At 39.9% G+C, this 112340-nt stretch overlaps 1 protein-coding gene and 1 pseudogene across 3 annotated transcripts; both read right to left on the bottom strand.

Annotated features, from left to right (window-relative positions):
- Nucleotides 1-5847: 5847 nt before the first annotated feature.
- On the bottom strand, nt 5848-107547 carry PPP3CC (protein phosphatase 3 catalytic subunit gamma). Of its 3 annotated transcripts, XM_037983683.2 has the most exons (14): nt 107116-107544; nt 71693-71890; nt 71222-71346; nt 49299-49410; nt 35847-35992; nt 33610-33749; nt 24235-24312; nt 24054-24148; nt 19881-20006; nt 18826-18897; nt 15054-15135; nt 14337-14434; nt 7574-7603; nt 5848-6453 (listed from the first exon to the last, which is right to left on the bottom strand). In XM_037983683.2, exons 1-14 carry the CDS (start codon nt 107162-107164, stop codon nt 6269-6271), a joined length of 1536 nt encoding a protein of 511 aa, XP_037839611.1. In that variant the 5' UTR covers nt 107165-107544; the 3' UTR covers nt 5848-6268. The 3 variants fall into 3 exon arrangements, with proteins under 3 accessions (XP_037839611.1, XP_037839613.1, XP_037839612.1); XM_037983685.2 differs by lacking the exon at nt 18826-18897 and having other exon boundaries at nt 107116-107547; XM_037983684.2 differs by lacking the exon at nt 7574-7603 and having other exon boundaries at nt 107116-107541.
- Nucleotides 49419-71215, bottom strand: LOC140712183 (transcription factor BTF3 pseudogene; annotated as a pseudogene).
- Nucleotides 107548-112340: the final 4793 nt, after the last annotated feature.

Raw genomic sequence — 112340 nt, 5'->3', positions numbered from 1 at the left:
AGAAACCTGGGCCTGTTTTCTGGCCTGTAAACTGCACTGTGGCCCTTAACGTGGCTGTATTTAGCGTAAAAGTCACCTCACTGGGGCCTGGCAGTGCTGGATTTAGCCCTTCTACCTGTACTGCCATAACCTGTAGAGGTCCCATCACTGACACACTTTACTCTCCAGGGCCCTGGCTTTCTGTATCCCCAATTCCCCACTTGCGCAGGGGAGCTTGTTTTTCCTTGTGAACCCACAGCACCTCATATTTCTACTTTTCAGAGGAATGAAAAGGCTAGTCTGACACTTCCCGTTCTTGGTGGGCCAGCTCTACGTTCAAATCCTCTTTGGCTGCCTTGACTTCTCCAAGATGGAATTCACCATGTCTATTATTAGGATCACATGCACGGTCATTAAATTACAAGAATACAAAACTGTTTTTATCCTTGGTAAAGAATGTATGTTTTCTGGGATGTCTTTATTCCTTTTCTTCAAGTAGCGGCCTCTATTGGAGAAGCTGCAGAGGGGGCTGGGACTTGAGCAAGAAGGAGGCCAGGGTTGGGGAGTGGATTCTGAGTTGGGAGAAACAGAAACACGGTGTGGCCACCATAGCTGCTTTAAAACGAAAGGGCTGGAGAGAGGAAAGAAAGAGGTCCTTTTTCTTGCGATGGGATTCCCTCCCTTGGGAGGAGAATTCCTTGGCATCGTCAGAGACCAGATATCAAAAGCCAGGCTTTCTCCTGGACTCTGGAATTGTTAAATGAGTAAAGGCCAAATATAAGTACCTCCACCAGAAAATACAGGAAATAAAGACACAGGGAGCCAATACAGTTTTCATTTAATTTTAAGGGTGTTTTCTTCTTTTTTTAAAATCTTAAGATGACCTCTAATTTATAGTCAAAAGTCCTAACAAATTAATTTCTTGTTCACAAAAAAGACATTAGATGATTTTGGCCAAAAGCAACATTTCCCCCACTTTCTTCAACATAACTGAAAGCAAGAAAAAGTAGGCAATCTCTAAGCACAAGCAAATAATCCATCATTCAGAAGAACCTTGAAAAAAATATCACACCACCAGTTAGTCTGACATCTGACCACCTCACCATTTAGGAAGGAATACTGGGACCCCTTCTTGGAAAATGTCTGCTGACAGATCTATTGGAAAAAAACAGCTATTGGGGTCACCATGCACCAAGAAAAGAAAAGTTAGGGATTTACAATGTCATCCTCAAAAGTTCTGTGACAAAAACATATCTTTATTGCCCCAAATCAAGATCTATGATAGGCCTGCTCCTCATTACATGCATTTCATGTTAAGAGTATTTGGAGACATCTACCTCAAGGGAATGAAGGAATGTGGGCAAGAACTTACTGGAAGGCAGTGTGCTGGGCCCTACTTTAGAGCCACTCAGAGGGACAGTCCACCTCCACGGCCTCGCTTCTTGATCTGAAGCCACCTAGACTTGTCATGAGGGCATAGAAGAGATGAGGCATAACCCTGTCTCAGACAAAGGTGTTATTTAGCAGGTCTTGCCAAGGTGGCAGGGGTGGGAGGCCAGGGCCTCCTGGGAGGGAATATACTCTCCAGTATCATCTTTACCTTTGTGACTGCATAGATGAAGGCAGCTAACACTGACCCCATTCACTCTGGCTGGCTAGATATAGGCAGGTCAGGTCCCAAGCCCCAATGTAATATAGGCTCCCTCTTTCACACTCTGTCAATGGCACAAAGCCCTATTGTTAATACAGTTCTCTACTCACACTCAAGATAAGAGTAAACAACACTGTCCTTCCACTACACAACTTTCTTCCTCTACACACATCTGCTCTTTCTGACAGCCTTCCTCCAGGCATCTCATCACAGCAATACTGAAAGGGACTGTGGGAAGCCAGTTTTGGGCCCTGTCCTCCAGATAACCCGACCCTCCTCAATCCACTGTTGGGCCTTCCTATGCTGTCCTTTACTCACCTTCTAGCAGATCTCAGAAAAGATGTGGACCGGGTGCCAGACAAGGTGGAAGCCATGGTTATAACCACAGACAATTTAGGAAATTGGAGCCCATACCCACAGATGGGCCCTGAGTTCACCCTCCCTCTGATATCTTTTCTGCCTGGGCAAGGAAAGCTGAGTTATGCTTTAGGAGAAACTTGGGTTCCACTGTTACTATAACAACTAGAATAAACATTGGGGATTCTAGAATGGTACCTCCACAAATCTTTATGGCTTAGGAAATAATTTTCAATGCAGAGATCAGAGAGAAAAACCCAATAATTAGTAAAAATAAAAATTATGCATCAACCAATCTAGGGCAAGTTCTTCCTAAACCAATTTAACTGATTGGTCACCCAGATTGGTCAGGATAAAAATTCATTTTCTTTTGAGATGGAGTCTTGCTCTGTCTACCAGGCTGGAGTGCAACAGTGTGATCTCAGCTCACTGCAACCTCCAACTCTCTGGTTCAAGCGATTCTCCTGCCTCAGCCTCCCAAGTAGCTGGGATTACAGGCATGCACCACCACACCCAGCTAATTTTTATATTTTTAGTAGAGACAGGGTTTCACCATGTTGGCTAGGATGGTCTCAATCTCCTGACGTCGTGATCCACTGGCCTCAGCCTCCCAAAGTGCTGGGATTACAGGCGTGAGCCACCGTGCCCAGCTTGGATGAAAATTCTTAAGAACTTAAACTTTATAGATATGGTACAGTAGAAAATTTTGGAGATTTATTTATTTACATAAAATAGGGCAGGGTAAAGGGAACAGATTTTAGCCTTACTCATTCTGAGGCTAGAGAGACTCTTGAGTAATGACCATGAACAGCAAGCCTAGCTGTGTCTCATGCAGGCATGGCTTATATTTTTCCTATAGAGATCAGCTGCACCTCAAACTGTGTGTTTTTAAAGCACTCAGAGAGTAGAGGATCTAAGGAACAATGCCAAAAAGGCTAAAAAGGCCCCAAAGTTATCCAGTTTTTAAAAATCTTACCCTTGCTCCTTAATGACATTCAACAATAGTCTACTGACAAAACACATAGAGGTTTCTCTCTTCCTATTTTGAACAATGTCAATCAGGAAATCATCCCTAAGTTATCAGGACAGCAAAGAAAGCTAAACTTAAGGTGGCAAATCTTTGCTATTGATAGAAACTTGCCTCACTGAATTGTTCATGGAAGAACCAAAAAAGGCAACGAAAGACATGAAAAATACTGATGTTGCTGGAGAGGCTGTCTTTTACTCCTAGGCAAGGAGCAGTATCAAGCTCATCAGAGTATGATAAGCAATTCTTACCTTGCCAATCAATATCCAGTCACAAAAGACCAGCAAATCAGCAATGTCTCTACTTGTAACCAAAGTGTCACTTTGAGATTTTAAGGAAAACGGAGGCTATTTTTGTTTTAGCATTCTATTAAAGACACACACACACACACACACACACATACACACACACATATATACACACACACACACACCCTTGGCTTATTGTTTTGCTTTTGTTCTAAACATTCAGAACACAGAAATCAAAAAGGGATATATGTTTTGAACTTACATTAGATGAGTTTTCAAATTTTTAAAAGAAATAATCATCCGATCGATTTAAATGTCCTGTGATATGTATGTCACCAAAAGTGAGAAACTGGCTCCATGTGAAGCATCATTTTCAAAATGGTATTTCAGAAAAGTTTACAAAGGAGTCCTGACATGCCTGGGAAATTGTTTGTTTTTGTTTTCCTAAATGGGAGAAGTTGCAGAAAAAGAAGGTCCCTGTGGGCCTTCCACAAGGAAGGTCCTGTGACCGAGAACACAATAAAACTGTTTATAGTATCTTTACGCACACACAGGGGGAAACATGCAATAAAACAGAAGAGACTTTGAAAACACCAAGACTGCAGAGCTTTAACAGCAGTTAAAATGTCTGTTTAATCATGGCCCTAGGCAGGAAAAGTAGCCGGAGAGCAAACCCAGGGCAGGGGTCCAGCCACCTTGGAAGCTGTTGTTTACATTAAAACAGCTACACAACGGAAGGGATAACTTTACCTTTAGAATTCAACAGACTTTTCAAATCTAGCCTCCTCTTAAGAGTTAGTGCTGCTCTAAAACTCACTCAGGTTTTCTTGAACCAGGACCACATAACCTCTCTACTCTGGCTGATTCCTCGACAGCTCAGAGGGAACCAGTGAAGTACTGTATATAATTTTGTGATGCTTCTGTCAAGGAAACTTGCTTTATCATTCTGCTTTTTGAGACAATAGTGAAGCCATTCCTAAATAATCATCCCTAACAAACTATTATTTTTTGCTTATAAGGATTTACAGTAACTATTCCTACTACTGCCTGCTGATGGAGGCCTGTAAGAGTGGTTTCTCCCTGTGGATTGTATATGTGTAACAACAGCCTTAATGAAAAGGAGAAAGGGATAAGGTACTAGCAACTCTGCAATCTGTCATGTGGAATGACTTTCATCAGTGAAATTTCCAAAGACAGGATCTTTTCTAATCCTAGGATTGGAAGAGAAAGGAACATAAGGATATCTAGGTGCTTAATACCCGATTTAGGTTCAATGACAATCAGGAAAAGACAGTTACTAGAGACTTTTTCTCCCTTCTTTCACAGGTTTTACTCACAACCCATTCAGAGATCCTTTATCTCCTTCCTATCTTTTTATTAACGGAGCAATCCATGCAGGCAGATTCCAATCCCTAAGAGTGCTTTGATTTCTGCCATAAACAAATCAGGAACTGTTAGAAAAAAGGTATAGGAAAACAGAGATAGATGGGCTAAGTCTTCATTCTTCTAATGAAAAGTATAGTTTTTTGGGGAAAAAAAAACCCACCAAAATTATGTTGTTCTTTGTTTTTCTGGTTTCCTGGAAACTCCCAATATGACGTATTACTGTCTGAAATACTTGCTTTAGTGCTAGACTGCCACATCACAAATAACACTAAGGAATGCCATAAATGTGCATGTTCCATGCTCTGATGTAATGTTCTCAGGCATGTACATTCATTGCAGAGCTGACCAATGAGTATTATGACCCGGCTCCTGAGATGAGGCTGGCCAAAATGGGAGCCTAAGTTGCCCCAAAATTTTCTTCACTAGTTAGTTGTGACTTGAAAATCAAACTAAGGGAAAATAATACACAAGCTACATCTGAACACTTGTTTTTTGCATTTCAAAATATGCTAATGGAGGCTGAAATACCATTCAACCTAAAGAGTAACTGATATAGAAGACAGGAAATCCTCACTTATCCAATGTCCTTTAGCAAGACCTTCAATTCACAAGGAGACCATTGAACTCTTGTCAGTTTCTACTACCCCAGCTGGTTTCAGTAATACTGACAGGGAACAACAGAAGGACGATGGGAAGGCAGATGCGAGAGCTGATGCCAACAGCCTAGAAGGGCGTATATACATCCTGCTGTAGAAGGTGCTATTGAGGGCATTTATCAAATATTTAGAAAGTGACTTCCTTTACAGAAGTCACCTGGGGTTCAAAAATGAAAGCAAAAGAATCTGGCAACTGTGAAAGCTTTCTGAAAATATTTCTCCTCCAAAGTTCTAAGGAAATTTAAACCATTCATGCCCATGGTCAGATGAACAAATTTTAAGTAACTCTAAGAACATCCCTTGTTATTTTTAATTTTGTTTTACTAGAACATATTTAAAGGAACTGAGAGTCCAGAAAAAGTAGGTTATTATGGAAAACATTTCCCTTTGCCCTTAAAATCACTGGGTTTGGGTTATTCACTTTGAAGTTCTACTATGATCCAGTTTCCCATAAGAAGAGAAGCAGTTTTAGCCATTGAAATCTAAGAGGACTTTCTTCAATGGCACCCAGCAGAAAGGAAAAAAATGAAAAGGAAAAAAATCTTCTTGCATTTGAAAAGTTTATTAGTCTTACATGAAAGACAAGACATTAACTTCCAAAAAACAATAATGAAGACTGACTAGTTCAAGTCAGAAACCCAGCAGGTTTCCAAGGCCCTTTTATTAGGGGAAGTTCCCCTTTGTAGCACAAGACTTCACAAATGTGTTGACAACAATCAGATTCATTTTTTAAAATTATGGAGAAAAAAGGGAAAAACAAAACAGATGCACTTTTTATATATATTGAACATAAATTAAAAGAATTTATAAAACAGTCACTTTTTTACAGAATAAATGCAGACTGAATTATAAATGCACCTCCAGGTTGAAATTGTTTGAGTTGCTTTTCATTTTCCAATAATAAATAAATAAAATTTGTTCTTGAGTTTTAGATCCACCTGAGCCACGGCAGGACTTGAAGTCATTACTGGGCTTTCTTCCCTTGGTCGCTCCTGTGTGCAGCATGTGAGTGTGCTGAGGTTACAGATTTCACTGGCCCATCCGCGTGTATGCTATCTTTTCGGGGTGGCATTCGTTCATTAATTCGGTCCAGACCTCGTGCTTCTTCAAAACTCCGGATCTTGTGCTGAAGCGAGAACCCTCTGATGGCTACAGAAAAACAGGAAGCAGGTGGAGAGAGCTCAATTAGGCAGCAAAGCAACAAGCTTAAAAAGTTTCTTAGCACACAGCAACCTCCTAGAGAAACACACAGAAAGGTGGCTATGAAGCACATGTCTGGTGAAAGTCATGGGCAATGTTTGCCTGAATCGGTCTTGTCTGAAGCTACTGCTTCCTTAAAGCCCAAAGGGCAGCTGAAATTGTGAAAGAAATTTTCATAAAAGCTCTATATGCATAATCATGGTAGACATATACCTAACAAAAAGCTAACAAGTACTTACTGGGCCCCAATACATTTAAGAAAGAGTGTCTTATGCACTACAAACATACGCAATGCTAGAACAAAGGCAACCCTAGAATAACTGAACAAGTTGAACCCAGGTAGTTGCTTTTAGCACAAAGACCACATAGACCACACCAAAAACAGGTAACAAAAGAGCTAATCTTTTTGTTTAGGACAGCTTTTTATCTTGCACAACCAGGAGCTGTACATAAGTTAAAAACTTAAAAATAGCTTCTAGATATTTTCTTTCTGATTCAACTTTTGTATCACCAAAGAAAGGCATTCCCATTTTGAACCATCTTACCTAATAAAACAATTACATGTATAATACAAATTTATCAATTCCAATGGTTTTCACAGAAACAAAGTTAATTTAACTTGCCTACCTTAGGGCAACCTCAGAAATGAACTAAATTCCAGTCTACTTCTGCCTCTGCTCTTGAAATCTTTTAGAATCGTTGAAGAGGCTGACCTATTTGGCTCTCTTTAGAATCAAATGGATGTCTCTTGTACATGGAAGGGATACAGAAGTAAACCACTTGACCTCTCATGACCAGCTGCTTAAGCTTCTGCCATTGTATTAAAGCTGATAGAGCCCAGAAAAAAAAAACACAAAACTGTAGCTGTGGTGAAGGTTATTTAAAATTAATGCAAAGATAGGACACAAAGGAAACACCTGCTTCGTTAACATGCCTAGAAACAACTATTCCTTTTCTCACTGTTACAGTTCTGGTGATGCAATAATAAAATATTTGAAATGTTGATAAAGCTTTGAAAAACCAGTACACAGACACATGGATCACATCTATCAGAGTAATATGGCCATACCTTCCCGGGCCTCTACCGCTTCTACTGTGGCTGTAAGAGGGCAGGAGCAGTAGCATGCAAAAATGAAGACAGAAAAAGAGTGAGTAAACCAACAGCACTGCTGGCAGCACAGCCATCCCAGGGGCCCGAGTTTTAGCCTATCCCCATCCACAATGAAAGTCAACTAGTTAGAGAAGCGAGAAGATTATTGCGAGAGACTCAATTGGGGTGGGAGGAATATGGGGTGGGGAGAGTTTCTAATATTTTTAACATTTCGGGTGGCATTGAACATTGCTCTCTTCATTTCAAATAGCCAACTGCTACTTTATATCTTGACATCCACATATCAAAACAACATGTAGAATCAAATAGTCTGACATCACAATAATCCTTAGTTTGTAAAATAGCTCAGGTGATATTAAATGAGCTACTGCTGGGTCCTATTCAAAAAGCTTATTTACAACTACATCTTATTGCTCTCAAGTGACTTATTTGGAGTCCAACTGTCCTATTAATTACTTCATTAAAAAAAAAAAGTGGCCTTTGAACAGCAGACTGGCATTTGGAAGGAGACGAAAAATAGGTTCCATGTGAAGGGTTATTCCTTGTCCAGGAGTGGAGTACAAAGTTAACAAAAGCATAGAACTACTGAATTCCTAATGCAAATGTGGGTACCCATCTGGGCTTAAAAATATAGCAGAGGCTGATGTTTACAATCCATATGGCTTCCACACAGTGTTCAAGAGAGTAGGCCAATAACTAAGAAAGCCCTCTTCTTTCTTAGCAATGGAAAAGGAAGCAACTTAAAAATTAGTACCAACAGGTGAACTCCCTTGCATCTCCTTTCTCAGACAGTAAAAACGCTAATATATGAAAAGGTACAGGGTGCAGCAAGAAAGATCCTATTAGGAGAACTCTGTCAGTTACTCCAGTACCAATTTGCCAAAAGAAGGCAAGGAAGAATAATGAGCAGTAACAGTATGCTGCTATTCCCAAGGCTTTATATATCAATATGAGAAAAGAAACGGAAAGAACTACAACATTAAATGCCTAATGCAATGTGAAAAATGGATAATTGGAATCTACTTACGAAGTGCTTTCATTTGTCAACCATAGGTAGGCATGTATTAAATCACTGTCACACCCTCTCTAATCTCCTTAAGTAGAACAAATACCCTTGACAAGAAAGCTACAATGCCTTCTAACACCACATCACTGATGTCACTGTTAGGAAGTGGGAGAACAAAGCATTGCTAAAACTGTATACTGAGTGTTGGTCTAATTAAAGCTTAAAAGCTACATGGTAAAATGTGTATATTACGTTGTTTGGGGCCCTCCTAGAATTATTATTCACATTGGGTATAAAGATAGTAGCCTGCAGTAAGGGCCATTATAAGAAACAGTCATATCAAACTACCTCAACTTTTTTTTTTCTTTTTAACATCTTAACTGAAATAGAATTCATATACCACAAAATTCACTTGTTTAAAGTATACAAGTCAAAGGTTTTAATATAGAGTTGTGCAACCATCACCGCAATCTGTGCTTAGAATATTTTCATCACCCCAATGAGAAACCCCCCACTTATTAGCAGTCACTTCCCATTTCCTTCCCTCACCTCTTCCCCTCAATCCTAGTCGAACACGAATCTACTTTCTCTGTAGACTGGTCTGTTTTGGACATTTCATACGAATGGCATCATATAATATGTGGTCTGTAGTGACTGACTTCTTTCACTTAACATAATGTTTTCAAGGTTCAGTTATGTTCACATGTATACCTGCATTTCATTCCTTTTTATGGCTGAATAGTATGCCATTGTGTTTATCACATTTTGTTTAGTTTATGGACAATTGCTTTTTTCCACCTTTTGGCTATTATAAAAATGCCATTTTGGGCTATTATGATGAATGTCATTTATGAACACTTGTGTACAAGTTTTTGCGAGGACATATTTTCTTTTCTTTGTGGGGTATGTAGCTGTGACTGGAATTGCTGAGTAATAAGTCAACTCTATGTTTCATCATTTGAAGAACTGTCAGAATGTTTTCCAAAGCAGCTGTTCCATTTTACATTCCTACCAGCAGTGTTAAGAAGGTCCCAATTTCTCCACATTCTCATCAACACTTCTTATTAACTGCTGTCTTTTCACAGCCATCCTACCGACTATGAAGTGGTATCCCATTGTGGTTTTGATTTGCATTTTCTGAATGTCTAATGATGTCAAACATCATTTCATGTGCCATTTGTATGTCTTCATGGGAAAAATGTCAATTCAATTCTTTACCCATTTTTAACTGGGTTGTCTTATTATTGAGTTGTAAGAGTATATTTTCTAGATACCAATCTCTTAGGAGATATATGATTTGAAAACATTTTCAACCATTCTGTGGGTTGTCTTTTCATTTTCTTGATAGCACCATTTGCAGTACAAGAGTTTTTAATTTTGATGTAGTCCAATTTATAACTGATCTGTTTTAATCTGATGGTCTTCATGAATCTTGTCCTGTCCTTGGCTTTCCCCACTATTTTGGCTATTGGGATTCTTATAGTCAAATTTGTGGCTAACTATTGGCTTTATTTTTGTTTTCCCTTGTGCTTCAATTTCCAAGCATTACTCCACTGTGTATATTGTAACTCATGACAGTCCCTCTTAGATCAAGGTGGGGCATATATGAATGTATGTTACATGGCCATATGGGATATTGTTGGTTATATGAATAAAAGTAAAGTTATATGAATAAAAGGTCTTTTTTAGTTAATGCTCCAGTTTGCCAATGAGCCGGTGGAACTGAGACTCCAATGTGAAAATAACAGAATAAACTCACTTCCTGTGAATCAGTAAGAACAAGAAACTCTAAAAAGTTGGCTCCAACTTTACCTTTGTTCTCACACATTATTGAAGATTTCTATCAATTTTGGAAGTATCAATAAATGGTCCTATCTTGATTAAAACACTTATATTCAACTCATACATTGGGGCTGAGCCCAAAAGATGACCAAGAATTAGAAACAAATTTCCAAATAACATAGCTATATAATTCTGTTGCTCAGCCCTGATTTGAAGATTTGCTTTCTCAAGGTTTAGACAAAGTTGGTTTCGATTAAAACAACAATTTTGTTGGTCAGCAAAATTGCATAATGTTCACATAAGGATGCTATAGGACATTCCTTTTTTTCTCTTAACTCATGTTACTGCCTATTCCTCTAAGATATCTTTCTTATCAAGCAAAGCAATGGTGGGAACATATTCTGCTTACAAAAAAACCCTGCACATTTATTTGAGAAAAATATTCAACTGGAAATAGTTTACTGATACTTTCTGTGAAACTAAAGGAACTAGGAAAATAAACTATACTTCCAAAGAGAAAATGTTCAGACTTTCTTCTAAATAGCTGAACTTTAATATTTCAGAATTCAATTTGAAAGAGAAGGAGGAATTCAATTTTATAAAAAGAAAAAAATGGCTGGGCGCAGTGGCTCACACCTGTAATCCTAGCACTTTGGGAGGCTGAGGCGGGCGGATTGCCTGACCTCAGGAGTTTGAGACCAGCCTGGGCAACACGGTGAAACTCTGTCTCTACTAAAATACAAAAAATTATCCGGGTATGGCGGCATGCGCCTGTAGTTCCAACTACTTGGGAGGCTGAGGCAGGAGAACTGCTTGAACCCAGGAGGCGGAGGTTGCAGTGAGGCAAGATCGTGCCACTGCACTCCAGTCTGGGCAACAGACCAAGATTCTGTCTCCAAAAAGAGAGAAAAAAAGGGTTTGTCCCTATTAGTCAATAGCAATGAAATTTCTACAAAAGAAAAAGGACTCCTATAAATGGCAGGATGGCCAGGCACAGTGGCAAATGCCTATAGTCCCAGCCACTCAAGTAGTTGAGGAAGGGGGATTGCTTGAGCTCAGGAACTGGGTGCTGCCGTGAGCTATGACAGCACCTGTAAATAGCCATTGCATTCTAGCCTGGGCAACTCTGTCTCTTGGGAAAAAAAGAAAAAAGAAAAAAGGCCAGATGAAGGATGATGTGGGAAAAAACACTTAAGTAGAAACAATTCAACAAAACAAGGGGAGCAAAAAAAAAGCAGTGAAACTTTAGTTTAAGATATTAATGCTTCAACACCAATTTTCATACCTAGTGTCAGTCACCCAGTAATGTGATCTCCTGTCTCTTCCCTTTGTATGTTTATTCTCACAAACACCAATCTTTTCATTCCAGGATTCCAGAAAGCCCTTTCCTAAGAAGTCGGCTCCTGGGTAAATTTCAGAATTGGTACTCTGATTGAAGAGGTGATTCTGGCACTGGAATAGAATATGGCTGCACAGAAAGAGGCAAACTCCCTCTCTGATTGAGAAACTGCAACCCTCTCAAACTGTTTTAAGGTACAAAATATACACGAGGCATAGCATGTGCACAAATCTGAAGTGTACAGCTCGATACATTCTTACCTATTTATACACATGTCTAACTACCACCATGATAGGGATACAGAACATTCCTAACACTCCAGATGTTCCCTGTGCCCTTCTGGGACAATATTCTCCCACCAGAGAAAGTGACATTCTGACTTTATTATCACTGATTAGTCTAACGGTTCTTAAATATTATATAAATCAGACAGTCTATGCTCTTTTGTGTCTGGCTCTTGCAGTTTACTGTAATGTCTATGAGATTTAACCATGTTGTAGCATGTGTCCATAATGTGCTATTTTTTATTGCTGAGTATTATTCTATTGTATAAATAGAATACAGTTTATTTATATTTTAGAATACAATTTATTTATGTAGTCTACCATTGATGGACATTTGGGTTGTTTCCAGCTTTGAGCTATTATGAATAAAGCTACAGTGAACATTCCCAGCATAACCTTTGGTGAACACATCCAGTTTCTCTTGGATATATACCAGGTGTGGAACTGCTGGGTTACAGGGTAGATGTACGTTTAGCTTTACTGCCCAATAGTTTTCTAAAGTGCTTGAATCAATTTACAAGCACTTCAGCAACATACCTAGTTCTAGTTCTCCACAAACACACCAATACAATACTTGGTATTGTCAGACTTTTTTTTTTTTTTTTTTTTTTTTTTTTGAGACAGGGTCTCGCCCTATTGCCCAGACTGCAGACTGGAGTGCAGTGGCACAATCATAGCGTACTACAGCCTTGAACTCCTGGCCTCAAGTGATCCTCCCACCTCAGCCTCCCAAAGTGCTGGGATAACAGGTGTGAGTCACCACGCCCTGGCCCAAACTTTTTTTAGCTGTTCTAGTGGGTATGTAATGGTACCTCACTGCGGTGCTTTGTGTTTTTTTTTTGAAACAGAGTCTTGGCGTGATCTTGGCTTGCTGCAACCTCCACCTCCCGGGTTCCAGTGATTCTAGTGCCTCAGCCTCCTGAGTAGCTGGGATTACAGGAGTATACCACCATGCTCAGCTAATTTTTGTATTTTTAGGAGAGGTGGGATTTTGCTGTGTTGGCCAGGCTGTTCTTGAACTCCTGGCCTCAAAAGATCTGCTTGCCTCAGCCTCCCAAAGTGCTGGGATTATAGGCGTGAGCCACTGCTCCCAGCCCTCACTGTGGTTTTAACGTCTACTACCTAGATTGAAAACTATAATAATATTAACATCTTTTCATTTTTTTTTTTTTTTTTTTTTTTTTTTGAGACAGAGTCTTGCTCTGTCACCCAGGCTGGAGTGCAGCAGCGCGATCTCTGTTCACTGCAAGCTCCGCATCCTGGGTTCACGCCATTCTCCTGCCTCAGCCTCCTGAGTAGCTGGGACTACAGGCGCCCGCTACCAAGCCTGGCTAATTTTTTATATTTTCAGTAAAGACGAGGTTTCACCATGTTAGCCAGGATGGTCTCCATCTCCTGACCTCGTGATCCACTCGCCTTGGCCTCCCAAAGTGCTGGGATTACAGGCGAGAGCCACCACGCCCAGCCGATCTTTTCATATGTTTATTGGCCACTGATTTTTTTTTGAGATGGAGTCTCACTCTGCCACCCAGGCTGGAGTAGTGGTGTGATCTCAGCTCACTGCAACCTCCGCCTCCTGGGTTCAAGCAATTCTCCTGCCTGAGTCATCCGAGTAGCTGGGATCACAGGTGCCCACCACCACACCTGGCTAATTTTTGTATTTTTAGTAGAGACGGAATTTCACCATGTTGGCCAGGCTGGTCTTGAACTCCTGACCTCAGGTGATCCGCCTGCCTTGGCCTCTCAAAATGCTAGGATTACAAGCATGAGCCACTGCACCGGGTCTATTGGCCACTTTGATATCCTCTTTTGTGAAGTGCCTGTTTAAATCTTCTGACCATTTTTGAAATTTGTTTTTTCCTATTGATTTATAGTTCTTTATATGTTCTGGATACAAGGGCTTTGTGAGACATGTGTATTGCAAAAATTTTCTTCCATTTTGTGTCTTGCCTTTTTCCTCTCTTAATCATGTATTTTTAAGAAGAGAAGTTCTTGATTTTAATGAAATTCAACTGGCTTTTTAAGGTTAGTACGTTTTGTGTCCTACTTAAAGACTCTGCCTACCCCAGTGTCTACTCTCCATACTTTCTTCTCGTTTTACTATCCTGCTTTTCACACTGAAGTTATAATAAGCCATTCTGATTTAGGTTTTCTGTATCGAGGGAAGTAGGGGTGAAGATTCATTTCCCCGCTTATGGTATAACCAACTGCTCTCGTGGCATTTACTGAGGAAAGCCCCCGTTTGTAAGTGTGTGCTGACTGTTAGGTTACGGGAGCACACCTTCCATGGAGGAGAGCTCTCATACTCACCCGTCTCGATAGTCTGCTTGCCTCCTGAGAGGACACCCAGAGGGAGCGTGCCTGTGGGAGTCAGGCCCTTGAGAGTCAGCACACTCTCACTTTCTTGCCTGCAAAGGAAGACCAAAGCCCTGGGTTAATGCCAGGGAACCCTCCATTCAGCAACTCAAAGATATTGAAGGAAGTGAAGAAAGAGAGCAGAGATGGAAGATAGGTTCACCTACCTCCTAACCCTTCCCTGACTCAAAGAAAGGGATGTTTTCCACAAATATTTTCATTTTAAACAATCAGCCAGTTCTTGTTTTTCAATTAGAAGCACCTAACAGCCAGGCACTGTTCTAACATTTCCCATATTTTATCCCATTTAATACACCTAACAACCTGTGCGTTAGGGCCTATTATTATTTCTGCTTTACAGGCAAGGAAACTAAGGCACACAGATGAAACCCAAGATCACACAGATAAGAGGTAGAGCCAGAATTTGAACACAGGCAATCTGGTTGGAAAGTCCACACTAAACCACTACATCCACTACATCTAAGCTACTAACAAATTGAATGTTTGATGGAACATTTTTAGTCGCTTTAACATGTTTATTCAATATGGACTCGACCTAAAGACCTGCAGTTTCAATACTAAATTCCAATTCTAAAAAAACTGTTCTGAATTCGATGTCTAATTTACTCTCAAAATGCCTTTAATCCACACTGTAATGACAGACATCCTTACCGAAGAATTGAAAAGACCCGTGCCATCTTCCCAATGGCTCTGATCTTACTCCTGATGATCTCCTTACGAACTGTAGTGCTTCCTTAGAGAATACAAAGAATAAGTAAGTTAAAGGGATGTGTTAATAGGCTGCCTTTAAAAAATTCAGGATGAAGTGTCTTAAGTTAAAGAAACAATTGTTTTTAAAAAACAGAAATGAAGGCTTAAGTTTGTTTAAACAAACAAAAATCTCAGGAAGTTCTAAGGAGCAAGAGAAAAAATGACCCAGAAGATAAAAAGATGAAGTAAAAAATGAGAGGCCACAAAAGAGACAGACTGGGTGGATCTATGAGAGGTAGGAACTTATTTGTGGTTGTGAAACGTAGAACACAGCAAAGAATGAAACACACACACACATAAACAAACCTCACCAAGAACGCTGCTACAGCAAAGATGTCTTTTGACAATGCTGTGGGCCACCTTAGGGTGCAGGGTTTGGCCTGCCAAATGGCAAGTGATCATTCCAGCAGCTGTCTTCTGTATGTAAACACAACACCCAGCTAGCTCTTCTGAACTTAGTGAGTGCTGCTTTCATTCTATAATCTTCACTTACATTAGTGAATTATTGCCTCACAATACTACTTACAACCGTGCACTATTTTAAAAAGCAACAACAGAAAAAGTTAACGCGAGACTTTATGGCTTTTTCTTATCTAGGATTCTGAAAATAGCCCACAAATGAGAAGCCAAGGTCCAGCATGCACCAGGTATCTACAGTCAAAAGTCAGAAAAAGAAACATGGCCTCTCCTTCCTCACATCCAACCCTCAACACCCTGCCGGATCATGCAACAGGTCCAGAGAAAACATACACATTAAAACTGAAGGGGAGGATGGAGAGCCTTTCTGAAATTTAACTACCAATTTTAAAAGTCTAACCAATAGACGACTGTGGTGGGACAGAGAGTAAGCATTAAGCTCTTAGCACAGTTTAGTCGGATACCTTTCTGATAGCTTGGAATGTAGTGATCTTCAGGGAGAAGAGACACCAAGAAACAAGGAGATGAAGACAGAAATATGAGAAGAGAAATTTATGTTTACATGGAAAAGAGAAAAAAAAAAAAGTGAAATGCAATGAGAGAAACAGGCTATTATCTTTACCAGCTCATAAGAGATATCCTTGGAATCATGATGCAACATTAAATTACAAATTTATTTTGTCAGTAGTTTCTTCCATTTCTTAAAAGTTTATGGTTTTACATTAATTCACATCTATGAGCATCCAACATTTGCTACCCCCACACATCATGAAAATAACATTAAATAAAGGTATCATTTGTGGAATAAATGATGGCAAAAACAAGGAACAAAAACGGAGGACAGAACAGTTAACAAATCTCTTTGTAGGAATAGTATGTTTTTTGTTTAATGGATTCTACAGCTTCACAGCTTCTTTTTCAGGGGATATAATCATTCTTCCCTTTTTTTCTTTTTTGTTTTTTTTTTTGTTTTTTTTGAGATGGAGTCTTGCTCTGTCGCCAGGCTGGAGTGCAGTGGTGCGATCTTGGCTCACTGCAACCTCCACCTCTCAGGTTCAAGCAATTCTCCTACCTCAGCCTCCCGAGTAGCTGGGACTACAGGCGCGCGCCACCGCATCCAGCTAAATTTTGTGTTTTTAGTAGAGATGGGGTTTCACCACGTTGGCCAGGATGGTCTCAATCTCTTGACCTCATGATCCACCTGCCTCAGCCTCCCAGAGTGCTGGGATTACAGGCGTGAGCCACTGTGCCCGGCCCATTCTTCCTTTTTATTTATTTATTTATTTTTATATTTGTGGTGGTAAAGAATAGGAAATACATGTGTTTTTGTTTGTTCGTTTGTTTTTTTGAAACAGGGTCTCCCTCTGTTGCCAGGCTAGAGTGTAGTGGCAAGATCTCGGCTCACTGCAACCTCTGCCTCTCAGGTTCAAATAATCCTCCCACCTCACGCCCCCAAGTAGCTGCGACCAGAGGCACTCGCCACCACATCTGGCTGATTTCTGCATTTTTAGTAGAGATGGGGTTTCACCATGTTGCTCAAGGGGATATTCGGTTTTTCTTTTGTTTTTCACTTGGCTGCACTACTTCCTCAAGAAGAACTGGTTCCTTATAGTGATCTCCTATACCATAAATAAATACACTCGCAAGCTATCTTCCATATGCTGTTGATTTTCAGTGCAGAACCTGAAGCATGAGAGTGTATGGTAATTTCCTCTAGATTCCCAAAGGGAATTCTGTTTTCTCCATGATGGAGATGGTTTATCCTCACAGTTAAGGGAACCAACTTAGCACAGAGCCTGGATAGGATGAGGCCGGTTTGTGCTTGGGTAACCACCACTTTTCCAGAATCTCTTGCATTCTCAGACAAGTCAGGACCTACCTTTACAATCAAACCTCCCACAGCACACTAGGAAAAAAGTACTTGGCTACATATATAATAAAATGTTACTGAATAAAAAGATTCCTCACACGCCAATAAGAAAAAAAAAACAAAATGGGGTTGGGCGTGGTGGCTCATGCCTGTAATCCCAGCACTTTGGGAGACCCAGGCAGGCAGACCACTTTGAGCTCAGGAGTTCGAGACTAGCCCGGGCAACATGGTGAAACCCCATATATACTAAAAATACAAAAATTAGCTGGTCGTGGTGGCACACGCCTGTAATCCCAGCTACTTGCAAGGCTGAGGCAGGAGAATCACTTGAACCCGGGAGGTGAAGGTTGCAGTGAGCCGAGATCGTGCCACTGCACTCCAGCCTGGGTGACAGAACAACACTCTGTCTCAAAAAAAACAAAAAAAAAAAGGATACAAGATATGAATTGACAAGTCACAAAAGAGAGATAAACATGACCAATAAACACAAGAAAAAATTGTCCATTAGTCTCATAAAAATATAAACTAAAATTTTAATTAAAAACTTAACACCAGACTATAACGAGTATCATAAAGAGTATTGGAGACCGCACTGTGACTATGCACCCTGCAAAATGTAAAGTGGTACAGCCTTTCTAGAGGCTGTATCAGAAATTTCTATCTGTATCAGAATTGAAATTTTAAGTACTAATTGACATAGATATTCAATTTCTAGAAATTCATCCTATGGAAATAAGGAGTGTTATTCTTGATTTTCTAATATTGCTTTACTTCCTTTCATCTGACATATTTATTTACTGTTTTTCCTCCCTGCACTAGCAAATAAGCTTATTGAGAGCAAGGACCTAAACAGTACAGTACTTGGTATATATCAACCACGTAATAAATATTGGTTAAGAGAATGTGTACATTTTTATCTATACAAATTTTCAAAACTGTATGGGTTTTGTCAGCAAAAACTTTGGAAAACCTCCAATATCTAACACCACTGGGATTAGATAAAACATTGATCAGCACGGACAACTACAGATCCATTAGAAACTAGTCTACAAGAAACTCCACAAAAATAGTAAGTGTACTAGATCTTATTACATGACCTCATTCTCATTAAAAAGAAAAAAAAACAGAGGAAAGCTATGTGCAGAGATAAAAGACAACTAACACAGTATACATTAAGATGTTAACTGTGGATATCTATAAGATGATGGGATTATGGGTGACTTTTTTTCCTTATTTATGGTTTCTCGTATTTTTCAAATTTTATTTTTCCACAATGAACTAAATTTATTTTTAATATGACAAAGAAAATCATTCAAAATAAACTAAAACAACTAAAACCAAAACTGAACCTCTCCCTAGTTTTAGTTTAGAGAAGGAAAAGTTTACCTTCTGCTTCATCATCAGAAATCAGTTCGTCATCAGAGCATATGTTGAGCACATTTACCAGCATCTCTGTGACTATGTAAAACAAAATAATCCAAAATTTATGCAATTAATGAGGTATTTTCTCTAAAATAATGTGTATATCTAAATAAACACACGTTAAGTAAGCATGAACAAAAATTATTTATCATTATGTTAGTAACAATAGCTATAAAAAGTAGCATAAACGTAAATTTTCAGATTTAAAAAGAATTTGGGTAGATTACTTGCTCCAGTACAAGTTTGGAGTCTTTGAAGATCTATTGCATAACTACTTGATTTTACTGAGTTGCTGTTCAGAGCTTCTTCCCATACTGATACACACGTGATAAAATTTTTTCCCATTTTACAAAGTTAAGCCAACAGGCCTACATCCAACAGACTTAGCTTATGTGAGTAGTTGTACAAATAAAATTGTAAGGACAATAAATTCTGTTTAAATCTCTTCAGTAGTGAAGAAATCTGAGGCAATGACAAGTAACTATGTTGTTTTATCATCTTGATCATAGTAGGTCAGCTACTTTAAATTGATATTTACAGTAAGAAAACCATAATGTATGAAAATTTAAGAACCAATTACATGCCATTTACAAATCTATGTAGAGGTTGGGCACAGTGGCTCACACCTGTAATCCCAGCACTTTGGGAGGCTGAGGAGAGCAGATCACTTGAGGTCAGGAGTTTGAGACCAGCCTGGCCAATATGGTGAAACCCTGTATCTACTAAAATATAAAAATTAGCCGGGCCCAGGGGCACATGCCTATAATCCCAGCTCCTCGGGAGGCTGAGGCAGGAGAATCGCTTGAACCCAGGAGGTGGAGGTTGTAGTTAGCCAAGATTGTGCCACTGCACTCCAGCCTGGGTGACAGAGCGAGACTCCATCTCAAAAAAAAAAAAAAAATCTAAGTAGAGAACAAACAAAATTAGAAAACATTTCTGAACCTTGCGGGGGCTCACGCAAATATAAGGTGTGCTCAGTCACCAAACAACTGATGAGACACATGCTTTAGTTCTCTTACCTTTTTCCCCAACAAAAGGCAAAGACCATGTGAAAACATCCATAAAGTTTGGAAGCCAGTAGGGGTGTGGAGAACAATTAAACTGCCTGATATTCATGACATTGTTTTCATATTTCAACACAGCAGCTAAAAAGGAAAAAAGCAAGAAAATCTGGCACAGAGGAACATGGCATGGCAACTGATATGCTTTGCACAGCTGTGTACCTGCTACACAGAATTCGAGAACTTTCCATTTGTAAAGTCAGGACTTGACTAGGTAAAGTGCAGATGGAAAATTTTAAAGCCTTTTATTTAGTTCATTCTCTTAGGAGTTATTCCAAGGAACAAAGTCACCTGAACAGCTCATATAATAAAAGTACAAAAGAAACTGAAACTTTGGAGTCACTGCACAGTAACTATCTATATAACCCTCAAGATCCACATGAGGAAAATTTCCCCACAATTTCCTTTTATAGGCCAAATGGTTATAATTACAACTCTCCTTTGAAGGCAAATATCACTCATTAAACGGCCACAGCCTGTTTTGCTAGTCATTAGCCTGAGTTAAATATTGTATACACTCTCTGGGAGTTTATACAGTGCAGTTACCAACTCATACTGGAAGATACAAAAGGCAAACTTGGAGCAATTTACAATTAAATGTTCAAAATTAGATTAAATCATCTCTGTATTCAATATAGTGGATTTTAAAATTGCCGATTTCTCCAATACACAGCAGTATATGGCCAGCATGCTATGTTTAATATTAACCGTTCAGATAGTTGCACACATACTTTGATGCCAAACTGATTTTCTTTATATTTTGAAAGTCTTAAAATCCAATTCCTTAGCCTCTATCACCAGCAATGTTGTTTGCACTATTCTCTTAATTATTCCGTGGTCATGAAATAAAATAGGGTGTAACAGTTCTCTATAAATGACAGATATAGGTCACGTCCTCGTTTCTGTTTCTTTGTTATAGGCCAATCTAGTGTTCTTAAAATTTGTTATTGAATGTCTAAAATGCACACCATAGATTATTAAGAAAATAAATTAAAATATAATCTCTAGCTCTTAAAAAGCCTAACACTAGCTATGATGCACACATTCCATTATTTTCACGTGTATGTATTTATTTAGTTTAGGTAAATACATCATATATCATTATTCAACAACTCCCTCAATTTCTACACAGGAAAAAGAAGTGGGAGGTGAGTCTCAACAGTGAATGACTGGAAACAAGAGTTTATAAAACTGTTTTTGGGGCCGGGCGCGGTGGCTCACGCCTGTAATCCCAGCACTTTGGGAGGCCGAGGCAGGCGGATCACGAGGTCAGGAGATTGAGACCATCCTGGCTAACACAGTGAAACCCCGTCTCTACTAAAAATAATACAAAAAATTAGCTGGGCGAGGTGGCGGGCGCCTGTAGTCCTAGCTACTCAGGAGGCTGAGGCAGGAGAATGGCATGAACCCGGGAGGCGGAGCTTGCAGTGAGCAGAGATGGTGCGTCACTGCACTCCAGCCTGGGCGACATAGCGAGACTCTGTCTCAAAAAAACAAAAACAAAACTGCCTTTGGGTGTGTTCCCAGTGGACAGAAGAAAACAAGAAGAATCTTTAAAAATCATCATTAAAGGTCTTTCGTGTAACCAGTGGAACTAAGAAATACCTGTAGATACCGAGAAGTCTAAAGAACATGAGTACTCCTAGCACTTTGGGAGGCTGACGCGGGCATATTGCCTGAGCTCAGGAGATCGAGCCCAGCCTGGGCAATGTGGTGAAACCCCGTCTCTACTAAAATACAAAAAATTAGCCAGGCATGGTGATGTGCACCTGTAGTCCCAGCTACTCGGGAGGCTGAGGTGGGACAATTGCTTGAACCGCGGAGGCAGAGGTTGCAGTGAGCCAAGACGGCACCACTGCACTCTAGCCTGGGCAACAGAGCGAGACTCTGTCTCTGGGGAAAAAAAAAAAATATATATATATATGAAAGAGGGCAGGTGTGGTGGTACACACCTGTAATACCAGCACTTTGGGAGGCAGAGGCAGGAGGATTGCTTAAGTTCAGGAGTTTGAGACCAGCCTGGGCAACATAATGAGACCCTATCACTATAAAAAAATATTTAAAAATTAGCCAGGTGTGGTGGCATGCACCTGTGGTCCCAGCTAGTTGAGAGGCTGAAGTGGGAGGATCACTTGAGCCCAGGAAGTCAAGCCCAGCAAGTCAAGAGTATCAACAGATACTCTTTCTGATGAAGTTAAAAAAGAAAGTGAGAAAGGAACACCTTCATTACAAATAGGAGATCTAGGGCCACTAACAGTCCTTGAAGACGTTTAACAACACAAATAGTCCACACCATTGACAAGAGAATAAATAAGAATAAAAACCTAAGTTGCTAATATACTGGAAATATCAGGAAAAAGGAAATAACTTAGGGAGAAGCAGAGCATTGTAGGACAGATCAGGCTCAGGGAAGAATGTTAACGTAAATGAAAACATAAGGCTAGGACAGAACTTAAGTCAAAGACATGCTTTTTAAAATAGACAAGTCACTGGAGGACAAACTAAAATGACTGACCCAAATCGGATTTAAATGAGATGTGCCATTCCACAGTTTACTTTTAAACAGAGTAAATATTAATTATATTTTGGCCATCTTTGAAACTTATCTCCCCAACTGCATATACAAGGTATAACTATAAAGTAATGAGACTTAAGAAACCACCAGCTACAAACACACCAGACCTTTGTATCAGATGAGTGTGGTCCTTTGATATCATCACATCAGGTACAATAACAGTAAAATCTGTATTATTATAGTAATTTATATTTTGAACAACACTTTAAGATCCATTTTCCTTATTCCAACTTATCTTCAACAACCCTATATGACAGGTATTTTAAAGATGAGGCTCAGAGAAGTACCTTGTTAAATGTGACACACTTAAAAGTGAAGCAGTACTAGACTGACTCCTTGCTTTGTGTTCTTTTCAGCACAACTTATTGCCTTACCATACAATTAATCCAGAGATGCTGCCATTACTCAAAACGTTTTTGGAACTCCTCTTTTGGAAGTGCCTCCAGAGCCACTATATCAGCAACACGAGAAAAACCAGTCTCATTACCTTATAATCATACCTTGTTTCTGACCCCAAATGGTATCATCTAGCTTGATCACTCACCTTATTTATCAGTCTTGACTCCGAATGACTTTTGGCTGTCCAAAAATCAAATCCACCCTCAAAGGACGAAGATTTCCCATCATTGAGGATAATCAAAAGAATGTGTCGCAGACTCTGAAGGCAATGCCAAAAGAGGAGTTCCAAAAATGTTTTTGAACAAGGACAGCATTGTTGGAATAGGTGTGTAGCCTCCCAAGGTAACTACTTTGAAGGGACAATACTCATTTGGATATGTTCGTTCTGGCATGTTTATTTTCAAAGTCCTATTAATTTATAGTCATACTTTATAAACAACAAAATAGTTACAGAAATATGAAGTTTTTAGGAGGACCACGGCTTCGATAGAAAACTTATAAACTATTAATCATAAAAGTTTTAAATTAAAAAAAAAGACTTTAACAGGATAAAGTCTTAGAAATAAAATTTCTGGAACAAAAGGCATGTATATATCCATTCTTCTTTTTTCATATGGGAAACTGAAGATTAGAAAGATAATGTGACTCACCGAAAGTCACAGTATTAGTTTCTGGCAGGGCTTAAACTAAAAATGAAGTTTTTTTTTTTTTTGACTTTGTACACTAGGTCACTCTACCTAGACCATATCTCAAGAAAAACGAAAATAGTTTAACAATTCACAAATATTAAAATACCAATGATGACTTTGAGATACTGTTATAAATACATTAAATTCACCAAAACCAGTAATTTATGCTAACTATTCTAACATGAGCCTGAAGCAATTTATTCTTCTTATACTCTGATTCTGTAGTATCAATCCGACCTATTATGATCATTATTTATACTCACAAAGAAGCCAGTAATCCTTAGGAGATAAAGACCAAGCAGCAGCATAAATTCTAAATTTCTTGGCCTTTGTTTCAACTAAGACCCCTTTTTTTCTTATTTAAAGTTTATATTTTAAAATGAAACAAACACACATACATACATACAATCAAACCAGAGCTAACGTTTACTCATAAATTCAAACTCAAATATTGCTGGACTCCTTTACCTTTATTGTTATAGACATCTAGGTAATTGGGGGCAGAGAAAATTGTAATAAGTGATGGAAAGCCTGTTGCTTGGCTCTTCCTGTACATTCGATACCTGAAAAAGAGATGAAAGCCCGTCTGTCTTCATATTAAATGCAAAGACTCTGCAGTGATATTTGGTACAATTTTAATGTGACTTACCCAGCATCTTGGGCTTCATGGGCTCTGATAATTGATAATAAATTATTGTTCTGCAAAAATTCACAAACTGCAGGGTAACTGGAAAAGAAAATTAGAAAACATAAATCCAGAATTAAAACAATTTTTTAAATAGGAAGATGGAGAAAAGTCAACGTGATATTAGGTGATTTTGTTTCAAAACTACAAGTATTATACACTACTGAAATGTTATGAATACATTAGTACTCATCATTCAATTTTTCTATTTCACTAGTATACCTCACTACAGATCAAACATGAAGACAATAGATAATCCTACAATAGCAGGAGCTCCTCCATCCCATCTTTTAATTTTTGTCTTAATCCATAATGATAATAATACAACACCAAAAACTTTTATCAGTGTCTTGATATTAAAAACTGCAACAGTAGTGTGTGTGTATATGTAGTAGGTGCTAAAAATTCAACACATACTTTCTTCAATTGTCAAATTGTCAAATTGTTAGAAAAATAAGAGAACGTACTTACAGCTTCACAGGTAATATTAACACCAAGATAATTTTATGCAGGAATATATATATATATATTTTTGAGATGGAGTCTTGCTCTGTTGCCCAGGCTGAAGTGCTGTGGTGCAATCTCGGCTCACTGCAAGCTTATGCAGGAATATTTTAGGCGTAGATGTAAATATTTTAGTCAACCATATTCTAAAAAAAGATACAATATTCTCATATACACCTAAAATATTCTTGTCTTACTATTACCTCTCTGAATGACAAATACCTGATAGGAAGAACTGGAGTATACAAAATTAACCTGGAATTACTTAGGCATTAATTATTTAGTTTATTTTTTAAATCTTTGTTTCTCCTTATGCTCATTAGAAAAAATTTACTTTTAAAGTAGATTATAGGTGACGTCAGCAAGATGGCAAAAGAGAATGTCCCCAGCCCTGGTCCTCCTACAGAAATAATAGTTTGGAAGCCATCCATGACCATAAGTGCCACTACGAGAACCTTGGGATTGAGGTAGGTGGTTATGAAACCTTGGTGGAGCCCAAGACTAGGAACAGCTGCTTTGAGAAGGTAGGCCCACTGACCTTTCAGCTATAGACCCAGAATCAGCCCATCCCTCGTAAACTTGGCTCCAGTCCTACTTGTCTGCAGCCCTACGACCAACCTCATCCATCCTGGGAAGGAACCATGTCTATTGATGCCCCTAGTAACAGATCAACCAACCAGACCCAACTGCAAACTCAAAGCAGCACTCTGACCTGGCTCCAGCTGTGCTCTACTATGGCCAAGAGGAAGTCCTGTCTTAACAGGGACCTTGTGGAAATCATGCCTGTCCATTCCTCTGGTAAAAGGGCTGCTGATTGGACCCAAACATGGACCCAAACATAAACCCAAACCAGCCTGTGGCCCGGTTTGGGTCCCACCCTATTGAGTTCCAGAAACAGCTCTCCCCATCCATGGGACATACTTGTCCATGCCCCTAGTGGCAGGCCCACTGACTGTGAAACCTAATGTAGCCCCATAAACTAGCTTCAGCCCTGCTTAATCACAATACCACAGGCAATCCCATCAATCCAGGGACTCAATAAGAGAAGGTATTTACTTGACGAACTAGTCCATAAAAACTGGAAGGCCCCTGCTCCTTCAAATGCATAGACTCCACTGCAAAGCTATATGAATTATAAAGAACCAGGCAAAAATGACATCACCAAAGGAAACTAATAAAGCTCTAGTAACTGGCCCAAAATAAATAGAGATGTATGAATTGTATAACAAAGAATCCAAAATAATCATCTTAAAGAAGCTCAATGAACTATAACTAAACAAAATCAGGAAAGCAATAAATGAATAAAAAGAGATGTTTAATAAAGAAACAGAAACCATAAAAAGAAGCAAATAGAAATCCTGCAGCTAAAGAACACAATGAGTCAACTGAAAAGCTCAAGAGACAGCTTCAACAGCAGACTCAGGCAGAAGAAAAGAAATGGCAAACGTAAAAGATAGGTCATTTGAGGCTGGGCACGATGGCTCACGTCTGTAATCCCAGCACTTTGGGAGGCTGAGGAGGGTGAATCATGAGGTCAGGAGATCGAGACCATCCCGGCCAACACGGTGAAACCCCATCTCTACTAAAAATACAAAAAATTAGCCGGAAGTGGTGGCGGGTGCCTGTAGTCCCAGCTACTTGGGAGGCTGAGGCAGGAGAATGGCATGAACCTGGGAGGCAGAGGTTGCAGTGAGCTGAGATCGTGCCACTGCACCCCAGTCTGGCTGACAGAGCAAGACTCCATCTTAAAAAAAAAAAAAAAAAAAAAAGGTCATTTCAAATGATACCATTAGAGAGACAAAAAGAAAAAAGAATAAAAAAGAATGTGCAAAGTATACGGGACTTACGGGACAACATCAAGTGAAAATAATATAGGCGTATGAGAGTTAAGGAGAAGAAAAAGGGGCAGAAAGCTTATTTTTAAAAACTAAAGGCTAACAGTTGTTAGCCAAATCTAGGGAGGAAAATCGACATCTCAATTCATGAAGCCTAAAGGTCTCCAAATAAGTTAAACACCAAGACGCATTATAATTAAGTTGTTAAAGAGAAAAAATCTGAAAGCAGCAAGAGAAAATCTACTTGTCACATAACATAAAAGGAAGCTTCTATAAGATTATCAGTGAATTTCTCAGCTGAAACCTTGCAGGCCAGGAAAGTGGGAGACAATATATTCAAAGTGCTAAAAGAAAGAAAAAAAAAAAACCTGCCAACCAGGAATACTTTACTCAGCAAAATTGCCCTTTAAGAATGAAGGAGAGATAAAGACTTTTCCAGAAAGCAAAAACTGGAGTTTGTTCACGACTACACCAGCCTTATGAGAGCAACTAAAGGAAGTTAAAGTAGAAATTAAAAGATGCAGCTGGCCGCGGTGGCTCATGCCTGTAATCCCAGCACTCTGGAGGCTGAGGAAGGCACATCACTTGAGGCCAGGAGTTAGAGGCCAGCCTGGCCAACATACTGAAACCCCATCTCTACTAAAAATATAAAAAATTAGCTGGGTGTGGTGGTGTATGCTTGTAGTCCCAGCTACTCGGGAGGCTGAGGTAGGAGAATCACTTGAACCTGGGAAGCAGAGGCTGCAGTGAGCCAAGATCGCACCAACGCACTCCAGCCTAGGTGACACAGCAAGACCCTGTCTCAAAAATAAAGTAAAATCTGAGATTAATTACATTAGGTGTGTGAATGGGCAGTAAAGTGTAGAGTTTCTATACGTCATTGAAGGTAATTTCTTCTCAGCTTAAGACAGACTACAATAACTATAAAATGTTTGATGCAAACCCTATGAATGAAAAAGCACAGTAGATACACAAAAGATAAAAAGAAAAGAACCGAAATACCCCACTACAAAAATAAAAATCGAATCACAAAGAGAAAAAGAGAGGAATAGTAGAACCACAAAACAGACAGAAAGCAACCAACAAAATGGTAATAGTAAGTCCTTACCAATCAATCATTACTTTAACTCCCAAATCAAAAGATGTAGTATGAGTGAATGGATGAGCACAAGACCCAACTATATGCTGTCTACAAAAGACTCACTTTAGATTTAAAGACACACATAAGCTGAAGTAAAAGGGTAGAGAAAGGTATTCCATGCAAACAGTAACCAAAAGAGAACATGAGTGGCTAAACTTTTATCAGACAAAATAGACTTTAAGTCAGAAATCATCACAAGAGGGAACAAAAGTCATTATATAATGATAAAAGAGTCAATACAACAGAAAGATATAATTATTATAAATATATATGTACCTAACATCAAAGCACCTAAATATATAAAGCAACAACAGATCTGAAGGCAGACATTGACAGTAATAAAATAATAGCAAGTAGGACGTGCATGGTGGCTCACACCAGTAATCCCAGCACTTTGGGAAGCCGAAGTGGGTGGATCACCTGAGGTCAGGAATTCGAGACCAGCCTGGCCAACGTGGTGAAACCTTGTCTCTACTAAAAATGCAAAAATTAGCTGGGCATGATGGTGCATGCCTGTAATCCCAGCTACTTGGGAGGCTGAGGCCGGAGAATTGCTTGAACCCAGGAGGCGGAGGTTGCAGTGAACCGAGGTCGTGCCACTATACTCCAGCCTGGGCGAGAGAGCAAGACTCCGACTCAAAATAATAATAATAATAATAATAATAATAATAATAATAATAATAGCAAGTAACTTCAATACATCATTCTCAGAATGGATAAATCATCCAGTCAGAAATCATTAAGCAAACAACAGAACTGAACAACACTATGGACCAAATGGACCTAATACGCATATACAAAACTTTTTGCCAAATAACAGAAGACTACAATTCTTCCACAGTGTATACAGAATATTCTTTTGGCTATATCATCATAAAGAAGTATCAACAAACTTAAGAAGATGTAAATCATCCTAAGTATCTTTTCCCATCACAATGGAATGAAACTAAAAATCAATAACTGTAAGAAAACAGGAAAATTCACAAATATGTAGAAACTACACACCACACTTTTGAACAACTATTGTGTCAAAGAGGAAATCAAAAAGGAACTTAAAAATTATCTCTAGATAGGTCAGGAGTTCGAGACCAGCCTAAGCAACATAGCAAGACCTCGTCCCCTCTAAAAATTTTAAAAACAATTAGCTGGGTATGGTGGTACATCCTGTAGTCCCAGCTACTCAGGAGGCTGAGGCAGGAGGATTGCTTGAGCCCAGGGGTTCAAGGTTGCAGTGAGGTATCACTGTGCCACTGCATTCAGCCTGGGTGACAGAGCAAAACATCCTATTTCAAAAAAAAAAAAAAAGCCCTCAAGACAAATGAAAACAAAAATTACATATCAAAATGTATGGGATGCAGCAAAAACAGTACTTACAAGAAAGCTTATAGTAATAAATGCCAATTTAAAAAACAAAAAAGACCTGAATTCAACAACCTTATCTTACACTTCAAGAAACTGGAAAAAGGAGAATCAAATAAACCCAAAGTTAGCAGAAGAAAGGAAAGTTTAGGGCAGAAATGAATCAAATAGAGAATAGAAAAACAACAGAAAAAAGTCAAAACTAAGAGTTGGTTTTTGAAAAACTAAACAAAATTAACAAACCCCTAGCAAGACTAAGAAAAAAAGAGATACTCAAATAAATAAAAAATGAAAGAGGAGACATTACAATAGATGCCACAGAAATAAAAGTGATCATAAGGAACTATTACGAATAACCATACACCAAAACACTGGAAAACCTAGAAGAAATGGATAGAGTCCTAGAAATATACAACCTGCCAAAACTGAATCAAGAAGAAATAGAAAACCCAAACAGACGAATAGCAAATATGGAGACTGAATCTGTAATCAAACAGCTCTCAACAAAGAAAAGCACAGGACCAGATGGTTTCATGGGTGAATTCTATCAATCATTAAAAAAAAGAATTAATACCAATCTTTCTTAAACCTTCCAAAAAATAGAAGAGGAGAGAATTCTTCCAAACTCACATTATGAGGCCAGGATCACTCTGATACCAAAGCCAAAGACACCAGAAGAAAGAAAAGTACAGGTATCTTTGATGAACATAGATTTTTAATCCTCAATAAAACACTAGAAAGCCAAACTCAACAACACACTAAAAGGATTATACACCATGGCTAAATGGGATTTATCCCTGGGATAAAAGAAGGCAGAGTATCACTTTGTTCAACCTCAGCTGGGAACATGCATGTGTCCTGGGTGAGTCAAATTTTTTATCTCATTATTCCCAGTAGCTACATTCTATAATGTTGCTGCAAAAACAGAATTAGCAAATAATGAAACACTACTGCTAAAGGAAATACAGGGTAAAGTTCCTGTGAGCCTCTGGTCATAACATTTTCACCCACCAATTAATATATAACCTTGTTTCAGATGTGTTTCTGTCTAATAATACTTCAGGTCATTTACACTGTTGATTCATTAACATCGAACTCATGGCCAAAACCACCTCATGCCTAAACAAAGCTTATATCTAACACTCGCATATTTTCCCTGTAAGACACACCACAGCCTTCTTGTGCTTAGGAACCCGAGACAGCAGCACTTCAGCACTACACTTGGTGGCCATTCTAAACAGTGAAATCACTCATGAAAAGCACAAAAACATAAAACATGTTTCACTAAATAAAACCCAAAAGAATGCCTGTTTACAATAGGAGGGCTGCAAAAAGAAGGTAGGGCATCATTTTGTTCAATCTCAGCTAGGAACATGTGAGTGAGGTGGCTCAAATTTTTTGTTGCACTGCACACTGCATTCCCATGAATGATTATGACACCTCTGTAAGTACTGATTTGGGTGTTACAAATACATCTTAGTAGGTGGGGGAATTCACAAATATGAAATCCATAAGTAATGAGAATCAAGTATACATCCACAGGATTAAGTTTTAGAAGTAGAATTTCTGGATCAAAGGCCATGTACAAATGCCTTTGAGAGATATTGCCAAGTTGATGTCCACAGAAATTGTACCAATTTCTATTCTGACAACAATGAATACGTATTATGCTCTTTATTTTAAGCAATGTAAAAAGAAATAAAAGTTAATTGATTTCATCACATTAGTCATTGGAAAAGTTGGCATGGAGGAATGAAAAATGGTTATTGGCTGGGTGGGACTCATCCCTATAATCCCAGCACTTTGGGAGGCCAACCAGGGAGGGGTGCTTGAGTCTATGACTTTGAGATCAGCCTGGGCAAAACAGCAAGATTCTGTCTCTACAGAAAATTTAAAAAGCAGCTGGGCATGGTGGCATACGCCTACAGTGCCAGCTACCCTGGAGGCTGAGCCAAGAGGACTGCTCAAGCCCAGAAGGTTGAGGCTGTAGTGAGCTGTGATGGCGCCACTGCACTCCAGCCCGGGTAACAGAGAGAGACCCTGTCTCAAAAAAAATAAAAATAAAAAATAAAAAAAGAAGAAGAAAGAAAAAAAAGACTGTTTACTATCCATCTGACAAGGGATTAATAACCAGAATATGTAAGGAGCTCAAACAATTCAATATGAAAAATCCAATAATCCAATTTAAAAATGAGCAAAATATCTGAATAGACATTTCTTAAAAGGAGACATAAAATGGCAAACAGGTATATGAAAAGGTATTCAATATCACTGATCATCAGAGAAATGCAATCAAAACTATGATATCATCTCACCCAGTTAAAATGGCTTTTATCCAAAAGACAGGCAATGACAAGTGCTGGTGAGGACACAGAGAAAAGGGAACCCTCATACCCTATTGGTGGGAATGTTTAGTACACTACTATGGAGAACAGTTTAGAGGTTCCTCAAAAAACTAAAAATTGAACTACCATATAATTCAGCAATCCCACTACTATGTATATATATAAAAGAAAGGAAATCAGTATATTGAAGAGACATCTGCACTTCCATGTTTATTGCAGCACTGTTCACAATAGCCAAGATTTGGAAGCAACCTAAGTGTCTATTAACAGATGAAAGGACAAAGAAAATGTGGTACATATACACAATGGAATATTATTCAGCCATAAAAAAGAATGAGATCCTGTCATTTGCAACAACATGAATGGAACTAGAGGTCATTATGTTAAATGAAATAAGCCAGGCACAGGAAGACAAACTTCATATGTTCTCACTTATTTGTAGGAGCTAAAAATTAAAACAATTGAACTAATGGAGATTACAGTAGAATGATGGTTACCGGAGGCTGGGAAGGGTAGTGAGAGGGGAAATGGGATAGTTAATGGGTACAAAAAAACAGAAAGAATGAATAAGACCTAGTATTTGCTACTGTGAGATTTAAACAACAGGGTCACTATAGTGAATAATAATTTAATTGTACATTTAAAAATAACTAGAAGAGGCTGGCCACAGTGGCTCACACCAGGACTTTGGGAGGCTGAGGTGGGTGGATCACTTGAGGTTAGGAGTTCCAAACTAGCCTGGCCAACATGGGTGAAACGCCATTTCTAAAAAACACAAAAATTAGCCAGGCATGGTGGTGGGTGCCTACAATCCCAGTACTCAGGAGGCTAAGGCAGGAGAATTGCTTGAACCTGGGAAGTAGAGGATGCGGTGAGCTGAGATCACGCCACTGCACTCCAGCCTGTGCGACAGAGCAAGACTCCATCAAAAACAAAGTGAAAAAAAAACAACAAAAAATAAAATAAAAGAGTATAATTGGATTGTTTGTAACACAAAGGATAAATGCTTGAGGTGATGGATACCTCATTTACTTTGATGTGATTGTTACATGTTGTATGACTGTATCAAAATATCTCATATAACCCATAAATATATATACCTACTATGTACTCACAAAAATTTTTAAAAATTTTTTTTAAAGAAAAAAGGTTTAGAAGAATGCTAAAAGTAACGGTGAAATCAAAGTTTCATGTGTGTGTGCATGCGTGTATTTTAATGAACACATTATCTTAGCCAAGTAACAGAGATTTTTAGGGAAATAAATATATTATTTGCCACAATAAAATACTGGGATTAAAAATAATTTAGATTTCCAACTTCTCTATGTCTTTCTTTTTTTTTTTTTTGAGACAGAGTCTTGCTCTGTTGCACAGGCTGGAGTATAGTGGCACAATCTTGGCTCACTGCAACCTACACCTCCCAGGTTCAAGTGATTCTCTTGCCTCAGTCTCCCAATTAGCTGGATTACAGGAGTGTTGCCACCATATCTGGCTAATTTTTGTATTTTTAGTAGAGATGGGTTTTGCCATGTTGGCCAGGCTGGTCTTGAACTCCCAGCCTCCAGTGATCCGCCCGTCTAGGCACCCCAAAGAGCTGGGATTATAGGCGTGAGCCACCAAGCCCTGCCTGTCTTCCTATTTTTGAGTGTCTAATCACAATGAAAGCTCCTGTGAAATTTAAAACAACCACCAACTTCCAGGAAATGTACTGGGCTTAGTTCACAATGTCCTGTTCTTTTTATATCTTAGTCTACACTAGTGGTTACAAAAGTTGGAGAGCTTTTGAAAACACAATAGGATTCCTCTCAGACCTAGTATCAGAATCTCTGGGGAAAGAGCCAAGAAAGCTTTGATTTTTTTTTAAAAAGTGTATAGATAATGTTTAGGAACAAATAGTCTAGATCACTTAGAGTCAGACAAAAATATCAGAGCACTGCAGGATGTCCAATCATGTTTCGTGTATTACACTTCTTAGGGCATAATATCTAAGAAAATATAAAAAGCCAAACAAATAAGTTTCTTGCCTCCTATTAATCGAAAAATTAAACACAAGTGCTTATGCTACACAGATCTGAAATATAAAATGCTGAAAAATAATCTGATAAAATGAATTACAGTTTCCTTTCGTAATTTTCTATCTCAAGGACTAGCTTACCTGTAGAAATAAGAGCACCCTCGGACAGTGTTGTGGGTATAGTGCTCCAAGGTCTTCTCATTGCCATAATCCTCTGAGGGATCAGACCAAAGCAGGTCACACACAGGTCCAAAGGCGGGAGGTTCTGTAAACCTGTCTAACTAGAAGACACACAAAAGCCAAAAGAAAAAAATCAGGAAAGCAAAAGGCCTCTTGGAAATTGGTATGCATCAAAGAAAAACCCCTTCCACCCACAGGAATGTATTGGGAGAGAAGCCACTGTGCCCCTAAAGGATTTTCCTGCAAGAAAAGGAACATTTAACAATTTTAGATACAATAACTTTTATTATTTTTCTGCAATAATTTTTTTTTTCTTTTCTTTTCTTTTTTTTTTTGAGACGGAGTTTCGCTCTTGTTGCCCAGGCTGGAGTACAATGGCATGATCTCGGCTCACCGCAAACTTCGCTTCCCAGCTTCAAGCGATTCTCCTGCCTCACCCTCCCTAGTAGCTGGGATTATAGGTATGTGCCACCACACTCGGCTAATTTTGTATTTTCAGTAGAGACAGGGTTTCTCCATGTTGGTCAGGCTTGTCTCGAACTCCTGACCAAAGGTGATCCGCCCTCCTCGGCCTCACAAAGTGCTGGGATTACAGGCTTGAGCCACTGCGCCCGGCCTGCAATAAATTTTTATAAACATCCCTGTCATTTAACCATACTGTAGTAAAGGACCCTCTTACATCCTAATCATAAAGGAGTACTAATTTAATTCAAATGTGAAATCAACCACTATAGAGATATACAATTTTAGAAAGACTATGACTATATAAAATTAATTTTAATTGTCTAGGTGAGCCAATGTTACCATGAGAGCAGAAATGTTTTACAATGGTTCTGTTCATTGCAAACTTCATTCCAGTGGAGATTTCTTTATTTTAAAGAATGCTAATTTTGTAAGGGCATTTATCCTTTCCATTCTATGCAGTTGAGGTATTTCAATATGAGTTATTAACTTAAGCCTTTAGTCACTGCTGCTTTAGTTAAAAGCATAAAAACCAAGAGAAAGTAATAGAATAGCTGAATGCCAAGAAGATAAATTTCTACTGAGTGAAAGAGCTTTTTATTGATATGATTGATTCAGAATTACAAAATTCACATTTTACTATGTAAGAGAGAAATGCTGGTTATTTAAAAGACAGTAAGGCAAGAGAAAAGCCAGTACATATAGGTACACCCTCTTACCCTAAGGAGACTTTCATTCAGAGAAAATAGTTTTATAAACAGAAAAATCTTTAGTCTCAGTACCTATAAGAGGATGAGTATCCATCACTGTGATTAAAAAAGAGAGAGAGAGAGACACGTAGAAGAATTCAAAGGTAGAGAAGATAAGATGACTATGTACAATAAAAATCTGTCATCTTTTTCCATAATGAAGATACAGAATCTTGGAAATAATAATCACCAAGGAAGGCAAGTAAAACAATGAAACCGTATCATCTAAAATGTCAAAGCCAATGCATATCGGAGATGGCAGTGTTCTCAAACCATTCTTTCAAACTTCATTTCATAGAGAAGAAATGTGACAAAGAGGTTCAATAATTTGGTCAAGGTTACACAATTAATGGCAGGACTATGATTAGAACCCTGGTTTCCTTCCTTTTGCACTGTGATATAATTTAAGTTTCAGGACTATAGGAATGTTAGCTTTCTAGTTGGTAAAAACATAGAGCTCATTAAAAATTATAATTTGTGGTAGATACATATCAAAATGTTAACGGTAGTTATGGTGATGAAATCACAGGTATCTTCCATTTTCTTACTTTTGATTATCTATATTTTAAAGATTTCAGCTAAAGATATATTGGTTGACTGCAACAAGAAACAAATTTTAGGCTGGGCCCAGTGTCTCACACTTGTAATCCCAGCACTTTGGGAGGCCAAAGTGGGCAGATAGATCACTTGAGGTCAGGAGTTCAAGACCAGCCTGGCCAACATGGTGAAACCCTGCCTCTACTAAAAATACAGAAATTAGCCTACTAAAAATACAAAAACTGGCCAGGTGTGCTGGTGTGCACCTGTATCCAGCTACTTGGGAGGCTGAACCAGGGAGGTGGAGGTTGCAGTGAGCTGAGATAGCACCACCGTACTTCGGCCTGGGTGAAAGAGAGAGACTCTGCCTTAAAGCAAACAACAACAACAACAACAAAACCCAACACATTTAAAAAATATACTCTATGAGAATAATAAAAGATAACTTACTTTCCTAATGTCATCTAAAGAAGTAATTTCAGGTGACATTCCTCCATGTACACAGAGAAACTGCTGGTTTAAGAGGGCAGCAAGAGGAAGACAGTCAAATGTCTCCATACATGCATCATACACCTGTTCCGAATATTTGATTCGACCTAACAAAAAAGGAAAACCAGTCAATGGAAGAAAAACTAAAATGTATCACATTTGAAAAAGGATATAGGTCGGGAGAATATGAAGCTATTTTAAAGCCATTTATTTTAGATAATTTGAGATCACAATTATCTTTGTAAAGATACTTTTGAAAAGTTGTGGATAATACGTTAACAATACCTTTCTCCTCTTAGACAAGTGTGACCTTGGATTAACTTTCTAGCTCTGTTGCTTGGAAATGTGAGAAGGTGACTGTCCACTGTGTTATTAGGCAACATGGCTTGTGGTAAAAATTACCCAGTTACCTGGTGGGAAGCTATAGCTTTGGGCTCCTCTGAAGGTAGTTTTACAACACACATTGACACTTTTGATGCATGAGGCTTCTATACCAGGATGGCTCCCTAGTCTTCCCAGTATGGATATTGTTTCCTTGTACCTGAGCTGGTGAGATGGGAGGGGGCAAGAGAGACGGAAAGCTGCTGGACTGTGGTATGCACTGCTGTGAGGACCACTCCACTGAAAAAGAACGCCCAGTGCTGCCCTTCATGACCTATACCCTTCTAAGTATATGGATGATAAGTAAGGTCCATGGTAGTCTTGTGAGTCTGAATATTTTATGGGTCTCGAAGATCCCTTAGGGGTGTTGAAGATATATAAGTGGAAACTGGAGTCTTAGGAGATATCAATAAAATGTCAGTAATGTTTTGGCTCATGATTTTTAAGGTCTGTAAACAAATTATGTCTTGATTCTATTTTCTCTAAAAACATTTGGCTTAAGCTGATGTGGTGGCTCATGCCTGCAGTCCCAGTGTTTTGGAAGGCTGAGGTAGGGGGATCGCTTGAGGCCAGGAGTTTGAGACCAGCCTGGGCAACACAATGAGGCTTAATTTTTTGTTTTTTTGTTTTTTTTGAGACGGAGTCTCGCTCTGTCATCCAGGTTGGAGTGCAGTAGCAGGAGCTTAGCTCACTGCACCTCTGCCTCCCGGGTTCTTGTGATTCTTCTGCTTCAGCCTCCCGAGCACCTAGGACTACAGTTGCACGCCACCACGCCTGGCTAATTTTTGTATTTTTAGTAGAGACGGGGTTTCACCATGTTGGCCAGGTTGGTCTCAAACTCCTGACCTTGTGATCCACCTGCCTTGGCCTCCCAAACAGCTAGGATTATAGGCATGAACCATCGCGCCCGGCCAAGGCCTCGTTTTTACAGAAAGTTAAAAAACAAAATTAGCTGGCTGTGGTGGCACACGCCTGCTGTCCAAGCTACTTGGGAGGCTGAGGTGGGAGGACAGATTGAGCCCAGGAGTTTGAGGCTGCAGTGAGCTACGATAGTGCCACTGCACTCCAGCCTGGGCAACAGAGTGAGACTCTGCCTCTAAACAATAAAAAATAAATGTTTGGTTTAATAAATTATATTTTGATGTGGTTGTCAACTTGGGGCTACAGAATAAGGAAATACATCAGCAGGTGGAAGGAGGAGTCTCTACAAATCTCTAGAAAGGAAAAGTCATGAAATAACAGGTGGGAAACTGGAAAATGGGCATTTAAAGAGAAAAAGGAACATCTTCTTCTTCCTTGGCCTTGGTTTCAAAAAGTCAAGCTGTGTTCAGGGATGTGTGTGGGCAGAGAAGACCAGAAGTATAGTCAGGCAGCTCTGCAGAACTGTGTGCTCCTTCTCCTCTTCTAGGATTCTGGGACGATGAGGTGGCCTACAGGACCAAGAGAACAAAGCTGTATCGAGTGAGTCAGACTATCTAGTTGGTAATTATTTCTGTGTTTATTTCCTTTTTGTGATCTCTAAGCCTTTAGAAAGACATGTTTAAGGATCAGAGCCTGGTCCTGGCAAGGCTTTGGGGAATAAAGTGAAGAATGATGGATTCAGGTTTGGGTCAGACTGAACTACTGTATGGGTGACAGGAATGATTAGAGAGAGATCCCTAAGGAAGGTGTAAACCAGTAGACGACATTGGAGGTTGTAAGGCCTTCCATCCCTGAGTGTGAAGATTTCTCTTTAATGCCAATACTGGGTGATCAGGGTTTGAGTTCATTAAGGGAGCCTGTGGGTTTCTTTGAGGTTTTCAGAACATTTTGTGTTGCTGTTATAGCAGTCAGCATAATCTATTCCACAACATATGCTAACTTTATTAGGAGCTCAAAGTTAACAAGAGCCATGTCTTATGCATCGTTGCCTCTGCTTACAGTTACATCCTTATACTCTGCTTTATCTTAAATACTATAAATTTTGCCTATTTCAAAGTAGATCCAGCATTGGCCATAAAGTCTGTTGGAAGTAAAAAACAAAAAAAAAACTCTTTAATTTATGGTCAGTGATTGACTTTTTCTCCTGAAAATCCTAGGAACCAGAGTTCCCTCTGTTGCCAGTGTCAGTAAGGAATTCCTCCATGGGAGTTCTATACTTGAATATAGGTAGGAATTTCAATTACTTATTAATTTATGCTCCATAACATCCTACATTGATAAATGCCTTTCAATTCCAAGAATGACTCAAAATAATTCCTTAGCCCACTTCCAAAAAAGAATGCCAAGTCAAGATGGCAATTGTTATTTTGTAAATTAAATCAGGAGGTCAAAAATTAAATTAAGCAAAAAGAAGTTCATGTTATATTAATATGTGAATAAAATAGGCTACAAAATGTTACCATCTTTATTTTTTCAAAGTATATGAATTGCATATATAATCACCAATATTTAATTTTCTGAGGGATTAGATTGACAATGGTATCTATAGTTTTCTTAGTTTAGCTGTTCTTTTTTATGATGAATATGTAATCTTTATATAATAACATTATTATACTGCCTTTAAAAAAATTTTTTTAGATACAGGATCTTATTGTTTTCTAGGCTGGAGTGCAGTAGTGCAATCGTAGCTCACTGTAACCTCAAACTCGTAGGTTCAAGCAGTCCTCCTGCCTAATCTTCTAAGTAGCTGGGACTACAGGTGCACACCACCACACCTAGCTAATTTTAAAAAATTACTTGTAGAGACAGGATCTCGATATGCTGCCCAGGTTGGTCTTCAGTTCCTGGCCTCAAGCAATCCTCCTGCCTCAGCCTCCCAAAGCACTGGGATTACAGGCATGAAGTACTGCACCTGTACCTGGCCTATATTACTTTTATTATTTAAATGTATTTAAGGCTTATGACGTGTCTGTCAGTGAGTTAAGCATGTGGCATGGCATGGTGGTAAAGAGAATGCAGTCTGGAACTTGTTGCCTGCTTTGAAGAAACTCAGCACCCTCCACTTACTAGCTATGGGACCTTGGATAAAAATTTTAACTCTCTGCCTTGGCTTCCTTATCTATGGTCATAATAATAATAATAATACCCTGAATTGTAGATTCAGGGTTGCTGTGAGGATTAAATGAATTCATTTATGTAAAATATGCAGAATAATGCTGGCACTTAGTACATACTATGTAAGTGTTAACTGATAAAGTATTTAATACTCACAGAAACCCTATGAAGTAGATATTGTTACTGTCTTCATTCAAAAACTGAGGAAATTAGGCTTACTTGCCCAAAGCTGCAAGCTAGTGACTGGCAGAACTGGGACTTAAACCTGTTCATGCTCTTAATGACCCTCTAATACTCCTCCTAATCATTATTTTTAAATAAGATTTTGAATAGGAGAATCTAAATAGCCAAATACATAATTCCCAGAGGTTAAATTAGCTGATTTAAGTGCTTTATTTTCAAGACAAATTTTTAGGATATATCCCAAAAAACAGTTATTTCTATAGTGAAGGGAAAATGCACTACAGCCATAGGATGACATGGATATAAGTTCTAACTAGTATCAATAATACAATATTAACAAAACAAAAGTTTCAACAAAACTCTTTGAAAGCAATTTTGAGAGTCCGCACTACTTGCAAGAAATCACAATCTGGTCTAGTCACTGATGACATATTTGTTTCAATTTTTATTTGCTTTATTTATTATTATTATTATTATTATTGTTTGAGACAGGGTCTCATTCTGTCACCCAGACTGGAGTGCAGTGGCATTATCATAGCTTACTGCGGCCTAGAACTCCTAGCCTCAAGAGATCCTCCCACCTCAGTCTCCCAAATGCTGGGATTACAGACGTGAGACATAGCTCAAATTTTAAAAGCCACAAAAGGGTATAATGTACCTCCTGCCCTCTCTCTGCAAGTAACCAATATTAGCAATTTCCTGGGTGTCTTCACAAAGATATTCTATGCATACACATGCAGATATGTATGTTTCTTCTCTTTCCAAAACATCCTTTTGGTTTTTACATACACGATAGCACATATGTACTGTTCTTTACTTGCTTTTTGCACTTAAGAACACATTTTGGCTATCATGCCACATCTTCAGAGGAAGAGTGGAATTAGGAGTATGCCACCCCAAAATACGCCACTCTGGCACACTGACAACTTTGAGTTAAAGGCACTTGAAAAACCACAGTTGCAAGAAGATCACTCTGGCCTTCGTGCTGTTTCTTCTTTTTTTTTTTTGAAACGGAGTCTTGTTACATGCCCAGGATGGTCTCAAACTCCTGGCCTCAAATGATCCTCCCAGTTCAGCTTCCCAAATAGCTGGGATTACAGGCACATGCCACAGTGCCCAGCTCATGCTGCTTTTTTTTCTTTTCTTTTTTTTTTTTGAGACGGAGTCTCTCTCTGTCACCCAGGCTGGAGTGCAGTGGCGCGATCTCAGCTCACTGCAAGCTCCGCCTCCCGGGTTCACGCCATTCTCCTGCCTCAGCCTCCCAAGTAGCTGGGACTACAGGTGCCCGCCAACTCGCCTGGCTAGTTTTTTGTATTTTTTAGTAGAGACGGGGTTTCACTGTGTTAGCCAGGATGGTCTCGATCTCCTGACCTCGTGATCCGCCCGTCTCGGCCTCCCAAAGTGCTGGGATTATAGGCTTGAGCCACCGCGCCCGGCCTCACGCTGCTTTTTAAAAGCAGGAGATGAAATTCCCATTTGAAAGATGCCCTCCCAGAGCAACAGACACTGAGACCTACTTGAAAATGGAGGGTAGGAGGAGGGAGAGGATCAGGAAAAATAACTACTGGGTACTAGGCTTAGTGCCTGGGTGACAAAATAATCTATATAGCAAACCCCTATGACACAAGTTTGCCTATATAACAAACCTGCACATGTACCCCTGAACTTAAAATAAAAGTTAAAAAAACAAAAAGAAAAGAAAGATGCCCTCCGTGTACAAGAAGGAAAATAACATTGTTATCACCAAGGATTAATAGTTGAGGCTGAATTCAAATAACTCTTATCTTCTAGCCTCCTCACATCATTTAGTTCCTTTTTCACAACTTACTACTTTTCATCCAATTCAGCATATAAGCGTTCAACTCTGAGTCTCTGGGTCTTCATTTTCTTATAGCGGCTCCCATGTCATGTAGAACTTATATTAAATAAATCTGTATGCTCTTCTCCTATTAATTCATCTTATGTCAATTTAATTCTCCAGCCCAGCTGAAAAACTCTGAGAGTAAAGGTAAAATTTTGCCTCCCCTACAGAAGAGCTTTGTAATTTTTTAACATCTACCTAGTATTTTGCTTTATGGATATGCCACAATCTAATTAGACCAATCTTTTGCTACTCTAAAAACCACTGCAATGAGCAATGACAAACAATATCTATTTTTTAAAAAAAATCCAGTTGTCATAACAATACTGCTTTCATTAGTAAAATTACAGGAGTTTCTGGAACTTGTCAGTAAGCTATTTAACTATATACATTTAAAAACATGGTTCCTGGAAGGGCCGGGCACGGTGCCTCACGTCTGTAATCCCAGCACTTTGGGAGGCAGAGGTGGGTGGATCACGAGGTCAGGAGTTCGAGACTAGCCTGACCAACATAGTGAAACCCTGTCTCTACTAAAAATACAAAAATTACACAGGCGTGGTGGCGCACACCTGTAATCCCAGCTACTCAGGAGGCTGAGGCAGGAGAATTGCTTGAACCTGGGAGGCAGAGGTTGCAGTGAGCCGAGATCACACCACTGCACTCCAGCCTGGGTGACAAAGTGAGACTCTGCCTCAAAACAAACAAACAAACAAACAAACAAAAAACCCGGTTCGTGGAAATAAGAAATTCATTTACTTTAGTAGAAACTTTGACCCAGAGCTATGAGCTTGAACCCACAGCATTTATGGAATAATATAAACACGAGGTTCCTTCGAAGAAAATAAATAAATACATACATAAAAACAGGCTGGTCATGAGGGCTCAAGCCTGTAGTCCCAGCTACTCAGGAGGCTGAGGTGTAGGGACCACTTGGGCCTGGGAAGTTGAGGCTGTAGTGAGCTATGATTTTACCAGTGTGCTACAACCTGGGCAACAGAGCAAGACCCTGTGGAAAGGAGAGGAGAGGAGGGGAGGGGAGGGGAGGGGAGGGGAAGGGAGGGCAAGGGAGAAGGGAAGGGAGAAGGGAAGAAAGAAGGGAAGGGAAAAGGGAAGGGAAAAGGGAAGAAAAGGAAAAGACAAAACAAGACAGACACTATGTTTCTTGCTTTCTAAGTAGATAACAATGAAGCAATACTTTTGCAAAACCAAATGATATGTCAAAAATTAACTGTTAGGGGCTAGGCATGGCGGCTCACACCTGTAATCTCAGCACGTTGGGAGGCCAAGGCAGGAGGATTGTTTGAGAAGTTCAAGATCAGCCTTGGCAACATAAGCGAGACTCAGTCTCTACAAAAAAATTTAAAAATTAGCCAGGCATGGTGGCACACACCTACAGTCCCAGCTACTCAGGAGGCTGAGGCAAGAGAATCACTTAAGCTGAGGAGTTCAAAGTTGAAGTGAGCTATGATTACACAATTGTACTCGAGCCTGGACAACAGAATGAGACCCTGTCTCTTAAAAAAATAAATTTTGTTTAACTGTTCGACAAAAAATAAATGTTTGAGGTGATGGATATTGCAGTTACCCTGACTTAATAATTATACACTGTACACATAAAGTAAAAATATCACATGTACCTCAAAAATAGGTACAACTATTACATATCAGTTTTTTAAAAGAGGAAAAAAAAGCAGTATACTTTTCCATAAAGAAAGGAATATTTTAAAAAAATCTCTGCATTATACAGCAATTCAAGATAGATACAAGAAAAGCCTTTACCCACCTCCCCCTTAAAAACATGAACAAGATTACAGCTGCACAATCTGAAACTAAGCCTCCCTTACTAATTATAAGATGCTAATTCTTGAAGACACAGTGGCCACTGAAGAGAGATCAGCTTATTCGTAAAAACACCCATGCACAGCAACACACATGCTCTCTCCTTATACAGGAATAAAATTTTAAACTTATACTTGAATTTGTGTGCTTGTTCCAAGATTTATTTACATTTCAGATGCAGCATTATAATAAAAAAAGGAGGACTATCTTGGTAGACAGGAAAAAAAGAAAGCCATCAGGTTTAACTACAGTTAAATCATGTGAAAAGCAAATAAAAACCTGAGATAAGAAATTACGGGCAAAAGGAGACACTTAAAATGTTTCCAGGACCTATTGTTCCAGCTTCTAAAAATAGTCTGAACCATTTATACCTGTCAAAAAAATCCCTGATGTTATTATTAAACATTGCATCCCTGTATCAAAATATCTCATGTATCCCATAAATACATACACCTACTATACACCCATAAAAATTAAAAATTAAAAAACAATTCTGAAAAGACAGAAGAATAATTAAGAAAAATGTCACCTAAAAAAACCTCTGAAATTTAATTCAAAACACAGGCAGTCATAGGGAGCTTTCTTTACTACGTATCTACTCCTAATTAATAAAATTAGCTGACTTTTATCGAGCGTTATATTCCAGGGCATTTGTTAACTGCTATATGCATTATTTAATGTTGCCAGGTAAGAAATGAAAGTATTAAAGAATACCCCAATGTTTGATTTAGAAAAATAACATAAAATAAAATATTTCTAATTTTTGTATTTGATGAAGTGGTTCCCAAAGGATAGTAGAAGCTTCCTAAAGACTCCGGAGCCATCATTCTTAACCAGCAGCACACAGCTGAACTACCTCGGGTGCTTACAAAGCTTTTCAAATGCTTGGGCCCCAACTGGGTAATTTTTAAATTACCAATTTGAAAAAATAATAATAATTACAAAAGTAGTACACAGCGCTGGTAAAAAATAACTCAAACAATACTAGAGAGAATATAAAATTAAAAGTAAGTCATGCATGATGGCATGCACTTATAGTCCCAGCTATCTAGGAGGCTAAGGCTGGAGGATTGCATGAGTTTGAGACTAGCCTGGGCAACATGTCAACACAGCATCTCAAAAAAAACCACCACCAACAACAACAACTGTAAGTCCTCCTAACCCAACCTCCCACTGTTAATGATTTCTTCTGTACATTATATATTTTTAATTTACAAAGGAGATGACCATTTACATGCTCTGCAAATGGCTTATAAAATAGCATCTCTCCATATCAGTACATATTATGGGTCTATCTTGGTCTGTCTTTCTTTTGTTTTTGGAGACAGAGACTTGCTCTATCATCCAGGCTGGAGTGTGGTGATCATAGCTCACTGCAGCCTTGAATTCCTGGGCTCATGCAATCTTCCTGCCTCAGCCTCCCAAGTAGCTGTAACTATAGGCACATGCCACCACACTCAGCTAATTTTTAAATTTTTTGTAGAGAGAGTCTTACTATGTTGCCCAGGTTAGTCTCAAACTGCTGGGCTCAAGCAATGCCCCCATCTCAGGCTCCCAAAGTGTGGCATAAGCCACTGCACCTGGCCACCTTGGTCTTTCAATAGCTGCCTAGCATTCCATTGTTAAAAAGCATTAAAAGTATTAAAAGTTAAAAGTATTATTAATCACTGTCTTGTCAACATTTAGATTATCTTTTTGTTGTTGCTGTTAAAATTAACACTGCAGTGAACATCCTTAAGCATCCGTATCTTACTGTCTTTTTGTGAGTATATTTGTGTGGTAGATGAATTCTAAAATGACCTGAATTGACCTACATCTTTGTATGTATAATCCACTCCTCTTTCAGTGGATGAAAACTGTAAGTATGATGAGACTCCCATTATTTTGTCCCATTATATGGCAAAAGAAAGACTACCTTGGGAGGGCCTGATCTAATCAGGTGAACATTTATTTATTTATTTACTTATTTATTTTTAGGGACAGGGTCTCACTCTGTCACTCAGGCTAGAATGCAGTGGCACAATCATAGCCCACTGTAATCTCAAACACCTACGCTCAATCTATCCTTCAGTCTCAGCTTCTTAAATGGCTGGGACTACAGGCTTGCACCACCATGCAGGCTGACTGAATTTTAAGTTTTTAATTTTCTTTTTGGTAGAGAGGAGGTCTCACTATGTTGCTCAGGCTAGTCTTGAACTCCTGGTCTCAGTGATCCTCTCCCCTTTGGCTTCCCAAAGTGCTGGAATTACAGGCATGAGCCACCATGCTTGACCTAAGATGAGCCTTTTAAAAACTGAGTGAGGGTTTCTTTCCAGCTAGCTGATCACAGAAGAGAACGTCAGAGAGATGCATTCAGGGCGGCCCGGAAAAAAGCAAACATTCATATTGCGAACTACCACTGGAGGCTACATGTTATGGAACTGCAAGCAATATCTAGAAGCTGAGAGTCATCCCTAGTCAACAGCTAACAAGACAACAGGGACCTTAATCCTACAGTTACAAGGACTGCCAACAAGTGACCTTGGATAAAGACCCTAAGCCCCAGGTGAGAACTGAAACCCTGGAAACAGCTTGATTTCAGTGAGATTCTATACAGAGAATCTAGCCGCACTGTGGCCTGGACTTCTGACCTACAATAACTATGAGATAATAAATGTGTTATTTTAAGCCACTAAATTTGTGATAATTTTTTATGCAGCATTCAAAAAGTAATACAATCTGCATAATAAATTCCTACAAATGAAATTGCCAGATCAAGGGGATATGCACTTAAAATTTATATATATATTACAAAATTGCTCTTCAAATACTTTACATCTTTGTTGTTGTTGTTGTTGAGACAGGGTCTCACTCTGTCTCCCAGGCTGGAGGGTAGTGGTGATCACGGCTCACTATAGCCTCAAACTCCTGAGCTCAGGTGATCCTCCCACCTCAATCAGCCTCCTGAGTAGCTGGGACTACAGGTGAGTGCCTCTATGCACAGCTAATTTTTTGTGCTTTTTTTTTTTGTAGAGATGGGGTTTCAACATGTTGACCAGGCTGGTCTTGAACTCTTGGGCTCAAGTGATCCACTTACCTCAGCCTCCAAAAGTACTGGGATTATAGGCATGAGCCACCATGCTCAGCCTACACCAATTTAAACATCCACCAACAGTAGATTTAAAACTTCCCAGTAATTATGTGCTAATTTAAAGTGTTTAATCCAAGGATCTGTATCTTGCCCTCTTGTAGCTGACTTTTTTGACAGAAGGACTTTTTAAAAAGTGATTATCCTCTAAAATTTCTCTTAATAACAAAGACCTTTTCTTTGAGGCTCTAATAGGAGGGAGGCTGTCATTACAACTGCCATCTCCAATGTAAGAAGCTACTGGTAGCGAGAATTCATATGAGCGTATGACACACTATAAATAGCAATCTACCTGTCAGTAAACGGATCTGTGGCAGATGAATAAACTCTGAGTCTCTGAAAACAAATGTAAAAGTTTTTTTAACTTTGAAAATTATTTTTGGATCCCAGCACTTTGGGAGGCCAAGACGGGCAGATCACAAGGTCAGGAGATCGAGACCATCCTGGCTAACACAGTGAAACCCCGTCTCTACTAAAAATACAAAAAACTAGCCGGGCGAGGTGGCGGGCGCCTGTAGTCCCAGCTACTCGGGAGGCTGAGGCAGGAGAATGGCGTAAACCTGGGAGGCGGAGCTTGCAGTGAGCTGAGATCCCGGCCACTGCACTCCAGCCTGGATGACAGAGTGAGACTCTGTCTCAAAAAAAAAAAAAAAAAAAAAAAAAAGTTTATAATAGATTCTTCTAAGATAATAATCTGCAGAAAAATCTGAGTAAGATACAAAATGAAATCCATGATCAAAATATCAACCATACAAACACTAAAGTATATTTATACATTCAGGATTCGTTAAAAGGGGTAGATTTTAGAGCCAGATGGGACCCAAGAGATTAGTTTAGTTTATTTTATAGAGAATATGCTAACATTTTAGAAGTCAAAACAGGTAAAATTTTGCTTTTGTTTATTTCAGTACTTTCATCACAAAAATAAAAAAAATTTTTGGCGTATAACCCAATATACATATTTTCTGGAAGACTACTTCAGAGTATGTCAAAAGTCTTTAAAATGTGCGTGCCCTCTAACCCAGAAATTCTTTTTTGAGAGTTTGTTCTGAAGATACAAATCATAGATGCTCATTCACTCAAATGAACTCAACCAGCATTTATTAAGCAACTTCGATGAGCAACTAATACTGTTGTGGGTGTTGGGGAAAACAACAGTGAACAAAACGTATCCCTGCTGGCATGAAGCTTACATTCTGGTGGCAGAGAAAGACAGTCAACTAATAAATATACATAAATCTCAGGTGTTGATAAACACTATGAAAAGAAACAGGGTATGAGGGTAAAATGATGAGATTATGATTTAAAAAGCAACCAGAGGAGAAAATCTCGGAAGAAATGACATGAATGAAATAGAATGTATGTCTTATAAGCAGATAGAGATCTGGGAAAAGAAGAACTAAAAATGCAAATGCCCTGGGGCAGGATCTCCCAAACATCCCCAACATAGTCAGCATCATACTGTGTGTCAGTGAGCAGCCAATTATGAGTACTAGATGCTAGTCAAGGAAATCTGTTTTTTTTTTTTTTTTTTTTTTTTTTTTTTTGAGGCGGAGTTTCGCTCTGTCGCCCAGGTTGGAGTGCAGTGGCCGGATCTCAGCTCACTGCAAGCTCCGCCTCCCGGGTTCACGCCATTCTCCTGCCTCGAGACTCCCGAGTAGCTGGGACTACAGGCGCCCGCCACCTCGCCCGGCTAGATTTTTTTTGTATTTTTTAGTAGAGACGGGGTTTCACCGGGTTAGCCAGGATGGTCTTGATCTCCTGACCTAGTGATCCGCCCGTCTCGGCCTCCCAAAGTGCTGGGATTACAGGCTTGAGCCACCGCCTATGAGTTTGTTTTTTTTGAGACAGCATCTCGCTGTATTGCCAAGGCTAGTCTAAAACTCCTGGGCTGAAGGAATCATCTAGCCTCAGCCTCCCACTGTGTTGTTTTTTAAATCAGCAAGTAATGTTCTGACTTTCAAAATAATTCTACTTTTTTTTTTTTTGAGTCAGAGTCTCGCTCTGTTGCCCAGGCTGGAGTGCAGTGGCAGGATCTCAGCTCACCACAACCTCTGTCTCCTGGATTCAAGTCATTCTCCTGCCTCAGCTTCCTGAGTAGCTGGGATTACAGGCGCACACCACCACACCCAGCTAATTTTTGTATTTTGAGTAGAGACAGGGGTTTCACCATGTTGGCCAGGCTGGTCTTGAACTCCTGACCTTGTGATCCACCTGCCTCGGTCTCCCAAAGTGCTGGGATTACAGGCATGAGCCACCACGCCCAGCCAATAATTCTACTTTTATATTAAACTTTTTACTATTACAGTAGTACTTACAGTTAGAAACAACCTAACCTATGATTGTTAGTAAATTGGCTACATATATGATTGTGCATTTGTAAGATAGAATACTTTAAAAAAATTAAAATAACACAAGCCATGTTGTCAAAAATATTTAATGATATGGAAAAAATGCTACTATATTAGGTGAAACAGAAATGTATTAAACACTACATATGAGCCCAATTTTATTTTAAAAATATATACAGATAGATATATATATATATACCTGAACTATTTCATAATAATGAAAAAGAACGGAAGACCATATTTCAAATAGTGTGATAACAGTGATTACTTCTAAGTGGCATGATTACCAACACTTTTTTTTTTTTTTTGAGACGGAATCTTGCTTTGTTGCCCAGGCTGGAGTAGAGTGGCGTGATCTCGGCTCACTGCAACCTGATTATGGACACTTGTATCTTCTTTAGACTTCTCTATGCTTTCCAAATATCCCAAATGAATTATTTTTTAAACAAGGGGGAACCCAAAAGTTATATTCAAAATAAATGCCTTAGAAGATAGTCTTAGTTCTTCGCAGGTGAAAAAAATAACAACAGGACAGGAAGCATTTGAATTCCATTAGTTCTTTTTCTTTATGTTTGATTTACTTGGGACAGGTTAAAGGGTAAGTAAAAAAGTTCTGGAGGAGTGATTATACTTACATTCCTGTTTGAAGGTGAAATAGTCTGTAAGATGCCTGCATTCATGATTTCCCCGAAGCAGGAACAATGTTTTGGGATGATTAATCTTTAAACTCCATAAATACAGCACACACTATAAGACAGATAAAATTTTCTTTGTGACCATTATAATGCATAGACACAATTTATATAATTCAAATGACTTGCTGTAATGGCATATATCACTGTTAGTCCCAAACTGAAAAATGAAACCTTTTGAATGTGATATACTTATTGCCCTAGAAATTGACAGAGTATAGAGTAGCTTTCACAGAAATCTCTCTCTAATCTCTGTTCTCATGTTTTATCTAAATATCTAGAACTCTCTCAGAAAGCCACTCACACATATATTAGTCCTAAAACCTGTATTTTATTTAATTCTGAAACACTAAAGGCATTTCCACTAAGACCAGGAACAAGGCAAGAATATTTACTATCTCTGCTACTGTTCAAAACTGGTGTAAGGGTATTAGCCAATTGAATTACACCTCAATTAGAGGGTTAAGAATGGGTAAAAAATAAAACTATCTCTATTTGCAGATATAACCCCCAAAAATCAGTAAAACTAACTCAAATAATAAAATAATTCAGTAAAGCAGCAGGATATAAAATTAACATACAAAATCAATACCGTGGGGCACAGCGGCACGCATGTGGTTCCAGCTACTCAGGAGGCTAAGGCAGGTGGCTCACTTCAGCCCAGGAGTTCAAGGCCAACCTGGGCAACATAGGGAGACGCCATCTTAAAAAAAAAAAAAAAAATAGGGCCAGGCGCAGTGGCTCATACCTGTAATCTCAGCACTTTGGGAGGCTGAGGTGGGCAGATCACCTGAGGTTGGGAGTTCGAGACTACCCTGACCAACATGGAGAAAACCCGTCTCTCCTAAAAATACAAAATTATCCGGGCATGGTGGCACATGCCTGTAATCTCAGCTACTTGGGAGGCTGAGGCACGAGAATTGCTTGAACCCGGGAGGCAGAGGTTGCCACAAGCCGAGATCACGCCACTGCACTCCAGTCTGGGCAACAAGAGCAAAACTCTGTCTCAAAACAAACAAACAAAAAGAGACCTTTTATATAGAAACAATCAACAGAACATCATGGCAGAAAAATCCCCATTTGTAACAGCAACAAAGAGGCCTAAAGACACAGGAATAAATTTAACAAGAAATGTGTAAAATCCATACAAGAAAAAAATTTAAATGTCTCTATAAGACATAAAAGTAGACACGAAATAATGGAAAGACATTCCTTGTTTTTGGATACAATAAATCAACATGAAAAGATTACAGTTCTCGGCCAGGCACAGTGGCTTATGCCTGTAATCCTAGCACTTTGGGAGGCCAAAGTGGGCGGATCACCTGAGGTCAGGAGTTCGAGACCAGCCTGGCCAAGATGGTGAAATCCCGTCTCTACTAAAAATACAAAAATTAGCCAGGTGTAGTGGCGAGTGCCTGTAATCCCAGCTACCTGGGAGGCTGAGGCAGGAGAATCACTGGAACCTGGGAGGCTGAGGTTGCAGTGAGCCATGATCACGCCACTGCATTCCAGTCTGGGTGACAGAGCGAGACTCTGCCTCAAAAAAAAAAAAAAAAAAAAGATTACAGTTCTCCCTAATTTAAGTCATTGAAATTCCAAGAAAAATACAAACAAGCTATTTTATGGAGTTAGACAAGTTGACACTAAAATTAACATGGAAATATGAACATGCAAGAAAGAAAAGCCACGAAAACGTTAAAAAGAGACACCATGAGGGCAGACTAGCCCTACCAGATGTTAAAACATACAAACGTCTATAATCAAAACAGTGATACTGGCCTTATGTAGATAAATATACCAGTGGAATTTTATACTACAGATAATAGTATAAAAGTACCTATAAAAACATGGTAAATAATAAAGGTGGTATCTCAAATCACAGTAATAATGATGAACTTTTAAATAAATGGCTCTGGGTCAGGTGGCTGCCATTTAAAAAAAAAGATAAAGTTAGAACCACATCTTACACAATGTACAATAAACAACAAAAGGATGAGCAATCTAAATGTAAAAAGATAAAACCACACAAGTTCTAGAAGAAAACATGAGTGAGTTCTTAAGCCCAGTGTAGGTCAAAATTGATATAGGTAAGAACTGTGTAACCAATGACTAAAAATCCAGACACAATAAAATAAAAGATTGGTAAACTTGACCACACAAAAATGAATATAGGTCAGCTGCGGTGGCTCACACCTGCAATCCCAGCACTTTGGGAGGCTGAGGCAGGCAGATAACCTGAGGTCAGGAGTTTGAGACCAGCCTGGCCAACATGGTGAAACCTCGCCTCTACTAAACATACAAAAATTTGCTGGGCATGGTGACAGGTGCCTATAATCCCAGCTACTCAGGAGGCTGAGGCAGGAGAATCGCTTGAACCTGGGAGGTAGAAGTTGCAGTAAGCTGAGATCACGCCATTGCACTCCAGCCTGGGCGACAGAGCAAAACTCCATCCCCAAAATAATAATAATAATAATATAATTTGCATAGTAAAAAACAATTTGGCCAAACTGACAAAACTACACATTCATTTAACTTTTGACCCACTTCTAGGAATCTACCCTGAAGATACACTTCCAACAATATGAAAATAAATATGCACAAGACTGTAGCATGTGTGTAATAGTAAAACATTAGGAACAACCTAAATGACCACGCACAGGAGAGAGGCTAAGCTATGATATGCTCAAACAATAAAGCACAAGGATGAGGAAGATCTCTATAAACTGATTTAGAGTGATTTCCAGGATATATTTTTAGATGAAAAAAGCAAAGTATGGCTGGGCATAATGGCTCACAAATGCAATCCCAGTGCTTTAGGAGGCCAAGGCAGGACGATAGCTTTGAGGCCAGGAGTTTAAGACCAACCTGGGCAACACAGCAAGATCCTATCTCTACAAAACATTTAAAAATTAGCCAGATATGGTAGTCACATGCCTGTAGTCCCAGCTATTCAGGAGGCTGAGGCAGGAGGATCCCTTGAGGCAAGGAGTTTGAGGCTATAGTGAGCTATGATCATGATCATGCCACTGCACTCCAACCTGGGTGACACCGTGAGACTCTGTCTCCTAAAAAAAGTACAAGAGTAGCTATAGTATGCCACCCTCTATATAATAAAGAAGATATATGAAATTCATATGTATGTATCTCCTTTGTACATAAAAAATGCAGGAAAGATAAACCCAAAAACTAAAGAGATTGGTTACCTATAGCAGGCATTCAGGCACTAAATAGACTATGAAAAGAATACTTGTTTAAAGCATGAGAGCTAAAACAAGAAGGGAGAGTGTGGCCTTGTTTGGTCTGAGGTGGCAACATGTGTGTTGGGAGACTCAAAGTAGTAGATCACTCTCCACATGTCTACCAGTGACTACAAAAGCACTGTATTGATTTGAGGTTACAAATAAATTTTAGCAAGGAGGCAAAGGCATATTTGCAGATACAGAACCCATGAATGATGATAATCAATTGTATACACCAATTATGAAATATTCTGTATATATTTCACAGCCTCAAAACACAAGCAAAAATTGAGAGGCTAATATGCTTTGGCAGTGTCCCCACCCAAATCTCAACTTGAATGGTAGCTACCAGAATTCCCACACCCAGGGGACAGTAACTGAATCATGGGGGCCGGTCTTTCCTGTGCTATTCTTGTAATAGTGAAAAAGTCTCATGAGATCTGATGGGTTTATCAGGGGTTTCCACTTCTGCTTCTTCCTCATTCTTGCCACCGCCATGTAAGAAGTACCTTCTGCCTTTTGCCTCCCGCCATGATTCTGAGGCCTCCCCAGCCATGTGGATCTGTTAAGTCCAATTAAATCTCTTTTTGTTCCCAATTTTGGGCATGTCTTTATCAGCAGCATGAAAAAGAACTAATACAGAGGACTATGTTGAGAAACAGATAAATCAATATAGTCAGGCACCACGTAATGCTGTTACAGTCAACAACACACCACATACAGGACAATGGTCCCATAAAATTAAAATGGAACTGAAAAATTCCCACATCCTAGTGATGTAACCATCATAATGTCTACATGCAGGCATTACATGTTTGTATTGATGCTGAGGTAAAAAAAAACCTACTACACTGCCAGTCATATAAAAGTATAGCACATACAATTACGTACAGTACAAAATACCTAATGATAAATTTACTGGTTTGTGCATTTACTATACCATACTTTTTATAATTATTTTCAAGTTTGTTCCTTCTATTTATAAAAGAAAAAGGCTCACTGTAAAACATCCCCAGGCAGGTCCTTCAGGAGGGATTCTAGCAGAAGACACTGTTATAAGACATGACAGCTCCATGACTGTTATTGCCCCTGAAGGCCTTCCAGTGGGACAAGATGTGGAGGTGAAAGACAGTGATACTGATGATCCTGACCCTCTGTAGGCCTAGGCGCACATGCACGTGTGTGTGGTGTGTGTGTGTGTCTTCATTCTTACCAAAAAATTTTAAAAGTAAAACAATTTTTTAATAAAGTTTACAGAATAAAAATATAAGCAAAAATATTTTTGTACAGCTGCATAAGTCTTAGGCCTTCACATTCACTCATAATACCACTTATAAGCTAAGTGGTATTACAAAAGAGTCAAAAAGTTAAAAAAATTAAAAAAAATTTTTTTGGGGGGTATACTAGGCAAAGAACTTTATTAACCTTCGTTTCAAACTTGATTCCCAGGCTTCTTCGGCTTAATTAGCTGCAAAGAATGAATTGTGCATAAGCAAAAACTGAAAAGAGCTGCAGTGTCCAAGGGGCTTGAGCTTAAAAATATTAGAAATCTAGATTTTATCAGATCCATAAACAAAAATTTCTTAAAAAGCAGTCATAATATAAAATAGCAGCTCCCAGTAACTTCTTCAAGTTTTATCTTCAGAAGTTGACTCAATTCAGTTTGCCTCATGCTTGGAAGCCTCATCAAAATTCTCCACAAGATCTGGAACTTCATCATCATCATCCTTTACAGTAGCAAGTGGTGCTTTTCCATCCACAGACTGTTTGGGCAGAGCTTCAGCCAGTCTCCTTAAACTAGTCAGACAGTCTGCACCAAGCTGGCTTAAGATGCTGGGGAGCATTTCCATCAGCTGCTTTGTCTCAGCATGGCCTGTAACGGTGAAAGTGTTTGCTGGCATCTCTGTTGTTAAAGTGGATCACTGTTCCTTGGTTTGTAAACATATTCACCTCTTCAATACCAGAGATATTGTTTACCCCTAACTTCTTTAAGGAGAACTGAAGTTTTTTATCATCTGCTGTGGCTGTTCTACGAACCACCTTCTTTCTGCAAGTGGTTCCTTTTCCACCAATGCGCACTTGTGCCTGCAGTTTGGCGAGTTTTTCCTGGCTCATAAATGTTTCTTTCATCTTCTCTCAGCAGATAACGGGCCACGCAGGGGGCTAGGGTTGGTGCTTAGGGGGTCTCAGGTGGACCAGCTGAGATTAGGTGCACACACACAGGGTACGCAAGATGGCAGCTCAAAATTAAAAATCTTACAAAGTAAAAAGTTACAGTAAGCTAAGACTAATTTATTATTGAAGAAAGAAAAATACTTTTTAATAAATTTAGAGCAGTGTAAGTGTACAGTGTTTATGAAGTATCTGGTAGTATACAGCAATGTCTTAGGATTTCACATTCACTCATCATTCACTGATTCACCCAGAGCAACTTTCAGTCCTGTACAATTCATTCATGATAAGTACTTTATACAGGTATTCCATTTTTTATATTTTTTTTACTATATCTTTTCTATGTCTAGATATGTTTAGACACACAATACTTACCCTTGTGTTACAACTGCCTACAGTATTCAGCACAATAACATGCTGTACAGGTCTGTAGCCTGCGAGCAACAGGCTATACCATGTAGCCTAGGTGTGTAGCAGGCTATACCATCCAGGTTTATGTAGGTACACTGTATGAAGATTTCACAACAGCAAAATCGGCACCCATTTCTCAGACTGTACCCTCCTTATTAAGTGATGCATGACACTGTAATTGTGGTTGGAAATTTTGACACAATGCTGAAAGTAACTGATAGTGCAAGCAGACAAATATAGTCAAAGTTATAAAGAATAGCTCAACAAGTAGAGAATACACATTCTTTCCAAGTATATATGGGACAATCACAAAAATCTACTCTGTACTATACCACAAGGAGTATCAATACATTTCAAAGAATGAATATTATTCCAATCATGTTCTTCAAATTACATTAAGTCAATAATCAGTAACAAAATACTAGCTCTAAAAAAATCCTACATGACTGTAAAGAAAAAACATACTACTTTATTAAGAAAATTCTTAAAATATAAAATACTGAATGATAATGAAAGCAATACATAATCCAAATCTGTGGGACTCAGATAAAGCAGCACTTAAAGGGCAATGTACAGTGACAAGTACACTATTTTTTCATTAGATTTTCAAATATGCTAGTATATGTTTAACTTATCTCTGAAAGGTCATATAAGAAACTCCTGAGAGTGAGTGCAAGAGCTGAATGGTTGCCATATGAGATGCTTAATTTTATTAGTAATTAGAGAAACATTAATTAAAACAGTAGAACACTACTTTATACCCATTATATTGGCAAGTATTATAATATGAGATAAAATCATATTCTGGAAGGAGGGATGTGAGGAAATAGGAATTCTTCAGTGCTACTGGGAGGAATAGAGACTTGCACAGCCATTCTGAAGAGCCATTTGGCAATCAATGCTCAGTTCAAGTATGAATGCACTCACCCTTTCTCCTGGCAATCCCATTTTGTTCATAAACCCTACAGACATTAAACCATGGTAGATTTATATGAAGGTGTTCATCATAGCAGTGTTCATTTTAGAAAGAAATTGGAGTTAAACTAGGTGTCCACCAAGCAGAACAGAGAATGAAAGTGTCACAGATAAATACTATGAAATTCTATACAACAGGCAGAAAACAATCAACTAGAGGCACCTATACTAGTAACTTGGGTACCTTAAAACCACAGTGGTAAGTGAAAAAAGTCAACAGTATAAATAGCACTACAACAGTGGTTCTCAAAGTATAGTCACATTCATCTCAAAGTGTGATAAGCAGCATCACCTGGGAACCCGACAGAATATAGATTGCCAGGTTCCACCCCAGGCCTGATGAATCAGAAACAGGGTCAGGGCCCTGCAACCTGTGTTTGCACAAGCTTTCCAGGTAATAATGATGTACGGTAACATTTCAGGACCACTGGACAGCATCATATCACTTACATAAAATTAAAATATTTTATCTGTAAAAGTTCTATATATTAAAAAATTAATATATTAGATGTATTGGCTGGGTGTGGCAGCTCATGCCTGTAATCCCAGCACTTTGGGAGGCCGAGGTAGGTGGATCACGAGGTCAGGAGATCGAGACCATCCTGGCTAACATGGTGAAACCCCGTTCCTACTAAAAATACAAAAAAAATTGCTGGGCATGGTAGCATGTGCCTGTAATCCCAGTTACTGGGGAGGCTGAGGCAGGAGAATTGCTTGAACCTGGGAGGTGGAGGTTGCAGTGAGCCAAGATCACGCAACTGCACTCCAGCCTGGAAGACAGAGCAAGACTCTGTCTCAAATTAATGAATATATATATATTTATTTATTATATATGTATATATTTATATGTATATAATATATATAACATATATAATATATATATATGCTGTCCCTCTCACTAGAAAATACAATAAAGGAGTTTGCTTGTGCATCTCCATGTTAGCTCCCCAGAATCTAACACAGGCACTGTTGACAATCTGAGAAATCATTCATTCATATATATATTAGATGTATTCTGAAGCATATATTAAATATAGTAGAAGCATGTATTTACTGGGGAGAGAGAGTAGGGAACTCAGAGATGACAGATAAGGACAAAAAGAATAAAACAAGAAACAGGGACTTCGCAAAGACTGGTGAGAAATGTGCCATGACCTGAGGAGCTCGATCAATTCAGCTGAGACTTTCCCACCTCCTCAAAAAGGAAAGACTTCAAAATCCTGAATCCAAATGTTTCTCAGTATGCCTAATCTAATCACTGACATCTCTCACCCATACTACTAGATTAAATCCTCACTGGTCTCCCTGCACCTGCTTTTGGGCTCCAAAAGTCAACTGACCTTTTAATAGCCAAAGTAATTGTTTTAAAACATAAATGTGAATACGTCGCTCCCCTGCTCAAAAAGAAATTCCTCCAATAACTTCCTAGCACATTCAGAATAAAACCTAAATGCACTGACATGGTTTACTAGGCCTGACATCATCTATCTGCCCAACTCTCTGCATCTCTTCCATCTCTCCCTTACTCACTATTCTGTCTAGCCTCGACAGCCTCATTTCTACACATGGACTGCCCTAGACTTGCTTCTGCCTGTGAGCTTTTACACTGGTTGTATCCTCTGCCTGGAATGTAGTTCCCTTGATCTATGCACAGCTTGTTCCCGCAGGTCATTCTGTTCAAAAATTGCCTCCTCAAAAGATCCTACCCTGATCACTCCAAGTTAGCTGCTCCTGTCCTGCCTTAGCCCCTTCCTCTGATTTGGTTCTCATGGATGGTAAACAAATACATGATGCAGTCCCTGTCACCAGAAAATACAGTAAAGGACTTTGCTTATGCATCTCCATATTAGATCCCCAGAATCTAACACAGGCACTGTTGACAACCTGAGAATCATTCATTCTTTGTTGTTCAGGAGTCTCCTACACATTGCAGGGTATTTTGTATCCCTGAAGCCTGTTTATCAAATGCCAAAAGAAACTTTTAATCATTGTGACAAACAATTTAAACATCATTGTATGTAATTATGAATGCATCTAAAGCATAGGTTCTCAAAAATGGAATTGTTGCATTAAAGCATACACACATTTTGGAACAGATATTGCAAAATAATCATAAAGCTTAAACATACAGACGTATATAAATAAATAACCTTATGTGGCTTTATTCTTTTGAGGGGTTAAATTTCATTACCAAGATACCAATTTTCACAAAATATTCCAAGGAAAAGTTATATTAAATCAATATATAAATTTAGAAAGCACTTTATCTTTTCTATACCTACATTTCCCAACCAAGAACACAATATATCTTTTGATTTCTTTGGGTATACATTTGTGCCTTCTAACTCACCTTTTTGAGGTAATGAAATATATAAAGGCACAATCCACCCATAGTACAATATCATTTGGTGATGTGCTTCTTGGCTTCTAATTTCAAGTTTTATTTCCTTATTTTATGTAGCAGGACACAACTGTACAATTGTCTTGTATAGTTCAATCACAAGGTCATGATTATCAAGAGATCTGTTCAACCACTCAATTACTTTTTCACTTCTATGTGAGCAGAATTTTTACTCTGCCTCTAGAATCATTTCTGTATGTCAATACCTGTTCATCAATTGGTCATCTAATAACATTTATATCACCTGGTTATCTGATAACATTTTTCTCTTTGGTGGCTTCTGTGCATTTAATACAATATATCTTTGCTGAAAATGTTCCCTTTAATCTTTTCTTTTCTCACAAAATCAATTAAAGAAAACTCAAATTTAGCTTCCTCTCTCACAGAGGAAGAGGAAGCACTTTGTTTTTATTTTTATTTTTATTCTCTTCAGACAGAGTCTCACTCGGTCACCTGGGCCAGAATGCAGGGGCATGATCTAGGCTCACTGTAACCTCTACCACCAGGGTTCATGCGATTCTCCTGCCTCAGCCTCCTGAGTAGCTGGGACTACAGGCATGCATCACCACATGTGGTTAATTTTTTGTATTTTTAGTAGAGACGGGGTTTCACCATGTCGCCCAGGCTGGTCTCGAACTCCTCACCTCAGATGACCCACCCTCCTTGGCCTCCCAAAGTGCTAGGATTACTGGCGTGAGCCCCTGTGCCCAGCCAGCACTTTGTAATAGGTACAAATGAAGAGGGAACATCAAAAGGCTCAAAGAAAAATAAAACTTCACTATTCTGTTTTATCAGCGACAGAAGTCTTAAAAATGATCTACTCTTTCATCCAGTTACTTCATGTGTGAGACTCTGATCTAAGTATCTGAAATGCCATCACAGATATATTCAAAAAGATGTTAACTTCAGCAATGTGCAGAATGGAAATAATTGGAAAACAACCTTGTACCATTTAAATATAAGTGATAACCGAATCCAACTTGCTGTTGTGTAAAATATTTAAATATCTCATAAAACACAAAGTCTGGGCCCGGCTCGGTGGCTCATGCCTGTAATCCCAGCACTTTGGGAGGCTGAGGCAGGCAGATCTCCTGAGGTCAGGAGTTTGAAACTAGCCTGGCCAACATGGTGAAACCCCGTCTCTACTAAAAATACAAAAATTAGCCAGGCGTGGTGGTGGGTGCCCGTAATCCCAGCTACTTGGGAGGCTGAGGCAGGAGGATCACTTGAACCTGGGACGCAGAGGTTGCAATGAGCTGAGATGGTGCCCCACTGCACTCCAGCCTGGGCGACAGAGTGAGTGAGACTCTGTCTCAAAAAAAAAACAACATCAAGTCTGGAGATGAGATATTCAGGTTTGGTGTACTAGTTCAACATCTTTGCCAAGAAACCAAGCCCTCTGTACCTCTGTGATCTGCGATTGACAGGTCTGCTTTTTCCTCCTTAGTCATGTCTCCTCCTCATAGTCACAGCATGGCTGCTACAGTACAACATCCGCATATGAAGTGACATGGTGGAAAGGGGGTCCAAAAGCTTCAACCTTGCAATAGTCTTTTCATCAAGAAAGAGTGTTTCCAAAAGCAAGTGAACAAACAAAAACCCAGCTGAGTTCCCTTTATACTGGTTAAAAGAAAATCTAGTGTTTACCCCTAGACTAGTCATGAGTGACAGGAAATTGATTGTCTAGTTCAGACCAACCAGAATTCATTCCCTGGGGATGGGATAAGGGCCTTCCTTCCCTGAAATCTAAGGTTCTCCCTGCAACCCGAATCTCATTTATCTGAATAAAATAGAGATATTGTTTGTAGGGAAGATGGAGGGAAAATGTACGCAATAGCATGACCTGCTATAAACCTATTTTGCCAACAGTAGAGGAATGGTGAAATAAATTAAGGTATTTATATCATTAACTACTGTGAAAGTTGATCATATGAATTGAATTGGGTTATTCCTGTCATACCCAACTAAAACAAAGTCAAGAGGGCAGGGGCGGGGGGAAGCACTCAGGACATATAACATAGCCCCAAAAATGTACTCATCTGCAGGAAGCATGTCTGCTGAAACTGCCTGCTATTACTGGAAACCAGTTTTATCTAATGGCTACTGAAATGATCTGCTGAAATTCTAAGGCTAATTTTACCCACGGCCATCACTCATCAATCAAAACTGGCAAGCTCTCCAGAATCTTACTAGTGCCGATGAACTTTCTCAAGGAGCAGTATGTAACATTTCTGTTTTTCATAAAACCTCTAACCTTCTCTTTGTTCTTCGGACATACCACTCTGTCGGCATGCATGCCCTAAACTGCAATTCTTTCTTCACAAATAAAACATCTTAATTTCAGAGATTCATCTCATTGTTTCATTTGACTTTGATACACTTGGTCAAGTATGAGTCTAAGGCTGACTCATCTCAGAGAATATCAGCAGCCATTGGAACTACAGTATGAGGCAGCCACACTCTGAAAGCCACCCCCTCCCCTACCAGCTTCTGCAAGCTGCCTCTTTTTCCCTTAGTGAGTCATTCTTGGACTGAACTCCCAATTTTGGTTGAGTTCTGTTTTATCTGGGATTTGGATGGGACGGTGTCTTTCCCCTTCTAGTCTGATCTGGCTGAGAGATCTCCTAAGGAAGACTCTTCCTCCTTGTAGACCCTGGCTATGGGGTCTCAGGGAAGAGACTTTTCCCTTTGGGTTGAGGCCTTGGGATCTCTCTTTTTTCTTTCAGTTGGAGAAGGCTTCTTATCGTCCTTCTTGGTAAGTGGGTACTTTATTTTCCCATCTGTGCTTGCGTTTATTTGGCCTTTCCAAATTCAGTGCTTACATTTAATTGGTTTTTGTGTATTTGGGATTAAACCAGAGCACCCACAATAAAATGGGCTCTCAAAATTCAAAGACATGCCAAGATATTTTCTGGGATTCCAGCTGGTAACATGTTCAAACATCATAAGGATCATTCAAACAGTCTGTTGTTCTTTAAACTAAAAGACCACAGTTATAAAACAATACACAGCAAATAAGATATGCATATCTCATTGATATTTCAAGGCTAAAAAAAAGGATTCAGGACTCAAAGAATGACTTCCTAAAAAAATACTCCCTCAAAGCTAGCTGAAACACTTTCCTCTCTAGAGCTCTCCCCTCCCGCTCTGCCTTCTCTCATCTTTTTCTAAACTAAACTCTCTTTTTTCAAAACTCTTTGGCTATTCTGGCATACTGACCATTTAAGCAAAACCCTTAAAACCAGCAGATATTAAAGAAAATCATTTTGACCTTCATGCTGTTTCCTTTGCAAAAATGAAATTCCCAAGTAAAGACAGCCTGCCTATAGTAAAAGGAATGGCAACACTTTTATCTTCAAGGATAAAGAATTGAGACCAAGAAGATACTGAACAGATCTTGTTAGAAGATAATTCAGTCATATTTCCACAATTAACTGTTCTGTGTCGAATCCAGTTTATTGGTAACTGACTCAAACTACGTTACTCAAAATTTAGTTCACAACCCTTATAATATTGTCAGTTTTAGAAAAGAACATTAAGTTTGGCCTTATTCCATTTTGTCAGAAAGATAATCTGGATCCAACTGTTTTTTATAAATTGGCGAGTGTTTTACTATCTTATGACCAAAACTCTAAAACAAAAGCCATAAGAATTTATTTATAAGTATGTATATCTGTGTAGATGTGCTTATATTATATATATACTATGTTATATGCTGTGTCTACATAATCAAATCTGATGTATTCAGCCAGAAATCCCTAAAAAATTTATTCTGATTGGTTTAAATAAATGAGTGCTCATATAAAATATATAGTAATTAACCCAAATTTTTTTTCAGTTCTTGTGACTTAAGTACATCTCTGATAAATTACTTGTTTTTAAAATTGTTGATAAAAGCTGGCTGTGGTGGCACATGCCTGTAATCCTAGCACTTTGGGAGGCTGAGGTTGGAGGGTATCCTGAAGCCAGAAGTTCAAGGCCAGCCTGAACAGCACAGTGAGACCCATCTCCAAAAAAAATTAAAAAAAAAAAAATTAGCCAAGTGTGGCAGCACACACCTGTAATCCTAGCTAATTGGGATGGCTGAGGCAGAAGGATTGCTTGAGCCCAGGAGCTCAGGGTTATAGTGAGCTATGATTGCACCACTATACTCCAGTCTGGGTGACAGAGCAAGACCCTGTTTCTTAAATTTTATTTTTTTAATTATAAGATAGGCATTAAAATGTGTTCTTTATTGAGAAATAATTTTGTATGATAAAGAATCTTATGTGGCAAATTTTTGTCCTAAAATACAATGGTTATTTAAGAAAGGAAATATAGGACAAAGCAGAAAGTCCAAGCATGTCATTAATGGTCTGAGCGAAACTGTAATAGGGTTTGTGAAAATGGAATTTATAAATGGAATTTTATATGTGATCAAGCTGGCTATAATTAAAATAAAATGGCATATGGGGCTGGGTGCAGTGGTTCACGCCTGTAATCCCAGCACTTTGGGAGGCCAAGGTAGGCAGATCACAAGGTCAGGAGATCGAGACCACCCTGGCTAACACTGTGAAACCCCATCTCTACTAAAAACACAAAAAACTAGCTGGGCGTGGTGGCACATGCCTGTAGTCCCAGCTACTCGGGAGGCTAAGGCAGGAGAATGGCATGAACCTTGGAGGCAGAGGCTACAGTGAGTCGAGATCGTACCACTGCACTCCAGCCTGGGTGACAGAGTGAGACTTTGTATAAATAAATAAATAAATAAATAAATAAATAAATAAATAAGACATATGGTCTTGCTAAAGATTGAGCTTGATATTAAAAAGACACTAATATAAAACTAAAAAATGTGGTCTCCTATGGTAGAACAGGGCTTTTCTTAAAGTATTGATTTTTCTCTTAGTAAAACTGCAAGAGGTTTTGATACTTAATTCTGAAATCTGTTTCTTTTTGAAACTTCTCAGATGTATACCTCAGAAGTTCAAATTTTGCTGTCCTTCACTGCACATGATTGCAAGTCACATATTGCCTTCTGTTCTTTCTCCACTTGAAAAAGTATATATTTTTTGGCCGGGCGCGGTGGCTCAAGCCTGTAATCCCGGCACTTTGGGAGGCCGAGACGGGCGGATCACGAGGTCAGGAGATCGAGACCATCCTGGCTAACATGGTGAAATCCCGTCTCTACTAAAAAATACAAAAAACTAGCTGGGTGAGGTGGCGGACGCCTGTAGTCCCAGCTACTCGGGAGGCTGAGGCAGGAGAATGGCATAAACCTGGGAGGTGGAGCTTGCAGTGAGCTGAGATCTGGCCACTGCGCTCCAGCCTGGGTGACAGAGCGAGACTCCGTTTCAAAAAAAAAAGAAAAAGTATATATTTTTGCTTGGCTAGAAGGTGACTCTCTCCAACTTTTTCATCTGCTCCTGTAACTTTTTTTCTCCTATTCTAACTCTACTGTTACGATCTGACACTAAGAGGTTTATCTTAAAAGCCTAGAAAAGCAATGTTTCCCTCTAGTGTAATTCTTGACTTTTCTTGATGTATCTGAATTGCAACACTCATAATCTTGGGCACATTCTTTCTCTGTCTGATTAATTCAAGTATTCTTTTCATCAGGTTTGATTTCCAGGTTATGTAAGTGAACATAGCATAAGAAGAAACAATCATACTACAGAAGGTTTTTCTTTACCTTTTTGGTAGTTTGTTTAAGAAACAAAACTTTTATATGCTTCATTCAGGATATAGGCATGGGCAAAGACTTCAAGACTAAAACACCAAAAGCAATGGCAACAAAAGCCAATATTGACAAATGGAATCTAATTAAGCTAAAGAGTTTCTGCACAGCAAAAGAAACTATCAACAGAGTGAACAGGTAACCTACAGAATGTGAGAAAATTTTTGCAACCTATCCATCTGAAAAAGGGCTAATATCCAGAATCTACAAGGAACTTAAACAAATTTACAAGAAAAAAACAAACAACCCCATCAAAAAGTGGGCAAAGGATATAAACAGACACTTCTCAAAAGAAGACACTTATGCGGCCAATAAATATATGAAAAAAGGCTCACCATCACTGGTCATTAGAAAAATCCAAATCAAAACCACAATGAGATACCATCTCATGCCAGTTAGAATGGCGATCATTAAAAAGTCAGGAAATAACAGATTCTGGAGAGGATGTGGAGAAACAGGAACGCTTTTACCCTGTTGACGGGAGTGTAAATTAGTTCAACCACAGTGGAAGAGAGTGTGGCGATTCCTCAAGGATTAAAACCAGAAATACCATTTGACCCAGTAATCCCATTACTGGGTATATACCCCAAGGATTATAAATCATTCTACTATAAAGACACATGCACACGTATGTCTATTGCAGCACTATTCACAATAGTAAAGACTTGGAACCAACCCAAATGCCCATCAATGATAGACTGGATAAAGAAAATGTGGCACATATACACCATGGAGTACTATGCAGCCATAAAATAGGATGCGTTCATGTCCTTTGCAGGGACATGGATGAAGTTGGAAACCATCATTCTCAACAAACTAACACAGGAACAGAAAACCAAACACCACATGTTCTCACTCATAAATGGGAGCTCAACAATGAGAACACAGGGAGGCGAACATCATACACTGGGGCCTGTCGGTGGATGGGGGCTAGGGGAGGGATAGCATTAGGAGAAATACCTAACGTAGATGACAGGTTGATGGATGCAGCAAACCACTATGGCACATGGATACCTATGTAACAAACCTGCATGTTCTGTACATGTATCCCAGAATCTAAAGTATTAAAAAAAAAAAACAAACAAAATTTTTGCATTTCATCAAGATAATTTCTGTGTTGCCCTTATTAGGTATTTTATTACTTAGGAAAACTAAGCTTTAAGGAAGTTAAAGTTTTTTACATCCATGTAACTTTATTACTTTGGAAATCTTCTGATTATCACTGGCCGAATGATGATGATGATTATTATTTTTATTTATTTTTCTTGAGACAGAGTTTGGCTCTTGTTACCCAGGCTGCAGTGCAGTGGCGCGATCTTGGCTCACTGCAACCTCTGCCTCCCAGGTTCAAGTGATTCTCCTGCCTCAGCCTCCCGAGTAGCTGGAGTTACAGGCACCCGCCACCATGCCTGGCTACTTTTTTGTATTTTTAGTACAGACGGGGTTTCACCATGTTGGCCAAGTTGGACTCAAACACCTGACCTCAGGTGATCCACCTGCCTCGGCCTCCCGAAGTGTGGGATTACAGGCATGAGCCACTGCACATAGCCAAATGACCATTATTTTATAGTGACCTGTGTGATTCTGTTTTGATCAGATGTTCTGAGCCTTCTGACATCTTTGACAAACGTCCCCAAAATCAAACCCTCAATTAAGTCTTTTTTTGTTTTTTATTTTTGTAGAGACAAGGTCTTGCTCAGGCTGGTCTTTAACTCCTAAACACAGGTTAGCCTCCCATCTAGGCCTCCCAAAGAACTGGGATTACAGGCTTAAGCCAATGTAACCAGCCTCAAGTACTTTGGACCTAAAATTAACTTTGGGGCTGGCTGCAGTGGCTCGCACCTGTAATCCTGGCACTTTGGGAGGCTGAGGCAGGTGGATCACCTGAGATTAGGAGTTCGAGACCAGCCTGGTCAATATGGTGAAACCCCATCTCTATTTTAAAAATACAAATATTAGCTGGGCATGGTGGCGGGGGGCTGTAATCCCAGCTACCCAGGAGGTTGAGGCAGGAGAATCACTTAAACCTGGGAGGCGGAGGTTGCAGTGAGCTGAGATTGCACCACTGCACTCCAGCCTGGGTGACAGAGTGAGACTCCATCTCAAAAAAATAAAATAAAATAAAATAAAATAAACTTCGGGATTTTCCAGTTCAACCCCTGGAAAGCCTCAAAAGATCTGTATCTCTCATCTTACAGAGATATGAAATGATCAGGCTTATTTAGTAAATTATATAAGAAACTTAAATGGTAAGTGATATTAGATCTTCTTTTTGTTGCATTTATGGGTATGTTAATATAAATGTTTCAAAAATTGTATAATTCATAAAAACCTAATATGTTTTCATCTTAACTCTGATTATTGTATCCTAAAATGCTATCTATAATAGAAATAACAAAATTCCTTATCAATTGTAAACTTTCATCAGATTTTTAACCATGGTTGTTCTAAGCTTTTGTCATTCACAGTTACTGTTTTGTCTCTAAAAACATGCACAGTCAGATTCATGGAAAAGACTTCAACAAGTATTCTTCAATATAGGTTGCTGATAACATTAACAGCAATAGGCTAAATAAAAATTTCCACAACTCTAATATAAACTGATGGAATCATGAAACTACTAATGGAGATCAAGCAGAATATAAATTGATTACATGAAATTAAGTAAAACTTGTCAGCTCTCCTGAACCTTACTAGTGTCAATGAACTTTCGCAAACAGCAATACATAACATTTTTCTTTCTCATAAAACCTAACCCTCTCTTTTTTTTCAGACATACCAAAGACCGCTCAGTCTGTGTGTATGCCCCAAACTGCATTTTTTTCTTTTCTTTCTTTTTTTTTTTTTTTTGAGACAGTGTCTTGCTCAGTCACCCAGGCTGGAGTGCACTGGGGTGATCTGGGCTCACTGCAGCCTCCACCTCCTAGGCTCAAGCCATTCTCCCACCTCAGCCTCCCAAGTAACTGGGATTACAGGCGCCTGCCACCATACCTGGCTAATTTTTGTATTTTTAGTAGAGATGAGGTTTCACCATGTTGGCCAGGTGGTCTTTTTTCTTCCAAGATAAAATGTTTTAATTTCAGAGATTTGTCTCTATTTTATTTGACTTTGACACTACACTTCTGGAGAAATCTTAACAATACAGAAAAATGCTTTCCATATAATCTTGAGTAGAAAAAGAAGATCAGAAAAGGAGCATACAAAATGCCCTCAATTTTCTTAAAAACAAAATGTATACAAATGCAAAAGAAGAAAAAAGGCTGTAAGAAAATATAATAAAACATTAACAGTGATTACCTCTGATTTGTAGAAAGCTTTTGTTTCCTAGATTCTGCATTTCCCAATTTTTCTACTAAAAAATAAATTATTTATAACAAAAAATTTTAATAAGAATTCCATGACCTTATTTTCATCTATTAAACAAAAACATCACACTCATGGTTATCAAGAATATTGATTAAAAAATTATTTTTCAAGTGTATACTTGCAACATGTTAGAGTAAGCTATAGCCTATAGAGGTTTATAATCTTAGTGGTTTATAAAAAGTGACTTCCAATGAACACTAGATAGATCTCATACTTCAGTTTTAACACTGGTATAAAATGTCATTGTCACCTTAAAGTTTTGATTCATTTATCTCTAAAGTTATTGCAGAAAAAACCCTTTAAGTTAGCAAACATGCAATTAACAGGATAAAGCTAAATACAAACTATGATTTATTAACATTCATCCATTCAACAAATATTAACTGTGTGCCTACTATGTGTTAGGCACTGTGCTAGGTCCTAACGTGAAAAACACTTAAAAAGCACATTTTATATTATAATGAAAATCTATTCGTAAGTGTATCTTTTCTATTAGACTGGAAGCTCCTACAGAGCATAAATTTTATTCTTTATTTTATTCTCATAGCCTACCATAAAGTTGGCACTCAGGAAACTTTATTGATGAGGAAAAAATGCATAACACAAAATATTCTGAACATGATATATGTGCACAAAATCGTTGATATTTTCTATGTGCTTTATTGAATGTATTAATGAACTAAAACTATTTTAAAGTTATTTTAAGTTATATGAGTTAATCAGAAGATAATTTGGCATAATTTATCATTAAAAAGTTGTTTCAGGCTGGGCGCAGTAGCTCATGCCTGTAATCCCAACACTTTGGGAGGCCAAGGCAGGTGGATCACGAGTTCAGGAGTTCAAGACCAGCCTGGCCAAGACGGTGAAACCCCATCTCTACTAAAAATACAAAAATTAACCAGATGTGGTGGCAAACACCTGTAATCCCAACTACTTGGGAGGCAGAGGCAGAGAACTGCTTAAAACCCAGGTGGCGGAGCTTGCAGTGAGCTGAGATCGCGCCACCACACTCCAGCCTGGGTAACAGAGCAAGACTCTGTCTCAAAAAAAAAAAAAAAAAGGTTGTTTTATTGCCAGTCACAGTGGCTCACACCTGTAATCCCAGCACTTTGGGAGGCCGAGGCAGGTGGACCACAAGGTCAGGAGTTCAAGACCAGCCTGGCCAAGATGGTGAAACCCCGTCTCTACTAAAAATACAAAAAATTAGCCGGGCATGGTGGCAGGCGCCTGTAATCCCAACTACTCGGGAGGCTAAGGCAGGAGAATTGCTTGAACCCAGAAGGCGGAGGTTGCAGTGAGCCGAGATTGTGCCACTGCACTCATTGCACTCCAGCCTGGGCAACAGTAGTGAAACTCTGTCTCAAAAAATAAATAAATTTTTAAAAAGTTGTTTTATTAAACAAAATGACTAGCCAGGCACAGTGGTGTGCATCTATAGTTCCAGATACTCAGGAAGCTGAGGCGGGAGGATGGCTTGAATCCAGGAGTCGGAGGCTGAGGTACGAAATGATCACACCTGTGTATAGCCACTGTACTCCAGCTTAGGCAACATAGCAAGACCCCATCTCTTAAAAAATAAAATAAAATAAAATGGCTAATTAGAAATTCACTAAGTTTTGAATTCTTCTAATCTTTACCCTCTAAAACCTCCTCATGCTAGCAAACACACAAAGAAATAAACACTCAATGTGTCTTTCTAACATCCATACTTTCTTTCTTTCTTTTTTTTGGAGACAGAGTCTCACTCTGTTGCCCAGGCTGGAGTGCAGTGGCATGACAGCTCACTACAACCTCCACCTCCCAGGTTCAAGCGATTATCCTGCCTCAGCCTCCCAAGTAGCTGGGATTACAGGTGCCCACCACCATGCCTGGCAAATTCTTGTATTTTTAGTAGAGATGAGGTTTCACCATGTTTGCCAGGCTGGTCTTGAACTCCCGACCTCAGGTAATCCACCCACCTCGGCTTCCCAAAGTGCTGGGATTACAGGCATAAGCCACTGTGGGCGGCCCCACGTCCATACATCTGACTTACTGTCCACTGAAACATGCATGATATGAGTGGCAACAGGGAAGCTCTGCAGTGACACAGTCTGCAAGGATGAGCTCCACCTATTCATGGTACCTATTTAGAGACCTTGGACAATTACTGAGCAGCAGGAAAATGGGCTTTACCATTTTCTCAGGTTTTACCTTTAACTTTGGTCCTCAAATTTGACACTCAATGAATTTTGCTCACTGGCAGCTAACATTGAACTTTTTTTTTTTTCTTTTTTCTTTTTTCTTTTTTTGAGACAGAGTCTCGCTCTGCCACCCAGGCTGGAGTGCAGTAGCGCAATCTCGGCTCACTGTAAGCTCTGCCTCCCGGGTTCACACCATTCTCCTGCCTCAGCCTCCCGAGTAGCTGGGACTACAGGCACCCGCCACCACGCCCAGCTAACTTTTTGTATTTTTAGTAGAGATGAGGTTTCACCGTGTTAGCAAGGATGGTCTCGATCTTCTGATCTCATAATCTGCCCACCTCGGCCTCCCAAAGTGCTGGGATTACAGGTGTAAGCCACTGTGCCCGGCCAACATTGAACTTTTCTGACTCATGAATTTAGACTGCCTATCTAACTGAAAACTAAAAATCCATTTTGTTGCTTATTTTTTCTCCAGCTATATAGAGCAACTGCTGCTCCTTTGCTTGGGCATCAGGTAAGAGAGCTGACTTGCATTTAGGAATGAGGCTGCATGACATAACCACCAGAAGCACACTTAGTACAGTGAGATTCTCACACAATGAGGGCAGGCAGGACTACAGAGAGCAAAGACAGAAAGCAGACTCAATTTCTCAGCTCACAGCTTATTCTTGGTCACATTACAAATTCTATTACCCACGCTATTTCAAAAGTTTTTTTCTCTTTTACTTGCCAGCATGTAGAGTTGAATCAACAAACATTAAGTATGAATGTGCTGTGGTTCCACTGTACTCAAGTCCTTGCATAAAGTTCTAAAGTAGTTTTATCTTTTACACATAAAAACTTCTATTTAATTCTAACCACGTTCCTATCTTTCCTTTTTCAAAATATATAAAAGGAAAGTATAAGTTTTCATTAACTACAACTCATTTTTCCCCTTCAGTGAATATTTGTTAAGTGCTTACTATGTGCACCAGTACCAGACATTATTCCTACAAAAAGCTTAGGGCTTATTTAGCACTGGCAGTTAATCTACGTGTTAATTGTAGCTCAGCAGCTTATAGTCTTATAATTAAGGTCAGCTAATCTAAACTCCATTTAGGGTGAACAGTAATTTATGTCATTTTTATACAATCCTGTATACTGTCTTCAAGAGGAAAAGTTAGTGAACATTTAACTATTTGCAAAATTGGGTTAATATTAATATATAGCCTATTTGTCAGATTTTCTACTGGTTTTGAAAAAGGAATAACTGTTCTATCAAAGAAAACATTTCTACTACTTTAATTTTGAAAGTAACAAAGTTTATAAATTCTGCCAGAGTTCTCATTTTAATTTCTACTGAAGAATGGAAATCATCTTTTTAAAAAGACAATATAATAGTCCCAACATATCTAGTTTAATTTTACCTCTATACTGAAATAGCCTCTGTCCACATAGTCACCCAGAAAGAGGTAGCGTGTGTTACTAGGTGATCCTCCAACTTCAAATAATTTCATTAGGTCAAAGAATTGTCCATGAATATCACCACACACTAGGAAAAAAAGTTACAAAGTGAGGTGAGAAATTATATCTTAGAAGGCAAAGGGCATTACACCAAAAAGGATCACAGTTTAACTTCTAACTTAAATCACTCTAGCTTTTGACAGGACGGCTATATAACTATAGTCAATCTATTCATACTAAAGTTCTACTGGAAATATGAGACAGTTAAAATTGTATTTCTTCAATTAACAACAAATATCCTAACCAATCCTGACCGTCTTATAATTTCTAGAAAAATTATCACACCACTTTTTAGCTGGTTATTTGTAATTATTTCTCAAAATTGCTCATGCAAATCTATACTGTAAAAAGTATAATGCAAATACTTTTTATACCTGTGATTGGAGCATCTACTTCTATCATAGTCTTCTCTTGCCTCAGGATGGCAGCCCCATCATTGATTATCTTTAAGGCTACTTCCTCTTCCAGTCGTCCTTCTTTTACCAAATGGTTTTTTAAAACATCAACTTTAGGTTTCCCATTCTCAAATACTTCCTTGAAAGTAAGCCGTTGGGTTGGAGGAAACGGGACAGCTACAAAAAAAAAAAAAATAGTAATTTAAAATATTTAAACATATAAAGAACAAACAGAACACAATCCTGTTACCTGACAAATTAAACCTAATAAATCACCATGACTTCACATCCACAATACTAGTACGTGGGAAAAAAATTCTAAGATACTATATATCATAAATCATCAATTCTAAGTATAAAAAGGTCACAAAGTCATTTTAAAGATTTGTGTGTGCATAAATTATAATGGCTTTTGTTGTTTGTTTTTTTTAGATGGAGGCTTGCTCTTGTCAACCCAGGCTGGAGTGCAGTGACATGATCTCGGCTCACTGCAACCTCCGCCTCCTGGGTTCAAGCAATTCTTCTGCCTCAGCCTCCTAAGTAGCTGGGAGTACAGGTGCATGCCACCACACCTGGCTAATTTTTGTATTTTTAGTAGAGACAAGGTTTCACCATGTTGGCCAGGCTGCTCTCAAACTCCTGACCTCAGGTGATCCACCTGCCTCGGCCTCCCAAAGAGTTGGGATTACAGGCGTGAGCCACCGTGCCCAGCCCTATAATGTTTTATACATAAACATGAAAGACTTGAAGCTGATTCAGGGAACAAGTTATAAATAAGACACTAGGTGATACGAGTATCTTTGTTTTTCTATCTATGGTGTTAAAAATGAAACTATGGTTAAAGAAAATAAAAGTAATCACAATACTAAAATGGCATTTATTTCTCCCATATAACTGACCTAATAGCACTTATGTCTTAGAAGTCTGTGCCAGGCACCATGGCTCACGCCTGTAATCCCAGCACTTTGGGAGGCTGAGACGAGTAAATCACCTGAGGTCAGGAGTTGAAGACCAGCCTGGCCAACATGGGTGAAACCCCGTCTCTACTAAAAATACAAAAATTAGCTGCGTGTGGTGGCGCACACCTGTAATCCCAGCTACTCAGGAGGCTGAGGCAGGAGACTCACTTGAATCCAGGAGATAGAGAATGCAGTGAACCGAGATTGTACCACTGCACTTCAGCCTGGGTGACAAGAGCGAAAACTCCATCTCCAAAAAAATTAAAAAACAAAATAGCAGCCTCACTATAGTTCCTCATCAGGGGAACCGTGTATATATACTTTATTCTTAAAAAGCAGTAGCTTAGGCCAGACACAGTGGCTCACGCCTGTAATCCTAGCACTTTGGGAGGTTTAGGCGGGCAGATCACTTGAGGTCAGGAGTTCAAGACCAGCCTGGACAACATGGTGAAACTCCGTCTCTACTAAAAATACAAAAATTAGCCAGGTGTAGTGACAAGGGCCTGTAATCCCTGTTACACGGGAAGCTGAGGCAGGAGAATCACTTGAACGCGGGAAGTAGAGGTTGCAGTGAGCTGAGCTCGTGCCACTGACCTCCAGCCTGGGCAACAGAGCAACATACCATCTCAAAACAAAACAAAACAAAAGCAGTAGCTTAAGGTATTTTGTTACTGATAATAACAAGAACACTACTACCAGGATGGAGCTGTGTCTGAGAATAATTTGCTATAGTAACAGAGCATAAAAGAATGGATAAGGGGCCTGGTGCGGTGACTCACGCTTGTAATCCCAGCACTTTGGGAGGCCGAGGCAGGTGGATCACCTGAGGTCAGGAGTTCAAAACCAGCCTGGCCAACATGATGAAACCCTGTCTTTACTAAAAATACAAAAATTAGCCGGGTATGATGGCACACGCCTGTAATCCCAGCTACTTGGGAGGCTGCGGCAGGAGAATTGCTTGAATCTGAGAGATGGAGGTTGCAGTGAGCCGAGATTGTGCCACTGCACTTCAGCCTGGGCGACAGAACTAGACTCCGTTTCAAAAAAAAAAAAAAAAAAACCAACAATAAGGGAAGTCCAGTTATGTTTTCTAATCTGGAAATGGAAATGCTAACAATTACCTTCAGTTTACATTAGGTACAAAGTTTATATATATAATATCATGGAGAATTAGCAACTTCATTTAATATTTTCAAATTGGCTGTTGTCTCGTTATGTGCCTACTTTAGAACACAGTCTACTTTAGATCCCCTGGGATCGAAGAGCCACAAGTCCGTAAACCATAAATTTAAAAGGAGGCGTTCAGTTGAATTTCTGATATATGTCCAATGGTTCCACTTCCAGCTTTATGGAACCAAGTTTAAGAACCAAGTTGAAATCTATGGGTATTTTTAAAAGACTTAATCTAGCCATACCATATTGTATCATTTACAAGTAAAGAAAGTGCTATTGTAAGTTTCATCATGCTTTTAGCTACTACTTGACTCATTTTCACTACTTAAATTTCACCAAAAAATTGATAGCAGCTACCTAACCTTAACTAAATACAGTTGTGTGCCACAAAATGATGTTTTGGTCAACAATGGACTGTAGTTAAATGGAGCTGAAAAACTCCTGTCATCTAGTAACGTTATAGCCACAATAACGTCACAGTAATTGACTGAGTCGGAACTGGAATGGGAATGCACAGCTGAAGAAGCAGCAAGAGAGAAAGAAGTTTGCTGCAGAAAGAAAAAGAACCACCAAGAAAATTCACAGTGAAGGGTTTGGGAGCTTTTGCAGACCTCAACAAACTCCTTAAGAAGTGTGAAAACATGGACCCCCAAAACAGAAAGCTTTTCATTAATACACAGGAACGTTCATGCTGCATTAACTGCTTACAAACAAATCTACAATAAAAAATAGAAATAAACCAAGCAAAACACATGGGTCAATTTCTGAAAAGAGTGACATCTCCTCAAGAGGAGCCTCAGGCAGGTCCTTCAGGAGGACTTCCAGAAGAAGGTATTGTTATCCTAGGAGATGATAGCTCCATGCCTGTTACTGCTCCTGAAGGTGTTCCAGTGGATCAAGATGTAGAGGGGCAAGCCAGCGATATTCATGATCCTTACCCTGTGTAGACCTAGGCTCTGTGTGTGTGTGTGTGTGTGTGTGTGTGTGTGTGTGCATTTTTACCAAAATATTCTAAAAGTTAAAAAAAAATCAAACTTTTTAAATAGAAAAAGCCTATAAAGATATAAAGAAAAATTATTTTCTATAGCTATACAATGTATTTGTGTTTTAAGCTAGGTGTTATTATAAAAAAGTCCAAAAGTTTTTAAAAATTGAAACATTTATAAACAATTACAGTATGCTGTTTACTTTACTATTGAAGAAATAAATTTTTTTTTGTTTTTGAGATAGGATCTTGCTCTGTTGCCCAGGCAGGAGTGCAATGGTGCAACCATGGCTCACGGCACCCTAAACCTCCTAGCTCACCTCAGCCTCCTGAGTAGCTGGGACTACAGGTGTGCGCCACCATGCCTGGCTAATTTTTGTATTTTTTGTAGAGATGGGGTTTTGCCATGCTCCCCAGGCTGGTCTTGAACTCTTGGGCTCAAGTGATCTGCCTACCTCAGCCTCCCAAAGTGCTGGGATTACAGGCATGAGCCACCACGCCCAGCCAAGAAAATTTTTTTTTTAATTTAGTGTAGCCTAAGTGTTCAACGTTTATAAAGCTTATGAAGTCTCCAGTAGTGTACAATAATGTCCTAGGCCCTCACATTCACTCATCACTCACCTCCGACTCACATAGAGCAATTTCCAGTCCTGTAAGCCCCATTCATGGTTAAGTGCCCTACACAGGTGTACCAGTTTTTATCTTTTATACTGTATTTTTATTGTACCTTCTCTATGTTTAGATATGTGTAGATACTCAAATACTTAGCATTGTATTGTAACTGCCTACAGTATTCAGTACAGTAACCTGCTGTACAGGTTTGTGGCCTAGAAGTAATAGGCAATATCATATAGGCTATGTATAGTAGTAGTTATACCATCTAGGTTTCTGTAAGTACACTCCATGGTGTTCTCACAATGACAAAGTCATCTCATGACACATTTCTCAGATGCATGACTGTATCACCTTAGAATAGGGGACCATATATATCTATTACTCCAGCCTCGGTGACAGAGACTCGGTCTCAAAAAAAAAAAAAAAAAAAAAAAAAAAAAAAAGAATGATCAAGGAGTAAGGGAATATTTGAATATTTGGAGCTGGATGTAGATAAAAGTTAGCATTTTAATAATTTGTGCTTTGGGCCATCTGTGCAACAAGCTCTTTCTTTTAGTCTTCCGAAACCAAACTGATGTAAAGAGAAAAGTTTTGGCTGGGCGCGGTGGCTCAAGCCTGTAATCCCAGCACTTTGGGAGGCCGAGACGGGCAGATCACGAGGTCAGGAGATCGAGACCATCCTGGCTAACATGGTGAAACCCTGTCTCTACTAAAAAAATACAAAAAACTAGCCGGACGAAGTGGCGGGTGCCAGTAGTCCCAGCTACTTGGGAGGCTGAGGCAGGAGAATGGCGTAAACCCAGGAGGCGGAGCTTGCAGTGAACTGAGATCCCACCACTGTGCTCCAGCCTGGGCCACAGAGTGAGACCCCGTCTCAAAAAAAAAAAAAAAAGAGAAAAGTTTTAAGAAATGTGAAACCATAGTTTTAAAGTTAAAAAATTGGGGGGTGAAATCCCCTAAATAAATTTTCATTAACACACATATTAAACTAAACACAGGTAGCTACATGCTAAGTACTACTGCGTGAATAAAGATAAGGGCAGCACAGTTTTTGACTAGAGCAGCTTTCCAATTTGAGCCATTATGAACACAGTTGCTATGAATATAATTCTATGTGTGCTATGGTGGACATAAGCACTATTTTCTCTTGGGCATATACCCAGGAAGGAGACTGAAAGTTTATGGGGTCAACATTGGTTTCACCCAACAGTTCACAAAGTGATACCATTTTACCTTCACACCATCAAGGTATGGAAGGGTTCCAGTTACTTCATACCCTTGCCAACACTTGATATTGCTCATCTGCTAAATTTTATTCCATTACAGTGAACATCTACTGGTATCTCTGTTTTCTACTTTGCATTTGTCTGATGAGTAGTGATGTTGAGGACCTTTCTACTTGCTTAATGGTCAGCCATTTGAGTATCTTCTTTGGGGACATGCTTGTTCAATTCTTTTGAACATTTAAATTTAAATGTTCAATTTAAAACATTTAATATGTTTTCTTATTGACTGATGAAAGTTCTTGTATGTTCTGGGTACGTGTCCTTTACCAGATGTAAGGCCTTTTTTGTTCTTAATCATCTTTATTTATGTAAATATATAAGTCAATTAGGTTTATCATTATAACATAATTGACTATATACCAATTCTTTAAACTTTGTTTTTGAATATAGAAAATGTAGAAATTTTTATTTACGAAAATACTGTGCTTATGATAATTTATTTAAACATTTTCTTATTGTTGGATAGCTAGACTATTTCAAAAAATTGTAAACTATACTGCAGGGCCAGGCATCGTGGCTCACACATGTAATCCCAGTGCTTTGGGAGGCTGAGGCAGGAGGATCGCTTGAGCCCAGGAGTTCAAGGCTGCAGTGACCTACGACTGAGCCACTGCACTCCAGCCTGGGTGACAGAGTGAGACTCTGCCTCTAAAAAAAAGAAAACATAAATAAATGATACAGCAGAGAATATATATATAACCCATATTTTAGACAGATCACCCATATCATATATATATGGATCATACATGATCCATAGGGATCATTTATATATCATTTACATACATGTGTCTTCTGGCAAATCTTTATTTCCCTATATGTTTCTAGAAATTATATGTATGAATTATCTACTGCCATGTAAGAAATTACCCCAAAACTTAGTGGCTTAAGGCAATAATCATTTATTATCTATCACAGGTTCTGTGGACCATAAATTCAGACAGGGCACAGTGGACCTGGCTTGTCTCTGCTCCGCAACTTCTGGAGCCTCAGCAGGACACTCGACAGCCTGAGGCTGGAATTACCTGAAAGCTTTCTCACTCGTACCATGGTTAATACTGGCTGTTGGCTGCAGCTTAGCTCAGGTTTTTGATGAGAACACCCACATGTGGCCTCTTTGTATGACTTAGTTCCAATGACAAGCACCCCAAGACAAAGAGAGAGCCAGGAAGAAGTTGTATCTTTTTTTTCCTCTTTTTATTTGTGCAAATTTACAGAATACATGAGGAATTACATGTATATAATGCACAGTATCAAGCCAGGGTCTTTAGGATGTTCATCACTGGGTACAATAGATTTTTGTTAGGTATAGTCATCCTGCTCTGCTATCAAACATTGAACTTACTCCTATCTTAATGTATGTTTGTACCCTTTAACTCACTTCTCTTCATCCTTCCCCTTTCTCCCACTCGCCCTTCCCAGTCTCTATTATCTATTTTTCCATTCTCTACCTCCATGTGTTCAAATTTTTAGCTCCCACATATAAGTGAGTATATATGATATGTCTTTTTGTGCCTAACTTATTTAACTTAAGATAATGACCTCCAGTTCCATCCATGTTGCTGCAAGTGACATATTTTGTTTTTTTTAATGGCTGAACAATAGTCCATTGTGTATATATACCATATTTTCTTTATCCATTCATCCACTAATAGATACTCAACGTGGATTCCGTATCTTTGCTGTTGTGAATAGTACTGCAATAAACATGTTGATTTATTTTCCTTTGGGTAGATACTCAGTAGTGGGATTGCTAGATCAGTTGTATCCTATTTATATCATAGGCTCAGAAATCACATCACATAATTTCCATCATATTCAATTGGTTGGAAGAGTCACAAGCCTGCCCAGGTTCAAGAAGAGTGGAAATAGATTCCATCTACTGGTGGGGAGTGACAAAATTCTATGTGAGCATATGAGACTAAAAATATTGCTATGGCTGTTTCTTGAAAATAGATTCTGTCATACTTTCTCTGTTTAAAAGGAAAAATGGCCGGTCACCAATGCCTCCAACAGTACCTTTAAATCAGAGTCCATTTTAAATGGGCCACTCTGTATTTTCCAAGTTATTACCAAATGAGAATATCTATTCAACTATTACAGGCAAAACATTACAGAAGATATATTCCCAAATGTTTCAAAATAATTTGAGATGCCTATCAGAAGCTGTATAAATATTTTCTCTATTTTGCCAGCTGTTTAAAAAAAAAAAAAACTCATAATTCTTCTTTCCTAAATAAATGAAAGGGATAAAAATGTAAAAATAAACTATTTATGAAAAGGAGACGTTTTTTAAATGCTTGATTCAAAATATTATATTGACTTTCCAGTTTAGAATGACTAGCAACTTCTGGCTAGGTGCAGTGGCTCACGCCTGTAATCACAGCACTTTGGGAGGCCAAGGCGGGCAGATCACCTGAGGTCAGGAGTTTGAGATCAGCCTGGCCAACATAGTGACCCTCTGTCTCTACTAAAAATACAAAAGTTAGCCAGACGGACATGGTAGCGGGGGCCTGTAATCCCAGCTACTCGGGAGGCTGTAACAGGGGAATCACTTGAACCTGGGAGGCGGAGGTTACAGTGAGCCGAGATCGCGTCATTGCACTCCAGCCTGGGTGACAGAGACTCTGCCTCAAAAAAACAAAAAAAGGCCGGGCGCGGTGGCTCAAGCCTGTAATCCCAGCACTTTGGGAGGCCGAGACGGGCGGATCACAAGGTCAGGAGATCGAGACCATCCTGGCTAACACAGTGAAACCCCGTCTCTACTAAAAAATACAAAAAAAAATAGCCAGACGAGGTGGTGGGCACTTGTAGTCCCAGCTACTCGGGAGGCTGAGGCAGGAGAATGGCGCGAACCCGGGAGGCTGAGCTTGCAGTGAGCTGAGATCCGGCCACTGCACTGCACTCCAGCCTGGGCAACAGAGCCAGACTCCGTCTCAAAAAAAAAAAAAAAAAAAAAAGAATGACTAGAAACTTCTGATTCAATGTTTCTTAACAGCTGCTATGATCTGACTGTCTGTGTCCTTCAAAAATTCATAGGTAAAACCTAATCTCCACTATGGTGGTATTAAGAAGCGGAGTATCTGGGAAATGATTAGGTCATAAGGACTGTGCCCTCATGAATGGGATTTGTGCAATTATAAAAGAGGGCCAAAGGAGCTTGTTTGTCCCTTCTGCCACGTGAGGATACACAGAAGGTGCCACCTATAAGGAACAGGCCCTCACCAGACATAGAATCTGCTGGTAACCTGACTCTTGGACTTCCCAGCCTCTAGGACTGTAAGAAATAAATTTCTGTTGTTCACAAATTACCCAGTCTAAGGCATTTTTTTATAACGTCTTGAACAGGCCGGGCGTGGTGGCTCACACCTGTAATCCCAGAACACTGGGAGGCTGACGCAGGTGGATCATAAGGTCGAGTTCAAAACCAGCCTGACCAACATGGTGAAACCCTGTCTCTACTAAAAATACAAAAATTAGCCAGGTGTGGGGGCGCGTGCTTGCCTCAGGAGGCTGAGGCAGGAGAATCGCTTGAACCCAGGAAGTGGAGGTTGCAGTGAGCTGAGATCGCACCACTGAACTCCAGCCTGGGCAACAGAGCGAGGCTCCGTCTCAAAACAAACAAACAAACAAAAAACACATCTTGAACAGACTAAGTGAACATCTAACTAAAATACACATAAAATAAGACAGAACAAAATGAAAACTCTCACCATAAAAACTATGAATGATTGAAAAGTATCCTCAATTAATTCATTCAAATAATTTTATTGAATTGCTACTGTGTTAAGTACTTATACGCACTAGTAAAAAATTTTGATAATATCTCAATGCATAAGTACGTACACAGATACCTTAAAATACCATAAATTTTTTTAATTTTCTCCTAGGTAGATATAATTTACTTATATCATAATTTATTAATATTTAGCCAATCTTCAATTTTTAGAAATCTCAGTTATTGTTAAATATTTTGCCCTTACAATGTCTGTAGCACATTTTATTTTCTAAAAATGGCTGCAACCAGCCAGGCACAATGACTCACTCCTGTAATCCCAGCACTTTGGGAATCCAACTTAGTGAGATTGGAAGCCAAGAGACCGAAACCAGCCTGGGCAGCATGGTGAGACCCCATCTCTACAGATTTGTTTTTTTTTTTTAAATTAGCCACGTGTGGTGGCATCTGCCTGTAGTCCCAGCTTCTCAGGAGGCTGACACAGAAGGATCTCTGGAGCCCAGTAGGTTGAGGCTGGAGTCAGTTACAATCATCAGCCTGCACAACAGAGTGAGATTCCATCTCAAAAAGCAAAAAGAGAAAATTTTTGCAATCCACCCATCTGACAAAGGGCTAATACCCAGAATCTACAAAGAACTTAAACAAATTTACAAGAAAAAAGCAACCCCATCAAAAAGTGGGCAAAGGATATGAACAGACACTTCTCAAAAGAAGACATTTATGTAGCCAACAGACACATGAAAAAATGCTCATCATCACTGGCCATCAGAGAAATGCAAATCAAAACCACAATGAGCTACCATCTCATGCCAGTTAGAATGGTGATCATTAAAAAGTCAGGAAACAACAGGTGCTAGAGAGGATGTGGAGAAATAGGAACGCTTTTACACTGTTGGTGGGTGTGTAAATTAGTTAAACCATTGTGGAAGACAGTGTGGCAATTCCTCAAGGATCTAGAACCAGAAATGCCATTTGACACAGCAATCCCATTATTGGGCATATACCCAAAGGATTATAAATCATTCTACTATAAAGACATATGCACACGTATGTTTACTGTGGCACTATTCACAATAGCAAAGACTTGGAACAAACCCAAATGTCCATCAATGATAGACTAGATAAAGAAAATGTGGCACATATACACCATGGAATACTATGCAGCTATAAAAAAGGATGAGTTCATGTCCTTTGCAGGGACATGGATGAAGCTGGAAACCATCATTCTAAGCAAACTATCACAAGGACAGAAAACCAAACACCACATGTTCTCACTCATAGGTGGGAACTGAACAATGAGAACACATGGACACAGGGTGGGGAACATCACACACTGGTTCTGGTCAGGGGATTGGGCGCTCGGGGAGGGAAGAGCATTAGGAAAAATACCTAACGTAAATGATGAGTTAGTGGATGGGTGCAGCAAACTCACATGGCACATGTATACCTATGTAACAAACCTGCACGTTGTGCACATGTACCCTAGAACTTAAAGTATAATTTTTTTAAAAAAGCAAAAACAAAAAAAAATGGCTGCAGTAATTTTTCTCACTCTACACACTCTTCTGTAATCTCACTGTCTTGGTCTGTTTTGCTTTGCTATGACAAAATATTACAGACTGGATAATTTATAATGAATAGAAATTTATTCATTCATAGTTCTAGAGGCAAAGAAGTTCAAGATTGAGGGGCTAGGCATCTGGCATGGGTTGCTGCATCATCCCATACTGGAAGGGCAAAGAGGGGATAAAAGAGAGCAAGAGATAGAACTTGCAGCCTCAAGTCCTTTTATAATCAATATTAATGCATTCATGAGAGGTGGCCTTCATGACCTAAACACCTCTCATTAGGCCCCACCTCCCAACACTATTGCATTTGGGATAAATTTTCCAACACATACTTATTTTTAAATTTTAGATTCAAGGGGTATATGTGTAGGTTTTTTACGTGGATATACTGCATAATGGTAAGGTCTGGGCTTCTAGTATACCCATCACCCAAACAGCCAACATACGCTTCTGGGGGTCATATATAAAGCATAGCAGTGACCTGACTTTATCCTATCAAGAGGTAGAGTCTAAGGCCAGGCCCAGTGGCTTATGCTTGTAGTCCTAGCACTTTGGCAGGCTGAGGCAGGCAGATTGCTTGAGCTCAGGAGTTTGAGTCCAGCCTTGGCAACATGGTGAAACCCCGTCTCTACTAAAAATACAACAAAAATTAGCTGGATGTGGTGTCACATGCCTGTAGTCCCAGCTACTTCCGGGGCTAAGGTGGGAGGATCACTTGAGCCCAGGAAGTTGAGGCTGCAGTAAGCCAAGATAGCACTACTGCATTCCAGCCTGGATGACAAAGTGAGACCTTGTCTCAAAAAAAAATGGAGAGTCTAATGTCTCTCCCCTAGAATCTGAACTGGCATTAGTGACTTGCTTTAACAAATACAATGCAGCAGAAGTGATTTTGCAAATTCTGCCTCGGTCTCTTGGCATACTCATTCTCCAGTGAAGTGGGTATATGGTCAATAATCCTAGCTGAGGCAAGCTTTGAGTGAACTCAGCCCACACATAACTCACTTCATTCAAACTTAAGTAAAGACTACAGCTATCTACATCTATGTGCTAAACACTGAACAGGCTCTTGGAATCATCAGTTAAAAAACAAAAAGCAAAAAGTAGGCCAGGTATGATGGCTCACACCTACAAAAAGAATCTCAGCACTTTGGGAGGCTGAGGTGGGTGAATTGCTTGAGCTCAGAAGTTCGAGACCAGCTGGTGAAACTCTGTCTCTACCAAAAACACATAAAAATTAGTTGGGTGTGGTGGTGCACACCTATAGTCCCAGCTATTCAGGAGGCTGAGGCAAGAAAATCACTTGAGCCTAGGAGATTGGGGCTGCAGTGAGTTGTGACTGAGCCACTGCACTCCAGCCTAGACAACTGAGCGAGACCGTCTCTAAAAAAATAAGTAAATAATAAGAAATTGTTAAGATGTCTTTTACACCTACAACATCTTTGGGTTTATACTAAATGGCCATTAGGTAAAACAAAGCTTTAGTCCTTTACTTTATTAAAAATTTTTTAAAGGATTATAAAAATTATTAGCTTTGTTTGGCATACTCTGAATTTTAATTAACTCAAAACTATTGTGAGAAATCTTTGCTTTATTAAATTTGGGTTAAAAGGGAAAAAAAACCTCACAAATCATAAGGAAAGTTAAGCCTTCCTAATTTAATCATGTATAATAACATGTGTTAAAAATAAATATACTTCAACATTTAAGTATCTTTCAGTTTAAAGAAAGTATTAGGAGGCTGAGGTTTAAAGAAAATATTAGGAGGGCGGATCTGAGGTCAGGAGTTCGAGACCAGCCTGATCAACATGGTGAAACCCCGTCTCTACTGAAAAAACAAAAAATTAGTTGGGTGTGGTGGTGGACACCTGTAATCCCAGCTACTTGGGAGGCTGAGGCAGGAGAATTGCTTGAATCCAGGAGGTGGAGGTTGTGGTGAGCCAAGATCACGCCATTGCACTCCTGCCTGGGCAACAAGAGCAAAACTCCATCTCAAAAAAAAAAAAGAAAACATACATTCAAGTACAAAGACTGCCACAATAGCTATCTAAAAAAGGATTCAGTAAACTTGGTTTCAGTAAACTTGGATTGGTGAAACTTATAATATACCTTATAGGATAAATGAAAGAAAGTCCTAGAGACTTAATGTCCTCCCTGTTTGTGAGATATTCTTACTTCTAGGATAATCAGTGACTAACTACTCATAAAACTCATTATGTACTTTCTGCAACAGAATATTCCACTCCCTTCCATTCTGATAATGCTGGTTAATATAATAAACCAACTAAAGCCTACAGTCCCATGATCCACAGGTGGTTTCCGCTTCTTCCTTACATTCATCTAAAGCTCCTGGCTATAAGCTAAAGATAGGAATTGAGCCCTGTGGAAGATTTATCAAAAGAACTTTTGTAAATGTTTGTATCATGCACCCATTACTGACACTAGAGAGAATAAATTAATGACACATACTGCCGACATCATTGCCATGGACAAACAGTGGCTGAGTCAGGATTTCCAGAACTGTTGTGGTCCAGAAGCAGAAGATAATATGAATAGACTATTTATGTCCAAGATAATCAGAACACAACCTCCCAGATGCCAGAAGCCACTGATGACTACAGACTTGCATGATTTTTTCCTTTATTCTCTTGGCATTTTCTTCTCTCTCCACTGTTGTAAGATTTTAGGCTGTTAACAGATAACTTTTCCTTACTGTTAGTACTATCAAGACCCTTATCCTTGGCAAAATATAAACCAAATATAGGACAGTTGCAAAGGTGAATGACCCATATCCAAATTAAAGGGGAAAAAAAATTTGGTTGCCCAAAAGAAAATCCAAATAGATTATGGGATATATGGGGCATTATTTTAAACTTGAATAATAATTGTCTGAGTTTCAGTGTGTTGCAGATGCCAAGTGTGTTATCTTTAGAGTCTTAAATGCTGCTGTGCAGCCACTGTCACACCAGCTGATTCAACAAATTATCATCTAAGAAAAAGAACATTGAAGCCATCCTGGCTAACATGGTGAAACCCCGTCTCTACTAAAAACACAAAAAATTAGCCAGGCGAGGTAGCAGGTGCCTGTAGTCCCAGCTACTCGGGAGGCTGAGGCAGGAGAATGGCGTGAACCCGGGAGGTGGAGCTTGCAGTAAGCAGAGATCATGCCACTGCATTCCAGCCTGGGCGACAGAGCAAGACTGTCAAAAAAAAAAAAAAAAAAAAGAAAAGAAAAAAAGAAAAAGAACAAAATGGCCTGGTGCCTGTACAGGCCAAAATGTCTACCATCAAAGCTTCATAAACATTCACAACCCATCAAACAACAGTTTGAAATCCTGATTGATCACCTTCCCTAAAAGGTAAATGTTCCAGTTTAGCTGATGAATGATCAGAAACAGAGATTAAAAATGAAAACCAAACTGCAATTACACTACAAATTGCTCGCAGATACGCAGAAAAGCACTAGTACTTGCAAAACAGATAAACTGAACCAAATCAAACCACAATATACTGTGCATCACAGGCCATCTAAGCTCAAACCTTTTTTTTTCTTTTTAAGAGACAGGGTCTCCCTATGTCACCCAGACTGGGGTGCAGTGGCATGTTCATAGCTCACTGCAGCCTCCAACTCTTGGGCTCAAGTGATCCTCCCCCCCACCCTCCCAAGTAGCTAAGACTACAGGTACGTGCCACCACACCCAGTTAATTTTAATTAAAAAAATTTTTTTTAAGACTGAGGTCTCACTAAGTTGAACAGGCTAGTCTCAAACTCCTGGCCTCAAGTGATCCTCCTGTCCTAGCCTCCCAATGCGCTGAGATTAGAGGTGTGAGCCACTGTGCCCAGCCTCAAACCTTCATTAATATCAGCTCACCCAGACCCTATGTTCTAGTACCACAAACTGATCTAACAGTAAATCCTCAGGGACTTGTGTGTCCTAGAGGCAAAACTACTGACTGTTCCAGCAACTCACTCAAATTACATATGCTAGCCAATCCCTGCCCAGACTACTAACTTTATCCTAACATCACTCTGTGACTAAAAGCTCCTAAAACCCTGTATATCCTCTTTCCTAACTCCATCCTTTTGAGAGGTCCCACAGCTCTTCTGATGTATGTTACTCCTTCCTGCAGCAAGCTGTATCAGCGTAACTTATTTTTGACTACAGATGTTTTCTTGGTGGTCTTTGGTGGTGAGATTTAACAGTCCCATGGCAGGGAACTGGCAGCTGACAGTTAGGGATAGGAAGACTTTTTACCACATACTTTTTAAAATGTTATGCCATGTTACTGTACTATTTACTCAAAAAATAAATAGAATTAGACTTTAGAGATGAATATAATACTATCATAAATTAATCGACCAACAGTAGTATTACCAACATCTAATATTGCTGGAACACCCAGGAATCAGAGTGTTTTGGATATCAGCAGACAGGAAAATTCACCACCTGCTTCTACAATTCTAGAAAACCAGCCAGCAGTTAGGGGTGATAATTAGCTTCATATCTAATGTAAACAAACTTTTATTATACTGTGTATTTATACTAAAACTCAAGTTTAAAAACCCCCTATCATTAAAAATAAACTTCATATGTGGAACTATGTTTGCTAAATATGGCTCATAAAGTGCTGTAAATAAAAGATTTTCAGCTGGGCATGGTGGCTCACACCTGTAATCCCAGCACTTTGAGAGGCCAAGGTGGGCAGATCACAAGGTCAGGAGTTCGAGACCAGCCTGGCCAATATGGTGAAATTCCGTTTCTATTAAAAATATAAAACTTAGCCAGGCTTGGTAGCAGATGCCTATAGTTCCAGCTACTCGGGAGGCTAAAGCAGGAGAATCACTTGAATCCGGTTGGCGGAGGTTGCAGTGAGCCCAGATCACGCCACTATACTCCAGCCTAGGCAACTTAGCGACACTCTGTCTCAAAAAATAAATAAATAAAAATTTTCTTTTTTTATTTTTAAAGACAGGGTCTCTCTGTCACTCAGGCTGGATAGAGTGCAATGGCTTGATCATGCCTCATGGTAGCCTCGAACTCCTCAAGCAATCCTCTCACCTCAGCTTCCAGAGTAGCTGGGACTACAGACATGCACCATGACACCTGACTAATTTTTAAATTCTCTGTAGAGACAGAGTGTCACCATGTTGCCCAGGCTGGTCTCAAACTCCTGGCTTCAAGCAATTCTCCCACCTCAGCCTCCCAAAGTGCCAGGTTTACAGATGTGAGCCATTGTACCTGGACTAAAATAAAAGTTTTCATGCTATTTTTTAAAGTTTCAAAAGTTTCTGCCTGGGAGTAGTGGCTCATGCTTGTAATCTCAATGCTTCGGGGGGCCAAGGTGGGAAGATCACTTGAGGCCAGGAGTTTGAGACCAGCCTGGGCAACATAGTGAGATTCCACCTCAAAACACACACTCACACACAAAAAATTCTTTGAAATTTTCAAGCACAGAATTTACAAAAATAGAATAACAAAGTATTATCCATGTAGTATCAAGTATTGGTTGTAAACATTCTGCTAATCTTTCAAACTATCCTATCTTTATTTAAAGATTTTTCTAAATCAAAGATACTACATCCTTGAGGCAAAAGAGTTTTTTAAAAGATAAAGAGCACAAAACAAAAAACAATAACCACCACAAAAACAAAACTCTTAGAATCTCACCAGCCAAAGACAACTAATGTTAAGATACCAATGTATATCTTAGTATTTTAAATATGTAAACACATTATTTTATAATCAGTTATACTATATAATCTTCTAATGTTTTCTTAATTTAGTAGTAAACTCCACTAATGTAGTATACATATTTTCTCCCATTCTGTGGCTTGCCCTTTCATTTTCTTAAATATCTTTAGGAGAACAAAAGATTTTAATTTTTTAAAAGTCCAATTATCAGCGTTTACGGTTCATGCCTTCGATGACCTATCTAAGAAAATAGTCTACCCCAAAATCACAAAGATTTTTCCTATATTTTCTTTTAGAAATTTATAAAAACGTCACCTCCCCAAGACTATACCTCCTAATACCATTATGTTGGGGATTAGGATTTCAACATACAAATTCTGGGGTGTCACAAACATTCAGACAAATGCATTAAACAAACTCTTGTACTTCTTCTTAATACATATATCAAAGTAATGTGACATGAACTAGAATGAAAATAATCTCTGAGAGGCCACTAAAATTTAAGTCTAACCAACAATGTAGGCATAACACATGACAATATTCACATGCAAGATACTCTCTCATGAAAATGAAAGGATTTTACACAATTCTAGATAAACTACCTGTAAGTTTATCTCTTTAAACACACACACATAACCAAAACAGCATGGTACTGGTACCAAAACAGAGATATAGGCCAATGGAACAGAACAGAGTCCTCAGAAATAATACCACACATCTACAGCCATCTGATCTTTGACAAACCAGAGAGAAACAAGAAATGGGGAAAGGATTCCCTATTTAATAAATGGTGCTGGGAAAATTGGCTAGCCATAAGTAGAAAGCTGAAACTGGATCCTTTCCTTACTCCTTATACGAAAATTAATTCAAGATGGATTAGAGACTTAAATGTTAGACCTAATACCATAAAAACCCTAGAGGAAAACCTAGGTAGTACCATTCAGGACATAGGCATGGGCAAAGACTTCATGTCTAAAACACCAAAAGCAACAGCAGCAAAAGCCAAAATTGACAAATGGGATCTCATTAAACTAAAGAGCTTCTGCACAGCAAAAGAAACTACCATCAGAGTGAACAGGCAACCTACAGAATGGGAAAAAATTTTTGCAATCTACTCATCTGACAAAGGGCTAATATCCAGAACCTACAAAGAACTCAAACAAATTTATGAGAAAAAAACAAACAACCCCATCCAAAAGTGGGCAAAGGATTTGAACAGACATTTCTCAAAAGAAGACATTCATACAGCCAACAGACACATGAAAAAATGCTCATCATCACTGGCCATCAGAGAAATGCAAATCAAAACCACAATGAGATACCATCTCATACCAGTTAGAATGGCGATCATTCAAAAGTTAGGAAACAACAGGTGCTGGAGAGGATGTGGAGAAATAGGAACACTTTTACACTGTTGGTGGGATTGTAAACTAGTTCAACCATTATGGAAAACAGTATGGCGATTCCTCAAGGATCTAGTACTAGATGTACCATATGACCCAGCCATCCCATTACTGGGTATATACCCAAAGGATTATAAATTATGCTGCTATAAAGACACATGCACACGTATGTTTACTGCAGCACTATTCACAATAGCAAAGACTTGGAATCAACCCAAATGTCCATCAGTGACAGATTGGATTAAGAAAATGTGGCACATATACACCATGGAATACTATGCAGCCATAAAAAAGGATGAGTTTGTGTCCTTTGTAGGGACATGGATGCAGCTGGAAACCATCATTCTTAGCAAACTATCACAAGAACAGAAAACCAAACACCGCATGTTCTCACTCATAGGTGGGAACTGAACAATGAGATCACTTGGACTCAGGAAGGGAAACATCACACACCGGGGCCTATCATGGGGAGGGGGGAGGGGGGAGGGATTGCATTGGGAGTTATATAAGTATGATATTCAATAAAGTTTTCTAAATAGGAAAAAAATAAAAAATAAAAAAATAAACACACACACACACAACAAAGTGATAATAATGAAATGGTTATTAGTGGAAACCATGAATCCACTTTAATCTTACATACAAAATCACTCAAAAACTTCAGGACTTCAAATATTGTTAGTAACAACTAATAACACATATTTCACGCATGGATTGCACTAAAGAAAAGAAATTTGCAGCTCTATATTAAAAAGAGAATAGAGATTTAAAAAAAAATAAATCACTAAAGTGGTCTGGACACAGTGGCACGTGCCTGTAATTCCAGCTACTTGGGAGGTGAAGGTGGAGACAGAAAGATCACTTGAGCCCAGGAGTTCCAGGCTGCAGTGAGCTACGACTGCACCACTATACTCCAGCCTGGGCAACAGTGCTAGACTATGTCTCAGAAAAAAAAAAAAAATTACAAATGTATCTTTCTGGTGTCAACTTCGATATGTAAAACATATAATGACATGTGCTACTAACTCTTCTTCACCACATATAATTCTACTTATGGTTGCTGACTTCCTTAATTTGATTTAAAAGCATCAAACTTTGAAGAAATTCACTGACCACAATTAACACTCTTTTCTCAATAATAAGAGGTAGGAAAAACTATGTATAAAATCATCAACTCCTCTGGTTTCTCCAACACCAGTTGGGGAGATGTACAATTCAAATCTAATTATCCAGTGTCATCCTTTCAAACACTGAAAGGGTGTACATTACCAACTGAAAAACAAAACAATCGGTAACTGAATATATCTAAGTTTCTATAGGTAGCCTTCCTAGATATTAGTGATATATGTATGTTTTTTATTTTATTTATTTATTTATTTATTTATTGAAATGGTGTCTCGGCTCACTGCAATCTCTGCCTCCCGGGTTCAAGCAATTCTCCTGTTTCAGCCTCCCAAGTAGCTGGGATTACAGTTGAGAACCACCACGCCCAGCTAATTTTTGTATTCTTAGTAGAGATGGGGGTTTCACCATGTTGGTCAGGCTGATCTCAAACTCCTGACCTCAGGTGATCCACCCACCTCAGCCTCCCAAAGTGCTGGGATTACAGATGTGAGCCACCAAGCCCAGCTGAAATTTATTAATAGTGAAGTTCTAAAATTTGTATCAAAGAGCTAGAAGGATTCTTTGAGTAACGTTTGAAAGTGCTAGGGAAAAATACGAGGGCAGTAATTACATTCTAGTTAAATAACTAAATGTTTATCTGGTACCTACTACCTGCTCACATTGTATGGGTAATGTGTGAAATATACAAGTTTTTTTTTTGCTTTGTTTTGTTTTTTTTTTGGTGAGATGGAGATTTACTCTTGTTGCCCAGGCTGGAGTGCAATGGCACGATCTCGGCTTACCGCATCCTCCACCTCCCAGGTTCAAGCGATTCTCCTGCCTCAGCCTCCCAAGCAGCTGGGATTACAGGCATGTGCCACCATGCCTGGCTAATTTTGTATTTTTAGTAGAGACGGGGTTTCACCGTGTTGCCCAGGCTGATCTCCAACTCCTGACCTCAGGTGATCCGCCTGCCTTGGCCTCCCAAAGTGCTGAGATTACAGGCATGAGCCACTGCGCTTGGCCGAAATATACAAGTTTAACACATTTATTCTACCTTGAAGAATCATATGCTCTAGTTGAGTAGAATTCACATAAAACAAGATATAAACACAGAATAGTTAAGCAGTACATTGTATGGTTCAGACTGTAAGTATGGAAGATTATAAAGGGGGAAATCAAAGATGGCTACAGAACTCAATTAAGGGTATGAGAAAGTTGAGACCTGGGCCGGGTGCAGCGGCTCATGCCTGTAATCCCAGAACTTTGGGAGGCTGAGGCAGGTGGATCACTTGAGGCCCGGAGCAGCACCCTCGCCAGCATAGTGAAACCCTAACTCTACTAAAAAACACAAAAATTAGTCGGGCATGGTGGTACGCACCTATAGTCCCAGCTACTCCAGGGGCTGAGGCAGGAGAACTGCTTGAACCCAGGAGGTGGAGGTTGCAGTGAGCTGAGATCCACTGAATTTTTTTTTAAATTCTTAAAAATAAATAAATAAATAAATAGGTGTTTGCTATAGCAGCACTCTTGGTATCAAGATAAAGAGAAAGTATATTAAAAGGAAGAAAGGAGAAAATTTCAGATATATACATAATATATTATATATTTTTAATGAAATATTTCAATATTACAGACTATTGAGGGAGAGTAGGGAAGGAGGGAGGGAGGGAGGGAGGGAGAGGAAGGAAGAGAGGGAGGGAAGGGAAGGAAGAGAGGAAGGGAGGAAGGAAATAAATCATAGCTGAGAATCATTCTAAGCCTATGCATCCAAGAAGTCTTTCAGTGTTCCCAAATCTAGCTTTTTACCATGTGTCAGTTGCTTTCAGACTACCTGCATTTCATTAAAAATTATTTAACAAGGCTTCCAAATCAGAAGCAAAAACCTTAATCAAACCAGGTTTGCACATGATTAAAAACAATAGCCAAACTATAAAACTGAGTTTCCGGTGGAGAAAGGGGACTGGTGTAGCTATTCAGGGGAAGTAACTAAATCTTGTGGTTACTGTACTGTTGAGTACCCTTATTGTGCTGGCAATTATGCTATCTACATGTGAAATTGCATAAAGTTAAACATACATATACAGACAGGAATGCACATATAACTGGTGAAATCTGAACAAGCTCTATGGACTGTACCAACGTCCATTTCCTGGTTTTGGTATAGTACTGTGGTGGTGTAGGATACTGACACTGCAAAGAGAGGGAAGGGAGTTAGGGGAGAGGTGTATGGGACTTCCCTTTACATTTCTTTATTTACAACCTCCTGTGAATCTATAATTACCAAAATAAAAATTAAATAAATTTTGAAAAACTAAGTTCCTAAAGTACACTCAAGAAATTCTGCAGCCTTTTCAAGGTCAGATCCTGTATGCTACAATATACACCGACTACATAAACAATATGTATTTTCAGGTAAACACGAGTAAAATCTGATGTAGATCTGCATAAATGAGAAACAGCCACATAGGTGATGACCTGCGGTAAGTAGGAACATAAACCTTAAAAGTTATTGGCCTATAAGCTATTATTTTTAGATTATTGTGGTAGTCTTATCCTCATGGGACACTAGGATTTGCCTAAACAGCTATCTCTGTTCACTGCTTTCATTCCTATTTTAAGCCAGCAGGCCTGCCCTACTTTTTCAGACTCATTTCCTAATCTACTCACCTGCTTTGCCAATCATGAACAAATTAAATACTGCTAAATAAATTACATTAAATATTATTACCAAAAGTCTTATGTTGCCTTTTCAACTGTTCCTCACTAGAACAAGTGATTTTAGTTCCATGATCTGATCAGGTTCTTTGAGATTATTCCTTCTGGTCTTTGATAGTCACAGAATTCACTTTCAAAGTATTAGCTAAGAACTGGGCCTCCTGGAACCAACTAAGTAATAATCCCTACCAGTGATAGTCAACAGAAACAATAACTTCTATAGTGGCATATGTTTTTCATAAAGCAGTGCAAAATAGTTAAAAATATACAACTTGCTTCCATGGAAAAACCCACCAATTATCTTTATTACTCCAGCCATTCATTAAAATCACTCTATTTTAAACTTCAACAAAGCCTTAGGTCACAAGAAAAAAACATATGTAGGCACACACATAAAAACACAGAAGAAGTCTTACCTCTTCAGGCCACTAGTCACAGTCAGATTAAACATTAAAGGATTATCAATTTACAGATCAAAAGAACAAACATTTCACACCAGGTATTGTCTACAATTTAGTCATCTGCTCCTTTTGCAGTGGGATTAGTCATAGGTCACTACATTGTTCTAAATTTCTGTAACATTTTTGAGAGGCTATTACATGCTACACTGCATGAGTACTTTTCAAGCAGTATTTAACCTTCTAAGCATAACCAGAAATGTGCCGCATATAATAGGAACTCATCAAATATTTATGAATATATCACTTCCAAAATTCTATCTATACTAGGGGAAAGGAAAATTTCACCATTTTTCTTCTTAAGCAATTTAGGTTTAAATCCTTTCAATATCTAAGACACTAAAGTTAAAAAACAGTCATGTGCCACATAGCAATATTTCAGCCTACAAGATCATATATATGACAGAGATCCTGTAAGATTATAATGGAGCTGAAAAATTTCTGTCACCTAGTGATGTTTTCGCCTGTCTTAACATCATGGTATAAGGCACTACTACTACTCACATTTGTGGTATTGCTGGTGTAAACAAACCTATTGCAACAAATAAGTTAGTGGCTTATACATTTACTATACCACCCTTTTTATCATTACTTTAGGGTATACTTCTTCTACTTACTCAAAAAACAAAAAAAAACAAAACAAAACACAAAAAGGTAACTGTAAAACAGCCCCAGACAGGTCCTTCAGGAGGTATTCCATGAGAAGGCACTGTTGTCATAGATGACAGCCCCATGCCTGTCAATTCCTCTGAAGACCTTCCAGTGCGACAGGAGGTGGAGGTAGAGGACAGTGACATTGACATTGATAATCCTGACTCTCTGGAGGCCTCAGCTAATGTGTGTGGTGTGTATTCATTTTTTATTTATTTATTTTTTGAGACGGAGTCTGGCTCTGTCACCCAGGCTGGAGTGCAGTGGCGATGTCGGCTCACTGCAAGCTCCGCCCCCCGGGTTCACACCATTCTGCTGCCTCAGCCTCCCCAGCAGCTGGGACTACAGGCACACACCGCCACACCCAGCTAATTTTTTTTGTATTTTTAGTAGAGATGGGGTTTCACCGTGTTAGCCAGGATGGTCTTGATCTCCTGACCTCGTGATCCCCCCCGCCTCAGCCTCCCAAAGTGCTAGGATTACAGGCGTGAGCCACCGCGCCTGGTCAGTGTGTTCATTTTTAACAAAAAAGTTGTTTTTTTTTTTTTTTTTTTTTTTTTTGAGACGGAGTCTCGCTCTGTCGCCCAGGTTGGAGTGCTGTGGCCGGATCTCAGCTCACTGCAAGCTCCGCCTCCCAGGTTCACCATTCTCCTGCCTCAGCCTCCCGAGTAGCTGGGACTACAGGCGCCCGCCACGGCGCCCGGCTAGTTTTTTGTATTTTTTTAGTAGAGACGGGGTTTCACCATGCTAGCCAGGATGGTCTCGATCTCCTGACCTTGTGATCCACCCGTCTCGGCCTCCCAAAGTGCTGGGATTACAGGCTTGAGCCACCGCGCCCGGCCAAAAAAGTTTTAAAAAATAAGAAATGTTTGAAATAGTAAAAGCTTATAAGAATAAGGATATGAAAGTATGTACAGCTGTATGTGTTTGTGTTTTACGCTAAGTATGATTACGAAAGAGTTAAAAAGTTTAAAATTTTTTAAGTTTATAAAGTATAAGTTACAGTAAGCTAAGGCTAATTTACTATTGAAGAAAGGTATTTGATAAGTTTAGCATAGCCTAAAGTGTGCAGTGTTTATAAAGCCTACAGTATTGTACAGTAATGTCCTAGGCCTTCACTTTCACTCACCACACACTCCCTGACTCACCCAGAGCAATTTTCCAGTCCTGCGAGCCCTATTCATGTTAAGTGCCCTCTACAGGTGGACCATTTTTTATCTTTAATACTGTATTTTTACTATACCTTTTCTAGGTTTAGATATGTTGAGATACCCAAAGACTTACTGTTGTGTTGCAGTTGCCTACAGTATTCAGTACAGTAACATGCTGCACAGGTTTGTAGCTTAGGAACAACAGGCTATGCCATACAGCCTAGGTGTGTAACATCTAGGTTTGCAGATATATATTATATCTAGGTTTGTGTAAGTATGGTTAACTCAAACAACATGGGTTTGAACCGCACTGGTTCACTTATATGCAGATTTGTTTTCAACCAAACACAGGACGCAAAACCCAATTCTGCAAATACAGAGGGCCAACTTTTTGAATACTCAGGTTCCACAGGGTCAACTTCTAGACTTGAGTATTCAGGGATTTTGGTATATGTGGGGGTCCTGGAACTAAGCTCTCACGTATACTAAGGGCTAATTGTACACTGTATGATGTTTGCATAATGATGAAATCGCCTAAGGATGCATTTCTCAGAACTCTGAATCACTAAGCAACTATGTAAGTGGGACTATATAAAATACAATACTCTTAAATCTTCATTTCACATGTCACTTAAAGTAAAATAGATCTGCTGTCAAATCTTGCCAAGATCCAAGATTGATTTATTTTTAAAATAATAGCTAACATTTATTAACCACCCACTATGGGTACTAGGCTAAGCACTTTACATACAACATGAGACGTAATCTTTAAATTCTGAGGTAGGCACTATCTCCCATTTCACCCCTGTGGCAAGGAAAATAAATAACAAAGCTCAAAGGCCACACGGCTGGTAATCAACAGAGTCTGTACTCTTTCTTACACTGTCATCCATAAAATAAGCTTCTTATGCTTGCACATACTTATTTACTAAGCACCTAAGCATGTGTTAGGCACTGCATTCAGCATTAAGGATACACAGTGGTTGCCCTTAAACAGAGCAGTTTATTGTGAAGAAAGCACAAGAAAACATTTAAAGCGATTTGCAAAGCAATGAGATTGTTTATGGGAGCTCGTAGGAGACAGCAACTCTTATGATGATGATGATGATAATGATGATAGTGATGGCAGCAGCAGCACCTAACATAACACATACGGAGCACTCACTATGTGATTGCCACTGCAAGTTTCATTATCCCTCTTCTACAGATAAAGAAATGCAGGTAAAATAAGGGTAAGTGATTTATCCAAAGTCACGCATCACTAAAAGAATTTGAGCTGGGCATGGTGACACATGCCTGTAGTCCCAGGCATGAGGATGAGGCAAGAGGATCACTTGAGCCTGGAAGTTTGAGGCTTCAGTGAGCTATGATCGTGCCACTGCACTTCAGCTTGGTTAATAGAGCAAGACCCCATCTCCTTGGAAAAACAAAACAAAACAAAAGAAAACAAAAACCAGAATTTGAATCCAGGTATGTCTGACCGAAGCCCATGTTCTCAAACTCTCCACAGCTTCTTAGCAGAGGAGAAAAAGCTTCTCAGAAGTCCCCTTGGCTAAATCTTGAAAGATAAACAGGAGCTGGTCAAGTTGAGGGACAAGATGCTATGCAGAGCCAGGCACAGTGGCTCATGCCTGTAATCCCACCTCTTTGGGAGGCAGGAGGAACACTTGAGGCCAGGAGTTTGAGGCCAGGCTGGGCAACATAGCAAGACCCTGTCACTACAACTTAAAAGTAATAAAAATAAAACATTTAGCCAGACATGGCAGCACACACCTGTAGTCCCAGCTACTTGGAGGGATGAGGCAGGACAATCAATTGAGGCCAGGAGTTTGAGGCCACAGTGAGCATTGATCGCATTACTGCACTCCAGCCTGGACAACAGAGTGAGACCTTATCTCTAAAAATTTAATTAAAAAAAAAAAAATTATGCACAGAAGCAAAGAGCCCATTCACAGATATAAAACATTCTAGGGACAAGTATGACCTCTTATTCAAAGGACTTAGGACCAGAAGCATTTCAGATTTCAGATTGTTTCAGATTTAGGAATATTTGCATATACATAATGAGATGTATTGGGAATGGAACGCAAGTCTAAACACAAAATTCATTTATGTTTCATATACACCGAATGTGAAGGTAATTTTATAAATATTTTTAATAATTTTGTGCACAAAACCAATTTGTGTACACTGAATGATCAGAAAGCAAATGTGTCACTATCCCAGCCACCTATGTGGTCAATCTGTGGTTGCCTGGACATCATCATTATGCTGTGCATGGAAAAGATATATCACAACCGAAGGCGGCTGGGAGGGTCTTTTTTCCTCGAGGACACTGAAAAGACTTTGGGTTATGGCCCCAGGTTTTGATTACAACCCATCACATGAGGTCAGGAAAGAAAGTATCCACTTGTGATGTCATCTGGCACTCAAAAGAGCTTCAGATTTTGGAGAATTTCAGATTTTGGATTAGGAACACTCAACCTGTAGTATTAAAGTAGGCTGGGGGACGGACACAGTGGCTCAGGCCTGTAATCCCAGCACTTTGGGAGGCCAAGGAGAGCGCATCACCTGAAGTCAGGAGTTTGAGACCAGCCTGGCCAACATGGTCTCTACTAAACCCCATCTCTACTAAAAATACAAAAAAAAAAAAAATTAGCCAGGCGTGGTGGCGCACACCTGTAATCCCAGCTACTCAGGACGCTGAGGCAGGATAATCGCTTGAACCCGGGAGGCAGAAGTTGCAGTGAGCCGAGACTGCGCCACTGCATTCCAGCCTGGGCAACAGCAAGACTCTGTCTCAAGAAAAAAAATAGTCATCAAAATAGTGTTGCTGTCCCCTTAATGAAATTGATGTCAACTGCAGTTTTCAACTATCCCTCTTCTTCCTTTTCTTCATTTTACGTCTTTCAATTCTCTGGCCCTTCTAGTTTGCCCATCTTCTCTCTACTCCTTAGTTAAGTACCTTTTCTTTCTCCATACTGACTTCTGTATGTTTTTCCAACCCCCATCATGTAGCTGAAACAACTACTGTTTATGCTAAACAAGTTGCCTCCACTTCATGTCAGCTATAATATTCTTTAAGGCTCGTTTTGTTCTTTTCAGCTTTCCCCCATTAAGACACTACTGAATCCTCAAATATGATGACAACCTTTCCTAAACCTAGCTGTAGCTGTTTTGAAGCATTTCTTTCTTTTTTTTTTTTTTTTTTTTTTTTTTTGAGATGGGGTCTCAATCACCCAGGCTGGAGTGTGGCGCTATCTTGGCCCACTACAACCTCCGCCTCCTGGCTCAGGTGATCCTCCCACCTCAGCCTACCGAGTAGCTGGGTTCACAGGTGCAGGCCACCACACCCAGCTACTTTTTTGTATTTTTTGTAGACATGGGGTTTCACCATGTTGCCAGGCTAGTCTCGAATTCCTGAGCTCAAGCGATCCAGCCGCCTTGGCCTCCCAAAATACTGGGATTACACGCATGAACCACTGCACCCAGCTGAGCCATTTCTTAATTGTACTTTTTTCTCTCTAATTTTTTTTTCTTTTTTAAATAGAGATAGGTGCTCGCTCTGTCACCCAAGCTGGAGTACAGTGGTGCAATCATAGTTCACTGAAGCCTTGGAACTCCTGGGCTTAAGTGATCCTCTCGCTTCAGCCTCCCAAGCAGCTGGGACTACAGGTGACAGCCACCACGCCTGGCTCTCCCCAACTTTACATTTTGAAAAACTGAAATCTATTTAAAAAGTGAAAGAATCATAAAATGAACACATATATGCTCTTACCTAGATTCACCATAGTAAATGTTTTGCCACTTTTGCTTTTCTTCTCTACAAATGATTTTTTTAAAACAATTTAAAAGCAAACTGCAAACATCACGTTATTTCAACATAAATACTTCATCAGGTACTGCCTAAAAGTAAGCTCATTCTCCTATATAACCATAATACCATATCGTCACATTCAAGTCATTTAACAATGATATAGGCCAGGCGCAGTGGCTGACACCTGTAAACCCAGTACTTTGGGAGGCTGAGGCGGGCAGATCACCTGAGGTCAGGAGTTCGAGACCAGCCTGACCAATATGGAGAAACCTCGTCTCTACTAAAAATACAAAATTAGCCAGGCATGGTGGTGCATGCCTGGAATCCCCGCTACTCAGGAGGCTGAGGCAGGAGAATCTCTTGAATCCGGGAGGCAGAGGTTGCAGTGAGTTGTACTCCAGCCTGGGCAACAACAGCGAAACTCCATCTCAAAAAAAAAAAAAACAAAAAACCAATGATATAATACCATCTAATATATACTCCGTACATATTCAAATTTTCCCAGTTATCCCCAAAATGTCCTCTACAGTTTTTATTTTCTTAATCCAGGCTTGACACTGTCATTTCTCTTTCAACTTCTTTCATCTAGAATAGTCTTCCTGCCCTTTTTGTTTTGTTTCGTTTTTCATCACTTTGAAATTTTTAGAGTTCAGGCCAACTGTCCTATAGAAAGCCCCACAAACAGCCGGGCGCAGTGGCTCACGCCTGTAATCCCAGCACTTTGGGAGGCCGAGGCGGGCGGATCACAAAGTCATGAGATCGAGACCACGGTGAAACCCCGTCTCTACTAAAAATACAAAAAATTAGCCGGGCGCAGTGGCGGGCACCTGTAGTCCCAGCTACTCAGGAGGCTGAGGCAGGAGAATGGCGTGAACCCGGGAGGTGGAGCTTGCAGTGAGCCGAGATCACAACACTGCACTCCAGCCTAGGGGACAGAGCGAGACACGTCTCAAAAAAAAAAAAAAAAAAAAAGCCCCACAAACTGGATTTGTCTGACTACTATAACTAGGTTCAGCTTAAACTAAACACTTTCAGCAAGAATGTTACATAGGCAATTATTGAATGAATTCTTCAAATATTTCTCAGTGTTTGTTCATTTAGAATTTCAGTCTCTTGGGCTGACATTGTCTAGACGTTGCAAAAAAACCTTCATTAACTGTTACCAATTAGTAAATCTAATCATGATAATCAAAGAAATACATTGTCTTGTCTAGCCATCCAGTATATCTTTCTGTGCCCAATTTAAAGATCCTGGTTACCAAGTTAAACCCTCTTCTAACAACAAATGAAGACTTAAGAAACTAAAAGACTTCAGGATAATCTAATGTGCCAATAAAACAAAACTGAATATGGGGAACTAAAAGTTCTTTCTACATTCATCTGGATAACTAGATAGAATATAAAGATAACTAAGAAAGATACCACTTAGGTTAGGTTGAAAGTTTTAGGTCTCAGTTTTGAAATTTAAAAGGCTGCTAAATTTTAACATTAAAACTATAAAAGGCAGGGCGCAGTGGCTCACACCTGTAATCCCAGCACTTTGGGAGACCAAGGCAAGAGGATCACTTGAGCCCAGGAGTTCAAGACCAGCCTCAAAAACATGGCGAAACTCCGTCTCTATAAAAAATACAAAAATTAGGTCAGGCGCGGTGGCTCATGCCTGTAGTCCCAGCTACTCGGGAGGCTAAGGCAAGAGAATGGCGTGAACCCGGAAGGCAGAGTTTGCGGTGAGCCAAGATTGCGCCACTGCACTCCAGCCTGGGCGACAGAGCAAAACTCTGTCTCAAAAAAAAGAAAAAAAAAAAATTAGCCCGGCACGGTGGTGTATGCCTGTGGTTCCAACTACTTAGGAAGCTGAGGTGGATCACCTGAGCCCAGGAAGCCGAAGCTGCAGTGAGCTGTGATTGCGCCACTGTACTCCAGCCTGGGCAACAGAGCGAGACCCTGTCCCCTACCAAAAAAAACTATAAAGGAGCATTATAGTCTAGTAATGATTGCACCCAATGATGGTAATGATTATAAGACATCCCTTTATTCCCATTAGTCATTTAGCAATTAAGTAGCAGCCAAAGCTCCAAAATGACTACAAATCCCAGAATTAACTGAATAATTTTGTCTCTAATAGACGTATGTCTAAAAATCAGCCTTTTTTTTTGAGACCTGCTCTGTCACCCAGACTGGAGTGCAGTGGCGCAATCTCGGCTTACCACAACTTCCGCCTCCCAGATTCAAGCAATTCTCCTGCCTCAGCCTCCCGAGTAGCTGGGACTACAGGTGTGCACCACCATGCCTAGCTAATTTTTGTATTTTTAATAGAGACTGGGTTTCGCCATGTTGGCCAGGCTGGTCTCCAACTCCTGACCTCAGGTGATCCACTCACTTTGGTTTCCCAAAGTGCTGGGATTATAGGCGTGAGTCACCATATCTGTCCTAAAAATTAGCTTTTTCCAAAAATGTTTAGGAAAAGGTCTTTAATTAATTATTCCACTTTAAGTAATGAGTCCTTGGCATTTTTCTCTCAAAGAATCCCTTTTGTTTTTCACTTTACAGTAAGACGTGATTTACAAATATTTGTTACTTTACAAATATGATATTTGAAGCCAGAATAATGGTTACAAGTGTCATGTTTTCCCCACTGTTGCCCATTTAGGGATGGAAAGCAGTGACTGAACATGAACTCATGCTTGCTTCTGGGGTTCTGGTAATTTATTTATTTTGGTTGAGCAGTTACATGGGTACATGGGAGCTAAATTTGTAACAACTCACTAAGCTGTACATTTGTAATTTGTACATTTTCCCGTATATACTTCAGTAAAAGTTATGGTGTGCTAAAAATGACATAAGGCAAAAAAAATTTTTAATCCCATTTTAAAATGCAATAAAAGAGAGAAAGCTTAATTATCAAATGTCAGACCATAAATAAAGCTTTGATCACAACCAATAACATGTAGGTAAGGAAGAATACTTTATCCTTGCTCAAAAAAATAAAAACAAAAATTAAGCGTTTAAATTAAAATGCCCTTTCAGAGGTTCCAGATTTCTACTCAGATGTATGAATCTCAATTAGTACTGATTTTGAAAGTTTCAAAAGTTTGTCAGCCTGTTAATTAAAATGGTAAACGAAGCATAAATTAAACAAATACTGTTGACAAATCCAGGAGATATCAACTTTAAAACATATTCACATTGAACATTTATACTTGAAAATGTTTCTTCTGGGTTGGTATTGTATCAAGTGATTGATGTGTGCCCCACTGAAAATATAAAGAACCAAAATATTAATATAAGCACTTTGAAACCATTTCTGTGCTGATTGAAACCACTATGGAAATACTTAGGTAAAATGACAATATTTATGTTAAAATAGTATGAAATATTTGCATAACAAAAGCTTTAATATGTGTGATCCATTTTCCTTTGAATTCAAAATATACCTGCAGATGGAAATACACAAAGGTATTAAAAGCAGTTATTTCTGCTGGGAAGGAATATGAAGTCTTTCTTCTCTTACCTCTCTGATTTTCAAATTCTATAAGTAGCAGGATTAAGCTTATATTTAAGAGAAAAAAACTTTAAACCCTTGGTAAATCCATTATCGATATAAAAAAGGGAGAATGGGGCGAGAGCTGTGGAAAGAAATGAAGTATAGGTACCAGAGACTAAAATCGGGTTGAGGGTATATTTGTGGAAATAGTAATTTCTGTCCACACTAATATTAAAATATTTTAAGAAAGCCATAAGCACAATATTCCCAGTGCCATGATATTAAAGAAACAGTAGCCTCCCATGTGTGGTAAAAATGGTACAGTACTCTGTAAATACCCAATATATGTAAATTGTAAGAGAAAGGGAGAAATGTATCAGCACCTTACTGAAAAGAAATCTGACTTTTCTGTTAAACCCCATCTGGCCATCAAATAACAAAATAAGACAATGGATTCTCTCTATTTGTCATGTAATTCCTACTGAAATTTCCTTGTTGCTTCTGAAAAGATTCATTCCAGGGAAATAAACTGCTTTTATAAAAATCACTGTCAAAGAAAAAACATGTCCTTAAACAGGAAAAGAAACTTGGAAACAAGAAAAAAAAAAAAAAAAAAAAAAAGCAGAAAGAATATCACAATTTAATCATTTGAGTTCCTAGTTCTCTGGTTCAGATACCAGTAGTGGTGCCCCAGTGCATACATACTGCTTTAGAGGCTCACAGAAATGCTACTTTTAAAGCAAAGAAGAAATGAATGAGCAACCTACTAGGGTACATTGCAGATGGCACTCAATAAACATTTAATGAATGAGTAAAATCATAAGAATGTTTAGACATAAAATAAACACCTTCAACAGATAGAGAAGAAATCTGCTGCCTGGGAAGTACCAGACAGAACTGTGCTGGTCTCTTCACATTGTTACGGATGAGATTTCACCCACATATCGGTTATGTTCTAGAACAGGTATTCTCCTGACTAGGAACAGTTTCGTAGCTTATAATTTCATATACTTTCTAATTCTGATATTTTCAAACGTTAATGATACCTCTACTAACCAGTTCTGTAGTAAGCAATCTATTACCAACCTATTATCATGTTTCAAAGTACTACCTTAACTTGACCTTTTCACATCCTTTATGTCACTTGCATGACCTAGGCTTGACAGGGAAGGTATTATTAACCCTATTTTACAGATGATATTTTTTTGGTTTGAGACTGAGTTTCATTCTTGTCGCCCAGGCTAGAGTACAGTAGCACGATCTTGGCTCACTATAACTTCCGCCTCCCGGGTTCAAGCGATGCTCCTGCCTCAGCCTCCCAAGTAGCTGGCATTACAGGTGTGAGCCACCACGCCCAGCCACATCCTTCAATTTAAGAAAGCTGCTGTTTAAAGGACATCTAAAATACAAACCACTCCCACTCTTCTCCAAATTTTGCTCAAACAGAACAATTAGGTACACTTTAAAGTTAACAGGAAATGACAGAACCAAAAATAACTGGGGTGTGGTATCACTTCTGAAAAAGCTTTAAGCTGTGAATAAATACAGACAGCCCTGGCTAAACAAGATAGCATCAGACCAAGGTTCAGTACCCGATACAATGGACCTTCGCTATGCACACAGTGACATCTCATTTTCTTCAACTATTTCAAACTCTGGAAAACCCTGAAAAAAGCAACATAAGTCACCATGAAGCCACAAATGCTGTGGTCAAGCTCTTATGCTAAGTTTTTATATAGGAGAGAAATCCATACATTCTAAGGACCTGAAATTACTTCTATTTCATTTAAGAGTAGTCTTTAAAGTACACAATAAGGCCAGGCACGATGGCTCACACCTATAATCCCAGCACTGTGGGAAGCCGAGGCAGGTGGATTACTGGAGGTCGGGAGTTTGAGACCAGCCTGACCAACATAGAGAAACCCTATCTCTACTAAAAATACAAAATGAGTCAGGTGTGGTGGTGCATGCCTGTAATCCTAGCTACTCGGGAGGCTGAGGCAGGAGAATAGCTTAAACCTGGAAAGTGGAGGTTGCAGTGAGCCGAGATCGTGCCATTGCACTCCAGCCTGGGCAATAAGAACTAAACTCCATCTCAAAAAAAAATAAAAAATAAAAAAAATTTTTTAAAAAAGTACACAATATGTGCTAATTAATTTTGGTAAAGAATAAATTTGCATCCTGCAGGATATGATGACAGGGTTTATTTAACCATAAGCATGCCTAGCAATAAACCAGCCCCTGCTTTTTTTTTTTTTTTTTTTTGAGATGGAGTCTCGCTCTGTTGCCCAGGCTGGAGTGCAGTGGCCCAGTCTTGGCTCACTGCCAGCTCCGCCTCCTGGGTTCACGCCATTCTCCTGCCTTAGCCTCCCAAACAGCTGGGACAACAGGCGCCCACCACCACGCCCGGCTAATTTTTTGTATTTTCAGTAGAGATTGGGTTTCACCGTGTTAGCCAGGATGGTCTCGATCTCCTGACCTCGTGATCCACTCGCCTGGCCTCCCAAAGTGCTGGGATTACAGGCGTGAGCCACCACGCCCGGCCTTTTTTTTTTTTTTTTTAGAGAGAGTCTCATTCTGTCACCCAGACAGGAATGCAGTAGCACCATTTTGGCTCACTGCAACCTCCGCCTCCCGGGTTCAAGCAATTCTGTTGCCTCAGCCTCCCAAGTATCTGGGATTACAGGTGCCTGCCACCATGCCTAGCTAATTTTTGTATGTTTAGTAGAGATGGAGTTTTGCCATGTTGGCCAGGCTGGTTTCGAACTCCTGACCTCACTGATCTGCCCATACGGGCCTCCCAAAGTGCTGGAGTTACAGGCATGAGCCACCATGCCTGCTCCCAACCCCTGCATTTTAACTGTTTTATTTTATTACATTTTATTTTACTATATTTATTACTATATTTAAGGGTCATTTAAATTAATTTTCTTTTGATCTTATGACATGTTATGGTGGAAATTACATGGTGCAATGGTGATTAGATTGTGAGATTCCTGAGGGCTGCACTAAGCTTCACTAAGATCCTATTTATTCTGACTTGACCCACAGTTCTGGTTTATCTGGTTTCCCTGCCTACTTCAGCTTAGACGAAGCAGATTAGAAAGCAGTAAGGGCACATTTTGACAGAAAACAGTACTGAAGAGAGAAACTAAAAGCAGACAAAACACTGAATTGGTATAGCAGTGAGGAGTCATTTTAGTACAGGACAAAACTGCCAACACCTTTATACAGCAGAACGCACCAGCCATATTAACAGCACAGTACAGAAATTAATGTACATAGTGATGACCTTGATTCCTCAAAAAAGGTTATGTTTAGTACACTCTGAATCTTAAGAGAAGCCTATACTTCTTATAGGCTATACACTATGAATATGAAGACTTACATTTACATGGTCAAAATAATTTAGCTGTTCAGGGGATGTCAGTTAGATGAACAATTCAGTTGTATCTCTAACGACAGTAGATAAATCCTAAGTAGATAAATCTCAAAAAATCCCATTATAATTATGTAGTATAGATAATTAACATTTATGAGGCTGATTTGGGAAGATGGGGGAAAAAATCTAAGTTATACACTAAAATTCTTCCCCCTCCCTGAACATGCAATAAGGCGTTTCACCTTTTAAAAATGTATTCCCATCACCAATATTAGTTGCCTTTCTCTAATACCAAAATGAAAAAGAAGAAAATTATCTTAATAATTTTCCCCACTGTCAGGCTAACCCCTGCATCCAGACGCCACTAACATAGCTGGTCTAAGTCTATTCTCTTCTTACTCTTACAAAATAGCGCTTTCAAACCGATTGTTAATCTCAGAGAGAAGGGTTGTGCCTAAGTCTTACAGCTGAATAAAAGCAGCATGTAAATGAGTGGTTATGTTTAATCCATCTTCTTAGTTCAAAGGCAGAAACAACTGTAACCTAAAACCCTGCAAGATTTAGAAAGCAAGGAGCCCTTTACATTTTGTTCTTATAACAACAAGAGAAATCTAATGCAGGTACACATTCGAATCAGAAAACATCATTCTCCAAGCCTTCATAACCAAAGGCAAAATAAAATACCATTACCATGCCAAGAGCTCCGTAAACTTATTTTAAACATCATATAACGGATGTATCTGACTTCCCCATACTAAGTTTATTTCAGTAATAGCAGTGACTTGCAATGATCTAGAGAAAGTGGGTCAAAAGGCACATAGTATACGTCCTAAAAAAAAGGGTGGGGGGTGGGTGTCAATAAAGATCTCATCTTAAATATCTCACTTGGAAGAGTCGACTCAATTCCCTGCCCACACCACTCCTGATGGCTTCCCCAGAGTCGTTTCTTAAAGAGAAAAAAAGACGGGGTTCTGGGCCCTTTGGGGGTGGTGGGAGAAGTCCCCACTGCACCCTGAACCCTTCGGGAGGGAACCTGGCAATGTGCAGCAGAAAACGCCGGGTCCGGGGGGCTGCTCTCGGAGGCTGCCGCCCGGCCCGGTCTACACCCCTCCGAACCCTCCTAGGGTGGGTGCAGCCCTGCCCCAGCCTCCCTCCGCCCCGAGCCGCCGCCCAGCCGAGGGCCGTTTCCCGCGGGTCCCCGAGGAAGGCCCGGCCCGCCAGGCACCTTTGATGACGCGGTCGGTGGTGGAGAGGTGCAAGCGCCTCCCGGACATGGTCCCCTCGGCCTCCTCCAGGCTCCAGGAGCCCGCCCGACGTGCGCCTCCGCCGCGGCTGCCGCCTTCTCCTCGGGCGGCCTCAGCTGCCCGGAGCCGTCAGCCAGCCGTGCCCGACCCTGGCTCCTCAGCGCTGCCCGAGGACCAGAAGGGCGCGGCCGCCGCAGCGCCGGCCTCCGACGCCACTGACAGGACGCAGGCCCACCGGCCGCTCTCTTGGGAGGCGCCAGCGGCTAAGGCGGGGAACACAGCTTCGGCAGCGACCGCGACCGCTGCTAAGGGTGGCGACCGGAGCGGCCGCGGCTGCTCGCGGCCCGGGCCCTCGTGCGCGCAAGCGCGCCCCCGCGCGCAGCTCTCACAACTTCCCAGCGGCCCCGCGCGCCGCCGTCGGCGCGCCGAGGCCCCACGCGCGGCCCCGCTGTCCAAGCCGACCCGGCCCGGCCTCCCGCCCAGAGCACCGCCCTCCCCACGCTTCCGCCTTCCCGGGAGGCCGTAGGCCTCGGCGCACGCTCTTTTCTCGGCTCCTGGGGCTCCGGGTCCCTGCTCCTAACAGCCCATTTTCGCTTCTCCTCAGCCAGCCCTCCTCGCAGCCGGTCCCTTCTCTCCTGCCCGCCCCTGCCCAGGCCGGGAACACCTGAAACCCGCCCGCGTGGCCAGCGCGGGAGGCCGGCCCGGCCGCAGCCATTTTGCGACCCGGCCCTGCGGCCTCGCGGCCGCTCTGCGCCGCCTCCTGGGACCGCCTCGCAGAGAGCCCCTGACCTCCCAGGCCTCCCTCCTCACCTCTGGGTCTCCCACCCGCTTTGTCTCAAGTAGTGTGATAAGTCCGGCCGCGCTCCTTCAGCTTTTGTGGGTCATTCAGCAAACCCACACATTTAAATCCCCTCGCTTCATCTTTCTCGCGTGTTGAGTGCAGTCAGTACAGTGAGAAGGACATTCGTGTCCATCCTAGTTCCAGTCCAGTAGCTAGGGCGGTCGGGGATTGGGGAGCTCCGTTTCTGAGCAAGGCCCTGCTCCTTCCTCACTTTCCACATCTAAGAGAGGGGAGCTCCCTGCTCCTGGGACCCCAGGGCCGGACCTCCTCTTGTGCCCTGTGTGTCACTCCCCAGCTAGAAGCCCCTTTTTTCTTCCCCCGGCCCAGGCTCACTGTGGAACCCCATGGGCAAGTCCGTAGAAGGTTAACAGTCTGTTCATCTCGAGGTTAAAAACTGACCTTTATCTGCCCTTAAAACTGTAAGCCTAGAACAGAAACTGGCTCCAACCGCCCTCTCACTGAGTAACTGGCAAAGTCAAAAGGATTTTGACTTTTAGCAATGCAAATAAAATATTGAAACTGATGTCCAATAAAACATGCAAGTTACAGGCAAAACCAGTCTTAACAATTACTGCAGTGACCAATGAGTAGTCACATGTAGCTATGGAAATTTAAATTAATTCCGTTCACGTTTCAAGCATTCAGGAACTACGTGCAGCTACCTTACTGGACTTTCAGAAAATTATACTGGACAGCTCCTAAAATGTTATAGGATTAATCGTAAATCTCCAATAATAATAGATTTATGTATAGGCGGTCTGGGGATAGATAGTGGAATCAGACCCTGAATTATCCCTTGGAATTTTGACCATAGCTCTTTGATAGTAACCGCAGGAGGCAAGAGGACTTCAGGGGCCGAATAGAATTTGGTTTTGTTTTCATGGTCCTTGAGGCTTCCACCCAAGAGAATTGTTCAGATATCCTGAGGAAGTTCTTCATTTAAGAAGTAACCAGAACTCCACGCCTATCAAATCATACCTCTGGGTCAGAGGCTAAAATTCATCTGGAAGAACCTCAACAGGATAGCTAAAAATAAAAAGTTTAGTAAGACATTGCGGGCCGGGCAAGGTGGCTCATGCCTGTAATCCCAGTATTTTGGGAGGCCAAGGCGGGTGGATCACCTGAAGTAAGGGGTTTGAAAACAGCCTGGTTAATGTGGTGAAACCCCGTCTCTACTAAAAATACAAAAATTAGCCGAGCGTGGTGGCACACTCCTGTAATCCCAGCTACTCCAGAGGCTGAGGCAGAAGAATCCCTTGAATCCGGGAGGCGGAGGTTCCAGTGAGCCAAGATTATGCCAGGGCACTCCAGCCTGGGTGATAGAGCGAGACTGTCTCCAAAAGAAAAAAAAAGAAAAAGAAAAAGAAAACGTTGCGGGCCAGGCACAGTGGCCAATGCATGTAATCCCAGCACTTTGGAAGGCTGAGGTGGGCGAATCACCTGAGGTCAGGAGTTCGAGACCAGCCTGGCCAACATGGTGAAAACCCATCTCTGCTAAAAATACAAAAATTAGCTGGGCGTGATGGTGGGCGCCTGTAGTCCCATCTACTCGGAACGCTGAGGCAGGAGAATCGCTCGAACCCGGGAGGCAGAGGTTGCAGTGAGCCAAGATGGTGCCACTGCACTTCAACCTGGGCACAGATACACACTCCATCTATCTCAAAAACAAAACCAAAAAAACCCACAAATACTCATTCAATCCTCACACCAACCTGATTTATATGATTATCCCCATTTTACAGATAAGGAAACTGAGGCACAGAGATGTGAAGAAACTTGCCCAAAGTCACACAGCTGGTCGGAGGTCTAGTGAACACCATCATCATCAAGAGACATGCAGTACCTGAACTTCTTCTACAGCACCACGTGGAATATGGGGCATTGAGTCCTCAAGCATGGTATACATGAATTTACAGAATCCAGATGTTATTCTGTAGCTTGGCTTTAGCAAAGTAATTGTAAGCAACCTGCAGCCCTGTCCCTTCACATCCCCACCCCCCGTTTTTTTTGTTTTTGGGTTTTTGAGACAGAGTCTCAAAAACAAAGTGCAGTGGCGTGATCTCAGCTCACTGCAACCTCCGCCTCCAGGGTTCAAGTGATTCTCCTGCCTCAACCTCCCGAGTGGCTGGGACTACAGTCGTGTGCCACCACACCCAGCTAATTTTTTTGTATTTTTAGTATTTTTAGTAGAGATGGGGTTTCACCACGTTGGCCAGGATGGTCTCGATTTCCTGACCTCGTGATCTGCCCACCTCAGCCTTCCCCGCCTCTTTCTAAGGAGATTCACTCAGTATCTCTGCCTTTCTCCAAGTTCCTTGCTGGTCCTCTGTTTCAATAGCTGCTTAGTCTTCCCACAACAACCAGTGACACCAAACAGACCTTGATACCATCACTTCCAGCTGTGGGCGTGGGTAAGTTCCTTCACTTCTCAGGCCTTGCTTTCCTCTTTTGTAACGTGGGGATTATAATAATATTAATAGGCCCTCCCTGTAGCAGAGGCTGGGATGCTCTGCCCAGATACCCTTCACCATGAGGGATAACCATCTTCTGGTTGCTGCTTTTTTGTTTGTTTGTTTCTTTTCTTTTCTTTTCTTTTCTTTTTTTTTTTTTGGAGATGGAGTCTCGCTCTGTCGCCCAGGCTGGAGTGCAGTGACCGGATCTCAGCTCACTGCAAGCTCCGCCTCCCGGGTTCACGCCATTCTCCTGCCTCAGCCTCCCGAGTAGCTGGGACTACAGGCGCCCGCCACCTCGCCCAGCTAGTTTTTTGTATTTTTTAGTGGAGACGGGGTTTCACCGTGTTAGCCCATGTTGGGATGGTCTCGATCTCCTGACCTCGTGATCCGCCCGTCTCGGCCTCCCAAAGTGCTGGGATTACAGGCTTGAGCCACCGCGCCCGGCCTTTTTTTTTTTTTTTTTAAAGAGAGAGAGATGAGGTCTTGCTCTGTTGCCCAAGCTGGAGTGAAGTGGTGCCATCATAGCCCACTGAAGCCTTGAACTGCTGGGCTCATGTGATCCTCCTGCGTTGGCCTCTCAAAGTACTGGGATTATAGGCATGAGCTACCGTACTCTGCCTGTTTGTTGAGGGCTGGTGGCTGATAGTTCATTGCTGCCCCTTCTCCAGAGAATTGCCTTAGGTTGAATAACTCCTTAGGGAACTCCCCTCCCCTAAGGAGTTATGACCATCCCTTCCCCAGTCCTAGGAGCAATGGCTATCAGGGCCTCCAGGTCAGACTAAGTTTGCCTCAAGGTAAGAATAACTTTGTGGTACAACTCAGGCTCCAGAGCTTACTGTGAGAACAGACTGAACTGCCGGAACACATTAAACGAGGTTCATTTTATTTGGATGTTATGAGATGGCCCCAAAATACAGTAGTCGGTTAATTTTTGCATTACTATTATTGAATAATACGTCCCTTCACATTGGTTTGCAATGTTTTCTTTAATTTTATTTTTTATTTTTTTTTTTTATTGAGACAGAGTCTCACTCTGTCGCCCAGGCTGCTCAGGCTGGAGTGCAGTGGCACAATCTAGTTTCACTGCAACCTCCACCTCCCAGGTTCAAGCAGTTCTCCCTGTCTCAGCCTCCTGATAGCTGGGATTGCAGCCCTCCTGTCCAGCACTGCTCCTAATAGTTCCCATCACTTTCTATCTCTGTGTTTGGAAAAGGGCATTAGATCCATGGATTTCTCCCGGAGGAAACCAGGTTGGAAAGGCTTTCATCTGTATAAGCTGAGACTACCAGAAACCTTCACCCATCGCATTGCCTTGCTTTCCTATCCTGGTAGAGGTTTCAAAAGACTTTGGGTTGTTTGGGGCAGACATAGGGAACGTGTCTTGCTCTCTATGGGAATCCATCTCAACTGATTCAATAATAGAATCAGCTATTCTCAGGGCATAAAGGCTGAGAGTGAATAGGGGCTCCGCTGCATCAGCCTCCTAATTGGTCCCTGAGTCTTTGGTCTTGACCTCTTAATCCATTGTCCACACTGACCCCAGAATCAACTTTTTTTTTTTTTTTTTTTTTTGAAACAGGGTCTGACTCTGTCCCCCAGGCTGGAGTACAGTGGCATGATTACAGCTCACTGCAGCCTCAACCTCCCAGGCTCAAGCAATCCTTCCACCTTAGCCTCCTGAGTAGCTGAGACTACAGGTGTACACCACCACACCCAGCTAATTTTAAAAATTTTTTGTAGAGACTCAGTCTTGCAACGTTGCCCAGGCTGGACTCCAACTCCTGACCTCAAGCGATGCTCCTGCCTCAGCCTCCCAAAGTACTGGGATTACAGGTGTGAGCCACTATGCCCGGCCCAGAGTCAACTTTGTACAGAAAATCTGACTATTGATGCTGCTTCTCATCTCCCTTCA

This window comes from Chlorocebus sabaeus, chromosome 8, assembly GCF_047675955.1.
Source record: "Chlorocebus sabaeus isolate Y175 chromosome 8, mChlSab1.0.hap1, whole genome shotgun sequence".
Taxonomy (NCBI): Eukaryota; Metazoa; Chordata; class Mammalia; order Primates; family Cercopithecidae; genus Chlorocebus; species Chlorocebus sabaeus.
The sequence above is the reverse complement of the archived record's forward strand: the minus strand, read 5'-3'. Positions and strand labels throughout refer to the sequence as shown.

Bases quoted from the DNA above. Each gene is read 5' to 3' on its own strand.
- PPP3CC (XM_037983683.2), bottom strand. From the start codon at position 107,164: ATGTCCGGGAGGCGCTTGCACCTCTCCACCACCGACCGCGTCATCAAA. The intron at 49,411-71,221 runs GTAAAATTAAAC...TCTGTCTTATAG, and splicing joins GAGGCTATTTCAGTATAGAG to TGTGTGCTGTATTTATGGAG. The intron at 6,454-7,573 runs GTATGGCCATAT...GTTTTTCTGTAG, and splicing joins AGCGGTAGAGGCCCGGGAAG to CCATCAGAGGGTTCTCGCTT.